General features: G+C 45.0%; 1 pseudogene; it reads right to left on the bottom strand.

Annotated features, from left to right (window-relative positions):
- Positions 1-36,759: 36,759 nt before the first annotated feature.
- On the bottom strand, positions 36,760-103,387 carry LOC141173593 (cingulin-like; annotated as a pseudogene).
- Between the last annotated feature and the right edge of the window lie 40,792 nt (positions 103,388-144,179).

The raw sequence follows: 144,179 nt of genomic DNA, 5'->3' as shown, positions 1-144,179 counted from the left end.
GTCTGTACCATCAGCAAAGACGGAGGGGAAACCACAACCATTGTATCCCGGGATCACCTGAAGAAGTGTCCCGAACAGCTACGGAACCCTGAAGAGGAACAAGAAGACCCTCGACCCGTAGAGGAAGGGAAAGATATGGTTAGTACTGTGCTCGGAGACTTCCCTCGGTCCTGGACTCAAGTCAATGGTGCAGTTGTGGTACCCGTCCTCACGTTCCTCCAACCAGAATCCCAAGTACTTACAGAGCAACCGGTAGAGCTGGAAGAACAGCCGGTCCAGGAGGCAGAAGACTCCACACAAGCAGACCAGGAGGATCAACCCTCTGCTTATAGTGAGCCTGCCATACCCCTAGTGAGCCAAAGGGTCCGTAGACGGCTGCCCAGTTTACCCTTGACAGCTCCTATACCCTGTAGCTCAGGACCAGTCAACCAGCTTCGTAGGTCCACTAGGGTCACTAGAGGCCAGCTGCCCGTACGGTGGAGGATCTAAGTGTTTAAGTTATTTTATTAATGTTTATCTGTTATTGTTGCTTGTGTATAATTTTGTGTTTCTAGTTATTTACAGGAGTCTTTGGTGGATTTACCGGGAATCCTTTGTGTATAGTTGGAGCGTAACCCAGGACGGACTAAAGACTGTTAAGGACTCGTGGCAGGACAGACCCCTACCTGGTTACGTCTCCCTGTTTTGGTGAAATGGACACCTTTGTTTTCTTCAAAGACTGCACCCGGTTGCGGACACACTGTGACCATCTTTATGTGTTTCCTTATTGTATTTTATTGTTGTTGTTATACCCTGTTATGTTTTTGTAAAATATGTTTAGTCCCGGAGTACTAAATTTCACTAGGGGGGAATGTGGCACCCCAGGGGTCTGGTCTCCACAATAATAGCAATATTATGTCTGAGAGCAGGTGGGAGGTCTCTTGGTCAGGGATCTTATGCATGCCACACCTCCTGCCCAGTCCTGGGAGGGGAAGAACTTCCCCTATATAAAGCTGGGGCTGAGGCAGGGTTAAGAGAGAGAGAGAACAAGAGTAGAGAAGAGAAGCAGCATAGGAAGAAACAACAGGAGCTCTGTGGGAGCAGTGCTACAAGGAGTCAGGGGCTGGCAGCTGCAGAGCTCGCCCTGACTGAGAAGTTATCACCGGACCCGGAGTCCGAGGCTGTGGGGACTAATCCTTACCCAGCAGCAGAAACCGACCGGCAGGGGATTGCAGGTCCTCTGGCCCAGAAACCCGAAGGCACGGTCACACGCGTGGGACCAGCACCGCCATCGTGGAGCGGAAGCCATTAGAAGGCCCCGAGTCACCGGCCATACGGGTGAGCACCACACAGTACACTCAGGGACGTGGGCTACTTTTACCCACCTCTAGCAAGGTAGCCAGAAGAGTACAGTTAGCTGGGAAGGCCTACAACTCCGCCTAGCCAGGGGAGATCCCATCTGCTCAAGGACTGACCAGGCCCCGATCGCTAGCAAGTACTCTGGGAGGGTCTATCTTTGTCACCAGTAAAGACCCTGAACTACACGCATCGTCTCTGAGTGGTTCCTGCTACCCCCATCATCCACGTCGGCTGCCCTGAGGCCATACCCCTCCCGTTGGGGGTTACACCATCCCCGCTGCACCATCCTTCCACCGGCCTCAGCGGTCTGCCCTGCAGCGGCAGCTCCAAAGCTGCATTCAACGGGTGGCGTAGTCATCCAACATCTACTGCTAATAGACTCGCCACTTAGTTTGAATCCATGGGCACGGACCGGGTCAACGCCACGAGACTACTACCCCCATCTGATCCGGCTCCGGGTAAGCCCCCGTGCACGCGATGCCGCACAACACAGAAGGCCCAGGGGCGCGTCAAGTCTACTGTATCTATCTATCTATCTATCTATTATCTATCTATTATCTATCTATCAACCTACCTATCTCCTGAAGACACTGGTTGTTCAGGAATGATCTGAGAAGCATGACAAAGATTTCAAGGTCATGATTAACACTTAAAAGTTTGTGGCTTGTACCAGACAGTTATTGTTTGGTGCTAAACGCCGAACATGGACTTCTCCCGGAAGTCCATTGCAATGTTCAAAGTTCCAGGGGAGGTCCATGAGTGAAAGAGAAAAATTATTTTTCAGCTCAAAAGTTTGGATCCTCATTGTTTTCAATGGGGTTCAGGTTCTGATTGAAGTTCAGGTAAAGTTCTGGTACCAGAACCCAACTTTGGAATAAAGTTTGGGTAGGGTACCAGAACCCAAACTTCCACTGGTCTGCTCATTCCTAGTAATGACTTGTCCCACATTCCCAAGACCTGAATCTGATCATCTGTTGGATTTGCCAGAAAAGTCCCACCCACAGATATCCCATCCTGCAAGCAACTGGACCTATAGGAATGGCTAACTTCTTAGTAAGAGAAAACAAAGGTTACGATCAGAGGTCTTGTGTAGTCCGTGGGCCTGATCTTTTTTGGAGACCTGCACAATGTAATGTTTTTTTTTGTCTCGTTCTGGCTAATATATAAATATATATCAGATGGAACAGGGGAAACTACAAATGATTATACAGGATATATATATATATATATATATATACATACATCTGTAGTTTCCTCTGCACATTGTTGTTTCCCTGCTCTTCTCTTACCTTTCACTCTTATTTGTTATTGATGTTTCTCTATTTGAAGCAATATCTTTGAAGTGTCGATCTGTGTGCTTGTGGGTATATAGTGTGCTTAGTTTATGTTATATCTTTCAAACACTACTCAGAAAGCTTTTATTCTTTAGATTTGTCTCTGGTCATGATACCAATAGTGGATTATAAAAAGATTTTTTTTGTTTGTTTTCAATAAATTCATGAAACATTTTATTTTCAATACGGAAACATTGTTTTGTGTCTTTCTGTAAATTACCGACACAAGAGAAATGATGGAGAAGTTCTGCCGATCTCTGTGGCGCGGTGAGTTTGTTAGTTTACGGAATAAAGGTCGCGACATAATATACCATCCTGTCTGTCCAAGGAAAAATGCAAATAAGATCAGTTTATTTCTCTAACTGTAAAACTAAGACTGACGGAAGGGGTACAAGGAAAGGTTTGTGCAAAATTAATTGCAAGGTGCAAGGCTCTAAAATAGCGTGAACACTTTGACATCTTTCTACGCTCATCCTGCGCAGACACTTTGTGAAATTTTCCATTGTTCAAGTGGCTTAAATGATCTCATTCATTTTCAAGCAATTCTATAAACTATTATTAGAAACTTGGTAACATTTCTTAAAAAAGAAATTTGTTTGTTTTTTCTCCATTTATGAGCCACATCTTTTTACTCATGCTTCATGTACACACATCTTTTATTCTGTAAATCAGCAAAAAATGTAAAAAAAAGTAAATAAAAAAAGACAAACTTCCAGCTTAATGACATATTGGATTCTAGCTGCATATAGAAGTTTATGGAGATTGGAGGAAGTGGAAACAACTGTCTAGTAAGTGTTTGATCTCACCCTAGTGCTGGTTTCTCAGCTACACTGCTCAGTACTGCTGTATAATGTCTTTTGTGTTACATAGAGGCAGGAGAACAGGACTTCCTCATGTGTGTGTATGCTGTGTATGGGAGATATTAATGCAGCTAGTTTTCATCCAATAGCTCAGAGACAACTGAAAATTAGAGATAGGGGCTGAGGGGAATACTTGAGAAAATGCAAGATGCAAGTCATTAAATGGGCAGAGATCATGTTATCTCTAATGTACATACACATGCAGCTTATTCTGAAAAAGCACCTGAACACTGTAGATACTGTAAGGTTTAAATCATATCTTTTGGAGATAATGCATACTTTAAAGGGGCTGTCCACTACTTGGATAACTCCTTCTGAATCCCTATGTTTCCCCCCAATAATAACACTAATAATAACACTTATACTCACGTCCGGTCCCGGTATAGTTTCAGTGGTGTCGCTACAGGCTTTCCCAGGACTCATGTGACATTGCTATGTCATGCGATCCCTGTGGCCAATCAGCGCTGGCTTCACTCTTCCTGCCTTCGGACAAATTAAAGTATCAGGAGGAAGTGAGAGCTGCTGCTGTCCTCTCGCTTCCTCCAGATGTCAATTACATCCATAGGAGAGGAGAGTGAAGCCAGCACTGATTGGCAGCAGGGATCACGTGACATAACAATGTCACGAGAGCCCTGGGAAAGTCAGTGCCAACACTGCTAGAATGGCACTGACACCGGAGGTGAGTATAAATGTTATTATTTTACTAGAGGGAAACTTTGGATTCAGAAGGGGTTATCCAAGAAGTGGACAACCCCCTTTAAGTGAGCAGAAGAGATGCAAATCTTTTAGCAAAGTTGGTTCAAGTTCTGATGCAACTTTTTGTAGACTGAAGACTTAAAAAGGTTTTTAGCAAGAATGAAAATATAAACTGAGGATGCTCACGGAGGTGAAGCAATCTTATATTATCATATTTTTAAGCTGAATTTTATATAACTTTTAACACATCACAACGTTACATAAAAAGTTTGGATCAGTATGGTTTCGGAAACTGAGACCCCATCACTCAATTAAAGCAAGAAAAATTAAGTGTTTGCCTCAACACTGAGCCCATTGTCTTTTGTTCATCTCTGAAAGACTGTCCTTGGACAGCAGGATAAGTGATTCTGAGTTCAGAGAAAGTCTATAAGACAACCCATGCTTTGCTCAGCTCTGGTAGAACAAATTTGGAACAAAGGGACCAAGCAATTAGCTGAGCACCCTGTCCCTTATTTTTTAACAAAGGGGGAAGTCTTAGCACAAAGGGTCAAAGGTTTTACAACTTTTACCAAAGTGTCTGTCTCTAGGGATAAGCAAGGCTGTAGATGTTTGGGTTCGTCGGGTTTGAGCAAACTTTAGTCCAAAGTTTGGTTTGGGTACCAGAACTCTACCCTAACCTTATAGAAGACAATGGGGACCCGAACTTTGGTAATGTAAAATGGTCACAGTAAGGACCAGGGGGCTGCAAAAATCTCTCTCAACTCGAACGCCGAACACTAAAATGGACTTCCGGGAGAATCTAGGTGTTCAGTACGAAACCCAAACTTTACAGTTCGGGTTCGCCCATTACTGTCTATTTCCAGTCTAGTTGGCTCTAATAGAAGTGGCAGCCAGGGGTTGCATACTGTCAGTAGCCTAATGGTTATACCTACACATGTATGCCATTAAGAGAGATATCCTACAATGGTATTGTATCCTAGTAACTCACTAACACACATGCAAGAAGAACATAAAAACATAATAATAATAATAATAATGATAATAATAATAATAAGTGCACTGAGATTACAACCCAACCATGTGACCAATATCTTTGAATTTAATGAATTATTCACTGACACAATGTATTCACCAGAAAACTGCTATTGAATAGAAGCTCTATCAGAGCAAAGCCTGATAAATATGTAAGGTCAAAGAAACTTCACAAATGGAGCCATTATAATGGCTGACATTGGCTATGAGTCATGCACATGGATCATTTATTGTATAAAGCGTTTTTTCTTACAAGTATATAGAAACAAAAGACAAAAAAAAGTTTCACCCTTCGTCTTTCTATTGAAAAAAAAAATTATGTTATGCAGGAGAAGCCGATACAAGCCTTTTTTCTTGTTCACGTCTAAGGATTTAGTTAACAAACAGGTCTGTTTGCCTCTTGGATTCCGAGAGAATCTGTAAGAATTGGGAGGAAGGCAGCATAATCCCCGAGGCAAATGGAATGAAAACATAAAGAGTCATGTGTGCATAAAATCCCAAACCAACAATGGGATGTCATTTGCACTAAACAAACACATCTTCTGAACGGCATGCAGATGAGGTCCCAGTGTGCCCTCAAGTAGCAGAATACAGCCATTTGTAGACTGAAGGACATTTTAGGCATCATCAACGCTACCTTTAAAGAAGGTGTGGAGAAAATTAGAGCCAATGGTGCGTTTTATCCAACAGCTACAAAATCCTGAACATTAACTTGTTTCATCTACGAATATGAATATGTGACCATCTGCTTCTCATGGGTAAATAAAGGGAATTTGCTGCTTACAGAGGCTCAGTTTTCTCTCTTGCTTTCACTCCCGGTCACACGTCTTCGTTCTGCTGCAGAACACAAATGAAGACTGTTGACTTTATCGGAACTAGTAGTTAATGCTCTTAAGATCTGAAAAATAAAATATCATAGTACAAGATAAAAAGCATAAACTGTTAGCAAAAAAGGAAGCGACTGATTAAAAGGGTTGTAAGGGATCAAAGAGACATCTTGAATTCTCCTCTCCTAGCAGGATAGACTGCAGCATCATCTCCCTTCTCCCATCCTCTCTCTCCTATCTTCCTCCCGTTGTCTTCTATCATTTTACTGACTGAAGAGGATTAGAAACATTTGTAGAGAACCTGTTGATAAATATGTTATTTATTTCATGCCATGATCCTGGAAAAACAGTGTGGAGCTGTTTATTACTGGAGTCGCTCTGTTTATTGAAAAAGAAGTGATGGGATGAACGTTTCTTCACTTTCTGATTGATGGAGCTGCGGCTGAAAGTTATGGAATATCATAGTAATATTCTGTAACTTCAACAGATGGGGAAACTCTGCGTCTGATGGAGGGGTCTGGGTTTGGTGATTCCAGGAGGATGTTCACCCCTGACTGCATTGTGCCCCCTGTACAGATGGTGGAGGAGGATAACGCTATGGGCTGTTATCAAGGAGAAGCTTCGGACCATCAGCACCAGGCAAATCTTATTCTTCAGTACAAGACATTGAGGACAATTGTAGCTTCAGCTTTGGGGGAACAGTTTGGGGAAGACCCTTATCTGTCCCCCATGACTGTCCAGTGCACGAGGTCCATATAAGACATGGAGGGGGGAGAACATGAGCGGCCACACAGAGCCCAGACCTCTTGGGGATTGTAAGCCTGGACTACCCCCAATATCAGGCTCTGACCTCACAAATGATCTTCTGGATAAAAGGGACAAAAATTCCCACAGACACCTCCAAAATCTTACAGAAATTGTTCCCAGAAGAGCGGGATCCGTTGTATCTGCCGAAGGGTCGATGCCATATTAATGTCTATAGATGTAAAATTGGAGGTCAGAAAAGCTTCCGGAGGTGGGATGTGGAGGGTGCACATACTTTTGTCCATATAGTGTAGCTATTGGCAGGACACGCTATCTCTCCTGGTTGCTCATTCACATGAAGTCTTGGCTCAGATGAGCATTCATGTGTCTTTAATAGAGAGAGAGAATAAGCCGTAGCCAGACACCTCTCTCTCAAGAAGTTGCCAATGAAATGCCCCTCATTTTGTCACCTAGAAGCGATAAGATTGGGAAGAGGGAGATGAAGCTGTAATCTCTTATAGGCCCCATTCAAATTCGATAATTACCCATTCTTGACAAAATCGGCAAGTTTAGTCAACCCTAATCTAATGTGTTTTGAGACCTTCAGGAAACTGCAGCTTCATCTCCCTCCTACCCCTCTTTATCCTGCTCTCAGTGATTTTTTACTATAGAGAAAACTCAATGCCCCAGAGTGTCTGCAAAAAAATAGAGATCTAAAGGTTCTGGCTAGTAAGGAGGATGCCACTTTCCCCTATATGCACTTGACTTGCCCCCAGGGCTGTGGGGTACTCGGCAGCAGGGCCTTATGGCTGCTTTAGGGGGAGAGATCACGGTGGCTGGCCCAGTCTGTGACCCAGGGCGGTCAGTGCAATAAGGGGATAATTAATAGGGGATTTGTCGTGACGCCACCTATGGTGTCTGGTGAGGATCACCAGCGCTGCGACAGTCCTCTGAGGCAGTTGTTAGGGCAGCTTGAGATGGAACGGCTCCCCACAGGTGGAGCAGGCCTCAGGGCAGTGAAAATGATGCAGGTTGCGCTGGGCGTCATGGTGCAGGGGAAGCAATGGTGCAGCAGAAGTAACGGACAGAGACAGGGGCTTTGCTTCATTACCTTTACTGGTGCTGTTGTTAGGTACGGTCCAGGATACTCCAGGTGAAAGGCGCACTTTTGGACTTCGCCCCAGTGAGAGGGTATAGGGCCTCCTGATTAGAGATGAGCGGTGTTCGACTCGAACTGTTCGCCAATCTCAAATTCGAGCTGTTTTGGGCGGTGTTCGAGCCATTCGGCGAACACGAACAATTTGAAAAAAATTCGGCTGTTTGAGGTTATGTTCGATAACTGTTCGTGCACCAAAATCATAACTGGATTTTTTCTCAGTAATGATGAAAATTAATGTTAATACGCAGTTTGAGTGTACAGCGGGGCGGGGGGAGGGGCAGGGGATGGATCTCTGCAGAAATAATGAAGATCTCCATTTTTTTTTCTCTTTCCCGCATTTACAGTGGGGAGGTGCAGTCTGTCAGCCTATCAGCAGCGCACATGTAGCACCCTGAGGATTCGGCTGCTACAGGGGTATTGCACCTCAACCCAGAGGTGTGATATTCCACTCCCGGGTAAGGAAGGAGTGTGGAACTGAGCTCAGATAGACTGCATGCACTACATACATCCCATTCCAGAGGAGCAGGCCGACGGCACTCCCACTTAGAAATGTGCAGGTGCGACCGAGCCTGTTCCTGGCTGGAGTGGGAGGGGGGAGGAACATCCCATGTAGTGTAGGGGCAGATAGGGGGAGCAGTCTGGGTAGTGGTAGGAGCTCATTGGGTGCTGGTCACCTGAGCTCACACATAGAGGGATATATAAGGAGGGCACCAACTAGGATCAGGGTCAGACGCAGAGGAGCCTGTCAGTCAGTCAGCCAGCTGCAGAGAACAAGTCTGCTGCAGAGGAAGTCAGCCTGCAGCAAGGGAGCAGAGCAGACCTGAGCCTGAAGAGAGAGAGAGTGGAGTGCAGAAAGACCCAGAGGGGGGACAAAGAAGGGACCCAAGAACCCAAATAAGAACACCGGGTGAGGAGTCAGCAGAAGGGTACCGGAACCCAAGCTGGTGGGGGTAAAGACATTCCCCAGCCAGAGACCGGAGACCGTGGGCAGAGTCTGCCACGGTCACCCACTACATTCACCCTGAAGGCACACCACATGGAGGGTCAGGGAACCTGAGGCCAAAGGTTGCCCAACAGAAGGCCCGAGGGAGCTGGATTTAGGTGAATCACTGGTGGGGACGGCTGAAGAAAGGACAGAGGGAGAGCTCAGGGCCACGCTCCGGACTTGTTTGGGGGTTGGCCGGATCCAGGACCTGGTGGACGCAGCACGGCTCGGGAGGTCACTTGGAGCTAGAGTGACCAGGAACATCTGCAGTAAGTAAAGACCCTTAACTGCACTACCCGAGTCTGTCATCATTACCGGCTGCACCGCACCACCACAACCCCCATCCTCTGCGCCTGTCCCCTCTGAGGCTATACCCCTCCCGTTGGGGGTTATCCCACCAAGCTGCGCATCCACCATCAGCCTCAGCGGACCCTGCTGCAGCGGCGGCCACAGTGACCGCATCACAACGGGTGGCGTAGTCGACACAACGAACTTTAATAACATCAGTAAAGACTGCCACATAACCCTGAGCTTGACGCCCTGGGCACGGGACCGGGTCACAGCCGCTCGGAGACTACAACCCCCCATCTGATCCGGTGCCGGGTATTCCCCTCAAAAAGGAATATGTCCCAGGGGGCGCGTCAACTTTGGCGTAGTCGGCAGGATTACGTGCCCGCAACACCCGGGTACTGCGTGCCTGAAGAAAAGTGCAAGTTTACCTCAGAAAGGAGTCTCTCGCCGGTTCCGGAGGGTCCACGCCATCGGACTCCATCACCAGTCGTTTCCCGCCGATTGTCCGCCATTTCCAGCTTGTTCCCGCCATCTGCAGAGTTTCCCGCCACTGGGCGACGCTTCCCGCCAAAACCGCAGATTTCCCGCCTTGGAAGAGCAGCGGACGCCATTATGGGCGTGCCAAAGGAGGGCAGGAGGCCACCTCCCATCGTGGGCCGGGACAGAAAATGGCGCCAAAAGTGGAAACCGCCCCCACCAACAGAGACTGTGATGCTGGAGGTGTCTGTCAGCGTGAAAGAACTACCCCTGGAGCTGACAGTCACCGAGTTGCCCCGGGACCGCCCTCGAAGTGGGAGGAGACGAAAGAAAAGAGCAAAGATGGGTGTCGCTTGGAGCAGTCTAGAACGAGCGCACCCGGAGGCAAGGTGTCCAGAGCGAGAGCACCCGGAGTCGAGAAGAGGAAGAGTAGACCCGGGAATGGAGCGGCAGCAGAGCAGCACCGGCCCGCTGGCCAGGAGCCTGCCGGAGTCAGAGCAGAGCAGCACCGACCCGATGGTCAGGAGCCTGCTGGAGTCAACAACCCCGCTAGGCTTAGCGGAGATCCTGGCGCAGCTTCCCCGAGATCGGGAGTGCGCGCGGAGTGCCCTGGAGGGCCTCGCGGGAAGGATGGCCCGAGTGCAGAGGGAGATCCTGGCGGAGTGGGGCCGGGAGATGGCCCAGCAAGCTGGAATCCGTCCACGGAACCCGCTCCCTTGGAAGAAGACACCGACTACCTCTGCGGATGACGCGGGAGGACCCAAGGCCGGAGACGGCGCAGAAGAGGGAGCGAGACGTATGGCAGCAGGTAAGGGGGACGCCTATACCCCATACCGGAAGACCACCCACCTGCCCCAGCTCCCCGTCGCAGAGCCCGAAAGTCCCCCTGCCGTACCCGAGACCGCCATGACACCGCCACCGACTAGGCCACGACCGGAAGCCGCCGACGCGACCCCAGTGACGTCACGCGTCGTGACCCGGAGCGTGGCGCAGGAAGAAGAGCCTCCGGCCTGGTCACAGGGCCTAGCGTTTCCGGGCGCCGCATCCAAAGCAGAGCCATCTACCTCCGCGGAGCCTCCGGCCTGGTCGCAAGGCCAGGTAACCCAGGGCGCCGCCGTCCTAACGGTGCCCTTCACCTTCCAGGTGCCCCAGGCCTGGCCGCAAGGCCTGGGCAACCCGGGCGCCATCACCACCGCGCCCGCGCCCGCAATACCAAGGGTGCCACACCTGGGGGAGGACCTCTTCGGCCAGCTCACATGGCCGGACGGGCGGCCCTTCATCTGGCCCGAAGGGTACCCTGAGCTAGAGCGGCAGCAAAGACTAGGGCCCTTGTGTGAGCCCCTGATCCCGGCTCCAAAGCCCGTGACTCGGGTCTCGCCTCCACTCGAGGAAGCCCAGTTCGTGTGGGACCCCACGGGAGAAGATTTGATGGGGTTCACCGGAGAGACTCGGGCAGCTGCAGCAGAGCGTACCGAGTGTTGCCGTCAACAGCTGGCAGAGTTCAAGAGAGAGCGGGAGGAGAGGCGGGCCAGAGAGCAATGGGCCCGGACCCGCAGCGCGGAGCAAAAGAGTCGGACCAGAAGGGACCCCTATGCAGCAGATCGTCCCCGTACCATCGGGACGGTAATAAAGTTTAATGCGCAGCATGGGTGGGGCTTCATAAAGGACCAGAACACCATGGGTGACGTCTTCGTTACCCGACGGGATGTCGAGTCTCACCTGCCAGAGGGTCACAAAGGCCGTGACCTCTACGTCGGTGACGAGGTAACGTTCACCCGGCACAAGTGTGCCAAGGGACCTTACGCCCTCCACGTGCATCGCCTGACAGAGGAGGAGCTGCGGTGTAGGGAGGAAGAGCCAGAAGACCCGGACGGGTTCAAGGCTAGGAGGTACTACGATTAAGAACAGTAGTAAAGAAAAACTGTATATAGTTACCCGTCGGGGTACCCAAGTAGCCGTAACTACTGAGAAGTTTAGTCCCCGTTGGGACCAGTGAACAGTTTAACCCGTGTGTCCCTTACCCAAACCAGGCTGAGGACTGTGAGCAGCCATCCCTTTCCCTTACCTGGCCGGGGACTGAGAACGGCCAAATTCCCCTGTAAATAGTTGCGCTTCCTAAGGCGCCCCCTACTGGTTTTATAAGGAACTGCTTTTCAAAAGACTGTCGCACTTTACCTGGTCACGAGTTGCACGGTGACCAGAGGAGGAAGAAAGAAAGAGACGACGAGAATGTTATAATGATGTCTATATGAAAAAGTTATATATATATAATATTTTATATGTTTTATATGTTTATAAAAATTTGTATGTTTTGGTGTTTTTGTCTTTGCAGCCCGAGGACGTGCTGTGGTTTACCAGGGGGGAATGTAGCACCCTGAGGATTCGGCTGCTACAGGGGTATTGCACCTCAACCCAGAGGTGTGATATTCCACTCCCGGGTAAGGAAGGAGTGTGGAACTGAGCTCAGATAGACTGCATGCACTACATACATCCCATTCCAGAGGAGCAGGCCGACGGCACTCCCACTTAGAAATGTGCAGGTGCGACCGAGCCTGTTCCTGGCTGGAGTGGGAGGGGGGAGGAACATCCCATGTAGTGTAGGGGCAGATAGGGGGAGCAGTCTGGGTAGTGGTAGGAGCTCATTGGGTGCTGGTCACCTGAGCTCACACATAGAGGGATATATAAGGAGGGCACCAACTAGGATCAGGGTCAGACGCAGAGGAGCCTGTCAGTCAGTCAGTCAGCTGCAGAGAACAAGTCTGCTGCAGAGGAAGTCAGCCTGCAGCAAGGGAGCAGAGCAGACCTGAGCCTGAAGAGAGAGAGAGTGGAGTGCAGAAAGACCCAGAGGGGGGACAAAGAAGGGACCCAAGAACCCAAATAAGAACACCGGGTGAGGAGTCAGCAGAAGGGTACCGGAACCCAAGCTGGTGGGGGTAAAGACATTCCCCAGCCAGAGACCGGAGACCGTGGGCAGAGTCTGCCACGGTCACCCACTACATTCACCCTGAAGGCACACCACATGGAGGGTCAGGGAACCTGAGGCCAAAGGTTGCCCAACAGAAGGCCCGAGGGAGCTGGATTTAGGTGAATCACTGGTGGGGACGGCTGAAGAAAGGACAGAGGGAGAGCTCAGGGCCACGCTCCGGACTTGTTTGGGGGTTGGCCGGATCCAGGACCTGGTGGACGCAGCACGGCTCGGGAGGTCACTTGGAGCTAGAGTGACCAGGAACATCTGCAGTAAGTAAAGACCCTTAACTGCACTACCCGAGTCTGTCATCATTACCGGCTGCACCGCACCACCACAACCCCCATCCTCTGCGCCTGTCCCCTCTGAGGCTATACCCCTCCCGTTGGGGGTTATCCCACCAAGCTGCGCATCCACCATCAGCCTCAGCGGACCCTGCTGCAGCGGCGGCCACAGTGACCGCATCACAACGGGTGGCGTAGTCGACACAACGAACTTTAATAACATCAGTAAAGACTGCCACATAACCCTGAGCTTGACGCCCTGGGCACGGGACCGGGTCACAGCCGCTCGGAGACTACAACCCCCCATCTGATCCGGTGCCGGGTATTCCCCTCAAAAAGGAATATGTCCCAGGGGGCGCGTCACACACATGGAGCGAACTGCTTTTTTTCACACAAGCAAGGGCATGTGTCATTGGCAATGTATGTCACATGTCCTTGCCCTATAAGACCCAGCCATTTTCCCCGTCGCCACCATTTTCTCACTGCTGCAGCTGCGTGTTAGACGGCACCGCAGTTGCTGTGTGCACTAAACTTTGTTAATTTCAAGCCAATTTTCGCACAAATCTACAGATAGCTTGGGAGTAGGGAATAGTTGTGATTGCAGTCCTTTTAAGGACTAGGTTACATCATTTCCTACGACTTTTATCAGGCAGGTCTGTGCTCTTAAATAGATAGGTTGGGAGTAAAGACTAATTGTAATTGCAGTCCTTTTGAGGGCTAGGTTACATCAGTTCCTATCACTTTTTGCCAGGCAGGTCTGTGCCAGTGCTGTGCAAGTTTTTTTCACAGCATTTGGCTAAATCTAGCAAAGCAAATCCTTTTTGGCCTCTGGCAGTGTGTGTTAGTCAGTGGAGTAGCCTATCTGTTTTGCAAGCAACACCACCTGTGTATAGAATACAAATTTTTTTACTGCACCTAGTGAAGTAAAACCTTTTGGGCATAGCATCATTCTATTAGTCCATCTATACTAACCTCCACCAGGTTGGAAATTCAAAATAATTTTTATCTGCATCTAGCTCTGAAAAAATATTTTGGCTTCGGCTTGTAGCAGTGTGTGGGACTTGTTCTATTAGTCCATCTATACTAACCTCCACCAGGTTGCAAATTCAATATAATTTTTATCTGCATCTAGCTCTGAAAAAATATTTGGGCTTCGGCTTGTAGCAGTGTGTGAGACTTGTTCTATTAGTCCATCTATACTAACCTCCACCAGGTTGCAAATTCAATATAATTTTTACCTGCATCTAGCTCTGAAAAAATATTTGGGCTTCAGCTTGTAGCAGTGTGTGGGACTTGTTCTATTAGTCCATCTATACTAACCTCCACCAGGTTGCAAATTCAATATAATTTTTATCTGCATCTAGCTCTGAAAAAATATTTGGGCTTGTAGAAGTGTGTGGGACTTGTTCTATTAGTCCATCTATACTAACCTCCACCAGGTTGCAAATTCAAAATAATTTTTATATGCATCCAGCTCTGAAAAAATATTTGGGCTTCGGCTTGTAGCAGTGTGTGGGACTTGTTCTATTTGTCCATCTATACTAACCTCCACCAGGTTGCAAATTCAATATAATTTTTATTTGCATCTAGCTCTGAAAAAATATTTGGGCTTCGGCTTGTAGCAGTGTGTGGGACTTGTTCTATTAGTCCATCTATACTAACCTCCACCAGGTTGCAAATTCAATATAATTTTTATCTGCATCTAGCTCTGAAAAAATATTTGGGCTTCGGCTTGTAGCAGTGTGTAGGACTTGTTCTATTAGTCCATCTATACTAACCTCCACCAGGTTGCAAATTCAATATAATTTTTATCTGCATCTAGCTCTGAAAAAATAATTTTGCTTTGGCTTGTAGCAGTGTGTGGGACTTGTTCTATTAGTCCAGCTATAATAACCTCCACCAGGTTGCAAATTCAATATAATTTTTTTCTGCATCTAGCTCTGAAAAAATATTTGGGCTTCGGCTTGTAGCAGTGTGTGGGACTTGTTCTATTAGTCCATCTATACTAACCTCCACCAGGTTGCAAATTCAAAATAATTTTTATCTGCATCTAGCTCTGAAAAAATATTTGGGCTTCGGCTTGTAGCAGTGTGTGGGACTTGTTCTATTAGTCCATCTATACTAACCTCCACCAGGTTGCAAATTCAATATAATTTTTATCTGCATCTAGCTCTGAAAAAATATGTGGGCTTCGTTTTTTAGCAGTGTGTGGGACTTGTTCTATTAGTCCATCTATACTAACCTCCACCAGGTTGCAAATTCAAAATAATTTTTATCTGCATCTAGCTCTGAAAAAATATTTGGGCTTCGGCTTGTAGCAGTGTGTGGGACTTGTTCTATTAGTCCATCTATACTAACCTCCGCCAGGTTGCAAATTCAATATAATTTTTATCTGCATCTAGCTCTGAAAAAATATTTGGGCTTTGGCTTGTAGCAGTGTGTAGGACTTGTTCTATTAGTCCATCTATACTAACCTCCACCAGGTTGCAAATTCAATATAATTTTTATCTGCATCTAGCTCTGAAAAAATATTTGGGCTTTGGCTTGTAGCAGTGTGTGGGACTTGTTCTATTAGTCCAGCTATAATAACCTCCACCAGGTTGCAAATTCAATATAATTTTTTTCTGCATCTAGCTCTGAAAAAATATTTGGGCTTCGGCTTGTAGCAGTGTGTGGGACTTGTTCTATTAGTCCATCTATACTAACCTCCACCAGGTTGCAAATTCAAAATAATTTTTATCTGCATCTAGCTCTGAAAAAATATTTGGGCTTCGGCTTGTAGCAGTGTGTGGGACTTGTTCTATTAGTCCATCTATACTAACCTCCACCAGGTTGCAAATTCAATATAATTTTTATCTGCATCTAGCTCTGAAAAAATATGTGGGCTTCGTTTTTTAGCAGTGTGTGGGACTTGTTCTATTAGTCCATCTATACTAACCTCCACCAGGTTGCAAATTCAAAATAATTTTTATCTGCATCTAGCTCTGAAAAAATATTTGGGCTTCGGCTTGTAGCAGTGTGTGGGACTTGTTCTATTAGTCCATCTATACTAACCTCCGCCAGGTTGCAAATTCAATATAATTTTTATCTGCATCTAGCTCTGAAAAAATATTTGGGCTTTGGCTTGTAGCAGTGTGTAGGACTTGTTCTATTAGTCCATCTATACTAACCTCCACCAGATTGCAAATTCAATATAATTTTTATCTGCAACTAGCTCTGAAAAAATATTTGGGCTTTGGCTTGTAGCAGTGTGTGGGACTTGTTCTATTAGTCCAGCTATAATAACCTCCACCAGGTTGCAAATTCAATATATTTTTTTTCTGCATCTAGCTCTGAAAAAATATTTGGGCTTCGGCTTGTAGCAGTGTGTGGGACTTGTTCTATTAGTCCATCTATACTAACCTCCACCAGGTTGAAAATTCAATATAATTTTTATCTGCATCTAGCTCTGAAAAATTATTTGGGCTTCGGCTTGTAGCAGTATGTGGGACTTGTTCTATTAGTCCAACTATACTAACCTCCACCAGGTTGCAAATTCAATACAATTTTTATCTCTATCTAGCTCTGAAAGAATATTTGGGCTTTGGCTTATAGCAGTGTGTGGGACTTCTTCTATTAGTCCATCTATACTAACCTCCACCAGGTTGCAAATTCAAAATAATTTTTATCTGCATCTAGCTCTGAAAAAATTTGTGGGCTTCGGCTTGTAGCAGTGTGTGGGACTTGTTCTATTATTCCATCTATACTAACCTCCACCAGGTTGCAAATTCAATATAATTTTTATCTGCATCTAGCTCTGAAAAAATATTTGGGCTTCAGCTTGTAGCAGTGTGTGGGACTTGTTCTATTATTGTCCATCTCTACTAACCTCCACCAAGTTGCAAATTCAATATAATTTTTATCTGCATCTAGCTCTGAAAAATTATTTGGGCTTCGGCTTGTAGCAGAATGTGGGACTTGTTCTATTAGTCCATCTATACTAACCTACACCAGGTTGCAAATTCAGTAAAATTTTTATGTCTATCTAGCTCTGAAAAAATATTTGGGCTTCGGCTTGTAGCAGTGTGTGGGACTTGTTCTATTAGTCCATCTATACTAACCTCCACCAGGTTGCAAATTCAATATAATTTTTATCTGCATCTAGCTCTGAAAAAATATTTGGGCTTCAGCTTGTAGCAATGTGTGGGACTTGTTCTATTATTGTCCATCTCTACTAACCTCCACCAAGTTGCAAATTCAATATAATTTTCATCTGCATCTAGCTCTGAAAAATTATTTGGGCTTCGGCTTGTAGCAGTATGTGGGACTTGTTCTATTAGTCCATCTATACTAACCTCCACCAGGTTGCAAATTCAGTAAAATTTTTATGTCTATCTAGCTCTGAAAAAATATTTGGGCTTCGGCTTGTAGCAGTGTGTGGGACTTGTTCTATTAGTCCATCTATACTAACCTCCACCAGGTTGCAAATTCAATATAATTTTTATCTGCATCTAGGTCTGAAAAAATATGTGGACTTTGGCTTGTAGCAGTGTGTGGGACTTGTTCTATTAATCCATCTATACTAACCTCCACCAGGCTGCAAATTCAATATAATTTTTTTCTGCATCTAGCTCTGAAAAAATATTTGGGCTTCGGCTTGTAGCAGTGTGTGGGACTTGTTCTATTAGTCCATCTATACTAACCTCCACCAGGTTGCAAATTCAATATTATTTTTACCTGCATCTAGCTCTGAAAAATTATTTGGGCTTCGGCTTGTAGCAGCATGTGGGATTTGTTTTATTAGTCCATCTATACTAACCTCCACCAGGTTGCAAATTCAATATAATTTTTATCTCTATCAAGCTCTGAATAAATATGTGGGCTTCGGCTTGTAGCAGTGTGTGGGACTTGTTCTATTAGTCCATCTATACTAACCTCCACCAGGTTGCAAATTCAATATAATTTTTATCTGCATCTAGCTCTGAAAAAATATTTGGGCTTCGGCTTGTAGCAATGTGTGGTACTTGTTCTATTTGTCCATCTATACTAACCTCCACCAGGTTGCAAATTCAAAATAATTTTTAGCTGCATCTAGCCCGTAAAATAATTTTGGGCTTAGTAGCAGTGTGTGGTACTCATTGTATTAGGCCATCTATACCAAGCTCCTCCTGCTTTGAAATTAATAATAATTTTTAGCTGCATCTTGCCTGTAAACTAATTTTGGGCATATTAGCAGTGTGTGGTACTCATTCTATTAGGCCATCTATACTAAGCTCCACCAGCTTTTAGATTACTAATAATTTTTAGCTGCATCTTGCCTGGAAAATAATTTTGGGCATTGTAGCAGTGTGTGGTACTCATTGTATTAGGTCATCTATCCCAAGCTCCACCAGCTTTGAAATTAATAATAATTTTTAGCTGCATCTAGCTCGGAAAAAAAAAATTCTTCCCAATAGTGGAAGCAATAGAAATGTGGGGCGCGCTCCTGGCTAACAAAATATACGCTTCATAACAAAAAACACCAGCCTAGCGCACTGCATTAATAAGATGGCATCATCGTCTCTCCCAGTGCTAGGCCTACTACGCCGGCTAGCATTCCTTTGCCTAAAACACAATGTATGGGTCCGCGCTAGCCACTATGCTGAGGGGTCTAAAGCTGCTGCTAATGCTTTATCACAATTCAATTGACAGATTTTCACAGAGCTCCTCCCCAACGCCCACCCATCGGGCAACAGTTGCCCACCCTCCCTATGGGATCTAGTGGCGAATAGTTGATGCCATTAATCAGAGCGTCAGTTGCCCCGTCGACGTGGCAAGCATACGGTAAGGCATGGGAAGAGTGGACACGACTAGTAGCAGGCAGACGGGTTGACCATTGTGAACAAGCCAGATTACAAGTCACCATAGAATTTCTCCACCAGCTAATGATGAGGGGCATATCAGGGGCATCAGCGCAGCGGTGTCTGACCGGAGTAGCATTTCACTTCCAACTACTGAATTGGGGAGATGTGACAAAGAGATTCATCATCAGACAATCCATAAAAGGGTGGAAAAGGGGTCAGCTAAGTCAGGAGTGTAGACGTCCCGTCCCGTGTCACTAAAACTGATTTCTCACATCATATCCCTAACACCATTAACATGACACTCACAATTTGAAGCAACACTACTGTCTACTGCATTTGCGATCGCCTTCATCGGGGCGCTATGCATAAGCGAATTAGCCCCTCAATCCCAAGTTACCACCAGTGGAGGCTTATTACACCAGGACATAGTCATAGCCAATAATGCAATACTTCTACTCATACGCCAATCGAAAACGGTTCCAGCGGGCAGGGGCACTTGGGTACTTCAACAACCCACAAATGGTACACTGAGTCGGGTAAAAATAGTAAAAACATATATAACCATCAGATCACAAAGTAATTTCTTCCTATCACACATTGATGGAATGCCATTATCAAGATACCCGTTCCAAGCTATATTTAATAAATGCATAACATCGGCAGGGAACCACCCCAAAGATTACGGGACACATTCATTCCGCATAGGCGCGGCCACGGAAGCAGCAAGAGCCGGACTGTCAGAAACGGAAGTTCAGAGGATAGGGAGATGGCGATCCACGTGTTTGGCGAGATACATAAGACCGGACTTGTTATCCTAACGTGGTTTGTTTCTTTTACAGGTGACGCTAAACCAACAGTGTGGGTGATAGGCCACTCGTATATATATTGGGCAGTAAAAAGGGCGAAAGTCCGCCCAGGCAGGAGGAAATTAGAGTTTCATAACACATATTTCAACTGGAGAGGTATTAGAGGCTTGCTATGGCCACAGGTACTAATGGAGGTAATCAAGGTAGGGAGAGAGGCAAGAGGTCCGGTAATCTTAGTTATACAGACCGGGGGAAACGACCTAGGTTATCACAAGAGCACATAACTAATGGCAATAATGAAACTAGACACTGAGTGCTTCAGAGAATTTTTCACAAAACTATCTATAGTATGGTCAGAGATTGTGCCGATAGCTGTATGGCAAGGTGCGCGAGACATCACGGCCATCGAACGGATAAGGTGGGTAATAAATATTCGGATGGCAAAATTTAGAAGATTCATAAGCAGTGTAGTGATACAACACCGACAACTGGAAGGAGATAAAGCAGGCCTCATACGGCCCGACGGTGTTCACTTAATGGATATTGGACTGGACATATTCCTGTCAGTACTCCAGGAAGTAGTGAAAGAAGCGTTAAGAGTCATAGATGGGGGTCAGAGTCCTGCATACGAGTAAGCAGGATCATACGTGGCCTGGAAATAGAAATGACATGTTGGAGAGTTACACTTGTTGGCCAACTTGCCGGTGTGGAGACCCAGGGCATGCTGCAACAAGCTGAATTATTTTAGAAATAAAATGCCTTTCTAATGGAATGAGTATAAAGAGTTAATAAAGCTGTGACCGATCTTCACCCATCCAGTTGTAAGAGTTACATTACTGTATTGTCAAGGAAAGGGGGGCGGTAGGGGGGCAGAACGTCTGGGTTTGGTTGGGGGTCCCCACAGTCTGCCTAGGCTAGATGAATTTAAAAATTCTTATTAGATACACAGGCGGTGCAGTTTGCTTCGCAGCTGGGCTACTACGCCCAAAGTATTGCCTAGGCTAGATGCAGTTAAAAATTCTATGCTGACTAGCAGACACTGAAGCTTTGGAGCAGACCTCTGAGTAAACAGCTCTTCAGACTCAACCATCTGTGTTACCTCAAGCCATAGTATATGTAGTTTCTTACAGTTAAAAGGGGGGGGGGGGGGCTACCCAACCCACCTGGAATTGACGATGCCAACATCACGTAAAACACAGCAAGGGGACTCCAAAAAGAGTCTCCATTTTTTCAAAAAATTGTGGCACAGACACCACGTAAGTGGAAACAATTGCCCCAGAGTTGCTTAAAACGGTTGGTGAGGTGATTTTACCAAATCCTCAAGCTTTTAGTCTCCCCAGGATGACACAGGGGTAGAAAAGTCCTTGCGGATGCATGATTTGTTCATCTTTATGAACGTGAGTCTGTCTACATTCTCAATGGACAGCCGCGTGCGCTTATCTGTCAGCACACCACCAGCAGCGCTGAACACACATTCAGAGAGAACGCTGGCTGCAGGGCATGACAAGATCTCCAAGGCGTGAGTGGCGAGCTCCGGACATTTTTCCAGATTGGAATCCCAAATTGAGCAAGGGTCCAGTGACACAGTCATGGCTTCGATGATCACTTGGAGATACTCCTGTACCATCCTCTCTAGGCGTTGACTATGTGTCAGACTTCTTATCTCCTGTGGCCTTGCAAAGGATGGTCTAAAAAAGTGGTGAAACGATTCCACAAAATTGCTGTTACCAGCAGATACTGTGTTACTGTTACGGTTTGAGTGATGAAGACTCGACAGTCCCACGGTTTGCAAGTTAGAACTGTGAGATTCACTACGTGCACCACTGGTGTTTTGTGGAAAAGCACATGTAAGACTATGAAACAGCCTCTGCTGATACTCCTGCATGCGTGATTCCCTTTCTATGGCAGGAATTATTTCGGCAAATTTAAGAGTGTGGCAACCCAGTAGTCGGGATTACTTCGAATTCTGACAATCCAAGGGTCATGTAGCAGGTAGTGCAGCAAGAAGGCTCTCATGTGTCTTGTGCATTCAGGAGGACCAAGTCCTTGTTGTGTTAGATTCTTACCTTGCGAGGTAAGAATCATGCTTCCTTCCTCTGCCCTCTCCCCCAACCTCGCACAACAGAAATGTGATCAAGGTCTCCCTCATCTGATGAGTCTTACATGCCCATCGCCTGCTCATCCTCCACTTCTTCCTCGGCTCCTGCACCTTCCTTAACAGTTTGGCTGCTACCATGCGCCCTGGTTAATCCCTCTCCCCACCCTCCCATGCCTGCCACCTTGGTGCTGCCGACCGTCTGGACCTTGGAGATGTTATCCCTTCCGCATACGACTCCTCCTCTACTTCCTCCACCTCCTCTTGTCCAACCACCTGACTCTGAATTCTGTTTAACGTGTGCTCCAGCATGTACATCACCGGAATAGTCATGCTGATAATGGCATCGTCGTCAGCACTAAACATCTTCGTCGCCATTTCAAAACTGTGCAGAAGGGTGTGTGGCGCCCCTGAGGGTTCAGTCGCCACAGAGGTACTGCATCTCACCCAGAGGTGTGGCATCTCACCCTCAGGTAAGGAAGGAGTATGGCTCGGGACCCTAACACCTGCATCCAACACACACGCTCAGTGGGGGTAGGGCGAGATTGCTCCTAAGGGAGAGCACAGTCCCAGGTCCCTAGCTGGCGGGAGGGTACTATGTAGTGGGTGTGGGTGGAGAAAGCAGCTTAGGGAGCACATGACAGGGAGAGTATAAATAGTAAGCCATCTTTGAAAGAGCAAACCAGTCAGAGGAGGAGAAGTGACAGGAGCAGAGGCTCTGCATGAGCTCTGCTCCGGAGGCGGGCCTATCCTTGGAGGCCCAGGACTGAAGGAGAGACGAGAGGAGTGGGAGCAGGAAGGCTCCAGGAACCGAAGGGACCCTAGGGGAACGGGCCGTGCAGAAGGCCACCCGTACGCCCGCTGCTACCAGGAGGTAGAGGGGTCATTCCAGATAAGGGGAACTGGTCCCTCATCTAGCGGAGAAACAGCAAGGCTCAACTTGAAACCGGAGGCTGCAGCATTTCATGTACTGCAGGCCAAAGTCCACACCAGTCTCACTAAGAAGGTAGCCACATAGGACCCAGGGGACAGAACACACGTCGCCCGCCAAGGCCCGAGGATACCGGATAGAAGTGTCACTGGGTGTGAGGTGCAGGGAGAAGGCCAGAGAAAGGACACACAGAAGGGGGTCCTGCTAAGTACTCCAGAGCTATCTGGGGGTGAACTGAGCCCCTCATTGTGTACGCACAGCACGACGGGGGAGATTGCTCTGGTACCTGTAATCTGGACTACAACAACTGTGAGTAAAGTTCTTGGGACTGCATCACACAGACTCTGTGTTCATTATTGACTCCCTGCACTACAACCACCATCATCCACCCACACTGCCCTGATGCTACACTCTTCCTGTGGGGAGTAATAATACCATTGCTGCAAAACCACCAGCTTCAGAGGACTGTTCCGCAGCGGCGGCCCCTTTGGCCGCACTCCACAGGTGGCGTAGTCGGACATTAGAAAACCCATATATACAAATTACCCTTGGATTGACCGCCCTCGGTCAAGGACCGGGTCACCACCACAGTGACTACAACCCCCAGCGTCTACCGGCCCGGCTCCGGGTACCCCACGGCCCAGGGGGCGTGTCAACTTCATAGGTCCCTGATCTGAGACCACTCGTGCAGCGTGATTTGCCTCACCTTTGGATCTCGTTGGCACAGGCTATACGTCAGCACTGTCGTTGCTGCCACAGTCGCTGCAACATGTGCAGAGTTGAATTCCACCGTGTTGGCACATTACATTTCAGCCGGTGAACTGGCAGGCCCAACGACTTCTGTAGAGATGTAAGTCGTTGAGCTGCGGGATGCGAACGGCGTAGGTGAGCACACAGCGACCGTGCCCTCTGCAGAAGGCCATCTAGTCCGGGATAGTGGGCTAAAAGTTGCTGGACAACCAGGTTCAACACGTGAGCCATACAAGGCACGTGTGTGACATTGCCCCGGCGAAGGGCCGCACCCAGGTTTGCAGCATTGTCGCACACGGCCTTCCCTGGTTGCAGGTCCAGTGGAGACAACCATTCATGAAACTGGGTCTCCAGAGCTGACCACAACTCCTCAGCTGTGTGACTCACATTTCCCAGACATTTCAAAGTAAACACCGCCTGATGCCGTTGAGCCCTGCTGCCAGCCTAGTAAGGAGGTGTGCAGGATTCCTTCTGCACAGTTAGAAAGCGGGTGGCATTACCAGACAGGCTTTGGGTGCAGGTAGAGGACCGATAGGAGGTTGAGGAGGCAGAAGCAATGGAGGAACTTCTAGATAAAGAGGATTGATGTACAACTCGTGGGGACGGCAAGACTTGGACAGCAGCCCCTTGTCCTGCTGTCACCATAGTTACCCAGTGCCCAGTCAGCGACATGTAATGCCCCTGTCCATGCCTACTCGTCCAAGTGTCTGTGGTGAAATGCACCCTGTCACACACAGAGTTTCTCAAAGAAGCGGTGATGTTGTGTGCGACATGCTGGTGTAGAGCAGGCACACCTTTCTTTGAGAAGTAGTGCCGACTGGGCATCTGGTACTGGGGCACTGCGACGGACATAAGGTCTCGAAAATCCTCTGTGTCCACCAGGTGGAAAGGCAGCATTTCTGTAGCCAACAGCTTGCAGATGGTGAAATTCAACCTCTTAGCTCATGGCTAGGAGGAAATGGTCTTTTACTTGTCCACATCTGAGGGACCGAGGGCTGGCTGTTGTGCTTAGACGGGGTTGAGTAGGGTGTCCCCGGCAAACTGCCGGTCTGTGAGGAAGATGCAGGCGGAAAAGTTAGGTTGCCTTGATCCAAAGGTGGTGCTCTCGATGTCGGAGAGCGCTCAACACCAGCTGGTGTTTCCACTTCCAAATGAAATGTTGACCTGCCAATTACACTTGCTGTTGCGGGTAAAGAGGTGGCAGGTCTGCGTCCAAAAACATGTGTGACTGCTGTCCCCCCAGTCACAGAGGATGAAGATCGGGCAGACGGTGGTTGGCCCGGCCCACTAGGCGCGCATTGTAGTACAGTGAGCTTCCCACTGCAACTTATGCTTCATATCCATGTGACGGTTCATACATGACGTACTCAAACTATGGATTTTTTGGCCTCTACTTAGCTTTTGGTGACAAATATTACAGATAACACGAGTTCTGTCATCCTTATCGATCTGAAAAAATGCCCAGGCTATGCAAGGCTTAGAGCCCATGCGACCTGAAGAGCCACTACGACTTGTGGTCAGAGGCAGAGTTGTGATTGAGGATGCAGTTGTTGACGTGCTTCCAGTACTCCGTCTCTGTCCAGGAAGGCGCAACCTAACCTTGTTGTCAATAGCATCTGTGACGCCCAGCTGCGCTTGGTATCACAGATCCTAGAAGAGTGCATTGATGGAATCCTCCACAAGAGGCCCCCATAAACATTCACACATCTCCACCTTCCTCCTCAGACCAGCAGAGGGAGCCTGTTAGGGATATAAATAGGGAAGGTGGAGCTAGGCTGCTCAGTTCCTCTGAAGAGTTCCTGCAGTAGAGAAGCCTAAGAGAGGTCAGTCTGCAGTGGAGCTCAATCTAGTCTAGAGAACTCAGTTAATAGTTCAGCAGTGGAGCACGAGGCTCCTGCTAGCTAGATTCAGGGAGCCTAGTTAGAGCTTAAGGTGTGCCGGCGCCATAAGATCGGTTCAAGCTGCCATTAGTGTGTATAGCCTAGTGAGGGCCCGAATAGGCCGAAGGCGAGAGGAGAGTTAGTACATAGGGGGCAGAGGAGCTTAACCAGCTCACCCCGAAGCTTTTACCGGACACCGGATCCGAGCTTACCGGGATCTCTATGACCCAGTAAGGCATAACCGGAATCCCTGGAGAACTACAAGTCCCAGGATCGCTAAGGTGCTGATACGTAACAGAGCCAGGAGATGCTTAGGCCCCGCATAATGGGAGCGTGAACTCCAAGACAAGGCCCTACCACAAGGTCAGCCAGCGCAGGACAGAGACTAAGTTAGGCCTAGCTCCAGGCAGGTCAGAAACTTACTATGCAGAGGAAGAAACAGGAGGCCCTACACCCGCTCATTGGGGCGGATCCTTATATGCACCCTTCACCCTACAGTGCTCCGGGATGTGCATGAATTTCCACCAGTAAAAGGTACTGAAGTGACTACCGTGTCCATTTCCTTTCTTGCTCTGACCCAGCTGGGTCTCGCATGTCCTGCATTCCCCCTGCATACACTTTTCTGAGGCCTAGCTCCACCTGTGGGGAGCTATACCATCGAGCTGCCTTATCACCGGCCTCAGTGGACTACTGCAGCGCTGGTGCTTCTCAACAGATACCACAGGTGGCGTCACGAACTCTTAGAAATTTAACAATAATCCACCCTTTTAAAGAGTGACCCCAGGGTACGGGCCCGGGAGCCGACCACCGCGACATCCCAAAGGCCAGGCAAAGGCCCGGGTACCGAGTCATCCCCATCCCCTGGGCTAGTCACATCCTCCTCCACCTCCTCTGCTGACCTCATCGACTGGCTGACTGTGGGTTGACAGTAAGTGGGATCTCCAACCTCGTCATCATCACCCTGTGTGTTCTCACACCCGTCGTCCTCAGAGTCAACCTCTTCCTGCCCTGCCCGAAAAGTCAAGTTGTCGCTACAATCAGGTATTTGAGTCTCATCATCGTCTTGATCATTGTCTCCACCAACAGGAGTTACAGTTTGGGAACGAGGGTCTACATTATGCTCAGAACCTTCTTCATCTGGTCCTGGATCCGACTAATAAAGATTCTGGGCATCAGTGCAGATCATTTCCTCGTCTGGATTAACAGAAGCTCTGGAGCAGACCTCCGTTTCCCAGGCTATAGTATGAGTAAACAGCTGTGCAGACTCAACCATCTGTGTTACCCAATACTCAGATGGGCAGCGGGAGACTTGGGAGCTGTGAGGAAGCAAGTGCGATTGGGGTGACACCTCTGAGGACTGGAGTATTTGTGATGTTGAAGTTGAGGTGAAGGAGAGCCCACTTGAAGGAGCACTTGATATACGTTGAAGCACCTGCTGTTTTTGTGCCTCTTCTGGAATTTGTAGCGATGGGTGTGTCCGTAAGAAAGGGATCGTATTACATTGTACAAGAAAAGAAGTAGACATCTTAGTTTGGCTGGAAGATGGTCTTTCTTCTGCAGATGTTACTCCCCCCCACCGCGGGGGGTGCTTGACCCACCAGCGGACAGGCACCAGTATTGGGAGAGGGGGGCTGGCCGTCAGGGTTCACCGTGGCTCTGGCACAAACCCGGCGACACGGAGGTCGCACGGGCAGGAACGGACTGCCCGTGTCGGCTTGGCACTCCAGCGTAGTCCCTCTGCCCGCTCGCGCCCGTAACCTCAAAGGGATGCGCAAGTGGCTTTTCTTCCCAGGGCTGTTCCCCGCCCAGCAGGAACGTGGGGGAGCTCAGGTCGGCCTTCCACTGTACTCCCTTACCTCCCTCGCCCTCTTTCCTTCTTCAGTTCTCCATCTAACCCTTCGGTTCTGTGGTGTCCGCTCTCCCTCCAGCTCTCTCCTTCTCACAGGTGGACTACCGCGTGTATTCACACTTTGGCGAACCTTTTGGGCCCAGGCATAAGAAGTTGTCGAGGTAATGGATAATATGTGCCCCCTTAGAAACGTCCATTACAACCCATTCGAGGAAGCAACTAAACGCCTCAAATAGTGAGCAGGATCTAGAGCACCCCATGTGCAAACAGCGATCTATATAGTATGCTCCCTCCCAGAAGCAGCCCAATAGGTGGACACTATTCGGAGGCACAGGTAGTAAGTAACCAGAACGCCGCATCAATGTCTGTTTTGGCCATTAGGGTGACCCTTCCCAACTTTTTGATCCGCCTGATTGCCTTGTCAAAGGATGTAAAGTATATACTACTGTACTTGGTTCCGCGTCGATGTTGTCATTTACGTACTTGCCCCTTGGATATGACAAATGGTGGATTAGTCCGAATGTATTGGGTTCCGTTTTTGGCACAACTCACAACGGGGATACCACTACATCTTGTAAGGAAAGTGTTCTGAATGGAACCGCCATTCTACCTAAAGATATTTATTTTTTTAATTTTCTTGGTCTGGGTGTTGGTAGGCTGATTTTATATTTTTACTCCAGCCTTTCTTGATTTTAGAAGGGCATGACATGCCTATATCTGTGTCTCCCCCTCCTTTTACTCCTCCACCTCTTTTCTTTTCGCATGACTATATGTACTTGTCACTTTTCCATGTGTTAGTTGTGTCTTCTGAGCAGTTTGAAGGTATTTTCTATGTGTTTCTATGTGTTTTTGTTTGCCTGCCATTGGATTTAACGGTGTTCGAAGGTGTTCGACGAACAGTTCGACAAACAGTTCGGCGAACATACGGGTGTTCGACGAACCGAACCGAACTCGAACACAACGGGGGTGGCTCAACACTACTCCTGATCCTTGTCTGTCTCTGTGTATATGCCTGGCCAGCCTGCAACTGAGCCTAGACTATGTGTCCTGCTTTTACTTCACCTGTTGCTCTGAAGTAGGACCTCTGGTTGGTAACCACTTTCCCTTGATGTTGGGGCCTTCGTGGTTCCTGGTCCTGTAGATGTCTAGCTTTAGGTTTGCAGGGACTTGTAGTCCTCCTGGGATTCCGGTTATCCCTACTGGGTGTAAAGGGGTCCCTGTAGGCCCGGAACCGATGTACGGTTTGTATAACGGGGTGAGCTTACTATGCTCCTCTGCCCCCTTAGTTCCACTCTCCTTTTCTCCTCGCCGTCGACCACACTCGGGGCCCTCACTACTTGGCAGCTGGCATGCTGCGTCTTCACAGCTCTCTGAGCGTCGGCACGCTCTCTGCTCACTCAGAGCTGTGTTCCTCTCTGAACACTGACTGTGACTAGTCTTCACTTCCAACTGAGCTGCCTAGCTCCACCTTCCCTATATATATCCCTAACAGGCTCCCTCTGCTCCCTCTGCTGGTCTGAGGTGGAAGGTGGAGGTGTATGAATGTAGTGAGGGCCTCTTGTGGAGAAGTCCATCCATGCACCCTTCTGGGTTCTGTGGCACCAATGCGCAGCAGGGTGCCACACACTTAGTGGGTGCTAATAATATAAGTGGTTCACTTTAAGCCCTTATACATTTTTCACTTTTCTTTAGCATTTTCATCTTATCGGTAATGGCGTGCCGTCCTTAATACAATAATGATGATAAATGATTTCAGATCATGCAGCGTTGCCTTGAAATAACAGGAACATCGCCCTATTGCCTAAGTGATCAATTACCAATCATTAAATTAATGTTGCTGAATTTGACACGTACACGATTTAGAATTGTTTTTTATCTGGATGTAATAGAATTTAGAGTGTCCGTGACTCGCTGATTATATATATTCCGTCCTTTATGCTGCCATCTCTAACACGAACGCTCATTGAATTGTGCCCGGGGTCTGAAAAGCTGCCATGTTGTAATGATATGTGTTTCTTCACTTTGTGTCTCTAGAAGTTGCAAAATAGTTTGCTGTAATTAATTAGTTTGTTAATTGTTAATTTCACTATAAGCAATACCAAATATAAACAAACTTTGGGAAATAACGTATCAGCTCCAATAAGACAAGAACATGATAAGATTTTGAGCCTAAGAAGATGGGGAGGTGGGCAATTCCTCACGAGCTAAAATAACTAATGGATCCCAAAGACCCCCTCACCCCCAGACAAATAAATCATCCTAGTGGATTCCAGCTTAAGGCAAGGGTATCATTGCCAGGAATTACTTGCTATTTCAACACCTAGCCAGCTAGGGCTAAACTTTTCACTCTAACAGAAGACATTTAGATCTGTCCATCTTTTTTTTTTTCATAAACTTCACCAAACTTAAGGACTTCATTACAAATTATCAAAACGCTCACTAGCCTGTAATACACACCACAACCACCGGGTGGCCACATGTAGACACGTATAGCATCAATATCTCCAAATAGAGTATCACAAAATTTTTTTTCAAAGCAGGCTATCTGGCACCAATCATCTAAGGATACATCAAGCCAAGAGGAAATGTAAGGAAGAACGCATCGGTAACATGGGTTCTGCTACATCACCAGTCTACAGGCCTTCATAAAACACATTTGTTAAATGTAGAATAAACATCTGATAATGAAATGTACTACTTTGTCACTTAGATTTCACTCGTTACAGTCACTAAAAATCTCTTAATATCAATAATATGAAACCTATGTGATAGATAAGTAGATAGATAGATAAATAATATATAGATAGATAATAGATAAATAGATAATAGATAGATAGATAACAGCAAGATAGATAGATATATAAATAGATAATAGATAGATAATATATAGATAGATAATAGATAATACATAGATAATATATAGATAATAGATAGATACAATAGATAATAGATATATAGATAATAGATATGTGATAGATATGTGGCGCCCCTGTGGGTTCAGTCGCCACAGAGGTGCTGCATCTCACCCAGAGGTGTGGTATCTCACTCTCAGGTAAGGATAGAGTGCTGCCCGGGACCCTAACACCTGCATCCAACACTACACTACTCCAGACTGGCAGGAGGGGCAAGATGCACTGCTCCTCTGCTGAGCCCTGTCCCTGGCTGGAGTGGGGGGAACCAAAGTAGGGAGAACCATGTAGTGGGTGTGGGCGGAGGAAGTAGTTTAGGGGAGCTCAGTAAGAAGCGATATAAAAGAGAGGGTGGAACATTCTAGAGAGGGTCTGAGGAGACTGAGTCAGAGGAAGAGTTGGGAGCAGGAGCTCTGCAGGAGCTCTGCTCAGGGAAGAGCGGGCCTAAGTGAGAAAGTCCCAGGAGAAGGAGAAGAGGAAGGAACGGGAGCAGAGGGAAGGCTCCAGGAGTGAAGAAGGAATCCCAGGGGTACGGGCAGTGCTGGAGCCCACCCGTACGCCTGAATCTACCAGGCGGTGGAGGGATTGAGCCGCAGAAGGGGACCGGCCCCTAACTAGTGAGAATTACCACGTTCAACTAGAAACCGGAGGCTTCTACTCTTTCAGGGAGTAGTTGTCGCATCCGCACTCAAGTCGCCGAAAAGGTAACCACATAGGATCCAGGGAACTCCAGGTTGCCCAGAAAGATCCGAAGATACCGGCGTGGGACTCTGTTTGCGAGGCGCAGGGCAAGAAGGGTGAGAGCCAGGCCAGGAAGATGGCTGAGAAAGACATCTAGAACGGGGTTCTGTCAGGCACTCTGGAATTACCTGAGGGATTGCTGATCCCCTACCTGGTGAACACAGCACGACGTGGGAAGTTATGATCTGCAGTTGTAAACAGGAGCAAAGAGAGAACTGTGAGTAAACCCTGAACACTGCACCCCACTGTCTCTGTGAATCATTGCTGTGCCAACATCCCCTTCACCACACTGCACAACCACAGTTACTTCATCATCTACCATCACCACACCGCCCTGGAGCTTAGCTCTACCTATGGAGAGCTGAACCAACTCTGCTGCATTAACATCAGCTCCAGAGAACCAGCTCCGCAGCGGCAGCCCTATATAGCCGCATACCACAGGTGGCGTCACGAACACTTCATAAAAACTATAAAAAACCCTTTTATTGACCGCCCTGGGTCACGGATCAGGTCACCGCCACTGTGACATCTCCCCTAGCACCGACTGGCCCAGCTACCGAGTACTCCACGGCCCAGGGGGTGCATCAGATAGATAAAGAAATCTCAGCAGCACTCTGTGAGAGCCAAGATACACAAAAACAATGACAACATTAAATCTAAACTGTGTTATTACTCAATAAGCTTTACTTACAAAAAACAAAGGTTCTTAGCGCATAAATTGGCCAATTTATGTGTGCCCATCAACAGCTGTAAGGTGACCTTTCCCTGTTGGGTCCTGTTCTACACTTTGGCAGCTGGCACTTGTTCACACTTAGGATGTGCTGGTCAGGTTTCTTACTATAGATTAGTATAGGAGGTTGTAACTGCCTCCTGTCTGACTCTGCACTCCTCCCATTAACCAGCAGGTGCTGTGTAACCAGTAGAGATGAGCGGTGTTCGACTAGAACTGTTCGCCAATCTCAAATTCGAGCTGTTTTGGGCGGTGTTCGAGTTGTTCGACGAACCCGAACGATTTGCAAAAAATTCGGCTGTTCGAGGTTATGTTCGATAACTGTTCGTGCACCAAAAGCGTGTCCTGCATGTCTGGCGCTATTTAGAGCACCAATCATGCAGGGATTGTCTGCCACTCACTGTAATGCCACAGCCATGGTGGTTGTGGCATTACAGTGATTGCCCAAATCGATGGGAACAGTGCCAACAGTGAAACATGAAAAGCCGGCAATTCAGCAGCGGCATACACCTGTACCCGACAATTTAGAACCGAAAGAATAGAGCTTCACACATAGATTAGATAGATATAAACATGTCAGCCACATATATACGAAGTACAGTGAAAGTGCTGCTTACTGTACTTGTCATTTAGCGTAAAGGATTTATCAAAAAAAATATTAGTGTTTTCATGCACCGTCTCTTTAAAAAAGCCGGCCGGCAATTCAGCAGCGGTACCCGACAATTTAGAATAGAAAGAATAGAGAATCACACATAGATTAGATAGATAGAAACATGTCAGTCACATATATATGAAGTACAGTGACAGTGCTGCTTACTGTACTTGTCATTTAGCGTAAAGGATTTATCAAAAAAAATAATAGTGTTTTCATGCACCGTCTCTTTAAAAAAGCCGGCCGGCAATTCAGCAGCGGTACCCGACAATTTATAACAGACAGAATAGAGCTTCACACATAGATTAGATAGATAGAAACATGTCAGTCACATATATATGAAGTACAGTGATAGTGTTGGTTACTGTACTTGTCATTTAGTATTAAAATAAAGGATTTATTATTAAAAAAAATTGGCGTGGGGTTCCCCTTAATTTTAGGCTCTAGCGGAGGTTAAGCAGACGGCTGGGGCAGATGTTTGAAGCCTGGGAAGGGGGTAGTACCCACGGAGCTTCCCAGGCTACTAATATCAGCCCCCAGCTGAATACATAGCCTTTACTAGCTATTAAAATGGGGGACCCCCCCAAAAAAATGACGTGGGGTCCCCCCTAATTTAATAGCTAGCAAAGGCTAGGCAGACAGCTGGGGGCTGATATTAATAGCCCAGGAAGGGAGCCATGAATATTGGCCCCCTCCCAGGCTAGAAACACCAGCCGTCAGCCGCCCCAGAAATGGCGCATTCATAGGATGCGCCAATTCTGGCACTTAGCCTCGCTCTTCCACGCTGCCCTGGTGCGGTGACAGGGGGTAATAGGGTTTGAGTTGATGTCAGCTTATAATGCCAGCTGACATCAAGCCCAGGTTAGTAATGGAGAGGCGTCTATAAGACACCCCCATTACTAACCCCATAGTCAAAGTTAAAAAAAACACAAACACCCAGAATAAAGTCCTTTAATTGAAATAAAGACACAATCCTTTATTGTTCTAAATTAAACCATACTTACCGTCACGCCCATCCCAGCTGAAGCCAACGATCTCCTGCAATAAAAGAAAAATAATAAAGCAACCTCATCCTTACCTTTCCATGGTTCCCACGACAGCTTCAGCTCTGCTACATCGAGATGACTGGCTGGACCGCAGCAGAACGCTGCCATCCAGTCTGTCATCCCGCAGACACTGAGAAGCGCAGGCATGCTTGCGCTCCTCACTGTCTCGCTGTGACGGCATCCAGATGAGCCGAGGTCATGTCCAATGAACTCGGCTCACCTCATGCACGTCACTGACAGCGTGGGAAAATTCTCACGCTGAAGTGCTGAGTGCAGGAGAATTCTCCCACGCTGTCAGTGATGTGCATGAGGTGAGCTCATGTCCAATGAACTGAGCTCACCTCCTGCACGTCACTGACAGCGTGGGAAAATTCTCCTGCAATCAGCGCTTCAGCGTGAGAATTTTCCCACGCTGTCAGTGACGTGCATGAGGTGAGCCGAGTTCATTGGACATGAACTCGGCTCATCTGGATGTCATCACAGAGACACGCTGAGCAGCGCAAGCAAGCCTGCGCTTCTCAGTGTCTACGGGATGACAGGCTGGATGGCAGCGTTCTGCTGCGGTCCAGCCTGTCATCTCGATGTAGCAGAGCTGAAGCTGTCGTGGGAACCATGGAAAGGTAAGGATGAGGTTGCTTTATTATTTTTCTTTTATTGCAGGAGATCGTTGGCTTCAGCTGGAATGGGCGTGATGGTAAGTATGGTTTAATTTAGAACAATAAAGGATTGTGTCTTTATTTCAATTAAAGGACTTTATTCTGGGTGTTTGTGTTTTTTTTAACTTTGACTATGGGGTTAGTAATGGGGGTGTCTTATAGACGCCTCTCCATTACTAACCTGGGCTTGATATCAGCTGGCATTATAAGCTGACATCAACCCCAACCCTATTACCCCCTGCCACCGCACCAGGGCAGCGTGGAAGAGCGAGGCTAAGTGCCAGAATTGGCGCATCCTATGAATGCGCCATTTCTGGGGCGGCTGACGGCTGGTGTTTCTAGCCTGGGAGGGGGCCAATATTCATGGTTCCCTTCCTGGGCTATTAATATCAGCCCCCAGCTGTCTGCCTAGCCTTTGCTAGCTATTAAATTAGGGGGGACCCCACGTCATTTTTTTGGGGGGTCCCCCATTTTAATAGCTAGTAAAGGCTATGTATTCAGCTGGGGGCTGATATTAGTAGCCTGGGAAGCTCCGTGGGTATTACCCCCTTCCCAGGCTTCAAACATCTGCCCCAGCCGTCTGCTTAACCTCCGCTAGAGCCTAAAATTAAGGGGAACCCCACGCCAATTTTTTTAATAATAAATCCTTTATTTTAATACTAAATGACAAGTACAGTAACCAACACTATCACTGTACTTCATATATATGTGACTGACATGTTTCTATCTATCTAATCTATGTGTGATGCTCTATCTTTCTGTTCTAAATTGTCGGGTACCGCTGCTGAATTGCCGGCCGGCTTTTTTAAAGAGACAGTGCATGAAAACACTATTATTTTTTTAAATAAATCCTTTACACTAAATGACAAGTACAGTAAGCAACACTATCACTGTACTTATTATATATGTGACTGACATGTTTCTATCTATCTAATCTATGTGTGAAGCTCTATTCTTTCTGTTCTAAATTGTCGGGTACAGATGCTGAATTGCCGGCCGGCTTTTTTAAAGAGACGGTGCATGAAAACACTAATATTTTTTTTAATAAATCCTTTACACTAAATGACAAGTGCAGTAACCAACACTGTCACTGTGCTTCTTATATGTGTGACTGACATGTTTCTATCTATCTAATCTATGTGTGATGCTCTATTCCTTCTTGTCTAAATTGTCGGGTACCGGTGTATGCCGCTGCTGAATTTGCCGGCCGGCTTTTTTAAAGAGAGTGTCTTCTGAGCAGTTTGTCAGCTTTTGGACACCTTTGCAGGTGTTTTCTATGTGTTTCTATGTGTTTTTGTTTGCCTGCCATTGGTTTTAACGGTGTTCGACGGTGTTCTAAGGTGTTCAACGAACAGTTCGACGAACAGTTCCTCGAACACCCCGGTGTTCGACGAACCGAACCGAACCCGAACACTACGGGGGTGGCTCAACACTAGTAACCAGTTTTACCTGACCATTTAAATTGTAGGCATTTTAGCCCTGAAGTGACATGTTTTGTCCAGTTAGTTGTAGGTTTGTAGCCCAAAAGTGGCATGTAGCGTAGAACAGGACCTATTAGAGAGAGGTCACCTTGCCATGGTTGATGGGCACACATGAATTGGCCAATTTATGCGCTAAGAATCTTTGTTTTTTGTAAGTAAAGCTTACTGAGTAATAACACAGTTTAGATTCAATGTTTTCATTGTTTTTGTGTATCTTGGCCATAATAATGGAGTGTGCTGCGCTTTCTTTATATATATTATGCAGTTTCTGCAGCTGGCACCTGTTCACACTTAGGAGGTGCTGGTCTGGTTTCTTACTATAGATAGAGAGATAGATAGATAGATAGATGTTAGATCTGCTGCAGTAGTCTGCTTAGTTTGGAGTATCTCCGCCATGCTGACGCAGCACACAATTACACTGAACGCCAGGTTAGATATGAATTATTGCACATGCTAAGACCTTGTGATAAATTTCCAGCATTTTCAATACCGACTTATGGAAATTGAGATTTTGCATAATTTTCCATCACTTTGACAGAAGACACTGCAACATGAACTCCGGGTGATTGTTCATACTATGAATTACATACACATTAGCGACATGATATGAACTGTTTATGAAGGATAATGATACATTATTAAATAGTGTTTCCTTTATTCAGTATAATATTTTCTTTCCAATAAAAAGAGAGAGAAGTGAAGAAGTAGATGATGATAATAAGAAAGACTATGGTAATAATGATGATGATGGTCATGACGGTATATAGTAAAGAAGAAGAATGTGTTAAAGGCCTCATGGATCAAAAGTGTCACAATATTAGACATTATTAAATTTGAGTTGATATAATCAGATTGCAACTCTCATTTATCAGAAGCCACTTGGAAATATAAAAAATAATGACCTAATTAATTATTATGGGGACCTGCTCCATTTCTCCTTTTAACCAAGTTTTAGATATCATTCCCATTATATTTATATAAAATATCCCAAAAAGGACTTATATGCTTTGATGAATATGGGCTGAAGAATGCAATGAAAAAGAAGAAGGAAATAAAGAAGATGGAGATAAAGAAGATGAAGAGAAAGAAGAAGAAAGAGATGGTAAATAAGATGGAAACAAATTTAAAAAAACTGGAAATATTGTAGTTAAAGAAGATAATTGAGATGAAAAGGAGGATGGAGAAACAGAATACGGAGACAAAGAAGAAGATGGAGACAAAAAGGAAGATGGAGACAAAGAATAAGATGGAGACAAGGAAGAAAATGAAGACAAAGAAGAAAGTGGAGGCAAAGAAGAAGATGGAGACAAATAAAAAGATGGAGACAAAGAAGCGTATGGAGACAAAGGATGAGATAAGGAAATTAAGAAACAGCGGGAAAGATGTGGAAGGTGGAAATGAAGATAGAGATGGAAAAGATTAAGAAAGTGTCATTGAAGAACATGAAGAATATGAAGAAAATGCTGGATGACATCAAGAAATTGAAAGAAGGAAAAAAGATGAAAATAAAGAATGAAATGAAAAAAATGAAGGGATTTGGAAGATGGAAAAATTAAATGAAGATCAAGTCGATGATGAAGACATTGAAAGATGAACACGATAATTGTAAGGTCATGCACATGAGAAGCATATGATGATTGATTACTAAATGGGAAAACCCTGGGTGAAATTGACAAAGGACTTAGGAAATTAAGTTGACTGTAAACTTAATTATAGTAGCCAATGTCAGGCAGTTGCTACCAAAGCCACCATAGGGTTTATGAAAAGTGTCATAAAATAACGTAGTTCTACACTAAACCAGTCAAATCACAAAAAATAATGTGTACAGTTTTCGACACCAAAGGTGGACAACCAAAGTAATACATGGAACACTGTAATTTAGAAAAGGACTAGAGATGAGCGTTGTTCTACTCGAACTGTTCGCCAATCTCAAATTCGAGCTGTTTTGGGCGGTGTTCGAGCCGTTCGGCGAACACGAACAATTTGAGAAAAATTCGGCTGTTCGAGGTTATGTTTGATAACTGTTCGTGCACCAAAATCATAACTGGATTTTTTCTCAGTAATGATGAAAATTAATGTTAATACGCAGTTTGAGTGTACAGCGGGGTGGGGGGAGGGGCAGGGGATGGATCTCTGCAGGAACAATGAAGATCTCCATTTTTTTTTTCTCTTTCCCGCATTTACAGTGGGGAGGTGCAATCTGTCAGCCTATCAGCAGCGCACACACGGAGCAAAGTGCTTTTTTTCACACAAGCAAGGGCATGTGTCATTGGCAGTGTATGTCACATGTCCTTGCCCTATAAGACCAAGCCATTTTCCCCGTCGCCACCATTTTCTCACTGCTGCAGCTGCGTGTTAGACGGCACCGCTGTTGCTGTGTGCGCTATACCTTGTTAATTTCAAGCCAATTTTCGCACAAATCTACAGATAGCTTGGGAGTAGGGAATAGTTGTGATTGCAGTCCTTTTAAGGACTAGGTTACAGCATTTCCTACGACTTTTATCAGGCAGGTCTGTGCTCTTAGATAGATAGATTGTGGGAGTAAAGACTAATTGTAATTGGAGTCCTTTTCAGGACTAGGTTACATCAGTTCCTATCAGTTTTTGCCAGGCAGGTCTGTGCCAGTGCTGTGCAAGTTTTTTTCACAGCATTTGGCTGAATCTAGCAAAGCTAATCCTTTTTGGCCTATTGCAGAGTGTGTTAGTCAGTGGAGTAGCCTATCTGTGTTGCAAGATATACCACCTGTGTATAGAATACCAATTTTTTTACTGCACCTAGTGAAGTAAAATCTTTTGGGCATAGCATCATTCTATTAGTCCATCTATACTGACCTCCATCAGGTTGCAAATTGAATATAATTTTTTTCTGCATCTAGCTCTGAAAAAATATTTGGCTTTCTAGCAGTGTGTGGGACTTTCTCTATTAGTCCATCTATACTGACCTCCATCAGGTTGCACACTGAATATATTTTTTTCTGCATCTACCTCTGAAAAAATATTGGGCTTCTAGCTGTGTGTGGGACTTGTTCTATTAGTCCATCTATACTGACCTCCATCAGGTTGCAAATTGAATATAATTTTTCTCTGCATCTAGCTCTGAAAAAATATTGGGCTTCTAGCTGTGTGTGGGACTTGTTGTATTAGTCCATCTATACTGACCTCCATCAGGTTGCAAACTGCATATATTTTTTTCTTCATCTACCTCTGAAAAAATATTGGGCTTCTAGCTGTGTGTGGGACTTGTTCTATTAATCCATCTATACAGACCTCCATCAGGTTGCAAACTGAATATATTTTTTTCTGCATCTACCTCTGAAAAAATATTGGGCTTCTAGCTGTGTGTGGGACTTGTTGTATTAGTCCATCTATACTGACCTCCATCAGGTTGCAAACTGAATATATTTTTTTCTGCATCTACCTCTGAAAAAATATTGGGCTTCTAGCTGTGTGTGGGACTTGTTGTATTAGTCCATCTATACAGACCTCCATCAGGTTGCAAACTGAATATATTTTTTTCTGCATCTACCTCTGAAAAAATATTGGGCTTCTAGCTGTGTGTGGGACTTGTTGTATTAGTCCATCTATACTGACCTCCATCAGGTTGCAAACTGAATATATTTTTTTCTGCATCTACCTCTGAAAAAATATTGGGCTTCTAGCTGTGTGTGGGACTTGTTCTATTAATCCATCTATACAGACCTCCATCAGGTTGCAAACTGAATATATTTTTTTCTGCATCTACCTCTGAAAAAATATTGGGCTTCTAGCTGTGTGTGGGACTTGTTGTATTAGTCCATCTATACTGACCTCCATCAGGTTGCAAACTGAATATATTTTTTTCTGCATCTACCTCTGAAAAAATATTGGGCTTCTAGCTGTGTGTGGAACTTGTTCTATTAATCCATCTATACAGACCTCCATCAGGTTGCAAACTGAATATATTTTTTTTCTGCACCTACCTCTAAAAAAATATTTGTCCTTCTAGCAGTGTGTGGGACTTTCTCTATTTGTCCATCTATACTGACCTCCATCAGGTTGCAAATTAAAAATAATTTTTATCTGCATCTAGCTCTGAAAAAATATTTGGCCTTCTAGCAGTGTGTGGGACTTTCTCTATTAGTCCATCTATACTGACCTCCATCAGGTTGCAAATTAAAAATAATTTTTATCTGCATCTAGCTCTGAAAAAATATTTGGCCTTCTAGCAGTGTGTGGGACTTTCTCTATTAGTCCATCTTTACTGACCTCCATCAGGTTGCAAATTGAATATAATTTTTTTCTGCATCTAACCCAGCCAATAGTTTTGGCCTAATACCACTGTTTGGCCACTCAGCTCTGCTCGGTTCCCATCCATTGTTTTTTTGTGCAAACAACTCCAGAGTTGTTAATTAGTTAACCACCAAAATGAGTGGAAAAAGGCCTGCTGCTGGTGGAAAGGGGAATAGGCGTGTTGGGAAGGGGAAAAAAGGTTGTGTCCGTGGGGTAGGTGTTAAAGCAACAGTAACATCTGCAGAAGAAAGACCATCTTCCAGCCAAACTAAAATGTCTACTTCTTTTAGCGGACAATGTGATAAGATCCCTTTCTTACGGCCACGCCAATCGCTACAAATTCCAGATGAGGCACAAAAACAGCAGGTGCTTCAACGGATATCAAGTGCTCCTTTAAGTGGGCTCTCCTCCACATCAACTTCAACATCACAAACACTCCAGTCCTCAAAGGTGTCACCCCAATCGCACTTGCTTCCTCACAGCTCCCAAATCTCCAGCTGCCCGTCTGAGTATGAGGTAGAACAGATGGTTGAGTTTGCAGAGCTGTTTACTCATACTATAGCCTGGGCATCAGAGGTCGACTCCAGCGCTTCTGTGAATCCAGACGAGGAAATGATCTGCACTGATGCCCAGAATCTCTATGAGTCGGATCCAGGACCAGACGCAGAAGGTTCTGACCATAATGTAGACCCTCATTCCCAAACTGTAACTCCTGTTGGTGGAGACAATGAGGAAGACGATGATAAGACTCAAATACCTGATTGGAGCGACAACTTTAGTTTTTTGTCAGGGCAGGAACAGGTTGGCTCTGAGGACGACGGGTGTGATAACGCACAGGGTGATGATGATGAGGTTGGAGATCCCACTTACTGTCAACCCACAGTCAGCCAAGAGATGAGGTCAGCAGAGGAGGTGGAGGAAGATGCTAGTGACGACGAGGTCAGGTTGCGCCTTCCTGGACAGAGACGTAGTACTGGAAGCACGTCAACAATAGTGTTGAGCCACCCCCGTAGTGTTCGAGTTCGGTTCGGTTCGTCGAACACCCGTGTGTTCGCCGAACTGTTCGTCGAACTGTTCATCGAACACCTTCGAACACCGTTAAAACCAATGGCAGGCAAACAAAAACACATAGAAACACATAGAAAACACCTTCAAAGGTGTCCAAAAGCTGACAAACTGCTCAGAAGACACAACTAACACATGGAAAAGTGACAAGTACATATAGTCATGCGAAAAGAAAAGAGGTGGAGGAGTAAAAGGAGGGGGAGACACAGATATAGGCATGTCATGCCCTTCTAAAATCCAAAAAGTGAGAAGCCGAGACGGCCAGTCCGCTCCTGCCCGTGCCACCTCCGTGTCGCCGGGTTTGTGCCAGAGCCGCGGTGAACCCTGACGGCCAGCCCCTCTCTCCCAATACTGGTGCCTGTCCGCTGGTGGGTCGAGAGAGCCCCCCTGTGGTGGAGGCAGCTCTAAGCTTTTTAATTTAAATTGTCCCTCTAATTTGAATGAATACACTTTAAATCCATTTACAAGGATCTATTGGAGGGCAAGTCTCATGCCAGCAGCCGCGTAATTCCAGCTCCAGTAGCGTCCACTAAAGCTGCTGCAGTTAAAAAGCTTTTATAAGGATCGAGCTCGGCTGTCCACCGCAAGGCATCCTAGTGCCAGTCCCAGCCCCTATGCCTTGGGGTGCCTCCTGATGCTCTTCACTAAGTATCCCATGGTCCCGAAGCATTTCCTTTGAAAAAATTAAGTGTCCAAACTACAGGTGGTGTAGCTTGCTTAACAGCCGGGATAATCCGCTGACTAGCAGACACTGCTACTAGGCACAAAGTATTTCCTGGGCTAGATGCAGTTAAAAATTTGTAAGTAGATACTCTCGTTGGATGCTGAGAAAGCATTCCATAGAGTCTCCTGGCACGCCATATATGATTCTCTTAAAAAGCTTGGGGTAGGGGTCTAGGGGACCCTTTTATAGCCAAAATCACGGCCCTGTATCACAATACGTCACCTAGGCTGAAGATAAATGGAACTGTAGCACCGAGGGCTCGGTTGCTACAGACGTATTGCACCTCACCCAGAGGTGTGATATCTCACTCTCAGATAAGGATGGAGTGTGGATCAGGACCCGACACCTGCATGCATTACACCACATTGCCGTGGGGCAGGGCGACCAATATGCCCCTGAGATGGGCACGACAGTCCCTGTCCCTGGCTGGAGTGGGGGGAGGGAACACTGAGGAAGGGGAACCCTGCAGTGCAGGAGCAGGGAGGAAGCAGTTCCTGGGTGCATTGAGAAGGGAGTATAAAAGGTGGGCACCATCTTAGTTCAGTGCAGAGAAGTCTGAGCAGAAGTGGCAGGGAGCAGGGGCTCTGCATGAGCTCTGCTCCGGAGGCGGGCCTAGTAACAGAGGCCCAGGCCTGCAAGAGGGAGAAGGAAGGAAGAGGAGCGGAGAAGGCTCCAGGAACGAGGAATGAAGGGATCCCAGGGGTGCGGACGGGCGAGTCGCCACCGCACGCCCTAATCCACCTGCGTGGAGGGGTCAGGCCAAAGGGGGAGACCGGTCCCCGAACTAGTGGAGGCAGGAAACGACCCTCAGCTAGAAACCGGAGGCTCTGACATTTTATGTGGCGCAGCCCCTTGCTCCACCCGCTAGGAAGGCACCACATAGGGTCAGGGAAACTGGCGCCAAGTTTACCAAGAGGAGGCCCGAGGCAGCCGGACAGAAGTGTTGGTAAGAAAGGCCAGACAAAGGACACACAAAGGGGGTCCTGTGAAGCGCTCCAAAGTTATCTGGGAGTTGTCTGAGCCCCTCACCTGGTGAGCACAGTACGACGTGGGCAGCCGTTACCTGCAGACGTGGTCTGGATAATAAGAACTGTGAGTAAAGGCCCTGAACTGCATCACTGACTCCGTGTCGTTACTGCTGCTGCCCTGCACCATCACCCCCATCCTCTCATCAATTCGCCATAACCCCAATATTAGGTGGATTGAGGTGGGAGGCACCGAGTACAAGTGCTCTCTATTTGTTGATGATGTCCTAGTATATATCACTCAATCACATATATCCATCCATGCTGTTATGGCTGAAATAGATCACTTTGTTACATGGTCAAATTTTAAAATCAATGCAGCGAAGTCTGAGGCCCTCGATGTCTCCCTACCCAAATCCATATAGGATTCCATCCAGTCCAACTTTCCCTTTGCCTGGCCCTCACAGGGTATCAAATACTTAGGAATTCCTATTCATAGAGACCTCTCCCATCTATGTTATCTTAATTTTGGGCCCTTTATTGAACAACTCCATACAGACCACGGTTGGCAAGTTAGAACTGTAAGATTCACTACGTGAACCACTGGTGTTTTGTGGAAAAGCACATGTACACTGTGTTCCAAATTATTATGCAAAAAGTGTTTAGGAGTGATAAGGGAAGAATTTGTTTGTTTGTCAGTTAAACTCATTGATGGTGATGTGTGTCAGGGCTCTTTATATCACTGGAAACAATTGCAGACACCTGTGCTAATTAGTTTGGCAGGTGTGTCCAATGAAAGGCAAGACTACTTAAGAAGGCTGTCTCACATTATTAAGCAGCCTACATTTTCTGCCAAAATGGGAAAGAAAAAGGATGTGTCGGCTGCTGAGAAGCAACAAATTGTGGAGTGTTTAGGTCAAGGCATGACTACAATCAACATTGTGCGATGATCAGGATGAAGTGTCTTGGCAATCAAGAAGTATGTAGCTGATTCACAGTACACACGTGTGCGTGCTAATAAGGGCAAATTGAGGACTCTTTCCTACAGGCAATTACGTCAGGTTAAAAGAGCAGCGGCAAAAAAGCCTTGTCATAGCAGCAGACAAGTTTTTGAAGCTGCTGTTGCCTCCAACGTCCCCCGAACAACAAGATGCAGGGTCCTTCAGAGGTTTGCAGCTGTGCATACGTCATCCTGTCGACCTCCTCTATCCACTTCACACAAGCAGAAACGGCTCCAGTGGGCCAAACATTACATGAAGACTGATTTCAAAACTGTTTTGTTCACGGATGAGTGCCGTGCAGCGCTCGATGGTCCAGATGGATGGAGTGGAGGATGGCTGGTTGATGGACACCCCACGCAAACACGGCTACAGCGCCAACAAGGAGGAGGTGGAGTAATGTTTTGGGCTGGAATCATGGGGAGAGAGATTGTCGGCCACATAGGATCCCTGAAGGCGCTAAAGATGAACTCCATAATGTATGTGGATTTTCTCAAACAGCACTTCCTGCCATGGTTCAAGAAGAAGAACCGTGTATTTCACAGCAAGATCAATTTTTTGCATGATAATGCACCATCTCAGGCTGCACATAAAACATCTGCATCTCTGGCTGATATGGGCATAAAAGGGGACAAACTTATGGTGTGACCCCCATGCTCCCCTGACCTCTACCCCATTCAGAACCTCTGGAGCATCATCAAAAGGAGTATCTATGATGGCGGGAGGCAGTTCACATCTAAGCAACAGCTCTGGGAGGGTATTCTGTCCTCATGCAAAACAATTGAAGCAGAAACCATCCAAAACCTGACAAATTCAATGGACGAGAGAGTTCAGAAGCTCCTTTCGAACAAGGGGTCCTATGTGAAAATGTAACATCACCTAGAATAAAGTTTTGAGTTGAAAACTGTTTGATTTCAGTTTCTAATAACCTGCTAATGCTTATAATTTCAAAAATGACCATTTTTTGGTCTTTATTAAAATGAAAAGGTTGATCGAAAAGTTTGGGGGATCTAAGAGTGTGGCAACCCAGTAGTCATGATTACTTCGAATTCTGACAATATGAGGGTCATGTTGCAGGTAGTGCAGCAAGAAGGCACTTATGTGTCTTGCGCATCTCGGAGCCCCAAAATTATTTTCCGGGCTAGATGCAGCTAAAAATTATTATTAATTTTAAATCTGGTGGAGCTTAGTATAGATGGCCTAATAGGATCAGTGCTGCACACTGCTACAAAGCCCAAATTATTTTCCAGCCAAGATACAGATAAACATGATTAGTAATTTTAAATCTGGTGGAGCTTATTATAGATGGCCTAATAGAATCAGTGCTGCACACTGCTACAAAGCCCAAATTATTTTCCAGCCAAGATACAGTTAAACATGATTAGTAATTTGAAAGCTTAAAACGGTTGGTAGGGTGATTTTAACCAATCATCCATCTTTTACTCTCCCCAGGATGACACAGGGGTAGAAAAGTCGTTTCGGATCCATGATTTGTTCATCTTAATGAACGTGAGTCTGTCTACATTATCAGTGGAGAGCCGCGTGCGCTTATCTGTCAGCACACCACCAGCAGCGCTGAACACATGTTCAGACAGAACGCTGGCTGCGGGGCATGACAAGATCTCCAAGGCATAAGTGGATAGCTCCGGCCATTTATCCAGATTGGAAGCCCAAAAAGAGCAAGGGTCCAGTGACACAGTCATGGCTTCAATGTTTACTTGGAGATACTCCTGTACCATCGTCTCTAGGCGTTGACTATGTGTCAGACTTCTTGTCTCCTGTGGCCTTGCAAAGGATGGGCTAAAAAAGTGGTGAAATGATTCCGCAAAATTGATGTTACCAGCAGATACTGTGGTTCTGTTATGGTTTGAGTGCTGAACACTTGACGGTCCCACGGTTGGCAAGTTGGAACTGTGAGATTCACTACGTGCACCACTGGTGTTTTGTGGAAAAGCACATGTAAGATTCTGCAACAGTCTCTGCTGATACTCCTGCATGCGTGCATCCCTTTCTATGGCAGGAATAATTTCTGCAAATTTACTTTTGTACCGGGGATCTAACAGTGTGGCAACCCAGTAGTCAGGATTATTTCTAATTCTCACAATTCGAGGGTCATGTTGCAGGTAGTGCAGCAAGAAAGCACTCATGTGTGTTGCGCATCCAGGAGCACCAAGTCCCTGTTGTGTTGGTGGCGAGGTAACAATCATGCTTCCTTCCTCTGTCCTCTCCCCCCAACCTCGCACAACAGAAATGTGATCAAGGTCTCCCTCATCTGATGAGTCTTCCATCAGTTCGTCCTCCACTTCTTCCTGGGCTCCTGCACCTTCCTCACTAGTTTGGCTGCTACCATGCGCCCTGGTAAAACCATCTCCCCCACCCTCACATGCCTGCCGCCTTGGTGCTGCCGACCGTCTGGACCTTGCAGATGTTAGCCCTTCCGCATACAACTCCTCCTCCTCTACTTCCTCCACCTCCTCTTGTGCCACCACCTGACTCCGAATTCTGTTTAACATGTGCTCCAGCATGTAAATCACCGGAATAGTCATGCTGATAATGGCATCGTCAGCACTAAACATCTTCGTCGCCATTTCAAAACTGTGCAGAAGGGTGCATAGGTCCCTGATCTGAGACCACTCCTCCAGCGTGATTTGCCCCACGTCTGGATCTCATTGGCCCAGGCTATACGTCAGAACGTATTGCACCAGGGCTTGTCGGTGCTGCCACAGTCGCTGCAACATGTGCAGAGTTGAATTCCACCGGGTAGGCACATCGCATTTTAGCCGGTGAAGTGGCAGGCCCAACGACTTCTGTAGAGATGTAAGTCGCTGAGCTGCGGGATGCGAACGGCGGAAGTGAGCACACAGCGACCGTGCCCTCTGCAGAAGGCCATCTAGTCTGGGATAGTGGGCTAAAAATTGCTGGACAACCAGGTTCAACACGTGAGCCATACAAGGCACGTGTGTGACATTGCCCCGGCGAAGGGCCGCACCCAGGTTTGCAGCATTGTCGCACACGGCCTTCCCTGGTTTCAGGTCCAGTGGAGACAACCATTCATGAAATTGGAAATTGGTTCTCCAGAGCTGACCACAACTCCTCAGCTGTGTGACTCACATTTCCCAGACATTTCAAAGTAAAAACCGCCTGATGACGTTGAGCCCTACTGCCAGCATAGTAAGGAGGTGTGCAGGATCCCTTCTGCGCAGTTAGAAAGCTTGTGGCATGACCAGACAGGCTTTGGGTGCAGGTGGAAGACCGAGAGGAGGTTGAGGAGGCAGAAGCAGTGGAGTAACGTTGAGATAAAGAGGATTGACGCACAACTCGTGGCAACGGCAAGACTTGGACAGCAGCCCCTTGTTCTGCTGTCACCATAGTTACCCAGTGCCCAGTCAGCGACATGTAACGCCCCTGTCCATGCCTACTCGTCCAAGTGTCTGTGGTGAAATGCACCCTGTCACACACAGAGTTTCTCAAAGAAGCGGTGATGTTGTGTGCGACATGCTGGTGGAGCGCAGGCACACCTTTCTTTGAGAAGTAGTGCCGACTGGGCATCTGCTACTGGGGCACTGCGACGGACATAAGGTCTCGAAAATCCTCTGTGTCCACCAGGCGGAAAGGCAGCATTTCTGTAGCCAAGAGCTTGCAGATGGTGAAATTCAACCTCTTAGCTTTCTCATGGCTAGGAGCAAATGGTCTTTTACTTGTCCACATCTGAGGGACCGAGGGCTGGCTATTGTGCTTAGACGGGGTTGATAAGGGTGTCCCCGGCAAACTGCCGGTCTGTGAGGAAGATGCAGGCGGACATGTTAGGTTGCCTTGATCCAAAGGTGGTGCTATCGATGTCGGACAGCGCTCAACACCAGCTGGTGTTACCACCTCCAAAGAAAATGATGACCTGCCAATCACGCTGGCTGTTGCGGGTAAAGAGGTGGCAGGCCTGCGCCCTAAAACAGGTGTGACTGCTGTCCCCCCAGTCACAGAGGATGAAGAGGCCGCGGATGCACAAGATATGGCAGACGGTGGTTGGCCCGGCTGGCTAGGCCGCATTGTAGCACACTGAGCTTCCCACTGCAACTTATGCTTCATGTCCATGTGCCGGTTCATGCATGAAGTACTCAAACTATGTATTTTTTGGCCTCTACTTAGCTTTTGCTGACAAATGTTACAGATAACACGAGTTGGGTCATCTTTATCGATCTGAAAAAATGCCCAGGCTATGCAAGGCTTAGCACCCATGCGACCTGAAGAGCCACCACGACTTGTGGTGAGAGGCAGAGTTGTGTTTGAGGATGCAGTTGTTGACGTGCTTCCAGTACTACGTCTCTGTCCAGGAAGGCGCAACCTGACCTCGTCGTCACTAGCATCTTCCTCCACCTCCTCTGCTGACCTCATCTCTTGGCTGACTGTGGGTTGACAGTAAGTGGGATCTCCAACCTCATCATCATCACCCTGTGCGTTATCACACCCGTCGTCCTCAGAGCCAACCTGTTCCTGCCCTGACAAAAAACTAAAGTTGTCGCTCCAATCAGGTATTTGAGTCTTATCATCGTCTTCCTCATTGTCTCCACCAACAGGAGTTACAGTTTGGGAATGAGGGTCTACATTATGGTCAGAACCTTCTGCGTCTGGTCCTGGATCCGACTCATAAAGATTCTGGGCATAAGTGCAGATCATTTCCTCGTCTGGATTCACAGAAGCGCTGGAGTCGACCTCTGATTCCCAGGCTATAGTATGAGTAAACAGCTCTGCAGACTCAACCATCTGTTCTACATCATACTCAGATGGGCAGCTGGAGATTTGGGAGCTGTGAGGAAGCAAGTGCGATTGGGGTGACACCTTTGAGGACTGGAGTATTTGTGATGTTGAAGTTGATGTGAAGGAGAGCCCACTTAAAGGAGCACTTGATATCCGTTGAAGGACCTGCTGTTTTTGTGCCTCATCTGGAATTTGCAGCGATTGGCGTGGCCGTAAGAAAGGGATCTTATCACATTGTCCGCTAAAAGAAGTAGACATTTTAGTTTGGCTGGAAGATGGTCTTTCTTCTGCAGATGTTACTGTTGCTTTAACACCTACCCCACGGACACAACCTTTTTTCCCCTTCCCAACACGCCTATTCCCCTTTCCACCAGCAGCAGGCCTTTTTCCACTCATTTTGGTGGTTAACTAATTCACAACTCTGGAGTTGTTTGCACAAAAAAACAATGAATGGGAACCGAGCAGAGCTGAGTGGCCAAACTGTGGTATTAGGCCAAAACTATTGGCTGGGTTAGATGCAGAAAAAAATAATATTCAATTTGCAACCTGATGGAGGTCAGTATAGATGGACTAATAGAACAAGTCCCACACACAGCTAGAAGCCCAAATATTTTTTCAGAGGTAGATGCAGAAAAAAAAATATTCAGTTTGCAACCTGATGGAGGTCAGTATAGATGGACTAACAGAGAAAGTCCCACACACTGCTAGAAGGCCAAATATTTTTTCAGAGCTAGATGCAGAAAAAAATTATATTCAGTTTGCAACCTGATGGAGGTCAGTATAGATGGAGTAATAGAACAAGTCCCACACACAGCTAGAAGCCCAAATATTTTTTCAGAGCTTGATGCAGATAAAAATTATTTTTAATTTTGCAACCTGATGGAGGTCAGTATAGATGGACTAATAGAGAAAATCCCACACACTGCTAGAAGGCCAAATATTTTTTCAGAGCTAGATGCAGAAAAAAATTATATTCAGTTTGCAACCTGATGGAAGTCAGTATAGATGGACTAATAGAGAAAGTCCCACACACTGCTAGAAGGCCAAATATTTTTTCAGAGCTAGATGCAGAAAAAAATTATATTCAGTTTGCAACCTGATGGAGGTCAGTATAGATGGAGTAATAGAACAAGTCCCACACACAGCTAGAAGCCCAAATACTTTTTCAGAGCTAGATGCAGATAAAAATTATTTTTAATTTGCAACCTGATGGAGGTCAGTATAGATGGACTAATAGAGAAAGTCCCACACACTGCTAGAAGGCCAAATATTTTTTCAGAGCTAGATGCAGAAAAAAATTATATTCAGTTTGCAACCTGATGGAGGTCTGCATAGATGGATTAATAGAACAAGTCCCACACACAGCTAGAAGCCCAATATTTTTTCAGAGGTATAGGCAGAAAAAAATATATTCAGTTTGCAACCTGATGGAGGTCAGTATAGATGGACTAATACAACAAGTCCCACACACAGCTAGAAGCCCAATATTTTTTCAGAGCTAGATGCAGAAAAAAATTATATTCAATTTGCAACCTGATGGAGGTCAGTATAGATGGAGTAATAGAACAAGTCCCACACACTGCTAGAAGGCCAAATATTTTTTCAGAGCTAGATGCAGATAAAAATTATTTTTAATTTGCAACCTGATGGAGGTCAGTATAGATGGACTAATAGAGAAAGTCCCACACACTGCTAGAAGGCCAAATATTTTTTCAGAGCTAGATGCAGAAAAAAATTATATTCAGTTTGCAACCTGATGGAAGTCAGTATAGATGGACTAATAGAGAAAGTCCCACACACTGCTAGAAGGCCAAATATTTTTTCAGAGCTAGATGCAGAAAAAAATTATATTCAGTTTGCAACCTGATGGAGGTCTGTATAGATGGATTAATAGAACAAGTCCCACACACAGCTAGAAGCCCAATATTTTTTCAGAGGTAGATGCAGAAAAAAATATATTCAGTTTGCAACCTGATGGAGGTCAGTATAGATGGACTAATACAACAAGTCCCACACACAGCTAGAAGCCCAAATATTTTTTCAGAGCTAGATGCAGATAAAAATTATTTTTAATTTTCAACCTGATGGAGGTCAGTATAGATGGACTAATAGAACAAGTCCCACACACTGCTAGAAGGCCAAATATTTTTTCAGAGCTAGATGCAGAAAAAAATTATATTCAGTTTTCAACCTGATGGAGGTCAGTATAGATGGACTAATAGAGAAAGTCCCACACACTGCTAGAAGGCCAATATTTTTTCAGAGGTAGATGCAGAAAAAAATATATTCAGTTTGCAACCTGATGGAGGTCAGTATAGATGGACTAATAGAACAAGTCCCACACACAGCTAGAAGCCCAATATTTTTTCAGAGGTAGATGCAGAAAAAAATATATTCAGTTTGCAACCTGATGGAGGTCAGTATAGATGGACTAATAGAGAAAGTCCCACACACTGCTAGAAAGCCAAATATTTTTTCAGAGCTAGATGCAGAAAAAAATTATATTCAATTTGCAACCTGATGGAGGTCAGTATAGATGGACTAATAGAATGATGCTATGCCCAAAAGATTTTACTTCACTAGGTGCAGTAAAAAAATTGGTATTCTATACACAGGTGGTATATCTTGCAACACAGATAGGCTACTCCACTGACTAACACACTCTGCAATAGGCCAAAAAGGATTAGCTTTGCTAGATTCAGCCAAATGCTGTGAAAAAAACTTGCACAGCACTGGCACAGACCTGCCTGGCAAAAACTGATAGGAACTGATGTAACCTAGTCCTGAAAAGGACTCCAATTACAATTAGTCTTTACTCCCACAACCTATCTATTTAAGAGCACCGACCTGCCTGATAAAAATCGTAGGAAATGCTGTAACCTAGTCCTTAAAAGGACTGCAATCACAACTATTCCCTACTCCCAAGCTCTCTGTAGATTTGTGCGAAAATTGGCTTGAAATTAACAAGGTATAGCGCACACAGCAACAGCGGTGCCGTCTAACACGCAGCTGCAGCAGTGAGAAAATGGTGGCGACGGGGAAAATGGCTTGGTCTTATAGGGCAAGGACATGTGACATACACTGCCAATGACACATGCCCTTGCTTGTGTGAAAAAAAGCACTTCGCTCCGTGTGTGCGCTGCTGATAGGCTGACAGATTGCACCTCCCCACTGTAAATGCGGGAAAGAGAAAAAAAAAAGGAGATCTTCATTATTCCTGCAGAGATCCATCCCCTGCCCCTCCCCCCACCCCGCTGTACACTCAAACTGCGTATTAACATTAATTTTCATCATTACTGAGAAAAAATCCAGTTATGATTTTGGTGCACAAACAGTTATCGAACATAACCTCGAACAGCCGAATTTTTCTCAAATCGTTCGTGTTCGCCGAACGGCTCGAACACCGCCCAAAACAGCTCGAATTTGAGATTGGCGAACAGTTCGAGTAGAACAACGCTCATCTCTAATTAGAATACCTCATTAACTATTTTTTTTACATTTTTGTGCTCCAACAATCCTAATAAGAAATATCGTGGAGACCAAATGGGTCCAATTTCAATTTGGAAATTGGGTGTTATTGCAGCCTATTTTGGCACTTTTTATGACTTTTGTTTTATGAAAGATAGTTACCCATTTCTGATTGAGCTATAAATGAAACAAGATGAAGAAAAGACAATGGAGAGGACTGTGTACACTCAACAGGCAGACGATGGGCCATCGATCGGATGAGTTTATTGAAAAGTCTAGATTCCCCTTAATAAGCAGCAGTTAATAAGAGATGTTAACATGTCAGTATATCCTTCAGATCCTAAGACGTGTTTCCAGGAATGGATAAATAAGAACAGAAGATTCTGTCATTTATTAGTCTTGAATTTTTACTTTCATTGAAGTTATGAATAATATGGATTTTCTATGAATAACTCTTAACTGCGGTGATATATCAGTGCGGCAGTAAGCCCTTTATTATATTGCTAATTTACATGAATCTATGAAACCTCTAGCAGAGATGACTTGATGGACGTGTCCTGCATTAGATGTCATGTTTCCCTCGTTGAACATGCCAGGGGATTAGTACAATGAAAATAAGACAAAGTTAGGGTCATTCAATGATTAACGTATCACCAAGAAAGTCACGTCTCACCGTGAGCCCATATACACTTGCATTTGACTTTGCAGCTATTTCAGTGCCCGCTGCTTGTAAATGAAGCCAGATAATGTGGGTGCATGTTGGCACATATTAAATCATAGGACAGCATAAGGGAGGGGCTGAGATACAGATTTAAGGGATGTGTCACTTATTAGGCTGTGTGTTGTTGTTTCAAAACAATGATTGTTTTATCACCAGGAAATCATCACTGCCTGGACTACAGCTCCTGTGAGACCTGGTCCAACAACGCCCACTCCTCTGATAAGCAGTTCACTGTCAATAGACAATGTACATAGTGAGCTGTGGTGTGGGAGGCGTGAACTTACTGAGCTTTGCTACATGCTACTTCTACAAACTCTGATTATGATCCAATTTCTGCACTAAACTAAGTGATACTTCGTTGGAATCAAGTTTTTTTCCTAAATTATGCTCCTCTCAGCTGAGGTAGCAAAAACCTGGTGAAAGTTTCCCTTTAAAAGACTAATGTTGACCATGCCATACTGTCACGGGTGTGTCAGATGTAAGAACAGTCGCTCTGCAGCTTGCTGCAGAAGATCTCTTCGTTTGGCATTTCAGACACATTCTTAAATCTGTCTTACTTTAGGACCCAGTGGCTACCTCCCTCCTGCTCTGATTAACACCCTGGCCTGGGTGTTTAAATACCTTGAGTTTGCTACAGGGAGGCGCCGGTGATATTCACATGTTCCCTTGTGAAGGCTTGGAGCTATTGTAGTCAGCTTTCTTACTCTCTGGTGCTTTGGAGGAAGTTGGTGTAATCTCTCTGAAGTTGGCTCAAACTAAGTTTCTCCCAACTGTGTTTGTCTCACTTGTTGTCTTTAGTTTTAAGTGGGACCTGACTAGTGCTCACCCTCTCCTTCTCTATCCAGGGCCTAGCTCTAGGGATTTACAGGGCTTAGGTTTCCTGTTCGGAGATTGGTGAGGAACCAATACAGGGACGGTAGGGGAGACAGGGTGATATTAGGTCAGCCTAGGAGGTCTCCACTCCCTCTTTCCCTACTCTCTGGGCTCACTTCCACTCTTCTCTTTGTGTTGCACTTAGTCTTTCCTATACTGTACATGACACATATTGTGTCTTTACTACACACAACCAAAGCTTGTCCTGACTAGTGTTGAGCCACCCCCGTAGTGTTCGAGTTCGGTTCGGTTCGTCGAACACCCGTGTGTTCGCCGAACTGTTCGTCGAACTGTTCGTCGAACACCTTCGAACACCGTTAAAACCAATGGCAGGCAAACAAAAACACATAGAAACACATAGAAAACACCTTCAAAGGTGTCCAAAAGCTGACAAACTGCTCAGAAGACACAACTAACACATGGAAAAGTGACAAGTACATATAGTCATGCGAAAAGAAAAGAGGTGGAGGAGTAAAAGGAGGGGGAGACACAGATATAGGCATGTCATGCCCTTCTAAAATCCAAAAAGAGAGAAGCCGACACGTTCAGTCCGCTCCTGCCCGTGCCACCTCCGTGTCGCCGGGTTTGTGCCAGAGCCGCGGTGAACCCTGACGGCCAGCCCCCTCTCCCAATACTGGTGCCTGTCCGCTGGTGGGTCGAGCGTGCCCCCCTGTGGTGGAGGCAGCTCTAAGCTTTTTAATTTAAATTGTCCCTCTAATTTGAATGAATACACTTTAAATCCATTTACAAGGATCTATTGGAGGGCAAGTCTCATGCCAGCAGCCGCGTAATTCCAGCTCCAGTAGCGTCCACTAAAGCTGCTGCAGTTAAAAAGCTTTTATAAGGATCGAGCTCGGCTGTCCACCGCAAGGCATCCTAGTGCCAGTCCCAGCCCCTATGCCTTGGGGTGCCTCCTGATGCTCTTCACTAAGTATCCCGTGGTCCCGAAGCATTTCCTTTGAAAAAATTAAGTGTCCAAACTACAGGTGGTGTAGCTTGCTTAACAGCCGGGATAATCCGCTGACTAGCAGACACTGCTACTAGGCACAAAGTATTTCCTGGGCTAGATGCAGTTAAAAATTTGTAAGTAGATACTCTCGTTGGATGCTGAGAAAGCATTCCATAGAGTCTCCTGGCACGCCATATATGATTCTCTTTAAAAGCTTGGGGTAGGGGTCTAGGGGACCCTTTTATAGCCAAAATCACGGCCCTGTATCACAATACGTCACCTAGGCTGAAGATAAATGGAACTGTAGCACCGAGGGCTCGGTTGCTACAGACGTATTGCACCTCACCCAGAGGTGTGATATCTCACTCTCAGATAAGGATGGAGTGTGGATCAGGACCCGACACCTGCATGCATTACACCACATTGCCGTGGGGCAGGGCGACCAATATGCCCCTGAGATGGGCACGACAGTCCCTGTCCCTGGCTGGAGTGGGGGGAGGGAACACTGAGGAAGGGGAACCCTGCAGTGCAGGAGCAGGGAGGAAGCAGTTCCTGGGTGCATTGAGAAGGGAGTATAAAAGGTGGGCACCATCTTAGTTCAGTGCAGAGAAGTCTGAGCAGAAGTGGCAGGGAGCAGGGGCTCTGCATGAGCTCTGCTCCGGAGGCGGGCCTAGTAACAGAGGCCCAGGCCTGCAAGAGGGAGAAGGAAGGAAGAGGAGCGGAGAAGGCTCCAGGAAAGAGGAATGAAGGGATCCCAGGGGTGCGGACGGGCGAGTCGCCACCGCACGCCCGAATCCACCTGCGTGGAGGGGTCAGGCCAAAGGGGGAGACCGGTCCCCGAACTAGTGGAGGCAGGAAACGACCCTCAGCTAGAAACCGGAGGCTCTGACATTTTATGTGGCGCAGCCCCTTGCTCCACCCGCTAGGAAGGCACCACATAGGGTCAGGGAAACTGGCGCCAAGTTTACCAAGAGGAGGCCCGAGGCAGCCGGACAGAAGTGTTGGTAAGAAAGGCCAGACAAAGGACACACAAAGGGGGTCCTGTGAAGCGCTCCAAAGTTATCTGGGAGTTGTCTGAGCCCCTCACCTGGTGAGCACAGTACGACGTGGGCAGCCGTTACCTGCAGACGTGGTCTGGATAATAAGAACTGTGAGTAAAGGCCCTGAACTGCATCACTGACTCCGTGTCGTTACTGCTGTTGCCTTGCACCATCACCCCCATCCTCCGCATACACTGCCCTGAGGCTATACTCCTCCCGTGGGGAGTTATGCTACGCTCTGCTGCACCCACAACACCAGCCTTAGCGGTCTGCCCTGTAGCGGCGGTTCACTCTGACCGCAATCCACGGGTGGCGTAGTCGGACATTTAAACATCAAAACCACATAAATAGTTCCGCCACTGGTTTGACCGCCCTGAGCCACGGAACCGGATCGCCGCCACGAAGACTACAACCACCAGCATCCACCAAAAAGTGTCCGGCTCCGGGTGTCCCAAGGCCCAGGGGGTGCGTCAGAACATTTTCATCACCTTTCACAATCACCAATGGGACAAGGCAGGGATGTCCTCTGTCCCCTCTCTTATACATCCTAGTGACGGAGCACCTGCTCTCATCAATTCGCCATAACCCCAATATTAGGTGGATTGAGGTGGGAGGCACCGAGTACAAGTGCTCTCTATTTGCTGATGATGTCCTAGTATATATCACTCAATCACATATATCCATCCATGCTGTTATGGCTGAAATAGATCACTTTGTTACATGGTAAAATTTTAAAATCAATGCAGCGAAGTCTGAGGCCCTCGATGTCTCCCTCCCTAAATCCATATAGGATTCCATCCAGTCCAACTTTCCCTTTGCCTGGCCCTCACAGGGTATCAAATACTTAGGAATTCCTATTCATAGAGACCTCTCCCATCTATGTTATCTTAATTTTGGGCCCTTTATTGAACAATTCCATACAGACCACGGTTGGCAAGTTAGAACTGTAAGATTCACTACGTGAACCACTGGTGTTTTGTGGAAAAGCACATGTACACCGCGTTCCAAATTATTATGCAAAAAGTGTTTAGGAGTGATAAGGGAAGAATTTGTTTGTTTGTCAGTTAAACTCATTGATGGTGATGTGTGTCAGGGCTCTTTATATCACTGTAAGCAATTGCAGACACCTGTGCTAATTAGTTTGGCAGGTGTGTCCAATGAAAGGCAAGACTACTTAAGAAGGCTCTCTCACATTATTAAGCAGCCTACATTTTCTGCCAAAATGGGAAAGAAAAAGGATGTGTCGGCTGCTGAGAAGCAACAAATTGTGGAGTGTTTAGGTCAAGGCATGACTACAATCAACATTGTGCGATGATCAGGATGAAGTGTCTTGGCAATCAAGAAGTATGTAGCTGATTCACAGTACACACGTGTGCGTGCTGATAAGGGCAAATTGAGGACTCTTTCCTACAGGCAATTACGTCAGGTTGAAACAGCAGCGGCAAAAAAGCCTTGTCATAGCAGCAGACAAGTTTTTGAAGCTGCTTGTGCCTCCAACGTCCCCCGAACAACAAGATGCAGGGTCCTTCAGAGGTTTGCAGCTGTGCATATGCCATCCTGTCGACCTCCTCTATCCACTTCACACAAGCAGAAACGGCTCCAGTGGGCCAAACATTACATGAAGACTGATTTCAAAACTGTTTTGTTCACGGATGAGTGCCGTGCAGCGCTCGATGGTCCAGATGAATGGAGTGGAGGATGGCTGGTTGATGGACACCCCACGCAAACACGGCTACAGCGCCAACAAGGAGGAGGTGGAGTAATGTTTTGGGCTGGAATCATGGGGAGAGAGATTGTCGGCCCCTTTAGGATCCCTGAAGGCGCTAAAGATGAACTCCATAATGTATGTGGATTTTCTCAAACAGCACTTCCTGCCATGGTTCAAGAAGAAGAACCGTGTATTTCACAGCAAGATCATTTTTCTGCATGATAATGCACCATCTCATGCTGCACATAAAACATCTGCATCTCTGGCTGATATGGGCATAAAAGGGGACAAACTTATGGTGTGACCCCCATGCTCCCCTGACCTCTACCCCATTCAGAACCTTTGGAGCATCATTAAAAGGAGTGTCTATGATGGCGGGAGGCAGTTCACATCTAAGCAACAGCTCTGGGAGGGTATTCTGTCCTCATGCAAAACAATTGAAGCAGAAACCATCCAAAACCTGACAAATTCAATGGACGAGAGAGTTCAGAAGCCCCTTTCGAACAAGGGGTCCTATGTGAAAATGTAACATCACCTAGAATAAAGTTTTGAGTTGAAAACTGTTTGATTTCAGTTTCTAACAACCTGCTAATGCTTATAATTTCAAAAATGACCATTTTTTTGGTCTTTATTAAAATGAAAAGGTTGATCGAAAAGTTTGGGGGATCTAAGAGTGTGGCAACCCAGTAGTCATGATTACTTCGAATTCTGACAATATGAGGGTCATGCTGCAGGTAGTGCAGCAAGAAGGCACTTATGTGTCTTGCGCATCTCGGAGCCCCAAAATTATTTTCCGGGCTAGATGCAGCTAAAAATTATTTTTAATTTTAAATCTGGTGAAGCTTATTATAGATGGCCTAATAGGATCAGTGCTGCACACTGCTACAAAGCCCAAATTATTTTCCAGTCAAGATACAGATAAACATGATTAGTAATTTGAAAGCTTAAAACGGTTGGTAGGGTGATTTTAACCAATCATCAAGCTTTTACTCTCCCCAGGATGACACAGGGGTAGAAAAGTCGTTTCGGATCCATGATTTGTTCATCTTTATGAACGTGAGTCTGTCTACATTATCAGTGGAGAGCCGCGTGCGCTTATCTGTCAGCACACCACCAGCAGCGCTGAACACACGTTCAGACAGAACGCTGGCTGCGGGGCATGACAAGATCTCCAAGGCGTAAGTGGCTAGCTCCGGCCATTTATCCAGATTGGAAGCCCAAAAAGAGCAAGGGTCCAGTGACACAGTCGTGGCTTCAATGTTTACTTGGAGATACTCCTGTACCATCGTCTCTAGGCGTTGACTATGTGTCAGACTTCTTGTCTCCTGTGGCCTTGCAAAGGATGGGCTAAAAAAGTGGTGAAATGATTCCGCAAAATTGATGTTACCAGCAGATACTGTGGTTCTGTTACGGTTTGAGTGCTGAACACTTGACGGTCCCACGGTTGGCAAGTTGGAACTGTGAGATTCACTACGTGCACCACTGGTATTTTGTGGAAAAGCACATGTAAGATTCTGCAACAGTCTCTGCTGATACTCCTGCATGCGTGCATCCCTTTCTATGGCAGGAATAATTTCTGCAAATTTACTTTTGTACCGGGGATCTAACAGTGTGGCAACCCAGTAGTCAGGATTATTTCTAATTCTCACAATTCGAGGGTCATGTTGCAGGTAGTGCAGCAAGAAGGCACTCATGTGTGTTGCGCATCCAGGAGCACCAAGTCCCTGTTGTGTTGGTGGCGAGGTAACAATCATGCTTCCTTCCTCTGTCCTCTCCCCCCAACCTCGCACAACAGAAATGTGATCAAGGTCTCCCTCATCTGATGAGTCTTCCATCAGTTCGTCCTCCACTTCTTCCTGGGCTCCTGCACCTTCCTCACTAGTTTGGCTGCTACCATGCGCCCTGGTAAAACCATCTCCCCCACCCTCACATGCCTGCCGCCTTGGTGCTGCCGACCGTCTGGACCTTGCAGATGTTAGCCCTTCCGCATACAACTCCTCCTCCTCTACTTCCTCCACCTCCTCTTGTGCCACCACCTGACTCCGAATTCTGTTTAACATGTGCTCCAGCATGTAAATCACCGGAATAGTCATGCTGATAATGGCATCGTCAGCACTAAACATCTTCGTCGCCATTTCAAAACTGTGCAGAAGGGTGCATAGGTTCCTGATCTGAGACCACTCCTCCAGCGTGATTTGCCCCACCTCTGAATCTCGTTGGCCCAGGCTATACGTCAGAACGTATTGCACCAGGGCTTGTCGGTGCTGCCACAGTCGCTGCAACATGTGCAGAGTTGAATTCCACCGGGTAGGCACATCGCATTTTAGCAGGTGAAGTGGCAGGCCCAACGACTTCTGTAGAGATGTAAGTCGCTGAGCTGCGGGATGCGAACGGCGGAAGTGAGCACACAGCGACCGTGCCCTCTGCAGAAGGCCATCTAGTCTGGGATAGTGGGCTAAAAATTGCTGGACAACCAGGTTCAACACGTGAGCCATACAAGGCACGTGTGTGACATTGCCCCGGCGAAGGGCCGCACCCAGGTTTGCAGCATTGTCGCACACGGCCTTCCCTGGTTTCAGGTCCAGTGGAGACAACCATTCATGAAATTGGTTCTCCAGAGCTGACCACAACTCCTCAGCTGTGTGACTCACATTTCCCAGACATTTCAATGTAAAAACCGCCTGATGACGTTGAGCCCTACTGCCAGCATAGTAAGGAGGTGTGCAGGATCCCTTCTGCGCAGTTAGAAAGCTTGTGGCATGACCAGACAGGCTTTGGGTGCAGGTGGAAGACCGAGAGGAGGTTGAGGAGGCAGAAGCAGTGGAGGAACTTTGACATAAAGAGGATTGACGCACAACTCGTGGGGACGGCAAGACTTGGACAGCAGCCCCTTGTCCTGCTGTCACCATAGTTACCCAGTGCCCAGTCAGCGACCTGTAACGCCCCTGTCCATGCCTACTCGTCCAAGTGTCTGTGGTGAAATGCACCCTGTCACACACAGAGTTTCTCAAAGAAGCGGTGATGTTGTGTGGGACATGCTGGTGGAGCGCAGGCACACCTTTCTTTGAGAAGTAGTGCCGACTGGGCATCTGGTACTGGGGCACTGCGACGGACATAAGGTCTCGAAAATCCTCTGTGTCCACCAGGCGGAAAGGCAGCATTTCTGTAGCCAAGAGCTTGCAGATGGTGAAATTCAACCTCTTAGCTTTCTCATGGCTAGGAGGAAATGGTCTTTTACTTGTCCACATCTGAGGGACCGAGGGCTGGCTATTGTGCTTAGACGGGGTTGATAAGGGTGTCCCCGGCAAACTGCCGGTCTGTGAGGAAGATGCAGGCGGACATGTTAGGTTGCCTTGATCCAAAGGTGGTGCTATCGATGTCGGACAGCGCTCAACACCAGCTGGTGTTACCACCTCCAAAGAAAATGATGACCTGCCAATCACGCTGGCTGTTGCGGGTAAAGAGGTGGCAGGTCTGCGCCCCAAAACAGGTGTGACTGCTGTCCCCCCAGTCACAGAGGATGAAGAGGCCGCGGATGCACAAGATATGGCAGACGGTGATTGGCCTGGCCGGCTAGGCCGCATTGTAGCACACTGAGCTTCCCACTGCAACTTATGCTTCATGTCCATGTGCCGATTCATGCATGAAGTACTCAAACTATGTATTTTTTGGCCTCTACTTAGCTTTTGCTGACAAATGTTACAGATAACACGAGTTGGGTCATCTTTATCGATCTGAAAAAATGCCCAGGCTATGCAAGGCTTAGCACCCATGCGACCTGAAGAGCCACCACGACTTGTGGTGAGAGGCAGAGTTGTGTTTGAGGATGCAGTTGTTGACGTGCTTCCAGTACTACGTCTCTGTCCAGGAAGGCGCAACCTGACCTCGTCGTCACTAGCATCTTCCTCCACCTCCTCTGCTGACCTCATCTCTTGGCTGACTGTGGGTTGACAGTAAGTGGGATCTCCGACCTCATCATCATCACCCTGTGCGTTATCACACCCGTCGTCCTCAGAGCCAACCTGTTCCTGCCCTGACAAAAAACTAAAGTTGTCGCTCCAATCAGATATTTGAGTCTTATCATCGTCTTCCTCATTGTCTCCACCAACAGGAGTTACAGTTTGGGAATGAGGGTCTACATTATGGTCAGAACCTTCTGCGTCTGGTCCTGGATCCGACTCATAAAGATTCTGGGCATCAGTGCAGATCATTTCCTCGTCTGGATTCACAGAAGCGCTGGAGTCGACCTCTGATTCCCAGGCTATAGTATGAGTAAACAGCTCTGCAGACTCAACCATCTGTTCTACCTCATACTCAGACGGGCAGCTGGAGATTTGGGAGCTGTGAGGAAGCAAGTGCGATTTGGGTGACACCTTTGAGGACTGGAGTATTTGTGATGTTGAAGTTGATGTGGAGGAGAGCCCACTTAAAGGAGCACTTGATATCCGTTGAAGCACCTGCTGTTTTTGTGCCTCATCTGGAATTTGTAGCGATTGGCGTGGCCGTAAGAAAGGGATCTTATCACATTGTCCGCTAAAAGAAGTAGACATTTTAGTTTGGCTGGAAGATGGTCTTTCTTCTGCACCTACCCCACAGACACAACCTTTTTTCCCCTTCCCAACACGCCTATTCCCCTTTCCACCAGCAGCAGGCCTTTTTCCACTCATTTTGGTGGTTAACTAATTCACAACTCTGGAGTTGTTTGCACAAAAAAACAATGGATGGTAACCGAGCAGAGCTGAGTTGCCAAACTGTGGTATTAGGCCAAAACTATTGGCTGGGCTAGATGCAGAAAAAAATTATTTTTAATTTGCAACCTGATGGAGGTCAGTATAGATGGACTAATAGAACAAGTCCCACACACTGCTAGAAGCCCAAATATTTTTTCAGAGCTAGATGCAGAAAAAAATTATTTTTAATTTGCAACCTGATGGAGGTCAGTATAGATGGACTAATAGACCAAGTCCCACACACCGCTAGAAGCCCAAATATTTTTTCAGAGCTAGATGCAGAAAAAAATTATTTTTAATTTGCAACCTGATGGAGGTCAGTATAGATGGACTAATAGACCAAGTCCCACACACTGCTAGAAGCCCAAATATTTTTTCAGAGCTAGATGCAGAAAAAAAATATTTTTAATTTGCAACCTGATGGAGGTCAGTATAGATGGACTAATAGAACAAGTCCCACACGCTGCTAGAAGCCCAAATATTTTTTCAGAGATAAATGAAGAAAAAAATTATTTTTAATTTGCAACCTGATGGAGGTCAGTATAGATGGACTAATAGACCAAGTCCCACACACTGCTAGAAGCCCAAATATTTTTTCAGAGCTAGATGCAGAAAAAAATTATTTTTAATTTGCAACCTGATGGAGGTCAGTATAGATGGATTAATAGACCAAGTCCCACACACTGCTAGAAGCCCAAATATTTTTTCAGAGCTAGATGAAGAAAAAAATTATTTTTAATTTGCAACCTGATGGAGGTCAGTATAGATGGACTAATAGACCAAGTCCCACACACCGCTAGAAGCCCAAATATTTTTTCAGAGCTAGATGCAGAAATTTTTTTTATTCAATTTGCAACCTGATGGAGGTAAGTATAGATGGACTAATAGACCAAGTCCCACACACTGCTAGAAGCCCAAATATTTTTTCAGAGCTAGATGCAGAAAATTTTTTTATTCAATTTGCAACCTGATGGAGGTCAGTATAGATGGACTAATAGACCAAGTCCCACACACTGCTAGAAGCCCAAATATTTTTTCAGAGCTAGATGCAGAAAAAAATTATTTTTAATTTGCAACCTGATGGAGGTCAGTATAGATGGACTAATAGACCAAGTCCCACACACTGCTAGAAGCCCAAATATTTTTTCAGAGCTACATGCAGAAAAAAATTATTTTTAATTTGCAACCTGATGGAGGTCAGTATAGATGGACTAATAGAACAAGTCCCACACGCTGCTAGAAGCCCAAATATTTTTTCAGAGATAAATGAAGAAAAAAATTATTTTTAATTTGCAACCTGATGGAGGTCAGTATAGATGGACTAATAGACCAAGTCCCACACACTGCTAGAAGCCCAAATATTTTTTCAGAGCTAGATGCAGAAAAAATTATTTTTAATTTGCAACCTGATGGAGGTCAGTATAGATGGACTAATAGACCAAGTCCCACACACCGCTAGAAGCCCAAATATTTTTTCAGAGCTAGATGCAGAAAATTTTTTTATTCAATTTGCAACCTGATGGAGGTCAGTATAGATGGACTAATAGACCAGGTCCCACACACTGCTAGAAGCCCAAATATTTTTTCAGAGCTAGATGCAGAAAATTTTTTTATTCAATTTGCAACCTGATGGAGGTCAGTATAGATGGACTAATAGACCAAGTCCCACACACTGCTAGAAGCCCAAATATTTTTTCAGAGCTAGATGCAGAAAAAAATTATTTTTAATTTGCAACCTGATGGAGGTCAGTATAGATGGACTAATAGACCAAGTCCCACACACTGCTAGAAGCCCAAATATTTTTTCAGAGCTACATGCAGAAAAAAATTATTTTTAATTTGCAACCTGATGGAGGTCAGTATAGATGGACTAATAGAACAAGTCCCACACGCTGCTAGAAGCCCAAATATTTTTTCAGAGATAAATGAAGAAAAAAATTATTTTTAATTTGCAACCTGATGGAGGTCAGTATAGATGGACTAATAGACCAAGTCCCACACACTGCTTGAAGCCCAAATATTTTTTCAGAGCTAGATGCAGAAAAAAATTATTTTTAATTTGCAACCTGATGGAGGTCAGTATAGATGGACTAATAGACCAAGTCCCACACACTGCTAGAAGCCCAAATATTTTTTCAGAGCTAGATGCAGAAAAAAATTATTTTTAATTTGCAACCTGATGGAGGTCAGTATAGATGGACTAATAGAACAAGTCCCACACGCTGCTAGAAGCCCAAATATTTTTTCAGAGATAAATGAAGAAAAAAATTATTTTTAATTTGCAACCTGATGGAGGTCAGTATAGATGGACTAATAGACCAAGTCCCACACACTGCTAGAAGCCCAAATATTTTTTCAGAGCTAGATGCAGAAAAAAATTATTTTTAATTTGCAACCTGATGGAGGTCAGTATAGATGGACTAATAGACCAAGTCCCACACACTGCTAGAAGCCCAAATATTTTTTCAGAGCTAGATGCAGAAAAAAATTATTTTTAATTTGCAACCTGATGGAGGTCAGTATAGATGGACTAATAGACCAAGTCCCACACACCGCTAGAAGCCCAAATATTTTTTCAGAGCTAGATGCAGAAAAAAATTATATTCAGTTTGCAACCTGATGGAGGTCAGTATAGATGGACTAATAGAATGATGCTATGCCCAAAAGATTTTACTTCACTAGGTGCAGTAAAAAAATTGGTATTCTATACACAGGTGGTATATCTTGCAACACAGATAGGCTACTCCACTGACTAACACACTCTGCAATAGGCCAAAAAGGATTAGCTTTGCTAGATTCAGCCAAATGCTGTGAAAAAAACTTGCACAGCACTGGCACAGACCTGCCTGGCAAAAACTGATAGGAACTGATGTAACCTAGTCCTGAAAAGGACTCCAATTACAATTAGTCTTTACTCCCACAATCTATCTATTTAAGAGCACAGACCTGCCTGATAAAAGTCGTAGGAAATGCTGTAACCTAGTCCTTAAAAGGACTGCAATCACAACTATTCCCTACTCCCAAGCTATCTGTATATTTGTGCGAAAATTGGCTTGAAATTAACAAGGTATAGCGCACACAGCAACAGCGGTGCCGTCTAACACGCAGCTGCAGCAGTGAGAAAATGGTGGCGACGGGGAAAATGGCTTGGTCTTATAGGGCAAGGACATGTGACATACACTGCCAATCACACATGCCCTTGCTTGTGTGAAAAAAAGCACTTCGCTCCGTGTGTGCGCTGCTGATAGGCTGACAGATTGCACCTCCCCACTGCAAATGCGGGAAAGAGAAAAAAAAATGGAGATCTTCATTGTTCCTGCAGAGATCCATCCCCTGCCCCTCCCCCCGCCCCGCTGTACACTCAAACTGCGTATTAACATTAATTTTCATCATTACTGAGAAAAAATCCAGTTATGATTTTGGTGCACGAACAGTTATCGAACATAACCTCGAACAGCCGAATTTTTCTCAAATTGTTCGTGTTCGCCGACCGGCTCGAACACCGCCCAAAACAGCTCGAATTTGAGATTGGCGAACAGTTCGAGTAGAACAACGCTCATCTCTAGTCCTGACATCAGCAGTATAGACACTTATTACAATGGTTTAATTTGAAGAACACCAGTCCTTTGGGAATACCATCATCTGCCCCCATATTCTGTAGGTAAAATATCTTAAATGCTCAAATAACTTTCCATAATTTCAATACTTTTTGTTAGGAAGTATCTAGACAAGGTTCTATCACCTGGACCCAGTTTTCTACAGATAGGTAGAATCCCTTAATCCTAGACCTCCACAAATGTGACCCTACGTGCATGTATAACTTCCAGATGTCACAGAGTTTCCAAAATTAATTTCCAATTGGTTTGTGACAAACTTCTGGGGTGGCAATGTTAAATTCCACTGTCAGAAATTGACAGCAGCACTTAACATGTTAACAGCCATGGGTGGATCGCGATTCCACCCACTGCTTTTAGGGGCACATGACAGCTGATCAGACCAGCTGTCAAGTGCTGGGAAAGATGTGGGCTCAGCGCTGGAGCCAGCATCAAAGGGAAAGAAACGCCATGCGCCGTACATATGACACATTTCGTGAAGAGGTTAAAGAGGTAGTCCACTACTTGGACAACTTCTTGTCATACCCCTCGCTTGGCCCCCATAAAATAATAAAGCCTATACGCACCTCCTGTACCGTCGCTGTTCCCGCTGTGTCGGCACTCGCTTTCCCGGGGCTCCCATGCTGTTGTTGTGACACATGACACATAATAATCTTTATTTTTTATTTGTATATATTGCTAACATATTCCACAGTACTTTACATACACTATCACCGGTGTCCCCATCGGGACTCACAATCTAAATTCCATATTAGTATGTCTTTGGAGTGTGGGAGGAAACTGGAGAACCCGGAGGAAACCCATGCAAACACTGGAAGGACATACAAACTCCTTGCAGATGTTGTCCTTGGTGGGATTTAAACCCAGGACCCCAGCGCTGCAAGGCTGCAGTGCTAACCACTGAGCCACCGTTCTGCCGTCCAATCAGCGCTGGCGTCACTGTCCCCGCCTCCTGTCAAATTGATCATCAAGAGGAAGTCCAAGATCAGCTTTATCATGTTTGTCTGAAGGCGGAGACAGTGACGCCAGCACTGATTGGGCACCGGTGTCACATGTCACAACAACTACATGGGAGCCCCGGGAGAGCGAGTGCCGACATCGAGGGATCGGCGCCGGCACAGGAGGTGAGCATAAGCTTTATTATTTTATATGGGCCAAACATTTTGATCAAGGAGGGCTTGTCCTAGTAATGGACAACCCCTTTAACCATCATCTTATTTTCGTGAGGTCCCGTGAAGTCGGAATCCGGTTGCACTAAAATCTTGGTTATCTCATAGGTATATGGCTTTATGGGATGCAAGCAATATCCTAATTAATGTAAGGCAACTGTCGATGTTTATGCTCGTTTGATGCTGGGAAAGCAAACTATAACAAGCCTTTCCATAGACAAGCAATAAAGCTTAGTAAAAACTGATTTACAACAACCTATGCTCTCAGCTCTTACAAATGTGCAAAGAAGTCCCAAGGTGGAGTTGCCATTAGGTAAACATATTCTCGTAGGAAATTTGAAAAAGATTTGTTTTAGGACAATTTACTTACAATGTATTTCTCATTTGCTATTGTTTATACCTTTGCACATGGTCAATACCCGAAAAGCTAAAAGCCTCCTACTCTACGGTATTGGAAAGGTTAATGAGATGAATATAATAGTCTCTGCAGATTTTGCTTTTTCTACGTAGGATCAATGAAATAATGAATGCCTCAGCTACCTCTGTGTAATTGGTTCTAAACCAAACCCGAAAAGGTATTTTTAAACAAAATTACCTTTTATTTTCTTAAGAACCACTAACCTTTTACAAGCTGATTAGTAAAAAAAAAATCCTAATTAAAAAAACATGTTTATTACTTTTTTATGAGCATAAATGTTCAATTTACATAATCTTTTTTTTTTTTTTTTTAAATATCCCGTTCATTGATGAACTTGAGTCTTAATCACCGAATCAAAGTTCATGCGTGTTAAGGTGCGATACATTTTGTTAATTTCTAACTGTAAAAGATTTTTTTAATATTATTTTACTAAGGGAAGATAAGCTACATTTGTAGAGCATTATTATTTTTATCTATGCTCATTGATGTCAGAGGCTATCCGAGGTGAGATGATGTACGATAAAAGGCTAAATTCATTAACACTCATAGCGGCTGGTTATGAGAGTTACTCATTTCTAGCAGGTTTTATGATTTATATTGTTTCAGATACAATACAGTCAATGGATTTGCCTTGGGGGAATTGTCTCATCAAGGTGACCCCATCTTAAAAAGAAGAGGAACTGGATATCTGCTGATCACCAAATGTATTAAATGTCATTGTTTCGAATGCATGGTCAACTATGTAAAAGTTGGGCAGGCTGGAGCTGCTAAAATGAGAGCTGACCTTGTTAATAAATACTCCTCTCCTAATAGATCATATGTATAATTTTTGTCTTCATAGGTCAACCGTTTTAATAACATCCCCCACGTGTACTGATAGAATACTACACTGTTTAGATATTCTCTACGAAAATAACTTAAAGGGATAAAAAAAATAATGGATAAACACTGTAAGGTAGCGCTATTAATCACGCTGGGGGTACTCGCTTCACCGGATCAATTAAAGCTCACATGCAACGTCTTTCCGGTATTTCACAGTCCAGCAGTTTATTACACATCATAAACTGCACATAACATAGTCCATCTCAGTGGCTCACCGACATATTACATATATAATGTCCAAGAGCCTTTCCAGTGACAGATATGTCCACTTGGCTCCTGATACAGCCTTCAGCAAGGTAACAATATCAACGTCCACATCAAGCAGCGTTTTTACCTTTGCCGGGTTTTAGCTGCTTCTCTCAGCTCGGGTCTGCCACAGCTGTGTCTTTAAAGCTTCCCAGACGTAGACTCCAAGCCACATGCCTTCAAAAGGCTACTGGTATCCTAGATCCAGCCTCTGCCTTCCTGGCTTCACCAGGCCTCTCTTCCAGCCTCTTCAGGCTAATGGTGTCCCACAAACAGGGATCAGGCCTCACACCTTTCACCCTGTTTCCAAACCACAAGGATTTATATATCCTTTAGTGCACACAGGACCTGTGATGATGTCACAGTCATGTGATCAGTCACCTGAGGGAGAGGTAAATGGTCAGCTAGAGCACACCCCCTGGACCATTACAGTAATGCTGCAAGCCGCTGCATTACATATCCCACCCCTCTGTTCAAACTTGTGGGGTTGAACACATAATATACACAATCACATTATAACCCACAGTTCACACAGAGACCATGTACTTGATAATTGCGCTGCTCAGCCCCTGGAACATTAGTCATCGACATTAGCCCATTCCTTAGGGACCTACCATCTGTCATTGTCACTGACTTCGTCAAGTCACATTTCCGGGCTGTAACCTTGTCAGACCTCCCCCGCTCCCAGCGGTCAATACAGCAGTATGACTCACATGCCCTTGTATCTAAGGTCCGGTTAAACTCCGTACTTTCCCGTACTCTATTGGGTCGCTTGTATAGGCCTCTCAGACCTGAGTTACTGGAGGTCTCACTACCGCTAAACCACACCCACTACTCTCAGGACATCTTGAAAGGTCTCTAACTTCAGCTGTAGCTTTTCTGTTATTTAGGGGGCCCTTTCTCTGTCTGGTCTCACAATTTCTAGACGGCTGCCACCTTCTGCTGCTCAGGCGATGCTGCCTTTCCATTTTCAGTCTGGCGAGATTCAACTGTTCTACCTCTCGCAGGTAGGTCACTCGGTACTCCATCAGCATTCATATATATGCAAGATTGTCCTCCGTTCCTACAGCGGAGAATGACACCATGCCGCCTTCATCTGGTATCCAGTCCTGATGATCACGTGGACTGCTTACTTTCATCAGACCAGACTTCTTTACCATCATTTGCATGGCTTGGCCATTTCTCCGAATGAGCTTTCTTACCAGAGCATGAGGCACCCGGATGACCTCTTCACGAGACTTTGAGCTTTTCTCATATGCTCCAGTTGTCTAATGGCTTGTTCCGTCTTCAACTGGACAAACCGCTTTGTACGAATACATCGCCAGTGCATGTCACTTAGGATCGCCACCCTCTTCACTGTGACTTCGGTCGTGGACAGGACCACCAGCTGTTTAGCTTCTGAGGTCGAGTACACCTTACAGGCTCCCACGGCCTTCTTAAACTCTTCATGCACTGACTCTCTTTGGAATTCTTCTCACAAATCTTCGGGTACATCCATGAGGCTCTTGTACCGAGATGTTTCTGTCTCACTAGTGGTCTCCAAATGATCTTCTGGCTCAGGTTTCAGGGACAACTGACTTTCAGCTTCTTCATGCTGTATGCTTCCCCTAAGCTGACTCACAGCTATGAACTCAAGAATTCTCATCTTGACCACTTCTATTTCATACTTATCTTCTTTTAACACCCTCTCAGCTCTCCTGAGGTCCACCTTCAACAAGGAGGCCTCGTTCACTAATTGGTATTTTGCCAGGCGACCTTTGAGCTCAACAACTTCTTCCTCTAGCTCAGCCACTCGCCTCTCTGCAACCCATCTCTGAAGCTCTTCTGGCTTCAACTGCTCCTTTAACAGTAGAGTTCTCTCAGACCTCTCTGTCTCCAATGCGCCCATTCGGCTCTCAACAGCCAGTCTCTCAAGCTTCTCTTGCTTCAAATGGGCTTGAATCAACTCCTTGAGCTCTTTGATCTCGGCTTTTACATCCACTGAATCACCCAAGCTTGCATTATTCAAAGAGGCATTTGCTTCATACCTCCCTTCTCTGATAGACTCCTCCATCCTGTAGATGCTATCCTTAAGGCACGTCTCTGCTCTCTGGAGATCATCACAGAACGTCTGCAACTCCTTCACCTGAGCTTCCAGACCTAGAGTCTTTCTGCGGAGATCATCATTTTCATCACGGGTGTCGTGCAGAGTGGTCTCAACCACTTCGCCCATGTGGTCTGCATCCGCCTTATCATCCTCTAGTTTTTCCTTAACCTTGAGGAGATCCTCATAGTCTCTCTTGATTTGTTGCAGTTCCCTATTGAACTTTTCATGCCTCTTTTCTGCCTCTTTCAGGGCGGATAGCTCCCGGTCTCGCTGGTACAGAGAGTCCACCAGCCACTCCTTCTCCTGCATTAGAGGCTTTACTTGGTCCTGGAATTGCTGCTGCTCCCTCATGAGTTCACCATGCTCCTTCTTGGATTCACACAGCTCCCGGTTGAACTGTTCGCGCAGTCATTCTAGGTCTTGATCATGTCCAGACACTTCATACTGTAGTGCCCCTTTTAAGGCAGATAGCTCCCTATCCCTCTGGTGTAGACCCTCATCCAGCCTTTGCTTCTCCTGCATCGGCTGCTTCACCTGCTCCTGAAATCTCTGCACTTCCTTTGAGACCTCTGCTTTTTCTGCATCCACAGAGCTTTTCTTCACTTGGTGCAGCTCTAACTGTACCAGGGAGAAACGATCGTTCATCTCGTACAGCTCATCTTCAAACACCGCTTTGTCAAACTTCAACCGAACAACCTCCTCTTGGGTTCTGCGGAGGTCCTCTTCAATTTTCTGGAACATCTCCTTCCATTTGTTGATTTTCTCACTGCTTTCCTCCAGTTTTTGCTGCACGTTCCTCACACCATGGTTTATTTTCTGCCGTTCAAACTCCAGGCTCCACTGGTCTGGGGACCCATTCTCCAGGTTTTCCCATAGTTGCTGCACGTCACTCTGACACTGCTGTCTGATAGGCTCCAGCTCTTGGTCATGACTGGCCACCTCCTCTTTCAGGGCTGTCAGATCCTGATCCTTCTGTCTCAGTACTGTACCGGAGGTTGCTACTGGCAACGTCACCTCCTCTTCTGCCTCTAAAGGAGGATCCACACTTGGAACAAAGGCACACAGCATTACATTTTCTTTATTTTCACTTTCAGCAAAAACTACAGGAGCAACCTTTTTGTGGCCCTTGAGCCGTTGACGACGAGAGGGGGACTTTCTCCCCTCATCTAGCCCCTCCTGACAGAACTCTCTTTCTACTTTCATAGCGTCACGGTCAGTTGTGGGGTCTGTGTCACTCCCCATGGTGTCGTGGACCAGCAAGTCACCTCCCACCTTGATGTTAACCCCTTCTAGTGGAGCTACCTCATTATCAATGGTCAAATTGTCATTTTTAGGCCGTACCAACCCACAACCAGTAACAAATTTTGGTTTTCTATACTCCACGCTCTTTTGAAAATCCGCCCCCTTTTAGACTCCGCCCCCTTTTGGACAACCTCACCTAAAGGGGGTACTTTAACAGAAAAAAACCAGCAACAGTCTTATGACTCAGTTCACAACATCTCTTACCACCTCCCCGGGCACTCTGGGACAACACTGGCGCCCCTGGAGAGTTCACAGAATGGTCCACTGCCGCCATTCTATACGGTGCCAACAGCTCCTGCTGTTCCTGCACCATGTACTGTAGACGTTTCTCAAATACCTGCTGCGATTTTAACCAGCGCTTTAATCACTCAATAGCTTCAGTCTCATTTGCTGCTCCGTTCACAGCCATCGCTGTACGCTGTTCACACTAGACACTTCACAACGCTCTCTCCGGAAAAATTTTCGTGGCCCCACCGAGCCACAGCAAACCAGGTTTGGGTGCGACGACAATTTTTGTAACCCCACCGTGTTACAGCCAGATGCTTTAATCTTCGTGGCCGCGCCGAGCCACAGCAAACAAGGTATGGGTGCGAGAACAATTTTCGCAACCCCGCCAAGTTACAGCAAGATGCTTTAATCTTCATGACCCCGCCGAGCCACAGCAAGATACTTGCATCCACACTCGTCATACTGTGCCGTTACCCCTAGCAACCAGGCTGCCGTTGCCCGCATTCTCTAACCACATGTAAGGTAGCACTATTCATCACGCTGGGGGTACTCGCTTCACCAGATCAATTAAAGCACACATGCAACGTCTTTCCGGTATTTCACAGTCCAGCAGTTTATTACACATCCTAAACTGCACATAACATAGTCCATCTCAGTGGCTCACCGACATATTACATATATAATGTCCAAGACTCTTTCCAGTGACAGATATGTCCACTTGGCTCCTGATACAGCCTTCAGCAAGGTAACAATATCAATGTCCACATCAAGCAGCGTTTTTACCTTTGCCGGGTTTTAGCTGCTTCTCTCAGCTCGGTTTTGCCACAACTGTGACTTTAAGGCTTCCCAGAAGTAGTCTCCAAGCCACGCGCCTTCAAAAGGCTACTGGTATCCTAGATCCAGCCTCTGCCTTCCTGGCTTCACCAGGCCTCACCAGGCCTCTCTCTTCCAGCCTGTCCAGGCTAATGGTGTCCCACACACAGGGATCAGGCCTCACACCTTTCACCCTGTTTCCAAACCACAAGGATTTATATATCCTTTAGTGCACACAGGACCTGCGATGATGTCACAGTCATGTGATCAGTCACCTGAGGGAGAGGTAAATGGTCAGCTAGAGCACACCCCCTGGACCATTACAGTAATGCTGCAAGCCGCTGCATTACAACACATATCAGCCAAGATATTTAAATGGTTACTCATTTCTACAAACTTTGTACATTCAAGAAACTTTGTAACATGTCTCATTGGAGAAATATGATTCTTTCTCCACTTATGAACCACCTTTCAGCACCCTTCTTGAACTCATCATTCAATATGAAAAATCACCAAAATTTAATTTGGTCAAGGCAAAAGGGAAAGTCAATTCACTGAGGGGACAGGTTACAGGTGCCTATTGAAGACCAAGTACAGGGGAAGGCGTAGGAGCAGTGAAAGAAAAATGTTGAGTTCTAGTAAGTGTTTTATCTTATATCAGTGCTGGATGCACATTTACACTGCTCAGTACTGCTGTTTCCACTCCTGCTTCTGAACATGTGATGTATAGAGACAATAGAGCGGAAATCCCTCTGTTGAGTATGCTGTGAACGGGAGTTAAAGAAGAGGTAGTTTTCTCGGGAATTGGATGTTTCGCCCCCAGCAGTTTGCCCCCTGCATTTCGCCCCCGAGTACATTTTGCTCCCGCACATTTCGCCCCCAGCATTTGGCCCCAGGATGTTTTGCCCCCGCACATCACCCCCCCACACATATCGCCCCCGTCTGGGGGCAAAACTTGCGGGGGCAAAATGTGCGGGGGCGAATCTTACTGGGGGTGAAATGATAGGGGCGAAATGTACATGGGGCGAACAGATAGGGGCGAACTGCTGGGGGCAAATTGCTGGGGGCAAAACTTCCTATAACCAGTTTTTTCCCACTTGCTCAGAAGCAACTGAAAATTAAAGATTGAGCTTGCAGTGGGAAAAACTGGTGAAAAATTCAGGACACAAGTGATATAATGGCCAGAAATACTGTATAACTAAACCTCATGTAAACATATGACAACTTATTCTGAAAAGTCACCTGAGATAACAGGTATGCAGAAAACTGAACTAAAAGCTCAAGTATGGCTCCATGTTGTACTATAGAAAAAAATTGTGTAAAAATCTATATACAGGTAACAGTTTAGGTAACTACTAGTGTTGAGCGAGCACTAAAATGCTCGGGTGCTCGAAGCTCGGGCTGAGCTCGCCGTCATACTCGGGAGCTCGACCCGAGCAATGAGCCCAATGTTAGTCTATAGGAGACCCGAGCATTTTTGGCGCGGCACCCCCGGCAGTCTTTTAAAAGCCTAACAAGTGCCCAAAACGATAGTGACAGTGCTCAAATGACATGGGGACAGGATGGGGATCACCCCAGGAAGCATTTCTGACCCCCAGGTCACTGCTGTCAACAACATGGTCAGAGGTATTAAGCCACTTTTAAGGGCTCACAATAAAACGTTCAAAAACGAAACTGAAACTGCTTTCCTGTGAAATATGTTAAGGAACTTCCTTACCAGGGTAAAGAAGACTTGTGTATAAGGTAAAATAAATAACCCCCCCCAAAAAATACTCCTCCACACCTTGGGCTATGTTCACAAGTAGCATTTTTTATGCGTTTTTGCACTTTTGTATTGCTTTCAACCGTGACAAATGCATTCACCGGGAAATGTAATTTTAGCATTTTACAACCTTATCTGACCATGTGCTGTGTGACACATGCATACAGTGCTGAAAAGACATGGGAACAGCATGGGAAAGACCCCTGGAAGCATCTCTGACACCCAGGTCACTGCCTAAAAGTGTGCCCATCAGAAGTCTTCCTTGCCGCATCAGAAGATGCAGACTTGCAACTATCCCCGTGCAAGTTCTTGTCCCAGGGCACTGTTCAATTGTACCTCCCCCATTCCTTGCAATGCAAGCGCAAATATGCAGCCAACCACCCACCCACCCCCAGGCTGCAATACCATACTGCTTGCTTGCACTTGAAATTGGGCCTTTTAGGCATGTAGAGGCGGAATCTGGCCACCACGTCATGGCTGCGTTGGCGGCCTGGAATCCATACTCAGTCCCCAGCCGCCCGGCGGCAGGGTGTCCACACTCTGTCCCCAGCCGCCAGGGGGCGGCCGGGTGTCTATACTCGGTCCCCAGCCGCCCCGCGGCCGGGTGTCCACATACGGTCCCCTGCCGCCCGGGGGCAGCCGGGTGTCCATAAATGGTCCCCAGCCGCCCCTATTTCTCCTGTCAACTTCCCACCACACACTTTTATTAGCCCGGCCTGCTTTAGGACAGCATTGGACGAGATCACCAGAGAACCAGACTCCTCTGGTGGGCCCTGGCTTCTCCATCAGGGGAGTTGAGAGTGCCAAGGTGAGGAGCATGATGATGATGATAGAAGTTAGCATCTGCTTTGTTTTCTTTTAATGCAAGCATAAGTGTGCAGCCTGCCACCCACCCACCCACCCCCAGGCTGCAATGCCATACTGCTAGCTTGCACTTGAAATGGGGCCTTTTAGTTTGGAGGAGCTACCTCATGGCTGCTTCAGCAGCGAGGTATCCATACTCAGTCCCCAGCCGCCCCTATTTGTCCTGGTGTGCCTTATACATAAGATTAAGCGCTTATACCAAAACATTACCTGTGCCCTCCCCAGTGAATTTTGTGGGAAGGACAGCCTATTCTGCTGTGGTGTGTGCATGCCAAACCCCTGTTCATGGTACATGCGAAGATGACTCCCACCCTGCACTTGTCGTTGCAGACTTGCAACTATCCCCGTTCAAGTCCTTGTCCCAGGGCAGTGTTCAATTGTACCTCTCCCATTCCTTGCAATGCAAGCGCAAGTATGCAGCCTGCCACCCACCCACCCCCAGGCTGCAATACCATACTGCTTGCTTGCACTTGAAATTGGGCCTTTTAGGCATGTGGAGGCGGAATCTGGCCACCACGTCATTGCTGTGTTGATGACCTGGAATCCATACTCAGTCCCCAGCCGCCCGGCGGCCGGGTGTCCACACTCGGTCCCCAACCGCCAGGGGGCAGCCGGGTGTCCATAAACGGTCCCCAGCCGCCCCTATTTCTCCTTGGAACATCCCCCACACACTTTTCTTAGCCCGGCCTACTTTAGGGCAGCATTGGACGAGCCCACCAGAGAACCATACTCCTCCGGTGGGCCCTGGCTTCTCCATCAGGGGAGTTGAGAGTGCCAAGGTGAGGACCATGATGATGATGATACAAGTTAGCATCTGCTTTGTTTTCTTGGAATGCAAGTGCATGTATGTAGTAGCGGCTAGGCCTGAGGTGGTCAGCGTTTTGGTGCATATCCTACCTCCTCAGAGGATTGCTGGATGTTTTCCTGCTACTATTCCAGTTCTATGACTCCCGTTAAAGCAAAGCTTCAGGTGATAAATGATGGATGAGGTATTGGCAAAGGAGAAAGAGCAGGAGGAACAGGGACCATTCACATCAATATCAGGCCAGTCAACCACATATGTCTTGTAGGATATGTTTCTGTAACAAAAGGAGCGGTTCGGCAACACAATTATAGGGCATACAGTGAGTGCAATGCCTACCAAAAATTTTGTGGCACTCCAATGCCCCTTGGAAATGACATGGAGGTTAGAGGGCCTTAACTAAACCGTTTTTTCCATTTATAGCAACTGGGTCTCCTGTACACTATTAGCCTAAGCAGTGAATGGAAGGCTTTCCAAAAATGATGAGAAACTGCAATGCCCCTTGAAACAGACGTGGATTACAGCATACTAAAAACCTTCTACCCATTATTGGGTAGTGGGTCTCCCTTAGTTTTGACCTTTGCATTGAAAAGCAAAAGCTGACTAAAATTAGGAGGAAATGCAATGCCCGTTGGAAGAGTCGTGGAGGTTAAAGGTAATTAAAAACAACATTTCAATGCCCCTTGGAAGAGCTGTGGAGTTCAGAGTGGTTTAAGAAGACTCTTTTAATGCCCCTTTGAAGAGACGTGGAGGTCACAGTAGCTTAACAAGACGGTTTTAATGCTCCTCGGAAAAGACGTGGAAGTCCCAGTAGCTTAACAAGATGGTTTGAATGCCCCTTGGAAGAGACGTGGAGGTCACAGTAGCTTAACAAGACGGTTTTAATGCCCCTCGGAAAAGTGGTGGAGGTTGCAGTAGCTTAACAAGACGGTTTTAATGCCCCTCGGAAAAGACATGGAGGTCCCAGTAGCTTAACAAGACGGTTTTAATACCTCTCGGAAAAGTGGTGGAGGTCGCAGTAGCTTAACAAGACGGTTTGAATGCCCCTTGGAACAGACGTGGTGGTCACAGTAGCTTAACAAGACGCTTTTAATGCCCCTTACAAGAGCCATACAGTACAGCATCTTAAAAATATTATTCCCATTATTGGGGAGTGGGTCTCCCATAGTATTTGCTTATGCCTTCCAAGCAAAAGCTTCCAAAAATTAGGACGGAGCAACTTGCAATGCCCCTTACAAGAGCCATGCAGTACAGCATATTGCAAACATAAGTCCCATTATTGGGGAGTGGGTCTCCCATAGTATTTGCTTATGCCTTCCAAGCAAAAGCTTCCAAAAATTAGGACGGAGCAACTTGCAATGCCCCTTACAAGAGATATGCAGTACAGCATATTACAAACATAAGTCCCATTATTGGGGAATGGGTCTCAAATAGTATTTGCTTATGCCTTCCAAGCAAAAGCTTCCAAAAATTAAGACGGAGCAACTTTCAATGCCCCTTACAAGAGCCATGCAGTACAGCATATTACAAACATTATTACCATTATTGAGGAGTGGGTGTCCCATAGTATTTGCTTATGCCTTCCAAGCAAAAGCTTCCAAAAATTAGGACGGAGCAACTTGCAATGCCCCTTACAAGAGCCATGCAGTACAGCATATTACAAACATCAGTCCCATTATTGGAGAGTGGGTCTCCCATAGTATTTGCTTATGCCTTCCAAGCAAAAGCTTCCAAAAATTAAGACGGAGCAACTTGCAATGCCCCTTACAAGAGCCATGCAGTACAGCATATTACAAACATAAGTCCCATTATTGGGGAGTGGGTCTCCCATAGTATTTGCTTATGCCTTCCAAGCAAAAGCTTCCAAAAATTAAGACGGAGCAACTTGCAATGCCCCTTACAAAAGCAATGCAGTACAGCATATTACAAACATTATTCCCATTATTGGGGAGTGGGTCTCCCATAGTATTTGCCTATGCCTTCCAAGCAAAAGCTTCCAAAAATTAGGACGGAGCAACTTGCAAAGCCCCTTACAAGAGCCATGCAGTACAGCATATTACAAACATTATTCCCATTATTGGGGAGTGTGTCTCCCATAGTATTTGCTTATGCCTTCCAAGCAAAAGCTTCCAAAAATTAGGACGGAGCAACTTGCAATGCCCCTTACAAGAGCCATGCAGTACAGCATATTACAAACATTATTCCCATTATTGGGGAGTGGGTCTCCCATAGTATTTGCTTATGCCTTCCAAGCAAAAGCTTTCAAAAATTAGGATGGAGCAACTTGCAATGCCCCTTACAAGAGCCATGCAGTACAGCATATTACAAACATTATTCCCATTATTGGGGAGTGGGTCTCCCATAATATTTGCTTATGCCTTCCAAGCAAAAGCTGCCAAAAATTAGGAGTCAATGCAATGCCCGTTCGAAGACTCGTGGAGGTCCCAGTAGCTTAAAAAGACAGTTTTAATGCCCCTTACAAGAGACATGGAGGTCAGAGTGGTATAAGAAGATGCTTTTAATGCCCCTTACAAGAGACGTGGAGGTCAGAGTGGTATAACAAGATGGTTTTAATGCCCCTTACAAGAGCCATACAGTACAGCATCTTAAAAATATTATTCCCATTATTGGGGAGTGGGTCTCCCACAGTCTTTGCTTATGCCTTCCAAGCAAAAGCTTTAAAAAACAAGGACGGAGGATCTTTCAATAATGGCAACACGGACCACGGTCACCTTGGTGGTATAGTGGTGATGGAGGCTTAGGATAAGGAGAAGAACATAAAACAGCCGAAATGAGGAAGCGTATACCCATGTGTGGGAGTGAAGCGGTGCATGTGAATACACCTCCCGAAATAACATAGTGGATTTGACTTTATGTTACTCTGCTGTCATTTGGTGGTGATGAGAAGTCTGACCTAATACAGCCCTTGTTCATTTTGATAAGGGTCAGCTTGTCAGCATTGTCAGTTGACAGGCGAGTGCGCTTATCAGTTATAATTCCCCCCGCGGCACTAAAAACACGCTCCGATAACACGCTAGCGGCAGGGCAGGCCAGGACCTCCAAGGCGTACAGAGCGAGTTCATTCCAAGTGTCCAGCTTGGATACCCAATAATTAAAAGGCATAGAGGAATCACGGAGGGCGCTGGTACGGTCAGCAAGATAATCCTTCACCATCTTTTGAAACTTTCCACTCCTTGTGAGAGTACCCTATGCCTCAGAATCTGTCCGAAGGGAGAGTCTGAGAAAACTGTCCCAGAACGTTGACAGTGTTCCCCTGCCTCTGCTGGATTGGAGTTGCCTCTCTCTCGCTTGTACGCTTTGGTTGGTCAACGAACTGTGACCTCTGCTGCTAGCGTGTTCAGATGGGAATTTTTTTAACAGTTCTGCAGCAAGGGCCTTCTGGTACTGGCCCATTTTTGTAGACCTCTCCACCTCAGGAATAAGAGAGTGAAAGTTCTACTTGTAGCGGGGGTCTACAAGTGTCACCAACCAGTAATGACTGTCACCCAACATTTTGACAACGCGAGGGTCACGGTTAAGGCAGCGTAACATAAAGTCAGCCATGCGTGCCAGACTGGTAACGGGCAAGATTTCCGTGTCCTCCCCAAGATGACGACTGACCATGCTCTCCTCCTCCTCCTCCCCCCTGTCCTCAGGCCACCCACGCTGAACCGATGGTATAACACATGTACAGGTACTACCATCTACAGCGCATGATAACAGCTCCTGTTCTTCCTCCTCCTCCTCCTCCTCTCGCTCATTGTCCCCCAATGCACATTGGGATGAGATGAGGATGGGCTGTGTGTAATCGCCCACTACGGCTTCTTGATCCATCTCATCATACTCTGGCTGCAATGCCTCCTCTTTAATTCTCTGCAGAGAGCGTTGCAAAAGACAGACAAGTGGGATGCTGACACTAATGATGACGTCATCGCCACTCACCATCTTGGTGGCCTCCTCAAAGTTTGTCAGAATGGTACATATGTCAGACACCCAGGTCCACTCATGAGGTCTTATGTGTGGACTCTGACCTGAATATCGACGGCCTTGTTGCAGCTGGTACTCCACAACTGCTCTCTTCTGCTCACAAATCCTTTGCAACATGTGGAGGGTAGAGTTCCAACATGTGGGGACATCACACACCAGTCAGTGTGCCTGAAGCTCCAAACGCTGCTGCATTACAGCAAGTGCGGCGGAAGCTGTAGCCGACTTGCGAAAATGAGCTGACAGGCGGCGTACTTTCACGAGCAGATCTGGCAACTCGGGGTACGATTTAAGAAACCGCTGAACCACGAGGTTAAGCACATGAGCCAGTCATGGTACGTGTGTGATCTCGCCTCGCCTCAGAGCCTCCACCAGGTTACCGCCATTGTCACACACGACCATGCCTGGATGTAGGATCAGCGGTCTCAGCCACAGATCTGCCTGCTCTTTCACAGCTGTCCAGAACTCACAAGCAGTGTGAGGTTTATCACCTAAGCTTATGAGTTTCAGCACAGCCTGTTGCCGCTTGGCCGAGGCAGTACTGCAGTGCTTCCAGCTTGTACCTGATGTGGTGATATCCGAGATGGAGGCTGAACAGGAGGAGGAGGAGGATGCGCAGGAGCTGTACATTGTGGGGGCAACTCTGACTGACATAGGGCCCGCAATCCTCGGTGTGGGGAGGATGTGTTCCGTCCCAAGGTCCGACTGGGTCCCGGCTTCCACTATGTTTACCCATTGTGCCACCAGGGAGATGTACCGTCCCTAGCCACAAGCACTTGTCCACGTGTCCGTTGTCAGGTGGACTCTCCCAGTAACTGCATTGTTGAGGGCACGGCAGATGTTTTGGGACACGTGCTTGTGTAGTGCGGGGATGGCACACCGGGCAAAATAGTGTCGGCTGGGTACCGAGTACCGAGGGACGGCCACCGCCATAAGGTTGCCGAAGAATTCCGTCTCCTCCAGCCTAAAAGGCAGCATTTCCAACGCAAGCAGTCATGAAATGTGCGAATTTAGGACTGTGGCCTGTGGGGCGTTAACTGCGAATTTCCACTTTCGTTCAAAGGTCTGGGATATGGACAATTGAACGCTGCGGTGGGACGTGGACGTGGACGTTGATGCTGTTTCTTGAGAAACTGCCATAACAAGTGAAGACTGAGAGGAGGGGGCATCTTTACATGCAGTATGGACAGGGGATTGCCTTGCGCACACAACAGGGGGTTCTATTGCACACACAACAGCAGAAGAAGCAATGGTGACTAGTGTTGAGCCACCCCCGTAGTGTTCGGGTTCGGTTCGGTTCGTCGAACACCGGGATGTTCGAGGAACTGTTCGTCGAACTGTTCGTCGAACACCTTAGAACACCGTCGAACACCGTTAAAACCAATGGCAGGCAAACAAAAACACATAGAAACAAATAGAAAACACCTTCAAAGGTGTCCAAAAGCTGACAAACTGCTCAGAAGACACTCTCTTTAAAAAAGCCGGCCGGCTATTCAGCAGCGGCATACACCGGTACCCGACAATTTAGACAAGAAGGAATAGAGCCTCACACATAGATTAGATAGATAGAAACATGTCAGTCACATATATATGAAGTACAGTGACAGTGTTGCTTACTGTACTTGTCATTTAGTGTAAAGGATTTACTAAAAAATATAATAGTGTTTTCATGCACTGTCTCTTTAAAAAAGCCGGCCGGCAATTCAGCATCTGTACCCGACAATTTATAACAGACAGAATAGAGCTTCACACATAGATTAGATAGATAGAAACATGTCAGTCACATATATATGAAGTACAGTGATAGTGTTGGTTACTGTACTTGTCATTTAGTATTAAAATAAAGGATTTATTATTAAAAAAAATTGGCGTGGGTTCCCCTTAATTTTAGTCTCTAGCGGAGGTTAAGCAGACAGCTGGGGCAGATGTTTGAAGCCTGGGAAGGGGGTAATACCCACGGAGCTTCCCAGGCTACTAATATGAGCCCCCAGCTGAATACATAGCCTTTACTAGCTATTAAAATGGGGGACCCCCCCCCAAAAAAATGACGTGGGGTCCCCCCTAATTTAATAGCTAGCAAAGGCTAGGCAGACAGCTGGGGGCTGATATTAATAGCCCAGGAAGGGAGCCATGAATATTGGCCCCCTCCCAGGCTAGAAACACCAGCCGTCAGCCGCCCCAGAAATGGCGCATTCATAGGATGCGCCAATTCTGGCACTTAGCCTCACTCTTCCACGCTGCCCTGTAGCGGTGGCAGGGGGTAATAGGGCTGGGCTTGATGTCAGCTTATAATGCCAGCTGACATCAAGCCCAGGTTAGTAATGGAGAGGCGTCTATAAGACACCCCCATTACTAACCCCATAGTCAAAGTTAAAAGAAAACACAAACACCCAGAATAAAGTCCTTTAATTGAAATAAAGACACAATCCTTTATTGTTCTAAACTAAACCATACTTACCATCACGCCCATTCCAGCTGAAGCCAACGATCTCCTGCAATAAAAGAAAAATAATAAAGCAACATCATCCTTACCTTTCCATGGTTCCCACGACAGCTTCAGCTCTGCTACATCGAGATGACAGGCTGGACCGCAGCAGAAAGCTGCCATCCAGCCTGTCATCCCGCAGACACTGAGAAGCGCAGGCTTGCTTGCGCTCTGCAGTGTCTGGCTGTGACGGCATAAAGATGAGACGAGTTCATGTCCAATGAACTCGGCGCACCTCATGCACGTCACTGACAGCGTGGGAAAATTCTCACGCTGAAGCGCTGAGTGCAGGAGAATTCTCCCACGCTGTCAGTGACGTGCATAAGGTGAGCTCATGTCCAATGAACTCAGCTCACCTCCTGCACGTCACTGACAGCGTGGGAGAATTCTCCTGCACTCAGCGCTTCAGCGTGAGAATTCTCCCACGCTGAAGCGCTGAGTGCAGGAGAATTTTCCCACGCTGTCAGTGACGTGCATAAGGTGAGCTCATGTCCAATGAACTCAGCTCACCTCCTGCACGTCACTGACAGCGTGGGAGAATTCTCCTGCACTCAGCGCTTCAGTGTGAGAATTCTCCCACGCTGAAGCGCTGAGTGCAGGAGAATTTTCCCACGCTGTCAGTGACGTGCATGAGGTGAGCCGAGTTCATTGGACATCAACTCGGCTCATCTGGATGCCCTCACAGAGAGACACTGAGGAGCGCAAGCAAGCCTGCGCTTCTCAGTGTCTGCGGGATGACAGGCTGGATGGCAGCGTTCTGCTGCGGTCCAGCCTGTCATCTCGATGTAGCAGAGCTGAAGCTGTCATGGGAACCATGGAAAGGTAAGGATGATGTTGCTTTATTATTTTTCTTTTATTTCAGGAGATCGTTGGCTTCAGCTGGAATGTGTGTGATGGTAAGTATGGTTTAATTTAGAACAATAAAGAATTGTGTGTTTATTTCAATTAAAGGACTTTTTTCTGGGTGTTGTGTTTTTTTTAAATACTTTACTAGAAATTCATGGTGGTCATGTCTAATATTGGCGTGACCCCATGAGTTTTGGGCTTAGGGCCAGCTGATAATGCCAAGCTGGCCCTAACCCCTTTATTACCCAGTGAGCCACCGCATCAGGGCCCTGGATGAGTTGGGTACAGCGCCAGAAGATGGCGCTTCTATGAACTCGCCATTTTCCGGGGTGGCTGCGGACTGCAATTTGCAGTGGGGGGGGGCCCAGAAAGCTTGGGCCTCCCTGCGCTGCGGATTCCAGCCCCCAGCTGCCTAGTTGTACCTGGCTGGACACAAAAACAGGGCGAAGCCCCACGTCAATTTTCTTTAAATTATTTCATGAAATAATTAAGAAAAAAAGGGCTTCCCTATATTGTTGTGTCCGGCCAGGTACAAATAGGCAGCTGGTGGTTGGGGGCAGCCCGTTCCTGCCTGCTGCACCTGACTGGACACAAATATAGTGCGAAGCCCCACGTCAATTTTTTTTTAATTATTTCATGAATTTCCTGAAACCCTGAACCCTGATGGCCAGCCCCCCTCTCCCAATACTGGTGCCTGTCCGCTGGTGGGTCGAGCGAGCCCCCCTGTGATGGAGGCAGCTCTAAGCTTTTTAATTTAAATTGTCTCTCTAATTTGAATGAATACACTTTAAATCCATTTACAAGGATCTATTGGAGGGCAAGTCTCATGCCAGCAGCCGCGTAATTCCAGCTCCAGTAGCGTCCACTAAAGCTGCTGCAGTTAAAAAGCTTTTATAAGGATCGAGCTCGGCTGTCCACCGCAAGGCATCCTACTGCCAGTCCCAGCCCCTATGCCTTGGGGTGCCTCCTGATGCTCTTCACTGAGTATCCCATGGTCCCGAAGCATTTCCTTTGAAAAAATTAAGTGTCTAAACTACAGGTGGTGTAGCTTGCTTAACAGCCGGGATAATCCGCTGACTAGCAGACACTGGTACTAGGCACAAAGTATTTCCTGGGCTAGATGCAGTTAAAAATTTGTAATTAGATACTCTCGCTGGATGCTGAGAAAGCATTCCATAGAGTCTCCTGGCACGCCATATATGATTCTCTTAAAAAGCTTGGGGTAGGGGTCTAGGGGACCCTTTTATAGCCAAAATCACGGCCCTGTATCGCAATACGTCACCTAGGCTGAAGATAAATGGAACTGTAGCACCCTGAGGGCTCGGTTGCTACAGACGTATTGCACCTCACCCAGAGGTGTGATATCTCACTCTCAGGTAAGGATGGAGTGTGGATCAGGACCCGACACCTGCATGCATTACACCACATTGCCGTGGGGCAGGGCGACCAATATGCCCCTGAGATGGGCACGACAGTCCCTGTCCCTGGCTGGAGTGGGGGGAGGGAACACTGAGGAAGGGGAACCCTGTAGTGCAGGAGCAGGGAGGAAGCAGTTCCTGGGTGCATTGAGAAGGGAGTATAAAAGGTGGGCACCATCTTAGTTCAGTGCAGAGAAGTCTGAGCAGAAGTGGCAGGGAGCAGGGGCTCTGCATGAGCTCTGCTCCGGAGGCGGGCCTAGTAACAGAGGCCCAGGCCTGGAAGAGGGAGAAGGAAGGAAGAGGAGCGGAGAAGGCTCCAGGAACGAGGAATGAAGGGATCCCAGGGGTGCGGACGGGCGAGTCGCCACCGCACGCCCGAATCCACCTGCGTGGAGGGGTCAGGCCAAAGGGGGAGACCGGTCCCCGAACTAGTGGAGGCAGGAAACGACCCTCAGCTAGAAACCGGAGGCTCTGACATTTTATGTGGCGCAGCCCCTCGCTACACCCGCTAGGAAGGCACCACATAGGGTCAGGGAAACTGGCGCCAAGTTTACCAAGAGGAGGCCCGAGGCAGCCGGACAGAAGTGTTGGTAAGAAAGGCCAGACAAAGGACACACAAAGGGGGTCCTGTGAAGTTATCTGGGAGTTGTCTGAGCCCCTCACCTGGTGAGCACAGTACGACGTGGGCAGCCGTTACCTGCAGACGTGGTCTGGATAATAAGAACTGTGAGTAAAGGCCCTGGACTGCATCACTGACTCCGTGTCGTTACTGCTGCTGCCCTGCACCATCACCCCCATCCTCCGCATACACTGCCCTGAGTCTATACTCCTCCCGTGGGGAGTTATGCTACGCTCTGCTGCACCCACAACACCAGCCTCAGCGGTCTGCCCTGTAGCGGCGGTTCACTCTGACCGCAATCCACGGGTGGCGTAGTCGGACATTTAAACATCAAAACCACATAAATAGTTCCGCCACTGGTTTGACCGCCCTGAGCCACGGAACCGGGTCGCCGCCACGAAGACTACAACCACCAGCATCCACCAAAAAGGGTCCGGCTCCGGGTGTTCCAAGGCCCAGGGGGTGCGTCAGAACATTTTCATCACCTTTCACAATCACCAATGGGACTAGGCAGGGATGTCCTCTGTCCCCTCTCTTATACATCCTAGTGACGGAGCACCTGCTCTCATCAATTCGCCATAACCCCAATATTAGGTGGATTGAGGTGGGAGGCACCGAGTACAAGTGCTCTCTATTTGCTGATGATGTCCTAGTATATATCACTCAATCACATATATCCATCCATGCTGTTATGGCTGAAATAGATCACTTTGTTACATGGTAAAATTTTAAAATCAATGCAGCGAAGTCTGAGGCCCTCGATGTCTCCCTCCCCAAATCCATATAGGATTCCATCCAGTCCAACTTTCCCTTTGCCTGGCCCTCACAGGGTATCAAATACTTAGGAATTCCTATTCATAGAGACCTCTCCCATCTATGTTATCTTAATTTTGGGCCCTTTATTGAACAATTCCATACAGACCACGGTTGGCAAGTTAGAACTGTAAGATTCACTACGTGAACCGCTGGTGTTGTGTGGAAAAGCACATGTACACCGCGTTCCAAATTATTATGCAAAAAGTGTTTAGGAGTGATAACGGAAGAATTTGTTTGTTTGTCAGTTAAACTCATTGATGGTGATGTGTGTCAGGGCTCTTTATATCACTGTAAGCAATTGCAGACACCTGTGCTAATTAGTTTGGCAGGTGTGTCCAATGAAAGGCAAGACTACTTAAGAAGGCTCTCTCACATTATTAAGCAGCCTACATTTTCTGCCAAAATGGGAAAGAAAAAGGATGTGTCGGCTGCTGAGAAGCAACAAATTGTGGAGTGTTTAGGTCAAGGCATGACTACAATCAACATTGTGCGATGATCAGGATGAAGTGTCTTGGCAATCAAGAAGTATGTAGCTGATTCACAGTACACACGTGTGCGTGCTGATAAGGGCAAATTGAGGACTCTTTCCTACAGGCAATTACGTCAGGTTGAAAGAGCAGCGGCAAAAAAGCCTTGTCATAGCAGCAGACAAGTTTTTGAAGCTGCTTGTGCCTCCAACGTCCCCCGAACAACAAGATGCAGGGTCCTTCAGAGGTTTGCAGCTGTGCATACGCCATCCTGTCGACCTCCTCTATCCACTTCACACAAGCAGAAACGGCTCCAGTGGGCCAAACATTACATGAAGACTGATTTCAAAACTGTTTTGTTCACGGATGAGTGCCGTGCAGCGCTCGATGGTCCAGATGGATGGAGTGGAGGATGGCTGGTTGATGGACACCCCACGCAAACACGGCTACAGCGCCAACAAGGAGGAGGTGGAGTAATGTTTTGGGCTGGAATCATGGGGAGAGAGATTGTCGGCCCCTTTAGGATCCCTGAAGGCGCTAAAGATGAACTCCATAATGTATGTGGATTTTCTCAAACAGCACTTCCTGCCATTGTTCAAGAAGAAGAACCGTGTATTTCACAGCAAGATCATTTTTCTGCATGATAATGCACCATCTCATGCTGCACATAAAACATCTGCATCTCTGGCTGATATGGGCATAAAAGGGGACAAACTTATGGTGTGACCCCCATGCTCCCCTGACCTCTACCCCATTCAGAACCTTTGGAGCATCATTAAAAGGAGTGTCTATGATGGCGGGAGGCAGTTCACATCTAAGCAACAGCTCTGGGAGGGTATTCTGTCCTCATGCAAAACAATTGAAGCAGAAACCATCCAAAACCTGACAAATTCAATGGACGAGAGAGTTCTGAAGCTCCTTTCGAACAAGGGGTCCTATGTGAAAATGTAACATCACCTAGAATAAAGTTTTGAGTTGAAAACTGTTTGATTTCAGTTTCTAACAACCTGCTAATGCTTATAATTTCAAAAATGACCATTTTTTTGGTCTTTATTAAAATGAAAAGGTTGATCGAAAAGTTTGGGGGATCTAAGAGTGTGGCAACCCAGTAGTCATGATTACTTCGAATTCTGACAATATGAGGGTCATGCTGCAGGTAGTGCAGCAAGAAGGCACTTATGTGTCTTGCGCATCTCTGAGCCCCAAAATTATTTTCCGGGCTAGATGCAGCTAAAAATTATTTTTAATTTTAAATCTGGTGGAGCTTATTATAGATGGCCTAATAGGATCAGTGCTGCACACTGCTACAAAGCCCAAATTATTTTCCAGTCAAGATACAGATAAACATGATTAGTAATTTGAAAGCTTAAAACGTTTGGTAGGGTGATTTTAACCAATCATCAAGCTTTTACTCTCCCCAGGATGACACAGGGGTAGAAAAGTCGTTTCGGATCCATGATTTGTTCATCTTTATGAACGTGAGTCTGTCTACATTATCAGTGGAGAGCCGCGTGCGCTTATCTGTCAGCACACCACCAGCAGCGCTGAACACACGTTCAGACAGAACGCTGGCTGCGGGGCATGACAAGATCTCCAAGGCGTAAGTGGCTACCTCCGGCCATTTATCCAGATTGGAAGCCCAAAAAGAGCAAGGGTCCAGTGACACAGTCGTGGCTTCAATGTTTACTTGGAGATACTCCTGTACCATCGTCTCTAGGCGTTGACTATGTGTCAGACTTCTTGTCTCCTGTGGCCTTGCAAAGGATGGGCTAAAAAAGTGGTGAAATGATTCCGCAAAATTGATGTTACCAGCAGATACTGTGGTTCTGTTACGGTTTGAGTGCTGAACACTTGACGGTCCCACGGTTGGCAAGTTGGAACTGTGAGATTCACTACGTGCACCACTGGTATTTTGTGGAAAAGCACATGTAAGATTCTGCAACAGTCTCTGCTGATACTCCTGCATGCGTGCATCCCTTTCTATGGCAGGAATAATTTCTGCAAATTTACTTTTGTACCGGGGATCTAACAGTGTGGCAACCCAGTAGTCAGGATTATTTCTAATTCTCACAATTCGAGGGTCATGTTGCAGGTAGTGCAGCAAGAAGGCACTCATGTGTGTTGCGCATCCAGGAGCACCAAGTCCCTGTTGTGTTGGTGGCGAGGTAACAATCATGCTTCCTTCCTCTGTCCTCTCCCCCCAACCTCGCACAACAGAAATGTGATCAAGGTCTCCCTCATCTGATGAGTCTTCCATCAGTTCGTCCTCCACTTCTTCCTGGGCTCCTGCACCTTCCTCACTAGTTTGGCTGCTACCATGCGCCCTGGTAAAACCATCTCCCCCACCCTCACATGCCTGCCGCCTTGGTGCTGTCGACCTTCTGGACCTTGCAGATGTTAGCCCTTCCGCATACAACTCCTCCTCCTCTACTTCCTCCACCTCCTCTTGTGCCACCACCTGACTCCGAATTCTGTTTAACATGTGCTCCAGCATGTAAATCACCGGAATAGTCATGCTGATAATGGCATCGTCAGCACTAAACATCTTCGTCGCCATTTCAAAACTGTGCAGAAGGGTGCATAGGTCCCTGATCTGAGACCACTCCTCCAGCGTGATTTGCCCCACCTCTGAATCTCGTTGGCCCAGGCTATACGTCAGAACGTATTGCACCAGGGCTTGTCGGTGCTGCCACAGTCGCTGCAACATGTGCAGAGTTGAATTCCACCGGGTAGGCACATCGCATTTTAGCCGGTGAAGTGGCAGGCCCAACGACTTCTGTAGAGATGTAAGTCGCTGAGCTGCGGGATGCGAACGGCGGAAGTGAGCACACAGCGACCGTGCCCTCTGCAGAAGGCCATCTAGTCTGGGATAGTGGGCTAAAAATTGCTGGACAACCAGGTTCAAAACGTGAGCCATACAAGGCACGTGTGTGACATTGCCCCGGCGAAGGGCCGCACCCAGGTTTGCAGCATTGTCGCACACGGCCTTCCCTGGTTTCAGGACCAGTGGAGACAACCATTCATGAAATTGGTTCTCCAGAGCTGACCACAACTCCTCAGCTGTGTGACTCACATTTCTCAGACATTTCAATGTAAAAACCGCCTGATGACGTTGAGCCCTACTGCCAGCATAGTAAGGAGGTGTGCAGGATCACTTCTGCGCAGTTAGAAAGCTTGTGGCATGACCAGACAGGCTTTGGGTGCAGGTGGAAGACCGAGAGGAGGTTGAGGAGGCAGAAGCAGTGGAGGAACTTTGACATAAAGAGGATTGACGCACAACTCGTGGGGACGGCAAGACTTGGACAGCAGCCCCTTGTCCTGCTGTCACCATAGTTACCCAGTGCCCAGTCAGCGACATGTAACGCCCCTGTCCATGCCTACTCGTCCAAGTGTCTGTGGTGAAATGCACCCTGTCACACACAGAGTTTCTCAAAGAAGCGGTGATGTTGTGTGAGACATGCTGGTGGAGCACAGGCACACCTTTCTTTGAGAAGTAGTGCCGACTGGGCATCTGGTACTGGGGCACTGCGACGGACATAAGGTCTCGAAAATCCTCTGTGTCCACCAGGCGGAAAGGCAGCATTTCTGTAGCCAAGAGCTTGCAGATGGTGAAATTCAACCTCTTAGCTTTCTCATGGCTAGGAGGAAATGGTCTTTTACTTGTCCACATCTGAGGGACCGAGGGCTGGCTATTGTGCTTAGACGGGGTTGATAAGGGTGTCCCCGGCAAACTGCCGGTCTGTGAGGAAGATGCAGGCGGACATGTTAGGTTGCCTTCATCCAAAGGTGGTGCTATCGATGTCGGACAGCGCTCAACACCAGCTGGTGTTACCACCTCCAAAGAAAATGATGACCTGCCAATCACGCTGGCTGTTGCGGGTAAAGAGGTGGCAGGTCTGCGCCCCAAAACAGGTGTGACTGCTGTCCCCCCAGTCACAGAGGATGAAGAGGCCGCGGATGCACAAGATATGGCAGACGGTGGTTGGCCCGGCCGGCTAGGCCGCATTTTAGCACACTGAGCTTCCCACTGCAACTTATGCTTCATGTCCATGTGCCGGTTCATGCATGAAGTACTCAAACTATGTATTTTTTGGCCTCTACTTAGCTTTTGCTGACAAATGTTACAGATAACACGAGTTGGGTCATCTTTATCGATCTGAAAAAATGCCCAGGCTATGCAAGGCTTAGCACCCATGCGACCTGAAGAGCCACCACGACTTGTGGTGAGAGGCAGAGTTGTGTTTGAGGATGCAGTTGTTGACGTGCTTCCAGTACTACGTCTCTGTCCAGGAAGGCGCAACCTGACCTCGTCGTCACTAGCATCTTCCTCCACCTCCTCTGCTGACCTCATCTCTTGGCTGACTGTGGGTTGACAGTAAGTGGGATCTCCGACCTCATCATCATCACCCTGTGCGTTATCACACCCGTCGTCCTCAGAGCCAACCTGTTCCTGCCCTGACAAAAAACTAAAGTTGTCGCTCCAATCAGGTATTTGAGTCTTATCATCGTCTTCCTCATTGTCTCCACCCACAGGAGTTACTGTTTGGGAATGAGGGTCTACATTATGGTCAGAACCTTCTGCGTCTGGTCCTGGATCCGACTCATAAAGATTCTGGGCATCAGTGCAGATCATTTCCTCGTCTGGATTCACAGAAGCGCTGGAGTCGACCTCTGATTCCCAGGCTATAGTATGAGTAAACAGCTCTGCAGACTCAACCATCTGTTCTACCTCATACTCAGACGGGCAGCTGGAGATTTGGGAGCTGTGAGGAAGCAAGTGCGATTTGGGTGACACCTTTGAGGACTGGAGTATTTGTGATGTTGAAGTTGATGTGGAGGAGAGCCCACTTAAAGGAGCACTTGATATCCGTTGAAGCACCTGCTGTTTTTGTGCCTCATCTGGAATTTGTAGCGATTGGCGTGGCCGTAAGAAAGGGATCTTATCACATTGTCCGCTAAAAGAAGTAGACATTTTAGTTTGGCTGGAAGATGGTCTTTCTTCTGCAGATGTTACTGTTGCTTTAACACCTACCCCATGGACACAACCTTTTTTCCCCTTCCCAACACGCCTATTCCCCTTTCCACCAGCAGCAGGCCTTTTTCCACTCATTTTGGTGGTTAACTAATTCACAACTCTGGAGTTGTTTGCACAAAAAAACAATGGATGGTAACCGAGCAGAGCTGAGTGGCCAAACTGTGGTATTAGGCCAAAACTATTGGCTGGGTTAGATGCAGAAAAAAATTATTTTGAATTTGCAACCTGATGGAGGTCAGTATAGATGGACTAATAGAGAAAGTCCGACACACTACTAGAAGGCCAAATATTTTTTCAGAGGTAGATGCAGAAAAAAATATATTCAGTTTGCAACCTGATGGAGGTCAGTATAGATGGACTAATACAACAAGTCCCGCACACAGCTAGAAGCCCAAATATTTTTTCAGAGGTACTGTAGATGCAGATAAAAATTAGTTTTAATTTGCAACCTGATGGAGGTCAGTATAGATGGACTAATAGAGAAAGTCCGACACACTACTAGAAGGCCAAATATTTTTTCAGAGCTAGATGCAGAAAAAAATTATATTCAGTTTGCAACCTGATGGAGGTCAGTATAGATGGATTAATAGAACAAGACCCACACACAGCTAGAAGCCCAATATTTTTTCAGAGGTAGATGCAGAAAAAAATATATTCAGTTTGCAACCTGATGGAGGTCAGTATAGATGGACTAATAGAACAAGTCCCACACACTGCTAGAAGCCCAAATATTTTTTCAGAGGTAATGTAGATGCAGATAAAAATTATTTTTAATTTGCAACCTGATGGAGGTCAGTATAGATGGACTAATAGAGAAAGTCCGACACACTACTAGAAGGCCAAATATTTTTTCAGAGCTAGATGCAGAAAAAAATTATATTCAGTTTGCAACCTGATGGAGGTCAGTATAGATGGACTAATAGAGAAAGTCCGACACACTACTAGAAGGCCAAATATTTTTTCAGAGGTAGATGCAGAAAAAAATATATTCAGTTTGCAACCTGATGGAGGTCAGTATAGATGGATTAATAGAACAAGACCCACACACAGCTAGAAGCCCAATATTTTTTCAGAGGTAGATGCAGAAAAAACTATATTCAGTTTGCAACCTGATGGAGGTCAGTATAGATGGACTAATAGAACAAGTCCCACACACTGCTAGAAGCCCAAATATTTTTTCAGAGGTACTGTAGATGCAGATAAAAATTAGTTTTAATTTGCAACCTGATGGAGGTCAGTATAGATGGACTAATAGAGAAAGTCCGACACACTACTAGAAGGCCAAATTTTTTTTCAGAGCTAGATGCAGAAAAAAATTATATTCATTTTGCAACCTGATGGAGGTCAGTATAGATGGACTAATAGAGAAAGTCCGACACACTACTAGAAGGCCAAATATTTTTTCAGAGGTAGATGCAGAAAAAAATATATTCAGTTTGCAACCTGATGGAGGTCAGTATAGATGGATTAATAGAACAAGACCCACACACAGCTAGAAGCCCAATATTTTTTCAGAGGTAGATGCAGAAAAAAACTATATTCAGTTTGCAACCTGATGGAGGTCAGTATAGATGGACTAATAGAACAAGTCCCACACACTGCTAGAAGCCCAAATATTTTTTCAGAGGTACTGTAGATGCAGATAAAAATTAGTTTTAATTTGCAACCTGATGGAGGTCAGTATAGATGTACTAATAGAGAAAGTCCGACACACTACTAGAAGGCCAAATATTTTTTCAGAGGTAGATGCAGAAAAAAATATATTCAGTTTGCAACCTGATGGAGGTCAGTATAGATGGATTAATAGAACAAGACCCACACACAGCTAGAAGCCCAATATTTTTTCAGAGGTAGATGCAGAAAAAACTATATTCAGTTTGCAACCTGATGGAGGTCAGTATAGATGGACTAATAGAACAAGTCCCACATACTGCTAGAAGCCCAAATATTTTTTCAGAGGTACTGTAGATGCAGATAAAAATTAGTTTTAATTTGCAACCTGATGGAGGTCAGTATAGATGGACTAATAGAGAAAGTCCGACACACTACTAGAAGGCCAAATATTTTTTCAGAGGTAGATGCAGAAAAAAATATATTCAGTTTGCAACCTGATGGAGGTCAGTATAGATGGATTAATAGAACAAGACCCACACACAGCTAGAAGCCCAATATTTTTTCAGAGGTAGATGCAGAAAAAACTATATTCAGTTTGCAACCTGATGGAGGTCAGTATAGATGGACTAATAGAACAAGTCCCACACACTGCTAGAAGCCCAAATATTTTTTCAGAGGTACTGTAGATGCAGATAAAAATTAGTTTTAATTTGCAACCTGATGGAGGTCAGTATAGATGGACTAATAGAGAAAGTCCGACACACTACTAGAAGGCCAAATATTTTTTCAGAGGTAGATGCAGAAAAAAATATATTCAGTTTGCAACCTGATGGAGGTCAGTATAGATGGATTAATAGAACAAGACCCACACACAGCTAGAAGCCCAATATTTTTTCAGAGGTAGATGCAGAAAAAAATATATTCAGTTTGCAACCTGATGGAGGTCAGTATAGATGGACTAATAGAACAAGTCCCACACACTGCTAGAAGCCCAAATATTTTTTCAGAGGTATTGTAGATGCAGATAAAAATTAGTTTTAATTTGCAACCTGATGGAGGTCAGTATAGATGGACTAATAGAGAAAGTCCGACACACTACTAGAAGGCCAAATATTTTTTCAGAGGTAGATGCAGAAAAAAATATATTCAGTTTGCAACCTGATGGAGGTCAGTATAGATGGATTTATAGAACAAGACCCACACACAGCTAGAAGCCCAATATTTTTTCAGAGGTAGATGCAGAAAAAAATATATTCAGTTTGCAACCTAATGGAGGTCAGTATAGATGGACTAATAGAACAAGTCCCACACACTGCTAGAAGCCCAAATATTTTTTCAGAGGTACTGTAGATGCAGATAAAAATTAGTTTTAATTTGCAACCTGATGGAGGTCAGTATAGATGGACTAATAGAACAAGTCCCACACACTGCTAGAAGCCCAAATATTTTTTCAGAGGTACTGTAGATGCAGATAAAAATTAGTTTTAATTTGCAACCTGATGGAGGTCAGTATAGATGGACTAATAGAATGATGCTATGCCCAAAAGATTTTACTTCACTAGGTGCAGTAAAAAAATTGGTATTCTATACACAGGTGGTATATCTTGCAACACAGATAGGCTACTCCACTGACTAACACACTCTGCAATAGGCCAAAAAGGATTAGCTTTGCTAGATTCAGCCAAATGCTGTGAAAAAAACTTGCACAGCACTGGCACAGACCTGCCTGGCAAAAACTGATAGGAACTCATGTAACCTAGTCCTGAAAAGGACTGCAATTACAATTAGTCTTTACTCCCACAACCGATCTATTTAAGAGCACAGACCTCCCTGATAAAAGTCGTAGGAAATGCTGTAACCTAGTCGTTAAAAGGACTGCAATCACAACTATTCCCTACTCCCAAGCTATCTGTATATTTGTGCGAAAATTGGCTTGAAATTAACAAGGTATAGCGCACACAGCAACAGCGGTGCCGTCTAACACGCAGCTGCAGCAGTGAGAAAATGGTGGCGACGGGGAAAATGGCTTGGTCTTATAGGGCAAGGACATGTGACATACACTGCCAATGACACATGCCCTTGCTTGTGTGAAAAAAAGCACTTCGCTCCGTGTGTGCGCTGCTGATAGGCTGACAGATTGCACCTCCCCACTGTAAATGCGGGAAAGAGAAAAAAAAATGGAGATCTTCATTGTTCCTGCAGAGATCCATCCCCTGCCCCTCCCCCCACCCCGCTGTACACTCAAACTGCGTATTAACATTAATTTTCATCATTACTGAGAAAAAATCCAGTTATGATTTTGGTGCACGAACAGTTATCGAACATAACCTCGAACAGCCGAATTTTTCTCAAATTGTTCGTGTTCGCCGAACGGCTCGAACACCGCCCAAAACAGCTCGAATTTGAGATTGGCGAACAGTTCGAGTAGAACAACGCTCATCTCTATTTGGCAGCCTTTACAGACCCTACACTAACTATTTCGCAGGAAAAATCTCTCCCTAGCTCAGCAGCGCTGTCCCTACACTGTCTGATCTGGAGCGTCTGTGTCCAAGATGGCGGCGCCCGGTTTTAAATACTCGAGGTGACGCTGTGCGGCCAGCCAATCACTATAATGCCCACAAACAACATGGCTGCGGCATTACAGTGACTGGCTGGCAATCCCTGCATGTTCATTGGCTCTGTAAAGATCGCCAAACATGCAGGGCGGAGACCCGAGCTCCCGCCCGAGTAACCCGGAAGTGCTCGGTGCTCGTCGATCATCCCGAGTAGCGTGATGCTCAGGCGAGTACCGAGCAGTGTCCGGCATGCTCGCTCAACAGAAGTAACTACAGTAACTTTTTTACCCTTTTCTCAGATTTTAAGGAAAGGAAAGAAATGGCTTTAACTGCACTGGACTGACAGAGCCAGCCATCTGCTTCCATCAGTTTTATTAAAATTTAGTCAAGGCACAAACTGGAAAACCTTTCTATTCCAGCTCCTTATACGTGCAGTGAGCAGAAACAAGGGCCCTCAACCCCCTTGCTAGTGGTCACTTTGGGTCCTAGAAATGGGGCCTTTGGCAATCAGACATTTATCATCTATCCAACGGATAGGTGACAAATGCCTAATATGTGAAAACTCCTTGAAATACGCTTTTAGTTATTTTCTTTATCTTTGTAAGGGAAGAATCCATGCAAATCAATTTTCTTACCCTAAAGGGCCACAAACAAGTCAAAATTCCAGGAAAGGCCAGTTTATAGTGAAATAATGTTCCCCTGCAGTAAGCGTAATGTATTGATTGCTAGATTAACCTTGACCCCTCTGTAATTATTGTCCGAATCCCTAGTCTCCTCCAGCTGCGTCTATACATATCTGCGTCCTACGCCCAGTATGATGTGTGTGCTCGAGCATAGATATTTTCTTCTTTTCATACTAGGATTATGCACTCATTTATACACTAACTGATTAGGAAGAGATTAGGCTGTGGTAATACTTGAAAAAAACAAAATAAGCAGGAACTGTTACCTGTGGAAGCTCCGGCCTTTATGCAGGTCTTCGCCACTCTTTGTTTACAGGTTTTAGAGGTCTGCAGCAGAGATGTCCCATCTACAAAATATGACTGCTGCAGCCAATCACTGGCTTCAGCAGTGATGGAGAGGTTAACAGCACAAGACAGCTGAGGCTAATGATTGGCTGCAGTGGTCAAATGTTGCATATGTGACTTTACAAGGAGCAAGGCGAAAAGGTAGACCAGCAATCTGATGGCTTGATACAATCAAGATAGCGGTGGAGAAGACCTTGTTTAACCTATCTGGATCCGCACATTCCTCAACCACGAATCTGCAAAAACACTAGTGCACACCCTCATCATCTCCCTCCTCGACTACTGCAACATCCTACTCTGTGGCCTCCCTTCTAACACTCTCGCACCCCTTCAATCTATCCTAAACTCTGCTGCTCGTCTAATCCACCTGTCCCCCCACTATTCCCTGGCCTCTCCCCTCTGTCAATCCCTTCACTGTCTCCCCATTGACCAGAGACTCCAGTTCAAAACCCTAACCTTGGCATATAAAGCCACCCACAACCAGTATCCTTCATACATTTGTGACCTACTCTCCCGGTACTTACCTGCACGCAACCTCCGATCCTCACAATATCTCCTTCTCTACTCCCCTCTTATCTCCTCTTCCCACAATCGCATACAATATTTCTCCCATGCATCCCCCCTATTCTGGAACTCTCTACCCCAGCACAACAGACTCTCGTGGGAACCTTCAAAAGGAACCTGAAGACCCACCTCTTCCAACAAGCGTACAACCTACAGTAACCACCGCTCCACCATACCGCTGCACGACCAGCTCTACCCTGACCTACTGTATCCTCATCCATCCCTTGTAGACTGTGAGCCCTCGCGGGCAGGGTCCTCATCCATCCCTTGTAGACTGTGAGCCCTCGCGGGCAGGGTCCTCTCCTCCTGTACAAGTCGACGTCACGTTTTGTTCAAGATTATTGTAATTGTTTTTGCAATGTATACCCCTCTTCACATGTAAAGCGTTATGGAATAAATGGCGCTGTAATAATAATAATAATAATCTAGTCTTGCACAAGATCGATCTTCCCACAGATCGTTCATCTATTAAATCGCCATGGCTCGAGATCAAGCCGAAGGGCGTTAAATAATAATAATATGATTACAGACTAAGTTTTATCTACTTTCCTTTGATGCTGGAAGACATTCGCTTTTGGACCATTGAGAGCTATTTGATCTAGAAACCAGACCACTGTATACTCCGTGCAACACAAAAAAGACCACAGACTGTCCTGGAGGTTTGGCATACTTATCTCTAACACATAAGTGGTGAGCTGAATTGACATTTTTTCATTTTTTTTATATTTATCTGATTCCTACCACCCATGATAGAGGGACGGGACAAATATTTGCCATATTTGCCAACTTTTGGGTGGGCTGCCTAAGAGAATCTTGAGTGAGTTCTGAAAAGTACAGGAAATATTCATTGGTGACCCTTTGCTCGGGACTACTCCTCTCCATGCCCTATTCCTCATGTCTTTAAAAAGTTTAAACATGTGATACGCCTCATATGATAGCATGGGACCTTGTAAGCAGTGGTGGCGACCTAGAAGGAAAAGAATAAGGAAGACAAGTTGATCAGAAGATCGAATGGGGAGCGAGGCAAAATAGAGACACCGAGTAAGGTAATGGTTGAAGTGAGTTTAGAGTAAGTGTTTATTACTTTTTTAACCCCTTCCCGGCTCTCAGAATCCAGTTAAATGGCACCTGGACGAGTGAATTGAATCACCTAAAATTTGGATCCACCTGAATCCATGAAGTTTAGGAATGTTTGGATTCGATTCGCTTACCTCTAATGCCCACTCATTTTCGATATCCCCTTGGAAATCCTTATTTTTATCTTATATATTACTTTACTCTTTCTTCTCTTAATAAATTGCCCTTTTTGACAGTCTCAATTACTGTCTTATTGATTCTACATAAAAACAAAATCATTAGCGATGGTTGCCAACAATGCAGTTTCCAAATCAGCCTATGATAAGAAGCCGGGTTTTATTGGCAGTAGAATTACAGTACCAGTGATGGGCCCAGGGCATTTACAGTTATGCTAATTTTATATGCCTAAATTAAATGTTTATGCTAAACTGAGGCCGGCAATACTAGTTAAACAGCACGCCGCCTGACTTCACAAGTCTCCATTTTCCTGGGACAGCAATAAAAAGACAACTCAAGATTGTATTTTAATAACAGCAAGTTCTAATCTAATGGGCTTATCGGAGTTCTTGCTATCATTTTATAACAAACATGCCAGGTCTGATGAGCTGTTATGTTCAAAACTAGCAACATAAGCTTCGCGCACACATTTTCCACATTGCGTCTTGCTTTCCACCAGCGCTGATTTCCCCATGCTGTAGTTGAACTTGCTTTAACCCAGTTAACATAAAATAGGACCCTTATTATAAGTTTATAGTTTATTTTTTCATAAAGAGACAAGAAATAGTGAAAAAAAACAAGTTTTTGTCGTGAATGTATTATTTCAAGGTGACTTTTAGAAAAGTGATTTCTTAAACTGAGGAAGATTGAACTTGATGGACCTAGGTTTTTTTTTAAACCTATGTAACCTTTTACTGTTCGGTTGAGATCACTTTTTGAGGTCTCATTATCATCACAGAATTCTAACAATAAAACCTCTGTTATAAAGGTGGAGGCAGTTAATACAAGATCCACTACCGGCATTAGATGATCAACCTTGCACAGTGACCATGCTCAAAACACTCTCCTGTAGAAATACTCAAGCTGGGTTCTGACCGGTAAAGTGTTAGGCTCACTAGGTGAAGTGGATACACAAAGCTCAAGGTCTGGGTGGTCAAATGGGCCAAGGGCATTGGTGTAGCAGGAAGATGAGGCACATGGAAAACAGGTAGCAGAAGTACAGAAGACCGCAAAGAGGTAGCAGTGGTACTTGAAGCCGCAGGCAGACAGGAGACATCCTGGAGACAGTAGTCAGGTAGCAGAGATGCGGAATCTTTGTATAGTATGCACTCTACCACTAGAAACTCCACCTTTAAGAAAATGGTGGTCCCATATTACTCACTGTGTCTTTGAGCCCTACTAACCCAGCTACAAAGGACAGAAATATAGAGATGATCAGTAATCTGTCATTCTGATGCATTTTCTAATCAAGCAAAGTTCGAATTTGCCCGTTCACTCAGATTATCCTGGGAAATTCGATTTGCGCGGAAGTTATTCTCAGAGAAATTAATGTCTCCTATTATGCTCTGGGGTCTCTTCTCTAGATCCCAGAGTATAATAAATGTAAGATCTAAAAAATAAAAATAATACTTATACTCACCTCACTGCTCACCTCTCCGGCTTCTCTTGCCCCTCCTCTCCGTCATCTGTCTGGTCCTCGTTGCATTTTCAGATTGACGTCACTCGCATTAAATTTTCCAGGCCTCACATGATGGGCTGGATATATGGGTTTGATTAGGCCCAGGTGAGTTCTGTGCATGCATGTGAGGTTACGGAGCATGCCGTGTGGTAATGACGCTATGACCTTTGGCGCGCACTTGCACAGAACCTTCCCAAGTCTCATCAGACCCGGAAGTCCAGGCCCAGCCATAGAGGGAATTCAATCTGAGTGGTGGCGATCTGAAGATACAACAAGAACCAGACAGGTGACAGTGAGAACCAGAGGGGCCAGTGAGAGGTCAGCGGTGAGGTGAGTATAACAATTATTTCTTTATTTTTCCACATCTTACATTTATTATATTCTGGGGTCTAGAGAAGAGACCCCAGAGCATAATAAGAGACATTAATTTCTCTGAGAATACTTTCTCCACTAATCAAACTAATCAAATTTTCCAGGAAAATCCAAGCGAACAGGTGAATTTGAATTTTGCACGATTCGAAATTGCATCATTATGACAAATTACTGACCCATCTCCATATTTCTGCCCTTTGTAGCTGGGTTAGTAGGACATAAAGTGGTTGTCCACTCATTCCTCATATTTGGCCCCGTTAAAATAAAAACACTTAGGCTATGTGCCCACGATGCAGAAATGCTCCGGATTTTTTCCAGAGTGTTTCTGCATCTCCCCTGGCAGAAAAAATGCATGCGGATTGTACATGCGTTTTTCCTGCTAGGGACAATCAGATGTGAAGCGTTCTTCACATGCATTTCCGCATGCGGGCTGTCAAGCACTTTCCAAGCGATTTTAGCATCACTTGGAAAGTGCTTGACAACTTGGTCACACTATATAAATCCATGCAAATGGCATGGATTTATATAGTGTGACCGAAAGAATGGTAAAAAAATAAAAAATAAATATATATTTACCTTCCGATGGCCCCCGGTATTTTCTCCGCTCCGTCCTGGCTTGCCGTCAGCGGTCGCGTGACCCGTCACATGACTAAATTATGTCATGGCAGGTCCTTTCAGAACATCGCGAGCTGCCGGCAAGCCAAGACGCATCGCTGAGGAGACCGGGGGACATCGGAAGGTAAATATATAATTATTTTTTATTTTAAATTCTTTTTTTTACAGGTTCTATGGTACCCGGGTCTGGAGGAGAGTCTCCTCTTCTCCCGCCCTGGGTACCATTCGCACATTGAACCACATTAACATCCGCATGTTTTTTAAGCGTTTTCGCTGCTGAAATTCCGCGGCAAAAACGCTTGAAAAACGCATAGTGGGCACACAGCCTTATACTCACCTCATGTGCCAGTGCTATTCCAGTGGTGTCGGCACTTGCGTTCCCAGGACTCTCCTATGGTTGTTATGACACGTGAGCCCTGCACCCAATCAGCGCTGCTTCGCTGTCCCCACCATCAGACAAATTGAACATCAGGAGGAAGTCAGAGATCAGCCTCAGCTCTGGCTTCCTGTTGATGATCAATACATCCGAAAGCAGGGACAGTGAAGCCAACGCTGATTGGGCTCAGGGCTCACGTGATGAAACAACCATATGAGAGTCTCGGGAGCACAAGTGCCAATGCCACTGGAATAGCGCCAGGATGGGAGGTGAGTATAAGTGTTTTTATTTTAACGAGCCAAACACGAGGAGTGAGGAGGGGTTGTCCAAGTAGTGGACAACCCCTTTAAAGGCACAGTGAGAAATATAGTGCCACCATTCTCTAAAAGGCGGAGGTCCTAGTGGTGGAGTGCATACTATGCAAACATTCAGGGCATATCCTAATCATCCTAATCATCCTCTCTGAATGTCTATTGCTGAAATAGAATTTGAAGAATTGCTGTAACTAGATAACGAGCTGTCCATTGTTTTGTTCTGCCTAAATGCTCAAATGATCAGTCTAACCATTACTGCTTGAACGAGCCACCACTCAATAAAAGACTACATTCTTTTATTTTGGTGTAAATATGCAAATATATAAAAGATTAAAGTAAAAAAAAAAGTTGAATAAATAAGGATCCAAGTAAAAAAATTGTTTATTTCTTTTCCACTTTATTTGTATTTCTTTTTATTTTCTGACCATATTTTGCTTTTTCAATGACAATTTATTACACTAAGAACACGCACCACCAAACTTGTCCTGACCTCATTATCATTCTAAAAATACAACAGTGGTTTGTTGAAATCACATTTATTTTCTTCTGTACTTTTGCTTATTTTTAGTTTATAAACTTGTAGGGGAACATAAGCAGATTCTCAGATGGATAATTTCAAACTTGTCAATCCTATTTTAATAAAACTACAAAGTCACATTTCTCATTGCCCTATCAGTGATATCTGTGTTCGGGATTAGTTTCCAATGCGCTTTGTAGTTACTAGTTGGTTTAATACCTTATTTGGGGTTGAAAACATTTTAGTTTTAAGCTTTTGATATGTTGATTTCAAGGCATTTTATAGCAGTTATAAACGTGCAGTTTTCTCAAAGTCACTAGAAGAAAAAAAAATTACTACAAAGAAATAAAATGTAAGTTGATTGAGAGTGGATCTCTGGGCTTTCCCATTTGGAGGCTCGCTACTCCTCATATTAGTATCACAGCTCTCTGTCATCTCTTACTGAGATTTGGTTTCAGTAATCTTTGCAATAACTTAATAAGATAAGTTATAAGGCATACGATAAGGACAATAGGTTTAGTACATACTGGTTTAGGATAAGATATAATTAATGTTTGGGGCTAGCCCACAGTGGGAGGGGTGAGTGAGGATAGAAAAGGAACTCACTTCCTGGAAGTTGTCAGATAGGGAAGTAGAGTAACAAGGTCAAGTTCAAGTGCAGTGGGCAGCTAGGGACAGCATGTATCAATTTTTCAAGGAAGTGGGAGGCCGTACTGATATCCCACGTGGATATTCCAACAATGTCAGTAGTCCAAGGCTTGGCATGTGGGCTAAAGGGCACATTGTGTTCTCTGGCTCACAGGGGAAGATGAATACGGAACCGTGTGAAGGGCAGGAGGCTGATCCTGAGTGCACTGCAGAACTGGACAGAAAACTCCTGGGGCTGACAGAGTCAGTGGGCTGAGGAATAGTCCAGGTGGAACGAATGGTAGGGCTGAAGATGTGTCATGCTAAGGAAATAAAGGATATGAAGTGTTGTGCTCTATCCCTCATGTTACAAACAAGCTAATGAATTTGAACTGACCAGTAAACGTTTGCTTGTTGCAATGAACTTGGTGTCCCCTGAGTTGTGTGCGGTGGCTCCTGAAGATGGAGACCTGGAGACAGTCAAGGCCTGGGGCCTACAAGTGAGTGTGATGCATCCCGCACCTGACAGCACACTGGGACGGGGACTCGGTTTTCCTGTAAATTGCCAGAGCGTAACCGGACAGCAGCTCAGTCATGACTAGTACTGCTTTTGGCCACTTTACACGCCAACAGACAATGCAGTTCAGCCTTGGCCCTAAAGTTGGCCCTAAAGCTGGCCATACACATTAGAATAATGTCAGCTGCACCCACTGATATCAACAAGTTCAGCCGATGGTCTAATGTGCTTGGCAATGCCGTCCAAACGATGGTCGGGAGAGAAATTGATCAGGCATGTCCAATTTCGGACTGCCAATCACTTTGTTCTCCCTGAGATAAGCCTCTGGCCGACATGTCAGTCAATGACATTCTCATAGAGAACACGGCAATGCTCGGCCAAATAAGCCATCCTGTGTGTATGAGAGACAACTGGGATGACTGTCAGCTGAACAATTGTTTAACCGACAGCCATCTAATTTCCATCTAATGTACACACATTGAGCATTTTCAGCAGAGTTTTCTGTTGACATGAAAAACGCTACACAAAATATGAACATTTTTGCCACTTTTTATTGCTTGCATTGGTGAAAAACGCTTCAAAAACGCTGTAAGAACTGACATGCTGCCGATTTGAAAAAACGCTTTGATGGTTCAATTCTGCAAAGAAAAAAAATAAGCAGCATGACCATTAGATTTCAGAAATCGTATTCACTTTGCTGGCGCGGTAAAATGCTGCATTTTTCTCTGTGCAAAAATGCGTGGAGAAAAAGTGACAAAAAAAGTGACAAAAAACACAGCATGTGAACAAGTCTTTCATATTTGAGCTGAATATGCAATTTAAAAAAGGGTTTCCTATTAAAACAATATTAGGAAAGACTAATGTGATGTAATGGGTAAGAAATTCAGCCCTGGCATTAGAAAGCACAAGATCTGCGGTACAGTAAATGTGAAATACAGTACAGACCAAAAGTTTGGACACACCTTCTCATTTAAAGATTTTTCTGTATTTTCATGACTATGAAAATTGTACATTCACACTGAAGGCATCAAAACTATGAATTAACACATGTGGAATTATATACTTAACAAAAAAGTGTGAAACAACTGAAAATATGTCTTATATTCTAGGTTCTTCAAAGTAGTCACCTTTTGCTATGATGACTGCTTTGCACACTCTTGGCGTTCTCTTGATGAGCTTCAAGAGGTAGTCACCGGAAATGGTTTTCACTTCACAGGTGTGTCCTGTCAGGTTTAATAAGTGGGATTTCTTGCCTTATAAATGGGGTTGGGACCATCAGTTGTTTTGTGCAGAAGTCTGGTGGATACACAGCTGATAGTCCTACTGAATAGACTGTTAGAATTTGTATTATTGCAAGAAAAAAGCAGCTAAGTAAAGAAAAACGAGTGGCCATCATTACTTTAAGAAATGAAGGTCAGTCAGTGCGAAAAATTGGGAAAACTTTGAAAGTGTCCCCAAGTGCAGTTGCAAAAACCATCAAGCACTACAAAGAAACTGGCTCACATGAGGACCGCCCCAGGAAAGGAAGACCAAGAGTCACCTCTGCTTCTGAGGATAAGTTTATCCGAGTCACCAGCCTCAGAAATCGTAGGTTAACAGCACCTCAGATTAGAGACCAGGTTAATGCCACACAGAGTTCTAGCAGCAGACACATCTCTTCAACAACTGTTAAGAGGAGACTTTGTGCAGCAGGCCTTCATGGTAAAATAGCTGCTAGGAAACCACTGCTAAGGACAGGCAACAAGCAGAAGAGACTTGTTTGGGCTAAAGAACACAAGGAATGGACATTAGACCAGTGGAAATCTGTGCTTTGGTCTGATGAGTCCAAATTTGAGATCTTTGGTTCCAACCACCGTGTCTTTGTGCGACGCAGAAAAGGTGAACGGATGGACTCTACATGCCTGGTTCCCACCGTGAAGCATGTTGGAGGAGGTGTGATGGTATGGGGGTGCTTTGCTGGTGACATTGTTGGGGATTTATTAAAAATTTAAGGCATACTGAACCAGCATGGCTACCACAGCATCTTGCAGCGGCATGCTATTCCATCTGGTTTGCGTTTAGTTGGACCATCATTTATTTTTCAACAGGACAATGACCCCAAACACACCTCCAGGCTGTGTAAGGGCTATTTGACCAAGAGGTAGAGTGATGGGGTGCTACGCCAGATGACCTGGCCTTCACAGTCACCAGACCTGAACCCAATCGAGATGGTTTGGGGTGAGCTGGACCGCAGAGTGAAGGCTGAAGGGCCAATAAATGCTAAGCATCTCTGGGAACTCCTTCAAGATTGTTGGAAGACCATTTCCAGTGACTACCTCTTGAAGCTCATCAAGAGAATGCCAAGAGTGTGCAAAGCAGTCATCAAAGCAAAAGGTCGCTACTTTGAAGAACCTAGAATATAAGACATATTTTCAGTTGTTTCACACTTTTTTGTTAAGTATATAATTCCACATGTGTTAATTCATAGTTTTAATGCCTTCAATGTGAATGTACAATTTTCATAGTCATGAAAATACAGAAGAATCTTTAAATGAGAAGGTGTGTCCAAACTTTTGGTCTGTACTGTAGGTGCGGGCACTGGTGGGTTATGCTGATCGGGGTGTATATTGTAACTACAGAATACGAAGTCAGTCACTAAATAATATCATCGTACAAGTATAATCACCATACTGTTACTGAACAAGTTCCAGAATACCAAGAACAAGATTCCCAATAATATCACATAAAAGGGACATCAGGAACCACATACTACCCCACATAGTGCCAGAGTAATACTACCACACCAAGAGTTCCATATTACCGCCACATATTGACCATGTAATACCACTATACCAATCATTAAAGGGGTTGTCCAGGCTTGGAACACAAGTCTACAGTCACTCTATGTGACTGCTTACTTGTGAATAATCACAGAGCGCAATGTGTGCGCTGTCAGGATCGGAGCAAGGTGTCACGGAACAACAAGGGGATGTCCGGCGGACTGCACAACACACAGGTGCAACGGGAGATAGAGGGGAAATGAGGGCCCCAATGGTAGGGAACAAGGGAAGGGACACCTCCTGACAACAACCTATGTCTGTCCCTTAGCTCCCCTATGGTGCCTGGACGGGTCCTTCCCCCTGTGCACGATCACATGGCTAAGCCCTTGCTGGGCTATAACTGGCAGTCAGCTGATGGTTCATGTGGCTATTTAAAGGGAGGTGGGAGTGGAACCAACCAACATCAGCTGACCGCTAACAAAAGGCTGCCAGCAAGAAACTAACATTAACCCTTGCTGGACCAAAAGGAAAAAGTACATTTAAATTACAGCATACCCAGAGCTGCCACGAATCTCCAAATTATTTGTGACACCAGGTGAGCATGTGACCACACAAATGCGATTTGCATATATGCAATCACATGCCAACTAGCCTCACTCAATGCAATGGATTAAGCAAGCCCAAACACATCTAGTCGGAATGTGGCCAGAAGCATGCAAATCGCATACTTGAGGTCACATGAGTGACTGCTCATCCTGCAACGAGAGTTGCCTTACCATGGATGCTGTGTACACATAAAATGGCCAAGAATTTTCATTTATTTCTGTTTTCCAGAGCAGTAATGCAATTCAAATTTCATATATTTCATGTTTGCATACTATAGCGTCACAGAGTGCTACTTTATTTGTTGGTTAAATATGGAGATCACTACACTTAGTAAGCACCTGTACACACCAGTTTTCTGTTTTGGAAGTGACGGCCAGTATTTTGATATTTGATTGCTCCTGGCATTGCAAGAAGACAAGTCCAGCTCCGCCCTCACCTGCCTTTTCCAGGCCCCACTGTAAGTGATTGACAGGTCTCTCCCATGAGTGTACATCAGTAGAGACCTAATAATCACCTGCAGCAGCCCTGGGTAAAACTGTCCGGTGGTGGAGCTGGCCTAATCTGGTCTCAATCTATGTTCCCCTGATATATCTCCAGATACAATTGTGCAGCCAGGATATGATTCATGGTGTCTGAATTTCAGGCTGGCTCCTCTTAAGCAACCCATTTCTAAGTCCAAAGCAGCTTCTATCACAGAGACATAAAGGGGTACATTATGATTAACTATTGGACTGCAAAAGGTCATATACTGTGCTTGCATAGGGGCCCTCTTCTATATTTGTCCGTCCTAACACAATCCCCCCTCTAATCTTTCTTAATTTAGTTTTTAAATTAAAATTTTGCAAACTGTATGCAAAACTATTCGCTATCTTAAAAGTGATACAGAGCCAGTTTTGTGCGATGCTCAGAGTTATTCTCTAGTTTTGCTGATTTTCGGCACTGCAGCAATTTATTGTTTTCGGTACTGGGCCAGTAATCTAGGACACAATTGGCTTCTACTGCAATATTAAGGGATCAATCGGGCAAATATTCTTGCTGCTGCTGGTTCTGCAAAGAGAATAGGAGCAGCCAGAAACCTGGGAGCAAATAAAAGGATACAATTTGCAAAATTTGCAAACCATGGAAAGTTAAGAGCAGCGAGCGTTCCTCAAGAGTCTGACATTGTTTATAAGATTTAACATGCGGCTACATTCGTGTCAAAGGGGATATATGTGAATATCTTATAAATTGCAAAAAAAAGTAACAAATCTATGTAAATAAATCATTTATACCAAAATACAGAAAGCCATACATTTATATTTCTCGATTTCGTACAACATATGAGCTTGGCTCCATAAACCCACAATGTAACCTATTTAAAGGGAACCTGGCTTGCTCACAAATGTAATTAACCTTCAGATATAGGGTTAATGTGCTGGTTAATAGTGTTACAAGACTGTTCGGCAGCCTTAGGAAAAGTGCGGCTGCCTCGAGGAAATTAACTTTATTCCTCCCGGGAACAGCCGGCTCTCAGTTATAGAGGTGGGCACGAAGTGCCTACAGTCATTGCTCACAGCATTGTCCCAGTGGTTGCCCCAGCACTTTGATTGACAGCCTGCTCTGCAGTACATCTATGCATTTGGAGACATGACAGGTTACCTTTAAGTAGACATCAAGTCAGCTATTTATTAAAGGGAATCTGTCACCAGGTTTTTGCTACCTCATCTGAAAGCAGCATAATGTAAGAAAAGAGGCCCTGATTCCAATGATTTGTCACTTACTTTTCTCCATGTAACAGTTGTGACGCAGAGTTTTTAGATGCAGCATGGAGCAAAGTTCAGAAAGCTGCCCCCGCCCACATCACAGCTTTCTATGTATGTTGTCTATTAACAGTGAGCTGCTTATCAGAGGAGGGGGCGGAGTTGGACGACACAACACAAGGCAGCTAGTCAGGGCAATGATAATATCCGAGAGATAAGATCTTTATTATAAGTAAACAACAGCACACATCCAAAAAAATGCACATCATTGAAATCAGTGTCTCAGGCTTCATATTACATAGCAAGTGTCTCAGGCGTCAGATTACATAGTAAAAATCTGCTGACAGATTTCCTTTAAGAAGAGAATCTGATTAGTATCTGATTGCCTTAGTCATTTCATTTATTATTTTATCTCTTTCAGAGTTTTAAAATAATTTATATAACACCTTATGTCAGGGAAATATTGTTGTCAGGAAAATGTTCTTCCATATTTGCCTGACATAGATGTTCATCCCCCTCCCTTATTCCCCTTTTGCTCAGCACAAAAGCCCCAATTAACACACTCCTGAGACATGGCTTACACAAACAAATGCCAGCCAAGGAGTGTTATAACTTCGTTAGGAAGCAAGCTCTTGTCCCTGTAAGACGCAGGTCGGTAATTAAAAAGCAGGCTTGCACTAATTTGCCTGTAACCATGAGGTTGCTTCCTGAGCTTAAAAAAGAAACCTCCAGCCACTTTGTCTCCGATATGAAATATGAAATATTGTGAGTTTCATACGTCCGGCAATAACAGGACCCACATTTTTAGAGGTAAAATCAGCGAAGGAATGTTAGGGATATTTTTTCTGCCGCTGAAAAACGCTACATAGAGCTGTAGTGCAAAAACACCAGAATAGCAGACTGTAACTATGCGATGTGTGGTCTCTAACTGAAGATAAAATCATAAGGGAAAAAATGTGTAGTCTGCACGCTTCTGCGATCAACGAGTGATGAGTTATCGCAGAAGTTAGCGTTTTTAATAAAAATGTACAGGCTGGAGACCGGCCCACATGATGTCACCACAAGGGGCATGTGGCCAGATCTCCCCTTAGGTATAAGAGAACTCATGGACATTACAGAAGGACTCATTGCCAGGGGGGTATAAGACTTATAAGCAATGTGTCACGTTTGATAACGTTCAAATCCAACTGGGGTACACCTTCTCCACCTATACTATTACGTCCCTGTGAACTGTATAGCGTAAGTTTTCTTCTTTTATCCTGTCTATTCTATGTAACTGCTTATGTATTTTAATGTCTCCTTTGTAACATACTTGTATATATTTTTCTCAAAAACTGCCCCTCTTTAGCATTAAATATAAAATTTAATAGTTCTGTTTCTTTTGTTCTGTAATTCTTCGCCTTCCCCGAAGCCATACACGCTTCGAAAACGCAGGCGTCCGGCCAGGCCTGTATTATATTTCAAACTCTGCCGGTGATGGCAGAGAGTAATAATACTTGGGCTATCGTGAAGCTGACAGTGACAGTATGGAGGGCGTAAACACGGATTCCGGACTTTGGAACCCAGAGGTGTGACGCCATACTCTCACTGGTCGCTTGCCGATATCCATGGAGTGAGTAGTCAGGATCGCGTGCTCGAGATTCTGGACTAAATACTGACATCGTAACGGCAAAGGGAGATATCACGTGATCTCCCCGGTGTCATCCCTCTGTGTGTGGTGATCCCTGACACCTTATATATTATTAAATCTTAAAGTTATTTGAATGTAAGTATTCCGCCTTGAAATTTTTGTGCAATTTCAAAGAGGCCATGCAAGACAGCAAATAGAAAATCTTTGTGCCTTGCTCATCCCCCTCAAGCATCCTCTAGCTATGACACATTGTATACCTTGTGCCCAGTGGTGTAACTTGAAGCTCATGGGCCCCAGTGCAAAAGCTCCAATGGGGCCCCAATTATTTCAAGTCTTTAAAAGAATTGGTCTTTTCATATGGGCCAAAGGGACTTTTTGGGCCCCTCAGGCTTCAGGGCTCGGGTGAGATTGCAACCCCTGCACCCACTGTAGTTATGCCCCTGCTTGAGCTTGTTTTTTTGTGTGAATATCTGCATGTCTACAAGCATATGAAAGTGACCGATCCCCATGAAAAGTAATCAGTATATGATTAAAAGGGGTAGTCCCAATATCATAACCATGGCCCATAGAAGATTTTTACATTTTTCCAACTAAAAACATTAAGAGGGTTAACCAGCTGTTTGAAGCCAGAAATGTGCAGAGCTGATAACGAAATGGCCCCACACACCGGCCATGTCACATGTACGATTGGTAAGGATCGTGGACATGTTCTGTTCATTAGGACACATGTGTGAAACCTGTCAAATGTTCACGTGTCTTGGCAGGTATGTGGGGGGGGGGACATAGAGTGATTGAAGTGAGTGCCGCCAGGTAACCTTTTTTGAAGAAATTGCCCCATTAAAAATCCCATCCTCTTATTGTGTAGTTACCTGGTTGTTCTCAGTTACATCTCCAAGTAGGATTTTTCCTGCCGGTGGTTCTTCACTAACCTTATTTTAGTATAGTGACTTTCTCTCTTGCAGTGAATGAGATGGTGCATATGGGGCATTGGCATTCTCACTGCCAAGCTGAGCATGTCCAAATCACAAGTGCTTACCTTGCAGCTTTGTGTCTTACCATTGGCAGCATTTGACTGTAACACACAGAAGATACCCTCTTGGAAATGTAGTTCCTAATTTTACACACCTGTTTCTGAGTATCCCGGGCTCTGCTTCCTTCACGTTGGACTGCCACCCTCTGTTGTGCTCCACGTCAAGTTTTGCAGATTGCCCAGCATGGTTCAGTGCCATCATCTCCCTAATCCTATTTAAGACCTACTAGGAACCCATTCTCACTTAAGGACACACACCTGTGTTTTAGGATTAGGACTTGAGGTTCCTGTGTTTGGTGTGCTCCACCATTTGTGCTCCAGTGCTCTGATTCTGCAATCATCCTTGCTTTGTGCCACTGCACCTGTACTACTGGCCATGAGTTTCCTACATATGTCCAGTCCTCATAATCTGCGTGCCTTCCTGCCAGCTGCACCAGTGACCAGGGTCCATGTGCCCACCCAGACCTGGAGCTTAATGGATCCACCTCACAAGATGAGCCTTTCACTAATATTCATGCGGCAATCATGTTGTGTACTCTGCTAGACCGCTATTTCTACCAAAATTCCTGATATAGTGTTACTCAGTCAAAGGCGTTCCGATAGAAGAGAAGAAAAGATCTAGGAGGTTAGAAATTTTTCAGCAAATGAAATTTTTGTGTATTTTGAAAAGTTCGTTAGAACCCCTTTAAGGATTAAAAATTGATTGACAAGTAAATAATTTCAGACTCTTCACTGGAGATGTTCACTGTTAACCGGTTTAAATGTATTTCAATTATAAGATAGGATGGAATAACATGTAGGCTTCTAAATGATGGATTATGTCAAAACTATGAGTAAATAAAACTATTGCCCGAAGGGTTTCTGACAATTATTCCAGACATACCTTCGCTAATATGATTGTTTCTAAGTTTCTGACCCTCAATTTATAGATACTGGTAACAACCGCGGTTACTGGCAGACATGTTCTTTCCTGAGAACCTATTTACTACGACACAACATTCAATCTGTTCTGCGTCCCCACTGGGATTGCCACTAAAACCAGATGTTGTCAGTGTCATGTCATTAAGACTTTCTCCATGAGGAACTGGTCCTATTAGTGCAGGACAGATACAATCCATGCCTCCTCTGCCTCTGAGCAGAAATACATCACCGGCAATAATAACCTATTTTGGCTGGGTCTCCCATCCTAAATCACATGTGACATTTGCTTAGGTGCTGCACAATATACTTGTGTTTTGTAGAATATATTCTGTGTATTCCATCCTTAATACAATTTGTATTTCTTTATTGAGTTAGCCCATTTTTTTCTGTTAGATGCTGTAATTTAGAAATATATAAAAAATGTCTAATACATGTCTATGCTCTACAATATCTATATTCTACATACAGTATAATACATACTTGGCATGGAAGGATGATCCCATAGGGTTCTGGAAAGTAATTAGGATGTATGCAGAGAGATTCTTTGGTGGAGCACCATCTATTGATTGGGAGGAGACCAGAAGGCGGTCCCTAAAAATTCTAATAATGTCCCCCATTGTGGTTCCCATACACTGATAACATCTCCCATTGTGATTTTCATACGATGGTAAGTTCCCCAGTTGTGGCACAATTCACATAGCAAGTAAAAAAAATACATTGATGCTCTTCTCCTGTCACTGCTCCCACAGTGAGCAGCTCTTTCTTTCTACTTCAAGACCTGTCAGCTATTTATGTTGGCCTCCGATATTCCGGTAGATTGTATCAGTATTTCAGGGAAGAGACAGTTGCTTTCACCTGTGCAATAGTTTACAACTGGATATGCATCCAAGGATGCACATACAGCTGATAATAGCACTGGAACCAGTAGGCCTCCCTCCATTCCAGGACCGGTCATGATTGTGTAATCTTTGTGACTGATCCATTCTCTACGCCCCTGTCACGCAAGGTGTGGGAAAGACTAAGTGCAACACGAAGGTATGAGGGAAAGGGAGCTCAGACTCTAGGGAAAGGGGAAGTGGAGACATTCTAGGCTGATCTGATATCACCTTGTCTCCCCTAATGTCACTATATTGGTTCCTCACCAATCGCCGCACAGGAACCTAAAACCCTGTATTTCCCTAGAGCTAGGCCTTGGCTAGGGAAGGGGGGGTCACTAGTCAGTTCTCATTAACAACTTAGACAACAAGGTAGACCGGCACAGGGGAAAGTAACTTAGCTTGAGCCGATTTCAGAGAGAAAGCACACACGTCCTCTTAGCACCAGAGAGGAAGTAAGAACAGCACAAGCTCCAAGCTTTCACAAGGAAACATGTGAATATTACTGGAACCTTCCTGCTGCAAAGTGAAGCTATTTAAACACCCAGGTCAGTGTGTCATTTAGAGCAGGAAGAAGGAGCTGCTGGGTCCTAGAGTGAAACAGCTAAGAAGGTGTCTGTAATGCCAAAAAGATCTTGTGCAACCAACTGCAGGGCGACTGTCGGTCACATCTGGCACACCCGTGGCAGCCCCTGGGGCTACATAAGTCATTAAGTCCACCTGGTGATTACACAAAGATGGCTCTTACATCCCCTTTCATCTATCCATCACATCATAGAACCATTGTGAATCCTTAGGATAGCAATTAAAGAACAGTATAACAGCCCTCTTCCCTGATTAGGAAGGTCATGACCAAGCTTCATTGTTCAAATAAAATGTTCATCTACTAGCGGTTAGAACTAGTGTGTCAGCCAAAGAACAGTTACAAGTTTTGAGAGTGAGACTTTTTGTATAAATATTTTTAAAACTATACTAATAAAGTTACATTCACCATCTACCCACTGCAACCAGAATACAGCAACCTTCAACAATAAGACAATATTGACCGTGTATAGTATTTTTAACCATGTCTACTGTTGGAAGTCATTACAGTAAGTTTGATCTGCGCATTGTGCTTCAGCTCTTTTGTAAAACCAATTTGTTGCTGAAAAAAAAGTACAAAAAAGTACACCAAAGAAGTTTGGAAGAAATATGCTGCTAATAATTTTATAAAGAGGACCTGTCGCCAGGTCAAAATTGTTCAGGTTTTGTCTATTTTTTTTCCGCTGCTCCCGTGAGTATGTCATTTGTTTCTTTTTAAATTCATCATGCAGTTCCAGAGATGGTGGTTATGTTGCTACATTATGGTACTAAGGATGGTTCCAGTACTGTATTCATGTATTAACAATATTAGTTCTAGTGCTGTATTCATGTATTGATGGTGGTTCTGGTGATGTAATCATGTTCTACTGATGGTTTCTGGTGCTGTATTTATGTATTTGTAATGGTTCTGGTGTAATTACATACTGATAGTGGTTCTGGTTTTGTATTACTGTACTGGGGTTGGTTTTGGGTGTGTACTTATGTGTCGATGGTGATTTGGGTGCTCCATTCATATACTGATAATGGTTCTGATGCTTTATTTGTTTACTTATGATAATTCTGATTATGTATTAATGTACTAATGGTGGTTCTGGTAATGAATACATGTACTGATATTGATTCAAGTGCTGAATTCATGTGCTAATGATGGTTCTGGTGCTGTATTCATGTATTGATTGTGATTCTTGGACTGAATTCATGTACTGATAGGGGTTCTGGTGATGTATTTATGTACTCATGTTGACTCTGGTGCTATATTCCTGCATTGTTATGTTTTCTGATCATATACAGATATTGTAATTCATATTATGTCAGTTGATTGCAGAAAAAAGTAAGTCTGACCTCTGTGAGAAGTGCAATCTGTGAAAACTCTGATATCTAATGAAACACTTACTACACTATACATACTATATTATCAGTACTCAAATAAATATCTCTATGTGTTATTTGTGGTATTATACAGGGCTGCAGGAAAATTTGCAATTAATTTTGGTTGTCATTACTTTTCTAATATGAGTTCCAGATTGCATGTAACTGGATGTGGTCTGTAGAAGGGGAGAAGTCTAAAAAATGGGGCTCGGTTTCCCTCACACACACACAGCGAACCTCTTGAAAAATAATTGGAATCCTACCCCTCAGACACCTACCTTGCATGTTTTACATAGGACATTGAAAGTAAAGGTTTAAGAGGCTGTTGCCTTTTATCATGGTTGCATCCTAGCCAAGCCTTCCACGCAATAACATTAAAGACATAAGAAAAGAGTGCTGCTGTACAGTTCTTTCATTTACTCAAAATTCCCTTCATTTTATTTTTTGCATGAAAAAAAATGTCAGTACCAGAGATGAGCTACTCTGGCAAAATTTTATTTGCATGAATTTGGCCAGGAAATATGATTTGCATTATTTTGTTTTTCTAAAACCAAAACTTTATAAATAAAGAGGCTAAATTTGAAAACAATATACTCACCTTGAAATGTAATGACACCACGGATAGGAAGGATAGAAATGAAGAAAAGAGGTTGAGGAGGGTGAACGTTACGAGATAAGAGTAAAGTAGGAGGGAGATGAAGTGGAAAGGGCAAAAAAGAGGAAAAAAGACCGATGTTTCAAGACTTTCCTTTACTTATTTAGGACTTAAATATTGCCATCAAAAGTGATTTATATGAATATAAAAATCAGTGACAATAATTATTTAAGTTAATAATATTCTAGTAACATGGGAAAAAAATCAATTTGTGCTAGAAAAACTCTATGAAACAACTTCTGACAAATCCCAATGAAAGTTCACATTTGATCTTGAATATTTTATATTGTGAATACCTAGGACAGGAAAATAAGAAAAAAGCTCACATCACAGAGAAACACAAGGAAAGAAACTGAAGAGTCCATTATGGAGCCCAGAGGGAATTTTTAAATATCTGAAGGACAATCTAATTGAGATGGTCTTTGCCACTTCTCTATGCCTTGGTGTACCCAAGGGATGAGGAAATGGTGACCTATGACTTGGGTGGCTGTCATTCATGCAGAACAATCTATTTGTCTTTGTACCAAAGTCCTTGAAATAAAAAGAACCTCCTAGAAGTTAGAAGGATATCATTAGTAAGTCAGTGCTATTCTATGACTAAGCTGCCCAAATTATGTAAAATTTACAAATAGATATCTTAAAGAAATATACAAGAACATTAATAAAAATCTAATAACTTCTCTTAATTAATTCTCCAAATTAATCTAGACCTTTAAATGATCCCAAGTCACAAATTTAATAATAATCAACTGTTCAAAAGATTATCTTTTTAGACAACTCTTTTCATATGCTCTAATCGGACATATGGTCATCAAAGTGTGCGGTCCCTTGTTTGGGACACGCATCTAAAAGCCAGAACAGACATTTACTAGCCACTTCCAAAGAAATACAGTCTTTCCAAAGGGTGTGCAACCAAATATTAAGTTGAGGGTGCCAACAATTTTGTCTGGCCCATTTTTTGGATTTTGTGTGAAATTATGTCCAATTTGAATTTTTTTCTCAGTTTTTTTGTGTCATTTCAATACACACAAAGGAAATAAACATATGTATAACAAAAAATGTGTAATTGCAATAATTTTCTGGGAGAAATGCTTCATTTTCTGGAACAATTTCAAGGGTGCCAACACTTTCGGGCCATGACTGTATATGGGATATTGGAGCATGCCTTTTTTTTTTTACTAACCAGTGGACTAGCAGAAATGATGCAATTTCTTTTTATAAGTGAACTAAACACTGAATTTACAATTTTAGATTGAAAAAAAATATTACGCACACAAAAAGCTAAATGTAAAACTAGCCACCTAAGTACAGTAACATAATATATACTGAGGTTGATCACAGTTCTTCACTATACACACCTGAAATTCAGAAGCAGAGTCAGATATCTCTTACCTTTTTCAATAAACTCTCAGAAATAGCCTCGTAGAGGATGTTTCTATTAGGCCTTGGCCCCACTATCAGTATTCGGTCAGTATTTTTTCTCAGGAGTGGAAGCCAAAACCAGGTGAGGAACAATCAGAGAAAAGGTATAATAGAAACAAGTCACCAATTCTGCATTTATCACCCACTCCTGGTTTTGGCTCCCACTCCTGAGAAAAAATACTGACCGAATACTGACCAAATACCGATAGGTTGGCCATGGCCTTAAATTGATTCTTTAGGATTAGAATAGAAGAACAAGGATTTTGCATTCCAAAAAGCAACATCACACTTGTCCAGTATTGCAGCTCATCGCCATTAAAGTACAAATACAACTCAGAACTGATGAACAAGTCTGCCATACCTCTTTGAAGCCAATAGTAACATATTTTTTAATCTTGGATAATTTCTTTAAGACAATGAAGCACCCAAATCATCATCTTTTTGGGGAACCTGTAAAATATTATATTTGTCTACAAAGTGACCACTCATGATTACAGATGTATCAAGTATTATTTTTATGAATATTAACTTACCTTAATTAAATAGAGCATTAATACATTTACTTATAAAACAATATGTTAATAGCGTAGTGAGCCCCAGAGCTCTAATTTAATAGAGTAGAGCACGGTTTGGAAATCTAATGAATGCCAACTCGGTAAATCCAGTGGTTGGGTTGGGTGGGTCAATGCTTTTTTTGCACCTCTCCTCTTTGGGAAATCGAAGGAAGACCTTCTATTCGACATATGTTAAAAAGCTTGACTTTATGAAACAAAGCTATGAACACCAAAATGTAAAGTTGGCTAAAATCAAGACCGTTATGCAACAGAGATGGCCCATGGAGAAAATGCGCACCAAGGTCTATTGGCTTTTAGCTGTCAAGAATGAACAAGTTTGTTATAAAGTCTTCTGTATTGTTCAGAGATTCCCTAAGTGCTAAAGATTATTAAACAGTATGAACTGAATAAATCACTGACACTAACATGTTAGCTATGTGCTCACTAGGCAGTTTTATTCAGCCCAAAGCCTAATCACCTTGCTTAAAGGTATCAAAACCTCCATTTATTAGACTCTAGGTTAATAGGTTTTCATTTAAAATGACACCTTGTGTTGAATATTGCCAGCCATGCTTAGTGGATATTTGGATTCAGCAATGGAACATCAGATAATTGACAATTATACCTTGACATTGTTCTTTCAAGTTGTGCGATCTTTTGTCAACCTTGAAAGGTAGTTCATTTGAGAAGGTCCCTACCAGTGTAATAGTCGAGGTATAATTAATTAATCCTTCAAGGTGAGGTTGGAAATTGTTTTAGAAAATTAGAATTTTGAAAAAAAAAAGTCCCAATAGTTTTCTTACAGAAATATTCAAAATGATTCTTAAAAAAAGATTTTAAAAATTGCAACCCAGAAACAGAATTAAGATTAAGCATTTAATACCTATCTAAACAAATTTTCAAAATTTTAATTTCGAGAAATATTTTCTTTTAGATGTAGCTCTTTATCCCTCAATGGATAAAGCCATATCTTTAGTTTCTTATTTTTTCTTTTGTTTTCAAATCACATGTCGATATTTAAATTAAAACATAAAAAAAAAAAAATTTTAAAATGAAAGCGGTAGTATAAAATTGAGAATGAAATTAAACATCTAAATAAAATGTGATAAATCTGATAGGACAAGGGATGTAAAAATCTAATTGTTTTGATATTTATCACTTTCTTCAAGTGCATGTGTAAACAAGATGTAACTAATCTATCTCTTGCGAGAAGCTGGATCTTTTTGTTGCAGAATGGAACTAAACTTTAATTAAATTACTTTTAATAAATGACTCCATAAAATCTATAAATAATTGTCCTGCTTCACTGTGATTTGTAGACCATGGATGCAATGTGAATATATAACATATGGATTGTGTATAGTCATTAGCTACATTATTACAATATGTTCGGAATAGGTCCAGGTGACCTTGCAAATGGAAACCATTACTTTTATGATTTGCAACTGTATTAAATTATATCAGCGATATGTCTACTTTACACATATGCAAGTGTTAGTGCCATAATGAGATTTTTGATTTGATTTGATCTAATATCCAACTCTCCAGTATTTTATGCTTTTTTCTTAGGTACATAAACAAGCATATAAGATAATTGTGATTTCACAGGGCCGAACTTAGCATGTTACAAATTAGGGATGCATTTTTATTTATATAGGTTTTCCAACCATACCGTCTCTTTCAATTTGTTATCTGGCCTGGAGAGACGCTATTGCGTGTTGGTTCATACAGAGGCATGTATCATGCACAGATCCTATTAATTAGACTAGAAGAAAGCTGAAATACAATATTTCTTTTTTGATAATTTTTTTGAACTGCGCACTTGTGGTATGCTTTTTTGGGGTCTTTACAAGAATCAAGAGAATCACGTTTGGCATTCTACGCTGTGGAAAAAAAGAGGAGCCTTGGAGCTTCAGTAAGGTTTTTATTAGTCCAATGCGTTTTGACGCCTTTCTCAAGGTAAAAAAACAAATGACTAACTTTTTGGGTTCTTGGCATTTTTAACATACTGCGTATGACCTTTTCTAATACATTTTCTCAACAGCTTCAATATAGGAAAACAAATGCTTTGAAAAAAACATGCATTTGGGTACAAAGAAAGCACAAAAAAATCTTGGAAAAATGCATGAAAAGAATGTTTTTGCAAGTTAAAAAAATGCCTTTGAAAGACTGTATAATAGCCATTTAGTCTCAACTGTAACATGCCTATCTCTCAGGTAAATCTACTTGTCTCTTAACCTGAAATATTAAGATCATACTGTATATGTCAATGATGCTGTTAAACCAGGTTGTGGGACCTGTAGTCTGGACAGGAATATTGGTCATAATACAGGCAAGAAAATATGGTTGCTCTACGACTGTGTAATGTAGCCTTTAAATGGTTTCACCAAAACATGGGACAACGCAACACTAAATGTCAGTTAGGAAAAAATCATTGAGCATTTAGGTCCCAGCACTTGGGAATTCACCACTTTTAAAGGAGTTTTCCAGATTTATGTTACGGATAACCTAACTTCATGATAGGTCATCAATAGATGGTTGGGGCGCCAATATGCAGAACCCCCACTGACCAACTGTTTTCAGCTCTGGAGTGATATAAACATTAGATGGTGTTGAACAGCACAGCTCCTTACTCTGTAGTGGATGTTGAAGTAAATAGGAGCTGAGCTTCAGCACCCAGGAGCAATCACTACACTGTGCTATTTGGCTCCATTTACCATTTCCAACTGTCTTCCACCAGAGCTGAAATCAGCAAGGTTCTGGGTGTTGGACCGTCACTGATCTGATATTGATGACTAGCGATTAGCAGACTCATGGAAGTTTGGGTTCTGGTACCCGACCGAACTTTAGTCCAAAGTTCGGTTCAGGTACCAGAACTGTAACCGAACTTGAACCTAAACCTGAACCCCATTGAAATTAATGGGGAAAATTTAGAGCTGAAAAATCTCTCTCTCTCCTCCTTGGACTCTAAAACTGTAAAACGGACTTCCAGGAGAAATCCGTGTTCAGAGTTCATCAACGTCTAATCTCTAATCTGCTCATCTCTAATCCTGGATAATCCTTTTAAGATAATCCCAATGATAATCTTTTTGGGGAACCTGTAAAGTATTATATTTTTCTACAAAGAGACCACTCATGCTTACAGATATAGCAAGTATTACCTTTATAAATGTAAATCTACTTTATTAAAGTAGAGCATCCATGTAATACATATACTTAAAGACTAGGTGTCCGGTATGAACCCCGAACTTTACTGTTTGGGATCGCTCATCTCTATTGATGACCAATCCAAAGGATAGGTCATCAATATATTAGGCATGGACAACCTCTTTAAGAATTATAATGGCCATTGCTGATGGTAATCATAGTTTTTAGGACTTTTAAAATATGAATCAGAAAGCAACATAGCTGACATACAGTACATGCAAATGCATGGGATCCTCTGAATTCCGTTTTCCGTTGACTGCATGTATACACTGTTTGTAAATAACTGTCCCAACCAGTTCACTCAATTTTGTCCTTTATTAGCATTTAATGGATGCGATTTTGCTTTTTTAGTAGTGTCTTTGTCGCCATTTCCACCCTTTATCTTTGTTTTTCTGCAAAAGAAACAATTGAAAACTGAATGGAGCAGAAAATCTTATCACCCTACTGTGTATAGACGAGGCAATTGCAGAACAAAAATTACTGCAGGAGCAAAATGTGTCCCTGGTCGTGCCGACTGCTGATCAATAAAACTTTAAAATATAATAAACTTTTTATTTGATATAAAAGTTGGACTAGATGACTCCATCATACATGCCGTGATAACAATGTAATTTATCTTCAAGTCCTCAAGTAGCCGGAAACCATCTCTCGGAGAGTGTTCTGTACAGAACTGTCTCACGTTTAGCAAATCAAGTAGTACATTATAGAATTCTTACAATTTTGGAGATCGTACTTTTTAGCTCAAAAATTAAAAATAATCCTAAAGGGAATGTCTCTGTTTTCTGAAACCATCTTGTTTTTTAAAGGAAACTTACGTATCAATGAACTGATCTGCACAGAGTCAAGATTTAGAAAGTTAGGTCGTAAATAAGCCGTTGACAGCTTTAAAAGTCCATTGAGGGCCAAAGCGACAACCACTGTTTGGAAAATAGAGAAGATCATTTTATGATGTCTATATGCCCCAATGGGTTGTAAAAGAGATAGAAGGAACTGATTGATTAGATAGAACTTAGTTTTTAGTAGCATGGATGAAATGGAGTTTTCTTTCGAAAATGGTGACTTTAATCCATGACATAAGCAGATTTGGAATCAAACACAACTTTTGTCTTGCTTTTACAATGCTTTCCTTACTGCTCTTTTAACCCTCAAGGATTCTAAAAACTTCCATGTACATTTTTTTCATATAGTATACCTGACATGGAAATGTTTTATTGACACATTTATAAATAATATAGAAAAACTAATCCATTTTTTTTCTTTCCTGTTTGCAGCCTTTAATAGGAAAAAAAACAAATATCTGGCTGCACAGTTCCCCTTTCCAGTTCCCAATTGTAGAATTTAGAAAATCAATATAAAAATGTTGGATTGCAATTGCTAATTTGCCTAAAGGAAGGCTTGATTGACTTGAGTATGGAAGAAAAATGCACTTTACTCATACAGTGATCTCTACAGAGAAAACATGGTATTGTATGTAATACATGGCAGACAAGTGCTTGCACTTTCCTGTGCCTGGGCAAAACACTCCTGACATGGTCACCTCAACTTTTCCAAAGTACAGTGACTATCCACTGTTAGGCGTCGGGCGTTTGCTGGATTCAAAATGGGTCCAGAACCTTCTGTCATCTCCCATTCTGGTCCAGCCAGGGCTGATGCTACTCAGCATCGTCGTCGATCCCAACGCCTAGCTGGTCCACGAGATGTACAGGTTGTCTCTCGGGTCTTTGTTCCTAGCAACATGAAGGATAGGTTGCGGAGGGAGACAGGACTGCTAAAGCCTAAGTCCAGGATTCTCTGTACTGAGCATGCCCGTGACATGGCGGACCATGATTGGTGGTTTGGGAGTCAGCTGATCTGGTGACCTGGCACCGCCTGATTGGTCGCGGGTGATGTCACCAATGGTGCGACGGTGGGTAGGGCTTAATCTTTAAAAAGTCCGCCCACAAACATGGCGGAGTGCTCTGATCATTTTTCTGTGATGGTGTTGTGTGGATGCTTGGTCTCTTGGGCTCCACGTGTGCTTTAGTTTCTGGCAGGCAGGTTTAGTGGAAATAGGCAGGCTTAGATGAAATAGGCCGGTAGCTTCATCTGACAGTCTGGCTCCGACAAAGGGGTCGCCTTACACCCCGAGCAGTCTGCAGACACCCTATTCCCGGTACCACCTGTAAGCCACGTGGAGAGATACTCCTCAGTCCGGTAGCACGCCGGCTGGGAGCACGTATTCGCCGGCGTGAGTCACACACGCATCCTAGCGCCAACTCTGTAGTCCCTGTGCTGCAACAGGACTACAGATACATTATTTATTGCACATCTCTCGTGCAGTTAACGGAGATAGTGCGAATCCTTATTCCCGTTCCGGTGCGCTGTAACACGGAGGGGATTGTTATTTTAGTTGGTTGTTTTACCTTCTCACCCGGAAGGTGTTCGGCCGCAGTCCACCAGGCTGCATCGCGGACCCCAGGCTCGGTTGCTTTCCATTATTTAATAAAGTTGTTTGCAACCGTCCCCTTAACATCCACTCTTGCTTTTAGAAGGGGTTTCATGAGCAGGACAAGTTTTTATTTGATGGAAAACTGTTGCTGCCTCTGTAGCTTCTTCTGTGTTTTATCTCACCACAGTGCTGGATTCCCAGCTACACTGCTCAACACTGCTGTATAATGCCATCCATATTGCTGCTCCAGAACATGTGCTAATAGACACAGGGAAGCAGGAATCCCTTTTGTCTGTGTGTGCTGTGTATAGGAGAAATCTTAGCATCTGGTGTCCACCCTCTAGCTCAGAGACAACTGAAAATTTGAGGTGGAACCTGCAGAGCATTGAGCAATGCATGACACCAATCATATAATGGCCAGGAACAGCGTAATTACTCATGTACACACATGACAGCTTATTCTTATAAGTCTCCATAAATTACAGGTACGCTTTAAATCTTACCTTCTCTGGCTCCTGAATTGCATTGATCTATATTACAAATGCAAGAGAGACGGGAAGTTGAATGTAATATGAAGCAATGATTGAGAGAGAATGACTGTGCTGTGTGGCTATTATATGGAGGCAATATTTGGCATTTTGTGGCAATATTCAGATATAACTATGAACTTCTTAATGACATATGACATAAAGGGTACGTCATATGCCGGCTCCCTGACTTTGATTCTGCCTCACAAGCCGAGCCCACACTGTACCCGGCAGATGATGGCTATTATTCAGTCATCATCTGCCTCTAACATTGCCCCACTCACGACTGTTAACCTGCTAATTGCCACTGTCAGTCTTTGACAGTGGTATTTAGTGTGCACTGATAGGTGGCCGCTTCCTTCTTTGTGCCTATCAGTGTACCTTGCCTGTGACACAATCGCGAGATGCCTAGCAGGGTCCATGAAAGCCGGGAATCTGCTGAAGACCCCCATGCCTGTGATGACGGTACTCCTGTGAAAGCCAGCCTATAGCTGGCGTTCATAGGAAACCATGATTTTTTCTATATATATAGCAATACTATGGTATTGCTGTTTATAGTACAAGCGATCAGATGATCACAGGTTCACAGGACTATTAAATACAGTAAAAAGGAAAATTATGTTTTTAAAAATATGTCAAAAATAAATAAATAAAAGTTCAAATCATCCCCCTTTACCCCATTAAAAATTAAGGCATAATAAAATACTGATATTTGTTATCACTATCAAAATATTAAATAAATTAGCCTGATCGGTAAACGGAGTAATGAGAAAAAAAATCAGAACTCCAGAATTACGGTTTTATAAGTAAAATGCAATAAGAAGCAATCAAAACATTGTATCTACCTTAAAATGGTACAATTAAAAATATCAGCTCTGGGCGCAAAAAATAATCCTTCGCATAAACCTATTGACAAAACGGAAAACCTTACAGATCTCGGAAAATGGCGACACAAGTGAATTTTTTTTTTACATATTATCAATTTGTTTTCACCACAAATAAAAAAAAAAAACGATGAATGTTTGGTATCTGTGTAATCGTACTTACCTGGAGAATCATGTTGACAGGTCAGTATTACCATATAATGAACATAGTAAACAAAAAACCACAAAGAACTATTGTAAAATTCTGCTCTTCATCTAATTTTCCAGACTTGGATTTTTTTTCCTGCTTTCTCATACATGACCTGATAAAATGAATGCCGTCATTAAAATGTACAGCTCATCTCGCAAAAAACAAGCCCTCGTTTGGATATATGAACAAAACAATAAAAAAGTTATAGCTCTTGAGGGAAGGGTAGGAAAAAAAACGAAAGCACAAAAATAAAAAATTGCCCCATCAGGAAGAGGTTAAACAACAGATTCACCATTTCTACAAGTGAAAACACTTAAAGGGGTTGTCCACTACTAGGACAACTCCTTCTTGCCCTAAATATTTGGCCCAGAAAAAATAAAAAGCTTACACTCACCTCCCGTGCTGGCGCCATTCCAGCAGTGTCGGCACTCGTGGTCCCCGAACCTCGTGCGGTTGTTTTGACACATGAGATGGATGCCCAATCAGTGTCCCGGCTTTCTTTCGAATTGAACATGAAGAGAAAGCCAAGGCTGCAGATGATCTCTGTCTTCCTCTTCATGTTCAATTCGAACAAAGGTGACGCCGGTGCTGATTCGGTGCCTGGTTCACATGTCTCAACAACCGCACGAGAGCCCCGGGACCACGAGTGCCGACACCGCTGGAACGGCGCCGTCAGGGGAGGTGAGTATAAGCATTTTTATTTTATCGGGGCCAAGTGTAGACAACTTCTGCGAGTAAATTCTCCCATTGTACATTCGTAATCTATTTTTAAAAAATGACGTGCTTCAATATATTTGGAAATTTAAAAAAAAATAAAAATACTATGTTCTCTTCGGGAAAGTCTGAATGCATGTGGGAAAGTCACTATTAAAAAAAATCAAGATAGAATGAACAATAGCTGAAAAGGTACGAGAACGACGTTTAGTTTTAGCATAGTAGTGAACTTTGGCATTCAATTAAGTGGGGAATATTGGAGTGCTTCAAAGCTCCACTTATGTACAGACAAGATCAAGGTTGTCTGCCAATTGTCTTTGAAAAGATAAAAACATATTCAATCCTTCATAAAGTTGACTGTTCCTTAAGAGTTCTGACAAGTTGTGATGACTATCAATCAGCGACACAGTGGGTGGAACATTGAAACACAATGACAGCAGAACAGAAGATGAAACCTCTCTGTCTGTTGCGTAATGTTCTTCTTCCCACTTTGATGTAACATTTAAGGTCTTTGATTAGACTATTTTTGAGATAATGTGAAATTAAGTGCTACATTCAGCCGCGCTGCACGGAGGATGAGCTGAATTCATTTCACATGTCGCAGTTCTCGGGAAAGGATAACAAAAATCTTCATATTCCTATTGGGGAATGTCGGCTGAATTAAAAAGGAAAAGTTACAAAATAAAATACAAATCATAAATAGTGACAGCGATAATAACGATAATATTCTTATTAAACATACAAAACACCAATAGTAAAAGCAGCAATAACCACGATGCTGTCCTCTATAGGGTAATGTTCCCAGGTAGCTTAAACATTGCTTTTTCAGAGGCAGAAAATCTGATTTGAAAAGTTCAAGCAAAGTGCATTTGGTTTCATAAAAAATCATTTCCACTGGGCGTTTTTTTTTTTTTTTTCTCCTACGGGCGACTGTGGGCAGCCAAAAAAATGCATGCAAAAAAATGCAATTGCATGTGTAGGTGCAGAATCACAGCGTTTCCCACCACTTCAAATTTACACAATGAAATGAAGGAAAAAATACATAAAATAATGCAGTGAAAATACAAAAATCTGAAAAGATTGATATTTGTGTTTTTCGGTGTGAACTGGGGACGTCTGTGGAAAGAAAGTAGCATTTTTTTTGCATATGAGAACGTGGTCTAAGAGTTGGAATAATAAAAGTAAATCTATGTATATTTATCCTTCACCTTCTCAGCTGGGAAATAGTTTGATGCTGTAGAAAACTTCTCCCACTGTTTTGTCAACTTTGGCAACCAAAAAAGACTTTCTTCCTGAACCATATCCCACCCGTGATCTTTTATGGATATTGCAAAAAAAATGTTTAAAAATGACAGTAAATAACTATATGTATAATGTATATACAGTATGATTGTACTGTATATTATGTATAATCTGTGTATGCATGTGTAAATCTGTATATACATGTATAATGTGTGCATGTTTGCAAAATCTGTATATGTAATATGTGCAATCTTTACATGCATGTGTAATGTGTATGTGTGCATAATTTATTTATTAATTTTACTCACTTATATAGCACCATTAATTCCACAACACTTTTCAGACATCATCATCACTGTCCCCAATGGGACTCACAATCTCGATTCCATATCAGTATGTCTTTGGAGTGAGGGAGGAAACCCACACAAATACGGGGAGAACATATAAACTCTTTAACCCCTTTACAGCCCATGACGTATTAATACGCATCAGTGCCCTGGGCTTTAATAGCCTGACCCGTATTAGTACGTCATCGCGATCGCGCGCGCACACAGGCTGTGCGGGCGCGATCGCCACCGGGTGTCAGCTGATTGTCACAGCTGACACCCAGTACTATGTGAAGGTAGCGGTCCCACACCGCTCCCAGCACATTAACCCCCGCAATGCTGTGATCGAAGTCGATCGCAGCATTGCAGTGGCAAGGGGAGGTGATCGGTATACTCACCTCCTCTTCCGGCCTCCAGCGCTGTCGGGTGTTGCCATGACGACCCGATGTGGTTATGACAACATCCGGGTCACCAGACAGCAGGAAGATTGTTTGGACATGCGCAGTGCATCTCCAAACTATCTTCTCCCTGTCCAGCGCTGACTGCCTGCATGGCACAGGGATGGTGCTGCATTCCTGTGCCATGCAGGCGATCAGAATAAAAAAGTGAAAATCCCATAGTGGGACAAAGTAAAAAAGTAAAAAAAACTCCCAGAAAGTGAAAAAAAAAATAAAAAAAAATTTGTAAAAATATAAAAAAAAAAATAAAAAAAAAAATCCACTAAAAATAAAAATATAATGTACCCATCAATAAATATTATTAAGAAAAAAAAAACAAACAAACAATAAAAGTACACATATTTGGTATTGCTGCGTCCGTAACGACCTGGACTATAAAACTGTTCCACTAGTTAACCCCTTCAGTGAACACGATTAAAAAAAAAAAAGCAAAAAACAATGCTTTATCATCATACCGCCAAACAAAAAATGGAATAACACGCGATCAAAAAGACGAAAATAAATAAAAATGGAATCGCTGAAAACGTCATCTCTTCCCGCAAAAAAACAATCTGCCATCAGCTCCATCGTCCGAAAAAATCAAAAAGTTACAGCTCTCAGAACAAAGCGATGAAAAAAAATATTTTTTTCTATAAAATAGCTTTTATTGTGTAAAAGTGCCAAAACATAAAAAAACGATATAAATGTGGTACCGCTGTAAACATACTGACCCAAAGAACAAAACTACCTTATCAATTTTACCACACCCGGAGCAGAATAAAAAAATGTAAAAAAACACAATTCCTGAATTGTTGGTTTTTGTTTATTCTGCCTCCCAAAAGCTGGAATAGAAAGCGATCAAAAAATATCACATGCCTGAAAATGGCACCAATAAAAACGTCAACTCATCCCGCAAAAAACAAGCTGTCACATGACTGTCTGCCAAAATATGGCGATGCAAAAACTAGATTTTACAAAATATGTGTCTTTTAGTGTGTGACAGCTGTCAATCATAAAAACCCGATATGATTCTGGTATCGCTGTAATCGCACCGACCTGAAGAATAAAGTAATCTCATCACTTATACCGCACGAGGAACGGCGTAAAAAATAAAAGCTAGGGCTGGGGTTGGGGTTGTGCTAATGTTAGGGTTGGGGTTGTTTTTTTTTTCAAAAGTAAAAAAAATAAAAATAAAAAAAGATGACGATATGGCAACTAGTGTTGAACGCAAGTGCTCGCTACTTGAGTTTGCATCGGGTGCTCGGGTATGCACTGAGTATCGCGGGTGCTCGAGTCTCCGCCCCATATGCTTTGCGGCCAAAAAAACCTCGCGGGGATTGCCTGCCATGCACGAGTGATCCCGGCATGTTTTTTTTGGGGTGTCTAATAACCGTGAAACATGCGGGCGGGGATTCGAGCATTTCACTTGAGCACCCGTGATACATGGTGCATACCTGAGTACCCGATGCAAACTCAAGTAGTGAGCACTTGCGCTCAAGAGTAATGACAACTTATTCTATATGATGACCTAACGTTATCAAATTCTGTGTCGTACCTCTGGGTTCAAAATGTTCACTATACCCCTTAATAAAATCCTTGAGGGGTATAGTTGCCAAAATGGGGTCACTTGTGGGGGAGCTCCACTGTTTAGGCACATCAGGGGCTCTCCAAACGCGACATGGTGTCCACTAACAAATTGAATTGAAAATCGGCTCAAATTGTTAGCGGACATCATGTTGCGTTTGGAGAGCCCCTGTGTGCCTAAACATTGGAGCTCCCCCACAAGTGACCCCATTTTGGAAACTAGACCACCCAAGGCACCTATCTAGATGCATAGTGAGCACTTGGAACCCCCAGGTGCTTCACAAATTGATTTGTAAAAATGAAAAAGTGTTTTTTTTCCACTTTTTCATTTTTACGAATCAATTTGTGAAGCACCTGGGGGTTCCAAGTGCTCACTATGCATCTAGATAGGTGCCTTTGGGGGTCTAGTTTCCAAAATGGGGTCACTTGTGGGGGAGCTCCAATGTTTAGGCACACAGGGGCTCTCCAAACGCAACATGGTGTCCGCTAACAATTTGAGCCGATTTTCCATTCAATTTGTTAGCGAACATCAAGCACTGCTCATCACCTGCCCAATACAATCCCAACAGTGAAACATGGTGGTGGCAGGCAACATCATGCTATGGGGGTGTTTTTCAGCTGCAGGGACAAGATGACTGGTTGCAATTGAAGGAAACATGAATGCGGCCAAGTACAGAGATATCCTGGATGAAAACCTCTTCCAGAATGCTCTGGACCTCAGAATTGGCCGAAGATTCACCTTCCAACAAGACGATGACCCTAAGTACACAGCAAAAATAACAAAGGAGTTTCTTCAGAACAACTCTGTGGCAATTCTTGATTGGCCCAGCCAGAGACCTGACCTAAACCCAATTGAGCATGTCTGGAGAGACTTGAAAATGGCTGTCCACCAATGTTCACCATCCAACCTAATTGAACTGGAGAGGATCAGCAAGGAAGAATGGCAGAGGATCCCCAAATCCAGGTATGAAAAACGTGTTGCATCATTCCCAAGAAGACTCATGACTGTACTAGCTCAAAAGGGTGCTTCTACTCAATACTGAGCAAAGGGTCTGAATACTTATGACCATGTGATATTTCAGTTTTTCTTTTTAATAAGTTTGCAAAAACTTCTACATTTCTGTTTCTTTTCAGTCAAGATGGGGTGCAGAGTGTACTTAAATGAGAAAAAAATGAACTTTTTAGAATTTACCAAATGGCTGCAATGAAACAAAGAGTGAAAGATTTAAAGGAGTCTGAATATTTTCTGTACCCACTGTAGGTGTGCATAATCTGTATATGCATGTGTAATGTGTAAATGTGTGCGCAATCTGTACATGCATGTATAATGTACTAATCTGAAGGACCTTACACAGCTCCTTCATCACTTTGCTCATGAAAGGGGTTCCCTGGTCTGCCGAAATCTCCTTTGGCAGACCTGTCCTACAAAAATATGGACCAGTTCCCGGGCTATACTTTTGCTTGACAAGTTCCTTAGGGGTACAGTTTCGGGGTACCGGGTCGCATATTCCATGACCACCAGGATGTATTGGTAGCCCTGGGCCAATTTGACTAAGGGACCCATAAGGTCCATGGCAATCCTCTCAAAGGGGACCTCTATCACAGGTAGTGGGAACAGGGGACTATGGAAGTGGGAGGAGGGCGCCTTTTATCTGGCAGGTGAGGCAGGACCTACAATAGTCTAGGATCTCCCGGTAACACCCTGGCTAATAGAACCTCCTCATTATCCTCTCCTGAGTTGTCTCGACCCCTAGGTGTTCCCACAGAACATGTGAATGGACCATATCTAATATCCTCCGTCGGTATGGTCCTGGAACTAACAGCTGTTCCATTATCTCACCACCCCTTAATTTGGCCCCCCCGATACACTAATTCCCCCTGAACTGCAAAGTATGGGAACCTGGTGTCTGTCCCCGGCTCTTGAGCAACCTCATTACAGACAGTAACATTGTCCTACGCCCCTTTAAAGGTCAAGTCCCAAACTTTAGCAGACCCAAAGTTCTCTCCGGACTCCTCTATCTCAAGGAGGTCGGCCTCCTCAGTCACAGTCTCGTCCTCTTCCCTGGAAAAGACACACAGGGGGAACTCATCCGCCTTTGACTTCAAAGGGGTTTCTTTCCGAGGGATCTGTTTTTTGCCCAAGCCACTTGATACGGACCCCCTTTTCCACAAGTCCCAGAATAAAGAAAAGTCCCACTCCAATATGACAGGATGTATCAGGTCTTTGACCCCCCCCCGACCTCATGGGGCTGGGACTCACAGTCCGTTCCCACAGTTACTCTGGCCACAGGGTACTCGTGGGCGTCCCCATGTATGACAACGCCAACAGACCACATCCTTAACAACAGTCTTTGCAGGGCCCTCAGCGGAATTGGGACGACCCCCGTTTGTGACTCTTGACCCCTTATGTGGTGAGCCCGCACCCTTTGGGTACTTCAGTACGGGGAAGTGACTACGTCCGGTTTTCCGAGGGATCTCTCGACCACTTGGTACCTCTCTACTAGGCCCACGAGGTCATCCGCATTCCGAGGGTCGCCCTGGGAAACCCAGTTCTCCACCGGCCTGGGAAGGGAATGGATAAATCTGTCCATCATCACACGCTCGACGATCTGGGCAGGAGTGGAAGACTCTGTCTGCAGCCACTTCTGGACTAGATGTAGCAAGTCAAACATCCACGAGCGAGGAGGTTTGTCGTCAGCATATGCCAAGTGGTGGACCCTTTGTGCTCTGATAGATATAGTCTCTCCTGAGCGTGCCAATATCTCTGTCTTTAACTTGCCATACTCCTGTGAATTCTGTAGTGTCAGGTCATAGTAGGCTTTTTGGGGTTCACCCGTTAAATAGGGGGCCCACCCACTGCTCCGTCGGCAGCTTATCCCGTTCTGCTACTTTTTCAAATACAGTCAAAAATGCCTCAACATCATCACCTGGGATCATCTTTTGCATAGCTTGCCATTCCGCCTTCTGGACGTATGAGACATCACCTGGATTTTGGGGAGGGGCGGTTTCTCTGCTGTGGACCTCCCCTGCTAGGAGTTCCATCTTCCGTTGATGCTGTTGGAACTGCTGCATTAGGAGTTTATTTGTCTCCTGCTGTACCTGCTGCTGCTCCTGGTGCTGCTGCTGCAAGTGCTGCTGGCTCTGCAGGTGCTGCTGGTGCTGCTGCTGTTGGCTTTGGACAAGGTGCTTGATGAGCTCCTCCACGTTGCCGGACATCTCTGGCTGGTTGGTGACCTTTACTCAGGACATCCATTGTTCTCTGTGGCAGGTACACGTGTTCCTGAAATCTTGCACGCACTTTCGCACCAACTGTGGTAAGACGACTCACTCGCATGCTTCTAGAAGTAGACACAGGAACGTTTTCATCTGCAGATTTATTTAAATTGGCATAAAGCACTGCAGGTTCCACAAAATACACACTGCCTTGCTGGCATAATGATATAGCAAAAGATAAACAATAGCACAATCCTTATGCATGCGGGATTCGCCCGCTTAAGTTGCAGCACAATTCAGCTCCTCCTAAACTAAAGTTCCACAGTCTGTAGACTTTCTTCTCCAAACCACATTCCCAGCCACCACATTTCTTATAGTCAGCAGAACAGGCGGAAGAATAGAGCTTCAACTTTACTCATACTAGTTAAAGCTGAACAATTGCCTCTTTCCGCATATTAGAATTTCTATAGAGTTTTAGGTACTTTTTTTTTTAAACATTTTCATGCCATAATATTTTTTTTCTGGAAGTCCATGAGAAGAGTTGAAGGAAGTTGGGTGGTAGAGACCTCAGGGTGGTGGAACCCCTTAGACAATTGCTCCTTCCATGAGAAGAGTTGAAGGAAGTTGGGTGGTAGAGACCTCAGGGTGGTGGAACCCCTTAGACAATTGCTCCTTCCATGAGAAGAGTTGAAGGAAGTTGGGTGGTAGAGACCTCAGGGTGGTGGAACCCCTAAGACAATTGCTCCCTTTGTCTAAAGTCGACCTAAGCTTTAACCAAAGACAATAGCGATTTCAGAGAAGACAATAGCTTTGGTTATCTGAAAATAACTAATATAAAATATCCCTTTAAAAAAAAATTGTCAAGCACAAAAAAATGAATTATATTCTACTGGTCATAAGAGTAACTCTGCGCAATTCTTACCACCAGGATCCTGCAAAGCATTTAAAGTGATTTGATGTTTTCCGCATAGGGACATAATTAATAATCATAAGTGTATGTTTTGGGGGAATTTATGCGCCCACTGAGAACTGTAAACTAAGGTGATATGTATACTCTAATGGTCTTTGGATATTGATGTCCTAGTTTATGGATGTTCATAGCAAGCAGGCACAGCCGAAGACAAATAGACGCGAGCCATTCTGTATGGGATGATTAGTACATGCACTGATATGGTTTAGTGGAAGATACATGTATCACTACACAATCCCGGGCTCATTCAGATAGATTAACAGTAGACCGATTATTCTTTTGTCATTTTCCCGGCAGCCCCTGCCCACTGCCTCATCTGTTCACGTGTGTTCCTGTCATTCTTTATTCTGGTGGGATAAGCGAAATTTTGCAGTGAAGTATAGATTTATTGCTAATGACCATTTCTCAAGTGGATATTGAACAGACACTCAGTGCATGAATCTCGCAGCGCAGAGGTGTCTGAATAATTACACGTTATTCTGGCGAACACTAATTTTTTTCATGTCCACCTACAATACATGAAGACATTTTTTTAAAGCAAGAGTTCATAAACCATATTTTAAAAAAATGAAATTCTACAAGGCTGCAAAGACGATAAAGAGCAAAGCTGAATAATATTTGTGCAGTCATACAATTAATATTTTGAAAATATTTTTTTTTTAAGAGGAGGTGAGCAAATCTCACGAAATATGATTTGATACATGTAAAATTTGGTACGAATTGAAAGGTCTCCTGAAAACACATTTATTATGCTTTAAGGTTTTTCCAAACCATGAAACATAATAAACAGAAGACCAGGAAAGGGATGCAAAAATGAAAAATTGGGATACAAAAATGAAAAATTATGTTCATTTATTTTCGGCCCACTTCACATATTTTTCCACTGCTGTTTCCCACCCCAACCTCAGCTTGCTTTCACGGTCTTCTCTATTCTGATCTGTGCTGAGTAGCCTTCACACAGTCACTTGGGGCACAATGTACTTCAATAATGTAAAAAATTAGTTAATTACGTTACAGATTTAGGCTATGTGCTCTCGTAGCAGATTTGATGCAGAGCGTTTTTGCCGCTCTCTGGCAGAAAAAAACACATGCAGATTTACACGCGTTTTTTCTGCCAGAGAGAAGCGTTTTTTCAGCGTTTTCACTTGTGTTTTTTCAAGCACTTTTCCAAGCGAATTTGAGCATCACTTGGAATAGTGCTTAACAAGTTGGTCACACAATATAAATCCATGCAACCGGCATGGATTTTTATTGTGTGACCAACTTAGATGCTTTGAATGCTGCATCTATAGTAAAAAAAATAATGAAAAAGTTAAAAATAAAAAAAAACTGTTAACTCACCTCTCCGCTCTTCTCCCGGCGGTGTCCTCTCTCCTCGGCGTCCCGCGGTGTACTGGCCGGACCTGCGGTGACTTCAATTAGTCAGCTGATGGTCACGCGACCATCACCTGACCGCTGACGTCAGCGGTCGCGTGACCATCAGCTGACTAAATGATGTCACCGCAAGTCCTGCAAGTACACCGCGGGACACCGAGGAGAGAGGACGCCGCCAGGAGGAAACCGGAGAGGTGAGTTAACAGGTTTTTTTTATTTTTAACTTTTTTATTTCTTTTATTCACCGCGTGGTAGCCGGGATGAAGAGGAGTTGTAGTCTCCTCTTCATCCTGCGTACCACACGCACCGCGATTACGCTGCAAATTCGCGGCCACTGAATTTAATTGAAACACAGCAAATCCACATATACCTGCTGGTTTGCTGCGTTTCAATGTTCCTCAATGGCCGCGAATTTGCAGCGTCATCGCGGTAGAAATGGTCATGCTGCATTTTGCAACGCAATGCGAATTCGGCGCGCTAATTAGCACATCATGTGCACAGCACATACGAATTCACATTGCTTTGCATGGCAGATGGTTTTATAAGCATTTTTGCAGCCGTAAAAACGCAGCAAAAACGCTACAAAAATGCTACCTGGGCACATGGCCTTAATCAAAATTGCATAAGCCCATCTACCAGCAACTGTCACGTTTGTCGGGGGCTATAGCTTCAAAAAGGTTACCTTGGACAGAGTTGGCACAGGCCTCTCCATCTGGCAGATTCCAGAGGAACCCCCGACTATCACCCGTTAACCATTGTACAGGAAAGTTGTCTTACAAAGGTGTCCAGTGAATTGCTTCCACGGAAAGGTTGCCCACTGGAAGAGTGAACCAGAGGCAGGAAATGTCGCCAAGCAGGGTGTAATGCACACGCCCGGACTGACTGGCGTGTGCGTGTTTATGTAGTGATTCCACTGTGCCATGAACCGGAGAGTGCCTGGAGGGGCGTAACTAAGTATCTGCCCGATCCGACCAAGGTCGCACGACGGCATACGACGCCAGTGCACCAGGGAGGAACCGAGCAGAGGAACCAGGGTCTACTCCAGGTCAGACTCCGGACACGGCTGTTGACCCACGCTGGGGAATACAGGAACAGGCAGACTAGAGCACAAGCTGGGTAGGGTCCAGTACAGACTGGGAGACAAATTCGAAACCGCAGACGCGGTAGACAGAGCTGAGCAAAGCGAAAACCGCAGACGCGGTGGACAGAGCTGAGCAAAGCGAAAACCGCAGACGCGGTGGACAGAGCTGAGCAAAGCGAAAACCGCAGACGCGGTGGACAGAGCTGAGCAAAGCGAAAACCGCAGACGCGGTGGACAGAGCTGAGCAAAGCGAAAACCGCAGACGCGGTGGACAGAGCTGAGCAAAGCGAAAACCGCAGACGCGGTGGACAGAGCTGAGCAAAGCGAAAACCGCAGACGCGGTGGACAGAGCTGAGCAAAGCAAAAACCGCAGACGCGGTGGACAGAGCTGAGCAAAGTGAAAACCGCAGACGCGGTGGACAGAGCTGAGCAAAGCGAAAACCGCAGACGCGGTGGACAGAGCTGAGCAAAGCGAAAACCGCAGACGCGGTGGACAGAGCTGAGCAAAGCGAAAACCGCAGACGCGGCGGACAGAGCTGAGCAAAGCGAAAACCGCAAACGCGGCGGACAGAGCTGAGCAAGGCGAAAACCGCAGACGCGGCGGACAGAGCTGAGCAAGGCGAAAACCGCAGACGCGGCGGACAGAGCTGAGCAAGGCGAAAACCGCAGACGCGGCGGACAGAGCTGAGCAAAGCGAAAACCGCAGACGCGGCGGACAGAGCTGAGCAAAGCGAAAACCGCAGACGCGGCGGACAGAGCTGAGCAAAGCAAAAACCGCAGACGCGGAAGGAACAGGGCTCTGTTCACACGGAACAGACTAGAAGGGAAAGGCAGAACCAGATACCCACAGGGTACTTGCAGAGAAGTAGCGAGTGGACCATAAACTCACAAACGGAAGTACAGTGACAACGAGCAGGAGTAGGTACGAGTTCAGACTCTGCAGAAAAAGGAAAGGAACGGACATAGAGAAAAAACAGGTAAAAGATAGGAGAGAGTTCAGACTGGAACTGAGTGTACGGAGGAGACCGACACTGCAGCGGGATACAGGAGCGGGTCTGGGAATACGGCCCCCAGAGAGGCGGGACGAACAGGCAAGGAGCGTGTTCAGACTGGCCTGGAAATACAGCCTCCAGGAAGGCGGAACGAACAGGCAAGGAACGAGTACAGACTGCAGGTTAAGGTACACAGATAGGACACAGTACAGACATGGGAACAGATACTGCAAGACAGGTAACATAGACAGGACCTGGCATGTCAGAGACAAAAGCCAACTGACAGGGCAAGATGCTCAGGCATGGGTTAATGGGGCAGCTGGTTTAAATACCAGGTGACAGACAGCAATAGGCTGAGGACGCACAAAGGGTGTGCCTGCAGCAGGTACAAAAAGCAGGAAGTGATCGGGCGCCGCCCATAAGCAGCAGACACAGAAGCAAACAGACAGCATGGAGGGAAGCCAGAGAGACACCCTGGACTGGAGATCAAGTGCGCGCTCTTGCACAGTGGGAGATGGACCACTATGCAAGGACGCCGCCAGGTATGTTACACAGGGTCAAAGTCAAGAGGTCTCATCAGCAACAGGCCAAAAAACAAGAAGGTAGTCACAATTCACCCAAGTTCAGAAAACAGGAAGATTCAGGAAACCAACACAAAAAACGACTGACACAAACCAGGTAGCAAAACAAATTGACTGGTAGTGGAAGTCAGAGACCCAGGGGTTTATATAGCAGGCAGCCACCCAGATGTCTCAGAACAGAGCAATGAAGACTAGACAATTAACCCCATAGTTCCCTGATCCTGTGGCACCAAACGTCCCAGGAATAAAACAGGGCTAATTATGTCAAGCATCAACCGTAACAAAGGCGTGGCACCGCCTAGTAGCCGAAGCAAAATCTAACACTAATGTTTTCAGCAACTAGATGAACTCATCTCAGATGGAATCCTGAGTCTACAGACTTATCTCTCCATGTATCTTGGCTTCAAATTAATTTAATCTGGCTATAAAGCTCTACTTAAAAACAGTCTGGTAAAGATGGGTGGATAATAGGATAATAGTCTTTGCTATACTGCTCATGTTTAAGTAGTTTGCAATGAAGAGGCCTTCACACAGAAATATCACATTTGTCCTATTCCCAGGATTATTTGGTGGGGGTGACATAATGTACAGTAGCTGGACCCTTCCAGTCTTCATTCCAGGGTATGCTTACAGCTCTACATTGATTCGGTGATGGGACCAATGTTATCTCCAAAGTGTCCCAAGAGGCATTTTTCAACACAACAACAAAGGCCACTTGTTGCTCGTGCTATTGTGAGCAGCCTTGTGAGGTTGTGATTTCATGTAGTGTCTTCGGATTTGTCTCCCATCGAGCATGTCTGGGGCATCATTAGTCGGTATTTGCAAAAGGAGCTGCCAGCAGCTGATCTTGATGATTCGCCCAATTGCATTCAGTGTGGCACAACAGTCGACAGAAAACCAGTAATAACATCACTATGCCATGCCATGGTGTATAAGTGCGGGGATTTCAGCACATGTTGCATATACTTGATATTGAAAAATCGAGATGTTATAAAAATTTTCTTTCCATTTTTCATCATTTATATATCATTACTATGTCTATTCATCCTGTGATTTTCAGAATTCCACCACTTTTCTTTTTGGGGCTGCAATTTCAATGTGCATTTTCTGCACTGCACATTGGGAGTTATGGCTACCTCCAAGGTCGTACACCCTATAGACTCATATTTACCAAACTGTTTTTAAAATCAATCTGTCAGCACTATTTACTGTTTATATGACCATGGTGCTCTCTGAAATACAATGTCATCCATACCTTTATTTATGCAACTATTGCTTTATTACTGAATAAAACTCCACTGTTTTAACTTATATGCAAATGAAGCTGAAGTGCTCTGGACAAGCCTAAGCACTTCCCAAGCCTCTGCCTCTCCAGTTCTTTTACCCGTCTGTCAACATCTTCTGATTGACTACCCATCTACTCTCAAGTGAGCATAGTCAAGCCAGTGAGCTGTCGGTCAAGCAGAAAAATATAGCTAAACAGGCTTCCCCATAATGCATTTAAGCTATTACATCACATAGTATAGCACAGCCAATCAGGAGTGACTTTTATAGTCTGGATAAAAGTCGAGGCAGGGAATGCAGCAGGGCATTCCCTGCCTCAGCAGGGCAATTGAAAACTTTGCAGTACTTGCAATTTTCAGTGGATCAATTTGCTGCAAATAAAAAATTTTTAACAAAATTTGACAAAGGTCGGTGTGAAGAAAATGATGCAAAGTAAAAATGCTTTAAAAACTAGAAGTGTTAATAGTTTATTTTTATCAATTAGCAAAATCTGAAGTGAATGAATAAAACAGAAATCTATATCTAATCAGCTTTTGGTATCAGCACCCTTTGCCTTCAAAGTAGCATCACAGCATCAATTCTTCTTGGTACATTTGTCTAATTTGCTCTAAATCTATTCTGCAGCTGCACAACAACCCCAAACATACAGCCAATATTATTAAGAACTATATTCAGAGAAAGAAGAAAAACTCTTGGAAGTGATGATGCAGCCCCCACGGATCCTTAATTTCAGCATGAACCAGTCTATCTGGGATCACATGAAGGGACAGAAAGATTTGTGCAAGTCGACATCCACCGAAGATCTGTAGTCAACTCTCCATGATGTTTGGTACAACCTCTTGCTGAGTTCCATCAAAAACTGTGTTCAAGTGAAAAGTACCTACAAGAAGTGATGAACGTAAGGCAAATATTGATTTGAATTAGATTTATTTTTTGTTCAGTCAGTTTATAATTTGTTAATTGATAAAAAATAAGCTATTAACATTTCACTTTTTGAAAGCATTCCTAATTTGCAGAATTTTTTCCACATCTGCCTAAAATTTTTGCACACTACTTTAAATATATACTGTATATTTGTGAAGAGAGGATCAACCAAACTTTAAATTCACCTGTTTGCGCATTTTTTTTCTGGGAAATTTGATTGAACAACTTCTTTGTAAATTTAATGCTCCTTAATATGCCCTGAGGTTTCTCTGATCATTCAAGCTTCATCAGAGGATATAAAGATGTTCCCCATCCTCCCTTATATTATGGCTCACCTGGGAAAATGGATTAAGCCTTAGATCTAGATGTACAGGAATGGACCTAAGGCTGGTGCAGTGAGATACAGTGAAGTTTGAAAGGCTAGACAGCACGAGGAACAGCAGAGCCGAGTATGCACCTTGGTACAGTAAATTGAGTGTGTGCAGATAGACACCTTGAAAATAAAGCAGAAAAATGACAGAAACATTCAATAGGGCATTATCCAGATAACAATGCACAATGTGATAGTTTTTGTCATCACCTTGCTGAGTTGTGAAAGCAATACCGTTTAGAAACTTGAACAAAATCCAGCAACTGCTGCTCTGCTTGTTGGGGTGCCAATGTTGATGCACTAAGGAAATAAATGGATAAGCGGATTAAATGCTGTTCCACTGCAAGAAATAAGTCCAGGACATGTGTTGATAGGGAATCTGGCTGCTCATTTTCTTGACTTATTTTTCAGGAGAACCTAGCTCAAGGTGCTGTCATTTGGTTCTCCTCAATATGTCAGTGCGAATTTGAAACACAGCAAGTCAATAAACTACACAGTTCCCTATCAACACATCTTCTGCATATATTTCTTCCTGAAGCGCAGCATTTAATTTGCTTATCTATTTAATTCCTAATAGATAGCCATCTTTGTATAGCTAAGCAAAGTATAGAGACAGGCACTTGGCACAGCATAGCTGAGTGTGCAAACAGGCAAATTGTTTTATCAGAGCTAACTGTGCAGACAGTCACGTTGGAACAGCAGAATCGATTATGCATATGTGCACCTTGATTCAGCAGAGCCGAGTGTGTAGACAGTCACCTTGGTGCAGCAAATTTCCAAATAGATATTTTGATATAGTTGAGTCAACTGTGCAGATAGGCATTTTTATACAGCAGAGCCAGGTTTGAAAGGTGGTAAAGAGTCCTAAAGTTGTAGATGTGGCGCCCCTGCGGGTTCAGTCGCCACAGAGGTACTGCATCTCACCCAGATGTGTGGTATCCCACTCTCAGGTAAGGATGGAGTACTGCCTGGGACCCACACACTTGCATCCATTACACTACACTTCAGAGGGCAGGGCCAGATTGCTCCTAAGGGAGAGCACAGTCCCTGGTCCCTAGCTGGAGGGTGGAACCATGTAGTGGGTGTGGGTGGAGGAAGTAGTTTAGGGGAGCACTTCAGTAGGTGTATAAAAAGGGGAGCCATCTTGAGAGAGTGTGTTCAGTCTGAGGAGAAGTAGTGGAGCAGGAGCTCTGTAGGTGCTCTGCTCAGAGGAGCGGGCCTGAGTTGAGAGACCCAGAAGGAAAGGCTGTAAGAGGACGGGAGCAGAGGGAAGGCTCCAAGAGGAACAGAGGGGATCCCAGGGGCATGGGAAGTGCGCATGCCACCCGTGCACCCGAATCTACATGGACGTGGAGGGATCAGGCGTCAGAGGGGACCGGCCCCTAACTAGTGGAGAACTACAAGGCTCAGCTAGATACTTGCAAGGTGCAGCTGCAAACCACCACAATTACATCGCCGAAAAGGTGGCCACAGAGGGTCCAGGGGACTGCAGGTCGCCCGACAAGACCCGACGCTACCGGCTTGGGACACTGATTCTGAGGCGCAGGGCAGGAGGGTGAGAGGCAGCGCAGGAAGGCGACCGAAGAAGGCACACAGAACGGGGTCCCGTTTAAGTACTACTAAAATACCTGAGGGATTGCTGAACCTCTTCCTTGGTGAACGCAGGACAACATGGGTGGTTATAATCTGGCAGTTGTAACCTGGAGCAGCATGATAACTGTGTGTAAAATCTGAAGACTGCACCCCACTGTGTCCTTGAATAATTGCTGCACCATCACCAGCCCTGCACTACACAGCACTAGCAACATCTACCTCATAACATGACTATTACTTGCCCTGGAGCTGAGCTCTACCTGTGGAGAGATGAACCAACTCTGCTGCGTCACCATCAGCTCCAAGAGATCTGCACCGCAGCGGCGGCTCCATATAGCCGCATACCACAGGTGGCGTCACGAACATTAAACTATAAAAACTATAAATCCCCTTTTATTGACCGCCCTGGGTCACGGACCGGGTCACTGCCACTGTGACATCCCCTGCACCGACCGGCCCGGCATCGAGTACCCCACGGCCCAGGGGGCATGTCATACTTTGCGTCACGAACAGGTTATGAACCAATCCGTTATAACCGGGTATTGTGCGCCTAGACACTGGGCTGTATACTGAATGTGGCGCACGTCCCAGAAAAACGGGCGCCATTATGTGCATTATCAAGGACAACAAAGAACCTCCCATCGTGGGCTGGGTCCCAGAATGGCGCCAAAAGCGCAACCCGCCCCATGCGCCTGTGGCTATATACCTGGATAAGTCCATCAATCTGGGGAAGACACCCACAGGTGTGGCCGACAGCAAGCAGCCATGGGACCGCCCCAGAAAGGGGAGAGGAGAGAAGAAACCTTGGAGATAGGGTGGAGTCTCCAGCAGAGCAGCCAGTTCGTACCCGGCAGGCAACATGGACGGAGACCAGCCTCACACTCCGGGCCGTGGCCTGCAGCTAAGTGCATCATACCTCAAGCTGGAGGGGATCTTAACGAAGCTGTCCCAGGAGGATAATGGATTCCTCTGAGATGAGGTGCAAGAGCTAGGCAGAAGAATGGAGGAGGCTCAGCAGGCTGCCATCACCGTCTGGAGGGCCGAGCTACTAGAGAAGTTGCTGACCCAGCAGCAGTCTGCGCTGCATGCGGCCAACAGTGCCCCAGCCCCGGCGGAGCTACTCCAGGACCAGGAGGTGACAAGCCGAGCTTGAGCGACCCCGGGAGCAGGTAGGAGCAGCATCCCTGTCCCGGGTGCCGGTGGCGCTGATCTACTCCTGGTCCCCCTACTGGAACCCCCTTCCCCGGGCGCTTCCAACACCGACCTGCTCCTGGGCCCCCTGCAAGAGCCACCTGCCTCCACACCAGAATGGGTGTACAGACGTGCGGACTGGGATTGGTCCGCGAAGGTGGAGGAGAGTGTACCCTTGCCATCCGAATAAAATGACCTGGCTGGGCCATCTAGTGGTGGGTCAATGTTCCCCCGGAGGGGACCCACTACTGAACTACTTAGTTAGAAATAAAGAAACTGTATATAGTTACCCGGAAGGGTACATCATTGTTGAGTGAACTGAAAAAGTTTTGAGTGTTTACTTAGTTACCCGGTAAGGGTATAAAAACTGTCAGGCTGAAGACTGTGAGCAGTCAAAAACTTTTAACCTGTATATACTGTAGTTTGCACTTGTTAAGGAGCTTCTTATTGGTTTTATACAGACCACAGAACAAAAACCTGTTTGGCGTGGCCGAAGACGTGGTCAACAGCTGGATCACCTATGCCTTGCATCCACGCCCAGGGCCTACGTTGAGGGTTTTTGGACTGGTCCCTCAAATTGCACCTTCTCCAGTGAGATGGACATCCAGTTATGGATCTCACTGTATTTAGTTGAAAATGTTTTATATGACAAATGTTTTATAAATGTGAAGATAATTTTATTGGAAAAAGTTTTACAATGTTTTGTAAGCTGATATAGTAACATGTAACGTTCAAGAAAATGTGCCTCCCATAAACGGAAGAAAAAATTGTGTATTATTCTTATATGTGAATGCATTCTAAAATTTTGTATGTCTAAAGTACCTTGTTTTTACTCTGTTCCAGCCAGCAGATATGCTGTGTTTTACCAGGGGGGTATGTGGTGCCCCTGCGGGTTCAGTCACCACAGAGGTGCTGCATCTCACCCAGAGGTGTGGTATCCTACTCTCAGGTAAGGATGGAGTACTGCCCGGGATCCACACACTTGCATCCATTACACTCCACTTCAGAGGGCAGGGCGAGATTGCTCCTAAGGGAGAGCACAGTCCCTGGTCCCTAGCTGGAGGATGGAACCATGTAGTGGGTGTGGGTGGAGGAAGTAGTTTAGGGGAGCACTTCAGTAGGTGTATAAAAAAGGGAAGCCATCTTGAGAGAGTGTGTTCAGTCTGAGGAGAAGAAGTGGTGCAGGAGCTCTGTAGGAGCTCTGCTCAGAGGAGCGGGCCTTAGTTGAGAGGCCCAGGAGGAAAGGCTGGAAGAGGACAGGAGCAGAATGAAGGCTCCAAGAGGAACAGAGGGGATCCCAGGGGCACGGGAAGTGCGGATGCCACCCGTGCGCCCGAATCTACAAGGACGTGGAGGGATCAGGCAGCAGAGGGTACCGTCCCCTAACTAGTGGAAAACTACAAGGATCAGCTAGATACCGGAGGCTGCTGTACTTGCAAGGTGCAGCTGCCAACCACCACAATTACATCACCGAAAAGGTGGCCACAGAGGGTCCAGGGGACTGCAGGTCTCCCGACAAAACCCGAAGCTACCTGCTTGGGACACTGATTCTGAAACGCAGGGCAGGAGGGTGAGAGGCAGAGCAGGAACACGAACGAGGAAGGCACACAGAACGGGG

This window comes from Phyllobates terribilis, unplaced genomic scaffold, assembly GCF_046119375.1.
Source record: "Phyllobates terribilis strain yellow unplaced genomic scaffold, ASM4611937v1 Scaffold_13__5_contigs__length_258822181, whole genome shotgun sequence".
In the NCBI taxonomy this organism is placed as follows: Eukaryota; Metazoa; Chordata; class Amphibia; order Anura; family Dendrobatidae; genus Phyllobates; species Phyllobates terribilis.
Note: the sequence above shows the minus strand (reverse complement) of the source record. Positions and strands in the feature narration are given on the sequence as shown.